The sequence below is a fragment of the Tauraco erythrolophus genome, chromosome 8 (genome assembly GCF_009769465.1).
Source record: "Tauraco erythrolophus isolate bTauEry1 chromosome 8, bTauEry1.pri, whole genome shotgun sequence".
NCBI classification, from domain to species: Eukaryota; Metazoa; Chordata; class Aves; order Musophagiformes; family Musophagidae; genus Tauraco; species Tauraco erythrolophus.
Genome location: NC_141472.1, coordinates 42,364,888 through 42,470,925, shown reverse-complemented (window position 1 = coordinate 42,470,925; position 106,038 = coordinate 42,364,888). Strand labels below are relative to the sequence as shown.

Sequence of the window (106,038 nt, the reverse complement as noted above, 5' to 3'; positions counted from 1 at the left end):
GAGTTTGGGACGTGGGAAGAGGAGCAGGGACTCGTGATCCCGGCACCGAGTGCCGGGTATCTGGAGAGCGGCGATACTGCCAGCTTCCCAGGGTGCTGATCACCACCAGTCCTTAGCCGGAGAGTGAGATTTGGGAATTTGGGGAGGGCAAAAATGGAAATCTGAGGTAAGTGGTGGTCCCGGATGAAGAGGCAGGGGTTATGGACTCCACCCTGGGAATGGTGAACTGAGAGTTATTTCGGGAAGCCTTGAAGACAGAGGATGTCATTGCTTCCATCACCATCACCACCATCCGTGTTAAAAAGAAAAATGAAATAAAATGGAAATAATGTTGTGCTACACTTCCGTTCGTTAATTTTATAATGGCTCATAGCTTTAGACTTTTAAATCTGTAGTGTATTAATTTTTTCTACATATGCTTCACATTTCTCACTTAATATAACATAAATAATTTGGTTAATAGATTTAACCTGCACATTTCAGCCACATTAATATATATAAGAATCTGTTAATGGTATAAATAATTCTTTTTAAATAAAATAAATCTGATATGTTACATAATACTGATAAAAATCACTGTTGCTAATAGTTCTGTAAGCCACCCTTGATTTGCTGTTTGAATCCTGCGAGATGGATCCTGGGGTTTCCTTGACGAGCGCGGCGGAGCACGCCCTGCCATCCTACTGCGAACCCGACCCGCGATCAGCACCGATCACGGCGTCGGGGCAGGGCCTCCGCCCCCCTACAAGTAAACGTGGCGGTTAACGACGTTAGATAATTTAAGCTAATAAACCTAGGGGCTCTGAGGGGTCAGCGTTAAGGGGGATACAAACTGTTTAGTTCATCAAGTGGCTATGAAAGTTTAACTACAGAAATGGGGGACTAAAATAGCCCATCTACTTATTTTTTTTTTTTCTTTTTAATAAAATCTACAGCGCTCTACTTTAGAAGTTAAGTAAATAAAAAGGCAACCGATAGTTGCAGCCTTCGAATTACTAATTAGAGCTGTGATCCCACATCCCGTTAGGAAGCTGCAAGGTCGCGCTCTCCTACAGAGACCTGAAATGGGGTACAGTACTTCCAGGCAAGGTTCATTCCAAACAGACAGTATCAATGAACACTCAGTGGCGTGAAGTGTATGTCAGAATTAAGGTATTACATCATCATGCCTTCTCTCTGCTGTTAAATACAAAAACAGCATCTTTTACATTATCATATAAAAGCATTTAGGCTGTATTTTTATTTATCACTTTACACTGGTAGTCTCTTGTATGTGTACTCAATAGAAACCAAAGAATTTTGTACACTATTTTTTGTACAATAAAAGATAAAGTGTGCATTAGGTACGCTTGTACATGACAATATTGTACAATATTTACATTTCAGATATCACCATGAAATTCTGTATTATCTATATACACAATGAAAATTTCTCAGAAACATTTGGACTATTTCTTATAATCACAATTTTAGTATTATAGAAAAAAATTTCAGTAATCATCTGACATTGTTACTGCAACCTTTCGAGATTTCTGATTGGCTTATCCAGCAGCTGCTATCCCTCCTAATCATCAAAAATACTGTACCACTAATCCGCGTAGCACCCTGTGATGGTATCTATCTGTCTTCATATAAATATTGATATACCCATGTCTATATCAATACCTACATATAGACTATGTGCACGTTCGTTTTGATAAGTACTGGACCAGTAACAAAGACATTCAATGTTATCTAGAGATCTTCCTCCTCTTGGGTTTTGGAGGCTTCACTTGTCTGTCTCCCTGGGGGATTTGGTGGACCTGAAAACAAGGACATTCAGAAGTTAGCAAAGGACGTTCACCAAAGTAACCACCCGGTAGAAAACGAGTTAGGGATTGCTCGAGGAGCTGTTACGAAACGGTTCTTATTATTTCATGTCTACACGGAAGTCCGAAATCAAAGGAACTTCCAGAACGTGAAGGCACCGGGGAGAAAAAGGTCGCTGCGGCGGTTGGCGCAGCTCGAACCTCTGCTACCCTGGAGAAAGGTACCAGCTGCAGTCACTGTGCCACAGCATAACTGGGAAGTGACCCCCAAACTGCAGGTATGCCAAATCCTCAGCGACAAACCTTTACACATCATCATGACGAGGGCAATAAAGTAGGAAGCGGGTGCAGGGAAAACACCGCTAGCAGGGAAAAATAAGAGAAGTTGAGCGCGGGCCTGCAGGAGCAGCACTCGGGAACAAGCTGTCTCTAGCCCACCCTGCCTTCACCTGGTCATTAAAAGGAAGTTTTCCATTTCCAGCTGAAACCAGACCGTTCTCCCTGGCAGGAAACACACCGCGAGCGGAGGACGGCTGGTGCCTGGCGCGGAATGCCACCACCATCTGTCGGTGGGAGAGCGGCTGTTCTGGGAAGCGGAGTTCGCAGCTTCCCAACAGCACTCGGGCACCAGTAACAAACCCTTCGGCATCGGCCGGGATTACTTCCTTGGGTCCCTCCTGGATTCCTTCGGACCGCTAACGTTTACCACATCTTTATCGACTCTTACAGATAATGTGTTAAGCTAATTAGCTCGTTTGCATGTGCTTTTCATTTAAAATGTAACTGATGTCTGAAGAGCAGCTGAAAAAAACACAAGTCACTAAAAAGAGAACTGTTGATTCCCTGTGACTGTTTCGAGGAATCGGAATCTTTATGGAAATAAACCCTGATCACAAGTTTTGTGACCAGATAATTAAAATATAAATCTAGACGATGTAATGCTGGTACATCAGCTTGTCTGCAGGACGAAGGAACCCGATGGGCACATCCAGTCACAGTGGCTTCCCCTGAGCCAGTCTGTATCACAGTTAAAATGCATGTAGCAAACAGTTCTTAGCATCACTGGGTATGGAAATCAAAGCAAAGGTATCAGCAGAATGGTCCAGTCCAAACACATAAGTGGTGGTGTGCGTGCCAAACACGCATCCCATATCCATTTGTAACAGACCTACCGTCAGATCCTGCTTTCCTTTGCCTTCCAAGGACAAGAGGAAAACACATGCCATTTTAAATCAAAACTCAATCTGATTTTGCACAAGTTTAAATGAAAAACTTGCTTTTTTATTACTTATGGCAGCCATTAAAAGCTACTGAATTACTTATTTAATATTTCTTGGTGGTTCTGAAACCAGCTCTAAGTCTGCAGTTCTCCATACGCTTCCTTTTAGGTACTCCCGTAGCTTCCCTGAAGTTTTACTACTCCTAAATATGCATCTTCACGACTGAGCATCCGATATCAGGAAAAAGACTTTTTAATGATTCAGATGTTTTACAATTAATAATTTGAACAACTACCGCTGCTGAGATAGAAGAGGTTGGACGTGCTGTGATATACTTTTTTGCACTTCTAAGTGTGCTGCAATGAAATGACAGACGTGTTCTAAATATGAAGCCGAGTACATTATATAAACACAATTTTATATTAGAAAGATACTGGGCTTACCCAGTACCAGTGTAAATATTTTAGCAAGCACTGTCAGACTTGATATTAGGGACACTCTTGCCTTTATGACAGTATCTTTCATTTCACACAAGGAAAGCTTTACTCAGAGTTTTATATTCAAAAGAACGATGCTTTTGAATGTGGTCTCAATATCTTGCTACTCAAATTGAAAAACAAATGAGCCTGATTTTGAGTCACTAGTCAGAGAAAACCCATGGAACCGATCCAAATATCATTGGGCTGCATGAAGAAAAAGTATGTCCAGAAATCCACCTTTGTAAAAAAAAAAATATGATTTGCAACATAACTAAAATTCTAAATCCTTTCCCATTTTTCGGAATGATTAGACATTTGCAGACGTTTTTTAACACAGGAGAAATACAGAAAATTCCACGTTATTTAAGAAAATAGAAACAAAATTCATGTTAGAAAGCAACCCAAACCAACAGTCCCAGTCTTCAACTGACACACGTGCAGAACCATAGAGAAAGGAGAAGATTATTGTTCATGTGAAAAGAAACTTACATTTCCAGACATTTTGTCTAGTTCACTCATGGCCTCGTGTATAGCAGCTTCTAAATGGTTATTTAGCTTTCCACTTCTAGGAAGAAAAAATTAATGCCATCAGTAATTCTTAGTAACAGAAAAGAAATCTTCAAAATTATTTAACAATAAAGACATTAACTCATTACATATATTCTACTAACTGGAGAGCCTCCCAGGTTGTTACAGCACAAAGAGCAAGATCAGACCCATATACGATATTATGCAAATTAAAGGCTCGTGTTGTAATTACCGAAGAAAAATTAAAGCCAGAACTTCAGTGAGTTGTGTGGTTAGTTACAATAGCCACAAGACACATTAATCCATCAGTAATGAGCAAGAGCACTTCGTGGTAACGCAGCATTTTGCGCAACGTAGCACGACAAGGGGCAAACCCTCATGGGTTTTTATCAGGACCAGAAGAGGAAAAATCCAGCTGCTCTGGACTTTCCCAAAGACAGCAAGCATTACTAAACCTCTAGTGCCAGCTCGCCTCTGCCTGCTTCCCACTCCATGCTACACACTGCACTTCCTTTGTAAACGTGGTTACATTCCAGCACCACTTTTGTGAAGGACTAAATAAGGCACGCTGCCGTCTTTGGGAAAAAAAATCAGTGCGTGAGCTGCAAAGTTTTTCTCTTACCCAAAGCACAAAGCTCTGAGTTAAATATCCCTTCTCACTTTAAATAGCCAGAGGAAAATCAGTTGTAAATCCTCTAAAATGTTGCTAGTTTCACCCCAGAACGACGGCACACCGGGGGCTATGGTAAAGGGAGGGTGAAGACTTTCTTCTTCCGTATCACAAATTACCCCAAGCCACTGGGCAGCTCCACACACATCTGATTTTACAGTGACATTTTTGCTTTATGTCTATTTCTTTTTGAAAGAAGTTTCCCACTTGAACACCACGCTCTGCACGACAGGTCGTACTTCTGCGGCTCCACGTTCACACCTCAGGGTTTCAAGCTCACTAACAGTGCTCGAGCACAAGTTACTGTCGTTTCTCGACAGCTTGCTGAGGATCTGTGCTCAAAAGCTGGCAGAAATATCTATATGTTTAGATGGGCTGGTTCATTCATGACTTTAACTGAACAGAAGAGTAATGAACATGAAGACAAATGGCTGAATATGAAATAAGAGAGAGGGATCATCCTGGAGGGGAGAGACTGCGTTATGAGCATCCATCACAGTATCCTCAGGAAGTAAGAAGGTACTGTTATCCCTGCTTTGGAGACGCAGAAACGAGGGGAGAAGGAAGAGAGTCGACTGCATCAGGGGAGAAGATTACGGCAGAGAAGGGGGGGAGGACAGGTCATCCCAAGCTGGCACGGCTGGCTGGGTCGTTGGGACTGTCCCTCGCAGAAGGAGACACTTTCTAAAACAGCCCTTCTGTTCTAATAAAGAAAGGAAGCTCATCGTGTCAGCTGGGACACTCTTCCCTGGGACTCCAAGATTTACAGCAACTGAAAGCATTGGCAAACAACTGACAAGGAAGTAGCACAGAGGAACTGTATGAGCAGTAATTCCATTCCCCCAGTTCAGCAAAATGATGTTATAACCAGTGCTGCTGGGAGATCCAAGAGAGAAGATCAAAGGGTCTGTTATTCATTATTCATATAAGATATTCTCTAACACCATTTGGCATTGGTCACCTGAGCTGTATCAGGGCACAAATTGCACAAAAAATTCAAAAAGCTGGAAGCCTTCCTGGCCTGACTGCACTGAAGTGAATTTATCTACATATGGAATTGCACAAGTTTCACTAAGGCTTTCAAGGAATTAGTTCAAACAGTGGCAAAGGAGTTTTGTGCAACTTGAAAATTACGTATCCTGACGTAGTTTAAATCAACCAAAGAAATGACAGGATAAACTCAAACAAATGTTCTCATACAGAGCCTGACATGCCCACCTGGGTTTCTGAACTCCTTGAACGAGACTGCTGGCAAACCAAGTTTAAGTTACGCAACTTGGGCAAGTGAAGGCACCCTCAGATATTACAAATGGCCAACAGAATATTGGTCTGTGGCAACGTAACTTCCTATAAAGTTAATATGACTCTATTTATAATGCAGGTACCTTAATGACTGATAACACTGCTGACTTGCATGTCACCTAGAAGCAGATTTCAGATGTCAAGTTACCTATATGTCATGCAAAGTTATTGAATCAACATTACGCTCTATCAGCAGCCCACTCTCGTTACGGTATCAATCAAATTGTTGCTATTAGTCAAAACAGCCATTTGAAAGTATTTGAAACACAAGTGATCATTTGACTTGTAGCCTTACGACACTGCTGTTACGTTCCCCTGACTGTGAAGATGATGATCTGCCCCTGAGCAAGTCAAAGTTTCACAAGTACCCGTCACTGAAGCATCCACTTACTGCGGACAAAACACTGCAGCTAAACCCCTGAGAATTTGGCATCGGATAAACATATGCATCGGGCCTCTAGGGATCCAAACCAACCTGCAAATATCACCATTAATCACTCCTTAAAAAAGCAGTGCATCACCTCTTAGGAAACCTCTCATGACCCTTTGGAGAAGGATTTAAATTCCTGCCCTCGGGAAGGGAGGATAACCTTTTTGTCAGAAGCGTTCTTTCAATCCTCCTCCTCCCTACTAGGGCCCATTAAAATTTTACCAAATTGTATCATCAAAATGAAGTCTAAGCATGTGTTGAACTGAAGTTCCCTCCCACAGTGGACATACTCCAGACTTCACCTGCAACTGCTGCTCCGGGCAGCTCTTGCAGCAGTAATAAGGGATATCTGAGTGCATCCACTTCGCTCGTCTCCAGCAGTATGGTGCAAGCAGCTGGTGGACTCACATCTAGAGAAGACAGAGACTTAGACTGTGTCAGGACAGAGACTGACTGGAGCTGGAAGCTGGAAAGGTGGTGGAAGAGATGCATTATTTCTTTTCTTACTGGAGTCGTGTTCAACTCTGAGCATGGCACATGTTCAATAGAAGGAATGTCAGAGACTTAACTGCTCAATGTTAAGAAGCCACTTCATTTTGAAATAACTTCGTATGGATGGTAGAGATGGTAATGGTAGGGATGGCAAATGGCACATTTCTGACACAAGAGAAGCCTGGTGTGGGAAATAAACACACAGAGGAGCAGGAAACGGCAGGAGAAGGAGACACTGGTATTGGGTATGACCCACGGAAGATGCTTTGCATGCAGTGGGACAGGAGAACGCTAGTGGACAGAGGAATACAGATAACTACGAAGCTTGGGGAGAACAAAGATTGGATCAGACGAGGCTTTGATAAGGGAAGACTGGGCCTCCAGCAGCTAATCCTTCAGAGACCACGACTGAATAGGTGAGGAAGCTGCTACGTCCAGACCTGCTGGAAGCAAGATGAGGCATGCCTTGGAAAAGAACAGAACAGCTGAGATGGAACTGAGAAAGGGTGGGAAGGTTCAGCAGCTTGTACCAGAGTGCATCTTCCTACAAGGCCCAGAATAAACACGATGGGTTCGGAGTCACACCATGCCTGGAGACAGCCCTTACCATCTCCTAGGGAAGTGCTACACAAAATGCTGTAGATCATACTATTACTTGAAGTTACACAGCTCGGTGCAACAGAGCTAACACATCTGACTGTGCTGATCAAACGTGCTACAGTGATGTTTTTTTCTGGTGTCTTGTTTAGAAACCTGAGAACCTGAATACACAAAACATTCCAATTTTAAAAAACTAATACTTAAGGTTAGATTAGGATTTACGATTCACAAATACTGGATTTAGGGTGCAACTTGAACTGCATCCTATTACATTCCTATGATAATGTACTTTTTAGCTTTGCAGACTTTTTAATCTTTAATTTAGTTTTAATAATTTTATATTTGATATATAATATTGATATATATTATTGAAGACTGAGTGAAGACTGCGTGCAGTGAAGGAGACTACTCCAGTAGTCCCAAAAGTAACATTTGTTGCCCAAACTGGACGATATACTTGGGCTGAGGCAAGAAGTCTAGGAACACAAAGAATAATTTATGGGGTTAAGGTATCTGAATGTCGTTTTGAGGACCTGGATGCTAACTCTGCTCTGCTTAAAAGCGATGCTAGTCCACGCTCTCTCAATCTAAATTTCTCATGGGTTTCTTCACCCATGTCTTCTTCAATATAGAAGTGTTTGACTTGATGCCAGTACATGATGTATGTAAGTGCTGAGTACTTATACAGGTGGGAAGGAGAAACTGGAGTATTCTACATGTAGCAATTATATCTAATGCTACATTTAAAAAAATCTGGACCTGTGTGCAACAAGATACTAGAGAGACACATACCAGAGAGAAGACAGTAAGGAGATTAGTAAATTCTCCATAAAAAATTACAACAGTACGCAGGAAAAAGAGGAAGAGTCCATGAAGAAATACGAAAAGATTTAAACTATGAAATATGTACAAGTAGAAAGATGGAGGAAAAACCTGTAAGGGCTGTAAAGCAACCCTATGAAAAGGGGCAACCATGTGCCCCAGGCTGGTTGGGATATCTGATACCTCCTGTTTCCTCATGGGCAAGTGATGGGGCAGCACCAGACATGCCACCCAAAAAGGCTGTGGGATTCAGTGGAATTGCAGATAATCCTTGCAGTCTGCTAAACATACAGACGCAAAGCAGAAGATGGGAGTTTTTCTTAAATTGTACAGTTTATCTCAACTTTAACACCTCTTTAAATTTGCTCCTGGTGTCACCTTACTTGAGTCACGTATTTCACTTCAGGGGCATGAGCAAAGAGCTGGGGAGTTGCCAAAAGCCCTTCTGTGTTCTCACCACACACCCTTGAACTCCAGCGAGACATTTGGAGGATGATCTTGGAAAAAACAACCACCAACATTGTCTCATTGGCATAAAAAATATTTCTCTGAAGCGCCGCGTGACATATAAAGAGAAGAAAAGCTTACACCTTAAAAGGAGCTGAAGACAAATAATTATTTAATTCCTTTAAGCCTGTGTTTATTGTGCTAAAGACAAGTATTGCCAGCTGACTTTAAATTCTCACACAAAGGAATATATTTTCACTGCAACAGTAAATAAGCAACAGCATCCTAGAACAAATCCAATCACAGTACAATTTCTACTTTTCTACCCTTTTAGAGCTGTCCAGACTTTTTTTTTTTCTCCTCACGTCAACCATTTTCCTCTTTTTGTCTATGCCAATGCTCCATGGTGTAATACTTACTGCTTCACAGTCTTTCTATCCTCGTATATTTGCAAATAAAAGCTAAAAGACAAGATAAAACCAAGCAGTTCACACATGTCTGACACAAAGTTCTGCACTGAGCCTCTTGTCTGGTTAAATGCAGCCAGACTTCACAAATTCTGAAATGCTTCTCAGCAATGGGAAATAAACTGAATTTATCTGACTAAACCTGTGCTCTGCCTGCAGCAGCAGCTGCCAGAGGAAAAGGGAAGAGATAAGAAGGGCAGATCTTGTTAAAAAGCGTATTTGGTCAGAATAGTTTTGATGTAAAGACTTTTTTTTTCCTGTAAATTAGAAATCCTACACATGAAAGCTCAAACAAGTAGGCTGACATTTTACAAAGGCTACTGTAAATATCAGAAGATGCAATAAAAATGCAGATATCAAGGACCTCGGATGATTATCATAACCAACACAAGGAATTCAGAAAAATTAACTCTTCAGTTTGGCCGATCTGCTAAGCCCCCCAAAATGAGAGTCTTAGGAAGGGGAAAAAAAAAAAAAAATTATTCCATTTCGCTAGTAAATAAATGAGCATTTACTTACTTTCTGTTCCTTTTTCTGGCTCGGTTGTAAGCTTCTAGACCTTCTGTTAGTGTCTTCAACTTCTCTGGCTCCACCTGAGTGAAGGTATGAACACCAAACCACATTACCCAGACCTGCAATTATTAAACATTGCTTTTACTTTACTGCTAGACATGCATTATAATGGAGCTTAATTTTCCCTGCATCCATAAGGCACTAACCTTCCCGGCAAAGAATAAATTAGTGTCTAGCTATGTACACCCCCTCATACATATACATATTGTAATTTCTCTAGATGTCTGCCCCACTAGCATAGAAATACAAAAAACATAAACATGACACTCACGAGAACGGAACTAAGGAGGAGAAGAATATTTTTAAAACCTTGTTTGTCTTTATATTATTAGTATGAACATTGCTGTTGAAGTCTCATATTCTGTACTCATGCTTTACAAATGCATTTTACACCTTTGAGACCACCTGGAATGCATTAAAACACCAAGTTGCCTAGAACCCACGATCCAATTTTTACAGATGCCATCAACACAAAAGCATTTCACATCACCTCGAATTTCTGGGTCAATTATTTGAGGCCCCAGTTCAACAACGCAGCGAATGGCACGGCCAAATTCCCTCCTGCTTCAGAAGAGCCACAGGATGTGCTGAAGGTAAAAGGTTTAAGGCCTTAAAAAGGGGTCGGGCAGGATGACAAGCTGCATTTATGCATCGTGAATCCGTAAGTCTTTAAATCAGAGCCCGCCTTGGCCAGCTGATTTATTGGTCCTGAGAAAGGGCTTTTCAATTTTTTTTTTTTTACTTAAGCACATACTTAGTGATCTGCTGAGTCAGGAACGAATTTGAGCACGTGCTCAACAGGGTTGCTGAGCTGGTATTTAAAGTTCTTCCACTGGAAATGTAAGTTCTCTAGAAATCAACCAGAATTACAATCTTTTAAGCAATCTGTATATAAACCACTGCAAACAATCACTGGCACCACTGGGTAGGTACCAGTTAGTGCTGGTATCAACAATACACACATGAAAGAAAACTAATTAGACCATCTGTATGATTTTATCATTTGCATTCTCAAAACATTAGTCCACTTAACTCTGCGTATTATTTGGATTTGTCTCAGTCATTTCTGCTTGTAAAACCAAAAAAAGGTATTTAAACACATCGATTTAAAGAAAACAAATGGATAAATTCCTTTTTCTTTGTCAGTACTGCTACATTTTGTTTGACTTACTTTTTAATCTTTGCATAACTTAACCAGAACCTTATATAGCATTTGTTTCATTAAAAAGTACAGCTTGTATTCTGACACAAGGAAAATTAATTCTATAAATACAAATTTATTAAGCATGCCTATGTACAATCTGAAAAATAAATTTATATGCAAATACCCTCTCAACCCAGCCTTTCGATTACTAAATAATTTATTTTCACAATGAAACTGAATTTCAGACGTGACAACGTGAAGTTAACGAGTGAGCAGGCTGTCAAAATCTCTAGAAATAAGGCCCAGTGTATTACACATTTAGACTAAATTTCACAGGTATTGAACTGACACATGTGGTAACGAAACTGGGGAATCCTCCTGTTTGGCTCTTCCAGAACAAGAGTCACTACTGGTGAAATCTGCACACGGGGAGGCAAGATTTCCATTTTCCCGAAATGGATTCAGTTATGCCACAGATTGTAGCACTTCTCCCCTAAAGCTGTGCTTACTTTTTAATGTAAGACTGCAAACACTTCAAATAACTCCTCTCCTGATCAGACCCTGGCAAACTGCAAATGCACACATGAGAAACTCTCTCTATTTAAAACCTGCGGAGCTTTTCTACGGATAAACCTGAGAACAAGAGGCAAACACCACTCGCAGGCTTCACAAGCTGATACGTTCCATCCCCCACATTAAACCAGTATTAAGGGAGGCAACGTTACTCTGTCTGCCACACACCACAGCTCCAGCCATCGTTTTACAGAAGGTCTGAAAAACAGCTGAAGGAGAAACTTGTATTTTTCACAGTGAACAGAATTAAAGGGCTCTAACACCAACAGCTTGATCCTCCACCTTGGAAACTTCACCGCGTGTCAGAGCTGTCACGAACGCTAAATTGCACGGTATATATGTGTATTTAAGGAGTAAACCTTGCAAAGGGTTGTATGTGCCTGCCATTAGATATCTAAGTTCAATGGTGAATGTTTTTGTGGAGAGCTAATACCATGTTTGGGTAACAAGGGGCGTCTATTAAGTAAGAAAAAGGAATCAATATCTTTGTTATTGGCGTTTTGTGAAGGTAGAACAGTAAAAAATTTCTGAAGAAGTAGTATCAGATTGCTAACATAACGTGGTCTGGGAAGCAACTGTAACGGATACATTGGAATTAAATCATCATATGCCTTCGTTTACAAAAAGCCATTACAACACTAAATAATCCATACGAATGGGATTTTCGGGACGCTGATAAATCACACCTATTATTATCTCTAGAACTATAAAAGCTCCGTTTAAAAAACCTGGATTAACTGATGGAAAGTCCTGCTGTGAATAACACTTGCTCCATCCAAATCCCTGCGAAACGCACTAGAACCAGGTAACTGCTGCTCGCACAAACCCTTTGAGTTTTACATTGCTGCGCTCAAAAACCTTGTTCCTGTTTAGGTGATTTGATTTGGATAATAATCGAATTAATTACTTAATGAAATACGCATCCTCTGTTGTAGGATGCGTGTAGCTTCAGGCTTGCTTCTTCCCTTTCCAGAAATTTCTGCTACTACTGCTGCTCTTCCCTTGGGTTCCTCTTTAATTTTCCAGTAGCCAAAAAGTGAGTGTTCATTAGGAAACGAAGGTGCAATATTCCTTCCTTCTCCTGTTAGGGAAAACACCGTTCTAGCTGCTCTTCAAACAGAAGCATTATTACATTTAATACCCGAAGTCTTTTGAATGGGAGCAAAAATCAAATTATGTATGATACAAAGAACAGAATATACAAAGTACCACGAAATCCCAACAGCATAGCGAACCTAATGTTACAATATAGGAGGTTAACATTTGATTAGACAAATACTTGATGTTTTAAAGATGTAAAAAGATGTTTTAAGAAACTCAGCAGAAACACCATTTTCAGAACTACTGCTAGCGACTCCCACCATGAATTGTAACCTTTCAGGATTTTTTAAGTGCAGAATTTCTTAAGGCCATTTGTTTTTCAAGGTTATTTCTTTTTTGTTTCCAAGGTTTGGGTTTTTTTGTTGTTGTTGTTTGGTGTTTTTACCAGGCTGCCCAAACACCTGAAGAACGTGGCTGTACAACATGCTATAGGAGCGTTGGAACACGTGTACAGATTGCCACTGTGCATGCGAGTTCCTGCCTATTTTCTACTAGAAACAGAACTATTAGGCAGCACATGCACGTTTTCACCTCTTTCATGTTCTCCAGTATCCCACCTTTCGACCTCAACTCCTGATCTTTGGTATTATCATTCACTCGGTACTTCTTGTTGGAGAAAATAGACATACTTTTTTTAAAAAAAAATTAAAATAATTATTATTATTATCTTAAAGGCCTTCTGATGTGAGAGGTGATCCATTACGTGGGACTTCCTGATGAAGAACTTGAAAGAGTCTCTCTCGCTGCCTCCACAAGTGCCTTGACAGTCCTGCACGTGCAGCAATGTACGTATTTTCAGTTTGCTTCCCTGTGGTTTGTGTTTCCGCATACAATAAAATCTGTGCCACTGAACAGAGTATTACACAATGCTTATATAATGTACATAAGAGACACAAAATTAAAGAAGGCAGGTTTGCACAAAACCAACTATATATTCCAGTATCCACAAATCAGGGAGTAAACGTATAAAACTGCTAAGGAACGCAAACGAAAGAAATGTCACCCCTTTACAAAGATTATAAAAAATATTTTCTTAAAACGTATAAAACCAGTCATAGAGATATGGATACACAATTTTGTGAATTCAATACAAAATGCATATTTGGAACATATGTGCTGTGTCATGACTGTATTTGTAATTCATATGGGACAGTGACGTTGTCCACCTCCTAATTTTTTCCAGTTTTGTTTCACCTTTTATAGTTTGTGGTCTCTCTCATTTGCCTGTTCTTCACAAACTGACCTGTAACTTGGGCATCTAACTTTCAGAAGGAACGAGCTCTTACGCATTCAAACATCGTTCCTAAAGCATTTTGATTTCTCTCAAGTACATACTTCCGTTCCGCGCACTCAGACCGGAGCTCTTGGAAACCTTTGTGGCTCAGCAGATCAACAGACATCCCGTCTGTAAAGAGAGACTGAAGTTCTCTCAAACTAGGGTTGAAGCCACTCTGGCCAAACGTCATCCCAGTTATTTGTAGCACCAATTCATCCAAGACCTGTTGGGCTGTTTGAGGAAATGGCACACCAGCCTCGTAACTCGACCACTATGACCTGCAGTAAGACCAGCAGCAGTTGGACTGTAGATACACCAGTTCCAGCTCAAGAAGTTCCTGAGCTGTGCACTGGTGGGAGCCAGAGGCTGTTGGTAAAGTAGCACTCCTCAACATATGCTTGTACTCTCTCTCCTCTGGTAACTCCTGTTGGCCAAATTGTGGGGGAAGGAATGCTTTGGTCCAACTCACTGTCACGGTTCTTATGACTGTTGTCATGCACTGCACTAGGCAGGTATATGGGGAAAAGACATAATTTTTAAGTGATTTGATTTCTCTGTGTCAGAGGTAAAACACTATTTCATTAGATCTTTCTGCTTACATACTTAAAAAACGTGCATTTTATAAAATAGCACTTAAAAATATTATATATGGAAGATGTCAAATATTTTATAAGAACTACAAAAATATACTCTTACACAAGTAGCGGAGACCAGAATTTGAAATATTTATCATAACAAAATAACTCCCTGATGACTGTATTTTCTGTATATTCCCCAACAAGCATATGATTTGTTGACAAAAAAAACCAGGATTTTAGTATGAAAGAGGAAATTGGAATGCTTCCTCACTATTAAAAGATGGTCAAAACCTCCTTTCAAGGTGAAAATGCGCGTGCATTTCCTCTTAAAAGAGTGTATGTGTCAATCAGCAAGCTTTTACTTATCACAGACCCCTCAATCTGCTTAGATCGGTTTTCCTTTTTGCAGTTTTCAACACTTTTAGATCTCTCCACATCAGTTTCTTTCAACTAAACACATAATGTAAGTCAAACCATTTTTTGTTAACAACATTTTTGATGTAGCAAGTCTTTTGCGCACGAATTAGTTAGCAAAGCACAACCAGGCCAAAACATCATGTGTTTCATGGCATTGGTAGAAGTTTCTCGTTAGATAGCTACGGGAAGAATTCAGTTCTGCAAGCTATGGCTACAAAAAAAAGCAATTTGTACTACTAAAATAAGAGACAAAGAAAAAAATAAAGAATGGACCGAGGTAGTTTTGATAAAACAGTTGCACGGGCACATGTAGATAGATAGATAGATATGTGCATATATATAAATATACCTTCCCCTCCTCAGCGTTTTGTTGACATGAATTGTGAACTTCTTCTTCTCTTACTAGTTTTCCAGGCCATGAAGTCAGTCCTTTGATTTGGCCCCAGACCAAGTCGCCAACATTAAACGTCCTCGGCCTGTAATGTATCAGCTCGTTTGAAGAAGGGGAGTCTGGGTTCCTTAGGTCATCTTCACTACTGATGCTTTTAGCATCCGAAGGGCTAGGCACACACCCATTAATGCTTTTGGCATTAAAATCTCCATTGTAATGGATATAGTCTTTAACTAACGAACTTTCCAAGCTGTTGGAGGAACTTGGAGATTGCTCTTCCAGAATCAGGTCTTGTTTGGAAGTGTTCAGCAACTCCCCAAATCCTCTGTTCTGCTGAGGCCTGTTTCCGTTTATGTGTGCACATCGTTCCACAGTGTTCTCCAGTCTTTCCTTAAAACTCATCATAGTTCTTTTGTAATTGTTATACCTGAAATTCTCCTCCAACATTTTATCACTTTGACAGTTTCGCTGTGATAACAGTATCTGATGCTGCTCGCCTTGTAACAATGGCAGTGTGGAGATGTTATTGGGCCTTTCGTGACACGGGCTACTATGGATATGGGTAGAGTGGTCTAGAAACTCATCACATTTCCATCTGTTTATCTCACTGACAGGACTTTGCTCCCCTTCCCACTGTTTTTTGGGTGTGTTACAACTTGTTGATTTGTAATATTCATACCCATCCCCTTCACTGGAATTTTTACCGTGCTCTGAATTCTTCAGAACTCGTGTTCCTCTAGTGTTCCTTATCCTACCTTCGTGATCAGAAACGGCAATGTTTCTTCCGTGGATTACTGCACTGACAGCACTGGAAAGATTTAATGGGTCACCAATTGAGGCTGTGAAGGCACTCATGGCACTCAAAGCTGGAATGGGACTCATCTGGGTCGTACTGCTAACAGCAGTGGTGATTACTACTTGCATTCCTTTGCTTGCAGCATCTACAACGGCTTTGTAGATGGCGTCCACCGATGTTTCACCCTGAGCAGCAACATTGAGGTTATCCTTCGCCTGTTGTCCAAGAGATGGTTCAGTTCTTTGCTGCAAATCACAAGATGTTTCTTGGAAAGGAGGAAGCATGGTGTTGGAGCTGTCAGGAACCGGCGCCATTCCCATTTGAGTGATCATTCTTTTGTTTAGGGCAGCAGCATCTTCCTGCATTCTCACCTGGAAAAAGCAGAGAAAAAAATGGAAATTGCTATTCTGCCTTAAGTTTCACTTCAACAGACAAACTTTTCGTATTGTTTCATTTTAATAAAAAAAAAATGAAGATCGTGGCCAGGGTGACTATTTGTTAAAGTACATAATTTTATTTCGGTTATACATCAGCTACGAAGTTTAATGCTGAACCAGCTAGGTAGAAAACAAAAAAAATCCCCTAATTTAGAGGAAAACAAAACCAGTGGCTCTTAGGCTTTGCCTCGTGGATCAAAACGGACGCCTTGCCTGAAATGATACCATCTACCATGCACTGCTGAGACTTTCAGAGTCTTTTCAGGGATTTCCTCTTCTGATTGAAGCACAGCATCTCCTTTTTTCTATCAAGTCCTAAATGACTCCGCCACGGTCAATATTGTGGTTCTCAACTATTCTCTTTCATTCCTTCCCAGCCCCTAATTTTGCTTCTTCCCTCTCTACCAACTGTTCTTCTGGGCTCCTTATATGTTCCTCATTCACCTTCTGGTGTAGGCTACTGCCTGTTTGGAATTGGCTAATATTTCTACTTTTTTCCTTTTGGTTACGTGCTTCTCTCATGGGATCTCTTTTTACTCCAGTCCCTTGTAAACCATGTCTCCATCGCAGCTATAATGTCAGGCACTGCCACAGTAAACTGTAACCTTCGGATTAAAGGAGCTGTGCTTTTTGTGTTTCTTGTCACAGAGGCAGGCAGTGAAGATGATGTCAATAACCATGGTATAACAAAAAGCTGTAAAAAAACCACGGGCAAAATATTTCTAAAAGCTCCTTTAAATACCTACCATCCCTGAGAATCCGAAGCAAAAAAATGCTGAGATAAAGCTACCGAAATGCATAAAAAAAAACCCCAAAAAGAGGTAATAGGCAGTTAGAAGACTGTGATTTTGCAATAGCAGCGAAACATCTACACTGAGAAAATGATGCATCTTCTTTTTACTTCTGAAAGGGTAAAAGCACTTCCTGGCACTATCCACGTGCTTCCGTCTTCACGTCTTGAGTTCTGCAGCAACCCTGGTAATGCTGAATAATAATTAATACGTATTGTAACTCTGGTTTTATTACCTATTTTGGTTGCTATGCTTCCTGTCAGTATGTTAGTTTGATAATTCAACTTGCACTATGAAGAACTGTCTATTGGATGGCAGGGAGGTATCATTTTTGCACGGTTTGTCATTGTGTTTTCATTCTAATACTTTCCTTCAGTCTATACAATCCACATCACAACCAGCTCTTCCATTCAGGTGCAGTGGGAATATAAGAGAATGGTACACACGGTCACCTATAATCATTTATTAAGTTTCTAATTACTGTAAAGGAGTACCAATATTTATTTCTCACCACTGAATCGTTAGAGTGGTCTAAATGAGAATTTATGATCGTTTTTGCATAATGGAAAATAGTTTTGCTAAAAAGGTATAGTGATTGTCAGAACATACGTAGCATATTTTATCCAGTACATGCAGCATAACTCTTTCCAAAGAAACTATACTCAATTTCTAAGGAAGAAAGTATAAAATTTCAGCAACAAAAGTTACTGATCTACAAAATCCTAAAGCTACTGAAAGAAGCAAGCAACTGTATATATCATAATGCCTTAATCACTCAGAAAAAAAAAAATAATCAGACTATGGAGGATATAATTTTACCTACTGAGAGTTGCACATTTGTTTGAATATTGATTTCATTTTGCTTTCTACCTGGAAATTTTGGAACAGACATGCCATGGGGTTTGGGTTGTTGGCTGGGCCAGGAATCGGTGGCTGGCCTTGAAAGCCCTGCATGTTCTGGTAGCCCTGGAGAAGGTGCTGTTGCTGCTGATTTGAAGGGAACATCTGATTGTTGTTTAATAGCGACTGGAGATGACTCAGCTGATGGTTATTCAAAGTAGTGTTTATAGATGACATGTCACCTGCAATTCAAACACAGGGAAACATAAGTCAGTTTAGTTTCCAAGAGTCAGGAGGAATTTCCTTGACTCAACTTTTAACTGATTGCTAAGCAAACGTCTCTGTAAAACAACACTTTTCCCCTTCAGTCTTCTATGGAATGGTCCTCAAGGCACGTGTCTCCTACTCTTTACTCCTGTATTTCTTCAGTATTGGTTCTTTGGCATGTCACATCTGCCTGGACTCTTTCTAAAGGTTTCTGACATGACTGTCTTTGCCTTTGGCACGGTACACAGCCAAGTATGGCAGAATGAGCTCCTACGATATGCAGCGTCTTGGAATCTTGGAATCTCCTAGTTTCCAAAGAGTGACTGCTTGGAAGAGTACTTGGGGGGTGGGAGGGGTGGGGTGGGAAAGAGAAAATAATTTTAAAAACCCAAGAGAACTAGTTTTTCATTAACTATGACAAAATAATGTGAGCTAACTGTAAATGAGCAAAGGCTTTTTGGCTCACGGATATGTCAGCCAACACTCTAAACAATTTTTTTTTTTTTTAACATTCTAGAGAAACTTCTGTATTAACATCTTGTATTGCATGAAAATCTCACTGTACATGAAAATTCTTGTTCTAGTAAAATAAATACGCTGTTGCACTTGACTTCAGGAAATAATAAAGCTTAAAAATATATCAGTTTCCTAGGGTTTGCTTGTTTTTAATGAAAAGCTCATGTTTTTCTTAATATTTCCATTTGCAGAATCATTGGTTAGTTGTATTTTACCTGGAAAATGTAAAGCAAGGTTGACTGCACGATAGCTGTTTAGTAGGTAAGTATGAGGTGTTAAGTTAAAGTACTTATCAGCTCTTTGCCACTATTTCATCACTCCTATTAGTCTATTTATGAGATTTCATAGTCCAGACAACAGAGGAGTACTAACTGTATTATGTTTATGTAACCTTGGTAAAAATCATCAAAAGACCCAGGAGAAAAAACTGGTATTTAAAGGCTTTTTAATGACTTGTTTTGGGATGTAGGTGTTTCCCAAGTGAGATACTCTGGGTTTCTAACCTACAAGCTAAAACAAAAAACCCCAGAGTAATAAGAAAATACAAATACACAATAAAGGGCTCGAAGGGCAACTCTCCTCTTTGAACTTGTGCAAGGACCTACAGCGAGCGCTTCACGGATTACTTTACGGGGAGCGTGCTTGCAGTTCTGGCACTTTGGATTCACGTGGAAAAACGCAGCTGGCCGTTTTTTGTCGGCTGCACAGCTACTCGTACTAACCCTGTGATGCCACATGCCCTTGGAACGGAACGCTGCATCCCAGGGACGCACCCGCGCTTGTGCTACTCGAAAAATGAAACAAGTCCAATTGCTTGCACAAGTTTCAGGTGTATATAGTAGGTCTAGGTGGCATCAGAATTAAGAATGGAATATAAAATAATTTCCAAACCAGTATTAAGTGTTATATAGAATGTCTTTTAAATTTCTCACAATAACAGTTATGTTTTTCTCACTAGAAATAAACAAGCTGTAACATACAAAAGCCTTACAAAAAAAAAATAAAGGATGATAAAGTGGAGTCTTTAAAAATAGAAACTAGAATCCAAAATTCCCCCTCCCCAACCCTCTTCCTTTTTTTTGCCTTTTATATCTGTGAAGAAATTGAACTTACCAAGCAGACCTGTCCCCAGTAGAGGGTTAAGTAGCTGTGGCACCACAGAGTTATTGTTGAGTTTAGCTGGACCAGATGTATTCCCAGCATTATTAGATATGTTCAGCAATGTTTCTGCCATTGACACCACTGCTGTCCCACCACCCAGGGTTGAGACAGACAGTGCTGCCACAGCTGATGATGTAGTGGTTGTGGTAGTGGTTGCTTGGGAGGAGGTGGCTATGGAAACCTCTGGATGATTAGCGGTGTTGCCCGACGCGGAGTTGAGGACACCTCCCACCAGCTGGGGATTCAAGGCCATTAATGCTGAGGCCCCAGAGACAGCTGGGAGGAGCAGGGGGTTAGAAGTAGTGTCAGTGCCCGAAAAGCTTGGTATGGGGTTGCCCAGGGGGTTGGTTAAAAGGGTCTCCACCCTGTTGCTTTCTGACTGATTGCTTGGCAAATGGTCAGGTGGGGCTGTCATCTGGGTGACTGAGGGTAAAGGGTTATTTTGCTGTTGCAACAGATCTGAGATGGTCAGATTGAAAGATGGTAGGGGAAGCATGGCAGCTGCTTGGGCTTGGTTCTGAAGGAGGGTTGCTAGAAGCTGAAAATGAACAGGCTGTAGTACCTGCCCATCCATGTCACTGGAGAGAAAAGCTAAAGCAGCATTTACATTCGGGTTGAGAAAACCTAAAGGGTTGAGGTTGACCTCAGACTTGCCTTCTCCTGCTGAAGGCTGTAGTATATTTAATAGATTCTGGTTTAGGAGATGTTGCTGATTCACTGGCAAAGAGATAGGTAGAGAATTGAGGAGGTTTTGATTCAAAGAATGTGGAAGATTGTTGTTTGAAGAGCTGTTCTGCGGAAAATGAAGCGAGTGTTCGTGGCCAGCAAAGGGGAAATCGCTCCCAATGGGCAGCTGGCTCTGAAGTGGGTTTCCAGCTGCAGTAGTGACTATAACACCATCTTGAAGCACAGATGTTGTCTTTGTGATGGCAGGTTGGCTGGTGCCAGCTATGGCTATGGATGATGACGGTCCTGAACTCCCTGCAATGCAAAAGAACAAAACTATTAATAGTATACGACCTGTTGGGAGACAATCAGAGTCATAAAGTAACTAGGTTAATCCAAAACAGTAATGTTTGATATCCATGCACAGGAAAGAAAATGTTTTGAGCATCCAGATTTGAGTATGTTTTAAATAGGAATGTATCTGCCTTCAGCTACTTCAGATACTACGTGCTGTGCTGCATCTCATCAGAAATTATTTAACCATCCACTTGTATTTCCCTCAAATTTCTTTAAGTGGAGATATAACAGGGTTTCATTAGTTACATATTTTGATTAGCACAAACCTAAAAGCAACTGTAACTTAATGCAGTTAGTCGTGGACCAGTATGAAATTAACTAATAGGAAGAAGCATCAAAGGGAGACATAAAGGAGGTTGCACGAAAGAGTGCGAGTACATGATTCAAATGTAGATGTGAAACTTGGGCTCTTCTGTTTCCTGCTCTATTCCATTAATGAGGATTTAGAGAATTAGTATTCAAAGCGTTATTTTGGACTCCTGAAGAAAAAATACGATCATGACAATTACATGTCATGATGATACCCATGATAAAATGGAACAAGCAAAATATATTATGGTCAAGGTAGGCTAGCAGACAAAAAAGCCCAACAATTTATAAAGAAAAAAAAGTAAGCAACGAGGGTGGTTGAGTCACTTGGCATGGAAAGAAAGACCAACTGGGTAGATTTACTGTGAGGGGGTTACACGGAAAGAAGGAGAGAATAATAAAGTTTATTTGGGTATTTGTATAGCCCTTTACCAACTCTAAAGTAAATTATTAATCGTTTTTTACTTAAGGCAGAGTCTTGAATTGACAGTGGTCATACACAAAAAATGTGTGAGAGGAGGCCAGGAGAACTAAGGCAAGTGAAATGGCCTTGAACTACGCCTCTCTGCTTCACTGAATTCATTGGAGAACATTCAAGTATTGAAATTGTATACTGCATACACATAAAACTGTATAATTATACATGTATTTAACTATGGTTTTCATGAAATAAAATAATTCTCCATTCTCAACTGCCCTGCAAATAGAGTTCATATGATAGAGATCAAAAGGTATCAATTATTGGAAAGTATCAATTATCATCTTTCTAAACAAATACTACTTGAAAAGGGATATGCAACTACACTGTTAACCAGTAAGAACTGGATCAAATCTTTACATCATTTGTAACCTAAAATAGCATTTTTCAAGTACTGTAACATTATGACAACTCAAAAAGGTACAAAATTAACACAGTACCTGAGGCACTGCATTGAACTCAAGAGAAGAAAGATCACACCCTCTCTCCCATTATCACATTTCAGTACAGGAATTAAATAAACAAATCAACAAAAGAGAAAGAACAAATTGTAATCATAAAGCATTGGGTATCGTATTCTGGTGCGATGAGAAATACGTTAACAAAGCAGTAAAAGCCATCTCATGACAAGTACATTTCTCTGGGCAGCAGTTTGGAACAAAACAACCCAAGCAGATAAGCACTTGAGGAACGAAATCCCAACCATGCACTGAAAATGTGTATCCCAGCGGATTCCCACTTACCGTTTGGTGTTCAACACTTCAGATTAGGCAGGAAGAGCGAACGCTCTATACCTTGACACTCCCAGGCCTGAGAAACTGGCACCCAAGCCCTCCCTGGCTTTCTAGCTCAGAAATACAGACTTCCAAATTATAGACACCTTCCCAATAAAAGTCAATGAAAAGCTGCCAATAAGGCAAGTGGCTCAGAAATTATTCAAAACTGAGATGAAGACGGCAATGGCAAACCTACTGGCACAGATGATGGCACAGCTATGGCAAGCGAGGTTGCTTTCTGCCAACATATCTGTCCTACTCCTGGTCACCTAATTCTGGAGACAAGAAGCCTCTGGCAGTGTCTCCCCACCATGGGACATAAGAGAAAAAAGAAAGATACTTTCAAGAACGCGTTTACATATCAAGCTGTATGCGACCTGCTGAGATACTGTTTGCACTTCTGAGTATTTTGCTATTTTTAAAAATAAGCCAATAGTAAAATACAGTTCATATAAATGAGGAGCAGAACAGAAAACTAAATTCAACATATATGTTTGCCATTTATTTTTAACAGACAACCATAAACTCCGGCTACTGAAATCCAACTACACAAATCCCAGAGCACCTACACTAAAACGTAACTGCACATCCTCCTTTTTTCACTAATCTCTGAAATAGTTTGAACTGCACTTTTAGAAAAGTATCAGAAAAGTCTTTACAATCTTTGTGGCTAAAAGCCAATTCTTTTTGTTTCACTGGAGAAATGAAAACACATCCACTTATAATAGTTTCAAACTCTCACGCCAGGCTTGTAATGGATCAGTGTGTTACAGAGCTCACATCATAATTACATAACTTCAGGTACCTGTTTGCTCACAAAACAGGAAATTCTCAAATTTGTTTGGTTTTGTTTAAATCAGTGTCCAGAATTAACACTCCAAGGATTTAAATAGTAGGAAAAGTCCCGAAGACCAAAGCACAGATCTAAGAAATACTGTTACAAAGTGATTCCTACAGGGTTTTAAGAGAAGAGTCAGCTGCACCACTCAAACGACACGAGATGGATGTCTGCTGTACTTCAAAAAACATCAGGCCTCTGAAATGATGTTGGTTGAAAAATTGCTGACTGAAGCAAAACTCTGTCACTGCACTTTGAGACACACTTAACGTCACTCTCCCTAGTGTGCAATTTGGTTTAAGATGGCCAGGTAATACCCAAACATCTTGAGATGCCTACTCCTCTCTTGGAAATGACCTTCTACATAAAGTCTTAGTGTCACATGGACAGAAACAGGCCACCATCAGCTCAGCCTGACCTGCAGGAACAGCCTGATATACGGGACTTTGTAAGGCACGAGTTGGTTTCAGGCAATATTTGTGTAGAAACTCTTTTCTCCTGCAATAGAGGAAGGACAGATATCCAAGCTTTTTCCTGGGTGGCTTAGAAAGGCTTCCCTCGCTAGCAGAAATTGCATTCGATGTCTTAAGCAGCACATGGATAGATTTTTAATTGAGGCATGAGGAAAGTATTCTATATAGAGAGCTCTCCTGAATATAAAACCTAATCTTGGTATTTTCGAGTGGACCTAATCACTGTTTCTCATTTATTTATGATCCTATTTTCCGTTCCACTAAAGTAAATGACCGAATGGAAGAGTATCTGGTGTGAAGTAAATCTCAAACTGGTAAAATTGCTGCTAGGTTTTTGTCAAACACTGCTCTGATTTCCATTGCCCATCAAACACCGCTTCTGGAGATCTAACCTGAGAGGTCTAGAGTGCATTCGACACTTGCCCTTTCTCCAGATTAATTAGGCAATTAATAAATTGCTACTGGGGAAAAAAAACCACAAAATTTGTTGGATTCTGAGTAGCAGGAAGAAAACGTGTCCTTACTTCAATCCCAACTTGAGAAGTTTGGGAGTTGAAGAGGCAATGAGCAGACAGACTTCAGCAGGAAAAGAAAAAGCAGGCAAATATTGGCCCCCCAGCTTCTGTTCAGCCTGCCTCACAGAAAGGCACAGCAGGAATGGGTGTAGAAAAGTCCTGAATTGGGTAGTAGCTAATTTACAACTACATTGTGGGACAAATCTATCTCCAGCAACAGACTGAATTGCCAGAACATGATTTCTGGATCTCTTCCAAAATACCATCTCCAACAAGTCAATACTCGAGATGAAGAAATACACGCACACCCGTTCTCATTAAAACATAGTGCTGCTAGACATCTTCTGAATGTTTGGCCCCAATCCAAAAGACAAAATCTCAATTGTTTATTTCTTCCTCTTAATAAAACATGTATAATCTCCATAATTGTTACTGATAGTGCTGCATCCACAAGATACAGAAGACCAACAAGACCAAGAGCCCTTGGAGAGCCCTGTGAACTGTCCTTGCCCACTTTCAGAATGAAATCTCCAAGACCCAGGATGAACATGAGCAGTCCTGTTTTTTTGACTCATAAGGAGACCAGAGGCAATGAGAAGACAGTGATGCCCAGTATCAGCAGTGTGAAGATCACAGAATCGTCTGATTGGAAGAGACCTTCAAGATCATCAAGTTCAACCATTCACCCTGCACTGTCAGGGTCCCTAAATGTTGCTCAACACCAAAGATGTGAAGAGTTCTGTGAAATGGCATGGAAAAATGCAACATACCTCATCAAAGCAATGGTTTAAGATATACTACGAGCACAAGAGAAGAAAAGTTGTAATGAGAGACCTGTCCTTTCAAATCAGGCTGTAGCACCAAAGTGTAGCAGTGGTGATCCTTTGAGGTCTGTCCTTTACTCAAAGTGATATCTAGATCTATACGTTGTATTTACTAGAATTTTCCAAGAGGGCAGGGTGACAGCAGAAACCAGATGGTGGATGTCAGATGAAAAAAGATCCCTACGTAAACAAGCTGTCTTGGCCAGCACCGCTGTTAGGAAAACAAGACTGCAGTTCTGACCACTTGTATTTCCATCAAGCCTGGAGAAGGATGACAGCCAGAAGAAGAGAAGATGCACTGCGGCACCAAAGAGTTTCAACAGACTGTTAGCTCACCCGAAACTCCACCACAAAAACAGTTCATTATTATTGTATCCAGGCTCCACGATGACAGTTTGGAGGCTTTGGATGAGAAACGCAAATGGGAGTTGAAAGCTAAAAGGAAATCACAAGTTTGATTCCAAGTTCATAAAAACATGGTATTTTGAATCCTGGAAACTCAAGGCATCATACATGTTCGCTCAGTAAACAGCAGTCCTTAATAATCAGAAGCTCTTAAGAGTAAAAGTAGAATGAAAAAAAGATGAAGGAGTTTGACTAAAAGCCATAAAAGCCTAAGACAAATGCTGTCTTCCAGCTCCTTCAGACGCAGACGTCTGCCAAAAGTTCTTCTGCCAGTTGTCAGAAAAAGGAACTGTTTTTGCAATGCTATGAGAAGAAGAGATATCCAGAATGCTGACAAAGTACATCTATTGTTCTCTTAGAGGGTCAAAAAATGTTTTGGGAGTAAATAAATGGAAATTGAATAGGACATACATTTTTAAAATTATTACTTTGTGGGCTATAGTATTTATTTATAAGCATTTTATTTTGTTTTCTTTTGAAAGCACATTTATTCTCCTGTGTGGATTTTGTCTGTGTTCCTTTTTTTCAAAGTGCCGCTTGACAGGTATTCCTAAGCAGATGCAATAAAATAACAGGTATTATGAAATCAGTTTGCATTCGAGAAGATTCAGTCTCCCTGCTCCCTTCAAATAAAGAAAGTAGAGTGCTAGACGTTTATCATTCATATCTCAGCATCATCCTACCACGAAAAGACAGGAACACACATGTACACACACTGCTGTTGAGATGGCAGGATACAGCCAGAGGTCTACCTTGCTTTGAGTCCTGGTTTAAACAATATTAAGTTTTGAACAACATGAAGACTTGTACAGCAAGCTCAGAAAAAGAAATTGGGGTATAAGCTATTGATTTCAAACTAAACAAAAGGAGAAAGTCAAAACCCATATATCATTTCTGCAGCAGCGGCAGAATTGTCTGCATAAAAATATATAGGAATAGTGATGACCTCAGATACTGTGAATAATGCTCAGCTTCCTTATAAACCAAACAATTCAAACTGAGAGCAAACTACTGTGGTCTTCACAGATACGAAAAGTACTTCTACCAAATTAAAGAACATTAGCTATTTTCTTAAAAAGCTGCAGTTAAATATACCAATTAGAAAATGATAATGCAAATCATAGAATCATAGAATGGTTTGGGTTGGAAGAGACCTCAAAGATCATCTAGTTCCAACCCCCCTGCCATGGGCAGCGACACCTTCCACTACACCAGGTTGCCCAAAGCCTCATCCAACCTGGCCTGGAACACTTCCAGGGATGGGGCAGCCACAACTTCTCTGGGCAATAATCCTCTACAATGCATTTCTCTATAAGAAGCTACCCATTATGCATTCTAGTACTTCAGTAGTCTCAACGGTACATTGCTGGAACTTGTAGAATAAAAATAACCAAGACGACAGGTGTATTAAGTACTTGGGAAACCAGAAGTGCAGAAAGTGCTCATTGGGCATTAATAGCTAAAACATTTCAAGTTTAAGAGTTGAAAAGAAATAAATGTTATACATGCCACACTCTCAGTTCTTACTTTTCTGCGTATTCAATAAAAATAAAAAAATAAAAATTCAATAAAAATAAAAAAATAAAAATTCAATAAAAATACAGCTAGCTTTATTTTAGATTTTATATTTTATTTCTTTTTAGATTTAGAACATTTCAAGTTTTTGAAACCCTTGTCAGAAACACATTCAACTCCTCGGTCACGTAATGAGTTTCTTGCTGAAACTACCACCACTGCCACCCCTCCCAGGTAACACTCAGTAGCTCCTGCAGAAGAAACCTGCAAGATCCTTTCAAAAAGATCCAGCGAGAGTGCAGGGAGGAAAATTTCACGGCAGACCTTACTCTGAGACTACGAAGGTGTGAAAGTACAAAAGATCACTTAGGCATTGTAATTACTACTAGATCTCAAATAGTTTGTGTAACTTGTACCACACAGGGTCACCGATCCGTGCTCGAGGCCTCCAGAAGCTCTTGCAGCATTAACATGAAATAAGAATTAATATCAACTCAGAGATACAAACACATAGTTTGCATCAGCGGCAACATTTTTAAATTAGTGATTTTAAGAGGCTCAACTTTCACAGAAATATCATCACTGATGAAAGTGATACGACCTCGTATTCCTTAAAAATTTGAGACGTGTTCCTGCTTTAACTGCATATTCCATCACCTACCTATAAACTTAGAACCAAGAGCTATACATTTCTATAATTAGAGAACTCCGTTTTCTTTTTGGAACGGAAAGCATTTAAGATGTTTATCTGGTATCACATTTATCCCAGCGCTTTCAGTTCCGAAGATGCCATAATTCAGCAGTTAACCACCAACTACTGTCAGTTGTTCTCCTTATCGAGATCGTGCGCTCCCTTGAGACAACAGAGAAATCTCCAACAATGGACCAACAAATAAAACATCCTTCTCAGCCCAGCAGAAGCAGTTAAAAACCTTGGACTCCTCTCCTATACAACACTGTCTGCACAGAATGTGCTTTTCTGTAAAACAGCTTTCACTGCCCGTCCATAATATCCCGCTTATCACTGTGGCAGCTGAGCGTATTACTATGACTACCAACAGCATAATGCTGCAGGATCGTTTTTTTTTTTCACTTACAACAAAACAGCTGTAATGCTGGCCCTGTTCTTAATAGTGTTTTTCAAACTCTGGCTTTAATAGATCATTTTAAGGATAAAAATTACTGAGGACTACAGCACGCAGTCTCTGCATCTTCTGGAAAGTGACTTAGCCGAGAATGAGTCTGTCAAAATTTTAGGGGAAGGGCGAAAAGCCCAAAGCAGTTTCTAGGACAACAGAAATCCTTAAGATTAGGGTTTTTTTAAAATATACCTGACTGAATTTCAGTCTTGGCTCTTCTCCTCGCCCCTGTCGCTTCCAACTTCTGCATTTTACCATCACTGCTGTTCTTAAAAACACCTTGGGAAAACTATTCTGACGTGCTTAGCTGTTAACAGAAAGCAGAAGCAGTCTTCTAGTAAAAAACTGTCACGACAACAGCGTACAAACGAACAGTCTTTCAGCATTTTCTCCACGTTGGCACTCAGTCTGATCTCGTCCTGTATCATTCCCCCATTCACAGCTGTGAGAGATGCACTACAGATGAAGTAAAACATTTTATTGCAGATTTGGGAAGCTAAAAATTCAATAAAAAGAATTATTTCTTTCAATAGTCTCCACTCCACTCTCTAGCAAATTTTGGAGTTGCCCACTGGTTCTGCTTAAGAATATTTTCAGACGTGGAGAACTAAATCTGTATGGGAAATCTCTTATAATTAATTCATTTTTTCTTCATAATCATATCTTTAATAAAATAAGACTAATCTTTCTGCATTATTATTTTTCTTCCTTTTTTTTTTTTTACAAATTCTCTAACTTTTATTAATATAATTTCCTAGAATAATGTATGGCAGCTAAAATACTAACCAGGTAAGAGTCTGATTAACTAAAATTTCGACTGCGAGTTACTGGCAAATTTGTATTATAAAAAAAAAACCAACACAAGAAAACCCAAGCTACGTGTCTAAGCAAGCGATGTGCTTGGTAAGCGGAGCTCAGCAGAGCTGAACTTTTATAATCTTGGTATTTATCTCAGAGGTACCGCTGCTGCGATTCACAAACTGGGAACGTTTGCCTGAAGGGCCCCAAAGAGAAGGTGAGGTCAGAGTATTGCTAATATACACCGAGGGGATCAAGTTCAAAGACAAGGATGAAGGATGTAGTAGCAACGTTGGGATCTACATAACTGCACACCTTTTGAGAAAGAGTCTTTCACGACGAGCACGTGCCCCAGGATGTGGGAGAAGCGGGACGTGATCCCACCGTAACCCTCGACAAGCCAGCGCTCAGTCAATATTACCATTTCTCATCTCCACTCACCAAAACTCAACCAGTTTAACATGTCTGATACAGCTACAAATAAATTACTCCTACGTTTCCTATTGCCACTTCTACTAAAATTAGAGGATTACTCATTTCAGCTCCCTGTACTAAATAATTGAGTGAATTCAGTAGAGGTTGAGTTGAGTCTTAAGTTTTTCCAATTTGCTAGCACTTGCTAACAATAAACATGCATAAATAGAGGTAATTTGAAAAGAAAAATCCAACTTCCAAATTTTTTCTCTATTGTAAACCTCACAGTAGCAAGTATATTTATACCAACTGTATAAAAGTATCATATTAACAACTAAGTTTTACCTAATACGATTGCTGATGCCTACTAAGTCAGTGATTCCTTTATGTTTGGAGAACAGGAGTGGTTTTGTGCACAAATCTTCTACCACAAGTTAAAAAGTGCAAATAAATGAGAATATTCATTTCAATGGCAAGGTAGGGAGCATGACCCACCACCTGTCTCATACTTGGAAATCTTCATTCTTCATGTAGAACATTTTCCCCATTCTTTACAGTTCTCATTTGAGTAGGAAAAGAATCACTTTTGCGTCCCCAAAATAATAACAAAGGAAAACAGGGTAGAATGTTGAAAAGTAGTGCCAGATTTTAAATAACAGTGATTCCTCATAATCACAGCTCACCTCTTCCACTGGAGAGAAGTCCCTCTGTATGTTTGTACAAACACTGAGACCCAAAATCAATAGAAATTTCAACTGCCTTTATAATTAGAAGAGCAGCCGGTTGGCACCTATTTAGGGGTTATTTAAGTTTAATAAGAAACTTTTCTCAGGCATAACAAGCCCCATAAAGGATGCCAGCCCGATAGTCTTCTGAATTTAAAGTCAAAAAGTTCTTCTGATTTTGTAATTCCATGACATAGAAAAGTAATTTTGGGGAGCAAATCCAGGGGCTCACATACTGGAATTTGCCACTTTGTAGACGTTTAACGTGATATATTCTAAAATATCCCATCTTCTCTGATGCACAGGGAAGACCAGAGAAGCAAGGCCCTACGTGATGTTGATGACTACCACTACACCCAATAGTACATGCAACCTTTCGTTCGTGTAACACTTTATGCTTTAAGTTCTCCACATCATCAACACACGGAGGCGACGGCGGCATCCTTCCTTTCCATCTAAAGCATTTACATCCACAGCTCTCCCAGAAGATACGGGAGAATACTTACCCCAAACTACCCCAAACCCCTCCATGTTCACAGAAATTAAAATCTGAGGCGACACTGTTCACACTACAGATCTGTATTTTTCACCCAGATTAAGGGCAAATCCTTCAGTTAGACTAAAGCAATTCATTCCTCAGGAGACATAGCTTTGTGCTGCAGGCAAAATACAAGAGAAAACAAAACTTTACAAACGGCAGAGAAGTGGGACATGTCCTGAAGATCATACCCCACGCTGCTGAAGAAGAAAAAAACAAAGGCCAGTCTGATTTGAAGGGAATTTTTCTCCGAGCTGTGATATGACTATCAAGGAGATACTTTCTGGTTCTGCAAAGTGAAAGCAGCTCCCGATCGCTCCCCTTTGACGAGCTCTAAGCCTACTGCCAGTTTGGCAGAAGAAATATCTTTCATGAGTCTTTTAGGTTGTATTGAGATTAAATCTTGACGATGAGGTTACATGACAACGGCGAACACCGAGACAGAAGTATTCTGAGCCAGCAGTTGGAAGCCATGCAGTTCTCCGCGCCCTCGAAGGTCGGTACGGGAGGGCAGCACGAGAGGAACGGAGCTGAGCAGATGCTAAGGTCAGAAGCAACCACCATCACCCTTCAGAACGATCCTACGCACACTTGGGTTTGGAAATTTCTTTAAGACTTTCTCTCCATGCACTCAATGTGTCCTCTGCTAAAGTACTCCAATGCTCAGAATTCTCACAAAAAGGAAATCACTCTTCTTTGGTGTCGAATTTACCAGCTTTCAGCCACTGGAAGCTGTCATCAAATGTCTGCCAACAACGTAAAAATAATTCAGCCCTCTACTTTTTCAGATACTGCCCAAGCATAAATACTTACAGAAGAGATACTATTCCTTGGCTACTTTGAAAGAGCAGTTTCAGGGCATTCCCAAGTGCTGGAAAAACTCACATCCAGCTCGACTCCGTGGCACCTGGGCTGCTGATGAGCTCACAGGGTGGGAGGTGAGCTCGACTCCAGGGTCTTCTGCAAAACCAGAGTACAGACACTGCCCCTAGGGCTGACATCCCGACGTCTGAGTGACAACCACATCAATTTGGTGGCCTTCCTTTGAAATCTCTATTTTTTTGTAGCTTTCATGAGGAGTGACCACTACCCAGAACGCCATATCTGAACTCTGGTTTTCTCAAGTACACACAGAGCCAGGAGCATCCCCAGTTCCACTATGTATTCCCATTTCTATGTTCCCAAGGATCCATCCAGCTTCTCTTTTTGTGGTTTTTTTTTTTTTGTTTTGTTTTGGTTTTTTTAAATTTTTTTTTTGCAACATCACTGTTCTGACAGTTTGCATGATGTCTATTAAATCGAAGCCTCCTAAACCCTTTCTTTGAGTCACTGTTTTCAAAGGCAATGTTCCACTCCCAATTATATTACACTGTGCTTGTCTGTATTAAAATAAATTCTGTTTGAGTGGGATAGAAGCTCCTCACTGATTGGGATCGGTCCTGTATGCTCCTCACTATTTAATTATATTTTACTATTTTCTACTCTGAAAATTTCACTAGTAAAAATTACTGTTCTAAGTCTACGGAAGGGATAAAGCCTTTGTTTGCCAAATCTGCCCTTTATTTGTCACTACTAAACTTCTATGAGAGTTTCTCATGTTTCTGATGTTCTGCTATTTGAGACAACTTCTCTTTATTTCTGTTTGCTACGGTTATTATATTAGTTCCCTTGATTTCCTTCATCAACTGTATATAGCTTTTACTCTCAAATGTTTTCCCCTTGTTTTCATCTATCCCGTTGTTTACACATGATGCATTCTTAGCAGGATTTGCATCTTCAATGTTCAACACACACATACATAGATTTTCTACACTGTGACATTCTAACAGCAAGAAAAAAAAAAAAAAGAACCAGACTCTACAACAAAATATATCACACAGTGACACAGTCCTGTTTTACGAAAAGAACAGTCAAATCCAGAGACTACTTCAGAGAGGTAAAGTGGCTTAATGAATTTGGCTAAAATTCAGCTAAAAGCTGCCAAATGGGCAAACTGGATTCCACCTTCAGTTTGTATCAGAAGTCTGAGGGCTTGACTAATGAGGAATACTGAGTCGAAGGTTAACAGAAATAGTAAAACCACTCATTAGAAAAAACGAGTCTAGAACCCAGACTCCTGGCAGAAAATGGACTCTTTTCAAAGGAATAGCCCGAAATAATCTACACAGATCTGCTGCTAGCTCCTCCTGCAAGACAGCTGTTACTAAACAGTGTTTGCAACCCAAATACTATAGAACTGAGAGACTGAAATTATTAATAAAAATTATTGAGCACAACTGGTTTTCAAGGGCTCAAACTCGGAAAACTGCAAGAGCTTTCTACTGCATAAATAGAATTAAAAATGAATAAATACAAAAAAAATTTCTATCACACTCATACTGAAAATTACCTGGAAACTAAAGCTATTATCTGCGGAAGAAGAAAACAAAAGCCAGAACAATAAAACTTGGTCCATGTGGTTAAAATATAATTAAAAGCTTAGGCAATAATATCTAATTGTGGTGATTCTCAGTACTTTTTCTCTCAGGAACTACTTTCTGATTAGTAGCTATTCTGAATGCTGGCACAGAAACAGCAAACAGATTTAGCAATTAAAATACTTAAAAACAAAGCAGAAAAAAAAGAAGCCACAAACTGAAATACGAACACAAGAGTTTCCTGAAGACATCTTACTCAGCTGCACTGCTCTTGAACGGGTGCTTCACATGGCTGAGCTTCATCCACCACAACCACCAGCCTGCTATCCCTTTGTACAGAATAATTCATGATAATCCTTGTCCTATCACAACAGGCTGTTCAGGAGGGCCTGTTGTGATAGGACAAGGGGCAATGGTTTTAAAATAGAGGGAGGTAGATTCAGGTTGGATATTAGGAAAAAATTTTTTACCATGAGAGTTGTAGAACACTGGAACAGGTTGCCCAGAGAGGTGGTGGGTGCTCCATCCCTGGAGATGTTCAAGGCCAGGTTGGACGAGGCCCTGAGCAACCTGATCTAGTTGGAGATATCCCTGTTACTTGCAGGGGGGTTGGACTAGATGACCTTTGAAGGTCCCTTCCAGCCCTAACCATTCTATGATTCTATGATTCTATGATACATCTCTTACCAGTTTGGTCCTAATGCAGACTGGTAACTAACTTTTATTTTTCAAGGTTATTATTAATCCAAAATATTCCACATTCCACACTTGTTTCACAGACAGAATGCTTCCCTTCTCCTGCAAATACAACGAAATGCCTCTATCTGGATTTTCCCAGCTATGGATTAGATTTAAATCTTATGCTGAGCCCCACGCTGCTGTGACGACTCTGGCAGGAGGCTACACGAAGGTTTAGGCACCGTTTTAGGGCTTTGCTCCTGGAGTAACACAAAGATAACAGATTCTGGAATTTCATCTTAAAGAAACCAACAGGTCTCTAGGCTCGTGTCATGGTTTGATGTAGGGGGGGGAGGTTCTGATGGCCATCATGGATACTAACAAAATTAATAAATGCAGGTTGTGTGTATTTTGCAGGAATCTAAACTAAAGAAACAAAGCCCTTTTGTGGCGAGGAACAGAACGTATTCAAATCTTTCTAGTCTTTGCCTACACAAAACTACTCTTTATCATTTAGATAAGAAAAAAAAGAGTCAGTTTCAGGCCCTATAATTATATTGTGATAATTCTGTCCGTTATCTCCAGAGTATTAGAAATACCATTCTGCAGAAATACCACAGCAGAACAGAAGTTCCCAGCTGAGGTTACAGACACATTTCTATTCCTATATTGATGACAACTGAAGAGGCTGTTTCTGTTGAAACCTTTCTTCACGAGGCTTTGGCACATGCACAGATTTGTTGTGTCACTTTTGTCTTCTCGGGAGGGAACTCAGTTTGCCTGAAGACAAGGGCTGGTGACACGAGCAAAGGCTCTGATTAACCAACACAGGGATGACGACGAGCTGTGCCATCAGCCCCAAGGCAGCCTTCCCGAGCAGACCCAGTTACCACCATACCACAGCACGGCACGTTACAGCACACGGCTGGGTCAAAGTGATGGAGCAGGAACGAGAAGGTCCCACATGGGGACGAACCTGGATTCTCGTTCTTAGAAGCCCACCTTAACAGTCTTTAAGTAAGATTTTATTGGTAACTTTTATGTAATGCAAAACTTGTGTTAACTGGTTCCAGTCTGAATTTTGTGCAGGAATCATGAACCTTTTAAGCCTTTACCCCACAAGAGGTGAATTACTACTGCTCAGCTCCTTGACGGTAACCGCTGGCACACAGGCTCTTATCTCACATAACATTCAGTCTTTTCTGTTCTCTGGAGGGCAAGTTAATATAGTTCAATGCTGCAACAACTTCACAACTTTCTTCAGCTATGTGGACAGCGATAATTCAGAAGAACCCATACATACCACTGGTACCCACTGAACTCAGAGGTGGAAACCCAAAGAGCCCCTGCTAAAGGGATTTTGTAGTATGCTTAGTGGGACAGGGAAGCAAGCTCCTAAGGCAAAAACCAGACCTTTGCTCTGTTCAAAAACGAGTACAAAGTCTCAGAAGAGACAGACTGTATCAGGAAATGCTCCTCTTTGTCAGCATGACAAGGCAAAACAGCCACGCAAGGATTAATGGCTGCTTGCTTGTGACACAACCCACCAATATAGCCAAGGAAAAAAAAACCCACCTTTTTTCCCCAGGAATGGAGAGAAACCCTTAAAAGTCATCAGAAACTGTGACCAGCATAATGTTAGAAAACCATGTTCATATAATTCAGATTTTATGTAACTCTGTTCTGTATCAGCTCTCTTGGAGGAAGCTCAGGAACACGCATCAGGATCTTTCTGGGGCTAACGAGAGAGACCGCTTTCCTGCTTACAGTCCCTTTCCGCTGGACCTCATGTCGTTCAGCTATGATTGTATCAAACACAGGCTTTGAAGGTTAACCAAGCTGAAAGACTGAAACATCCAATGGGAGTTTTTTTTCCTGCTTAAGAAATAAACACAGCACCGTATTTCCAAAGCGCACACCAGCAGTAGTTACACACAACACACATTTTCGAGCTGCCTCCCTTTTCTCTTTAAAAGCACGGAGGCAGTAACAGCACTCGCTTCCTCTCCAGTCTTCACTGATGAATAAACCAGGAGATCTCTCTACACTCTTCCTACTGAATACAGAGTTTAATCAACCATTTAATTACCAACTTAATAAAATTATCATGATAAAGGCAAACACAGATTTGGCACTGCCCCACACTGTCCCTGTAAAAGGCTATTTTGTAAACTTTTTGTACCCCTAGTTTCTGCTCCAATCTCTGGTTCTTTAATGCAAGCAGTAAAGAGCACAAGTGCAGCCTGGATCTGCGCTGCCAGGTTAGCCACAGCATTCTAGGGCTGAAGTAGCAGGGCACGCTGAAAATAAACCCTAATTTATTTGGGCAAGGGATAAAAGCTGAGGTCTGGGTATGTATGCATGGATTTTATTTATGCGGAGTGTGTCAAAGTTAATAAAAGCAAGAGTTGTCACAGGAAGGAGGCCAAGATGATTTTGTTCAGGAAAAGGGAGATATATTTTAGTCCACCACTGTTTTTTCTTATTCATTTTATTTTTGAGTTTCTGGATATCAGCATGAAATAGGCTGGCTTTTCATACTGGTAAACTCAAATTTAAAAAGCAGATATGTAAAAGGAACCCGTTTAAAAATAGTCGTCATGTATTTCCAAGCAGTCAAACATAAGGGTATCCTTTTAGAAGGAAACGTACCTGCTTCAGGACTTGTTTGATTACAGCTGCTAACAATGCTGTTTGGTATCACTGGAGTGGAGGATGCCTGGATTCTTGACTGAGGTGGGTTCGGATGTAAGGAATTTCCTAAAGCCATTCCTGTCTGACTGAGCATCCCACAGCTCCCGCTAGCCTGCATCTGATTTATTAAACCTGCAAGATGGTTGGTTGTGCCCGGGCTAGTACCGTGGACAAAGTTAGTGTTTGTGTTCTGGCAATGCACACCTTCCCCTCGCAGGGGTAAACTCTGTGCCAGCGAGTTCTGGAGACTGCCAGAGTTCATACTGGTGTCTGCAAAATGCATCTGGTTACCAGAGCAAGGTAAAGCGGTGTTCGAGCTCCCACAACTGGTGGTACTATTGCTGCTCATGTGAGAGCTTTGACAACTCATGGACTGAAGTAGCTGGGACATAGAACTGATGGGAAAGGAGCTTTGACTTTGCTTTCTTATCAAATCAGATCCAGCTTTGGAAGCTCCAGAACTGTCCAACTGAGACTGTCTCAGCAAGCTCAACACCGTGGTGGTTGGCTGCTTTCTTTTCCTCAGAGGATCTTTTTGCTGAGACATCAATTTATCTCTCAGTGCTGCTCGGCCACTTTGCCCTTCGGTCGTTGGTAGAAGCACGTTGGCAGCAGGAGGGAACATGGTATTTAAAGTGCTATGTCCTTCGTTGTTGCCACCGCTGGCAACGGGTCCAGAATTGCTACTGCTGTTATTGTTGCTACCAGCAAGTTTATTTTGATTTGCTAGCTGTGCTTTGGCTGCTGCTGAGAGTAAACTACTTGCTGGAAAAGAGGCAGCATTGTGCTGGTTCAAGATCTGATTTAAAGGCATTCCCAGCAAACCAGGCTGACTCTTCAAGGAACCACTTCCAGCCGATGCAGTAGAAAAAGCTGCATTGTTGGGAGGATTTAATACATTACTCATTCCAGCAATTAATGGGTTAGGGATGTCCTTGTATTGATTAAGTCCATCATGCTTGGTGGAAGGGCTGGATGGCATGGATGGTCTCGGTGACCCTATTGTTGACCTTGGGGACCTGGGAGGAACTTTAATACCACTACAGGATGACTGTGGTCCTACTGGAGGCAGCAGGAAATTTCCATGATCTGATGATGTGGAAGAAGAACGTGATCTTTGGGGAGAAGCCTCGATCCTTCCAATCCCGGATCCCATCATATGAACTGGGGATGTCACCGGTGAAGGAGAGAGGGAAGTTGAAGCAGAATGCTGAACTCTTTGAACGTGACTTCCATGGTTCATGTGACCGGGTTTTACAGTTGGCAAAGGAAGATTACTTGGCAAAGGGACGACAGCAGGAGGCATGCTTACATTCATCACAGGTACCTGAGAGTGGACGTTTGAATGGAAAGTAGTTGGGTTAATGATAACGGGATTCTGATTCACTGGTTTGCTAGGAATAGGGTCAAGAATGCCAAGTGGATCCTTTTCTGATGTTAATGGCTTTTTCTGAAGAGCACAAGAAGGTGGTGGGGGAGGTGGGGGTGGACCTTGGGGCGGTTTATGGTGAAACATTGCTCGTGGTATTTCCATACCAGTCGAAAAATTACACATGGGTTTTTTCATTACTGGACTTTTTGTGGTCAAGGTTGGGGAAAGAGGTATATTAGTCCTTCCAGCCATTGCACAGGATGACTGTATGGGAGAACCATGTAGCATTACTGATGGTGGAGATAGAGGTGTCCTGTTCATGTGAATAGGACTAGAGTTGGGTGCTCCATGAAAATTGGGATTGTTCCTTGTGAAAACATCAGGGCTTCCAAGTGGGTCAGTCCTAGGAGAGATTGAGCCGTCTCCGTATATCTGTGATCCCGATGAAGCTGGACTGGGCATCCCACCATGACTGCCACGATACGGAGACTTCTGTCCAAGTTCATTACTACCCAATCTCTGCCTAGGATAGACAGAATGAAGTTCTTGTTGCTGGCTTCCAGCCATTTCTTGCACGTAAAGCCTACCCATGGCATTAGATGCCCCTATCATCAACTTGAAAGGAGTCTTACATTCTGGCATCACAGAATTTGTAATTCCTTCATGCGATTTAGTCCTCATTGATCTTGGAGTTGCTGCTCGAGTAGGAACTACTGGAGTCGCACCTGATGTTAAAAACACAACAGTTACTGTTTTGAAATCCAATATCACATGTTTCACTGCAAAACTACTGTGTGTGAAAATATTCATAAAAGCTGGAAAGCCTTTTGGCTAAACTTTTGCCTCAACAGAAATAGTACTGAAATCACCAAGTAGTTGCTGGAACGGTGCCTGCTACACAGCGCAGCTGCACAGACCTTAACTCCATATCCCAGATAAAGACTGCCTAAATATGGACAACTGTAAATCTTGCGTTTCTGAGGTTTCAAGCACACTTGTTACCTACACAAATATACTGTAGCACAGTCCTTCTGAAACGTCTGCTTCTGAAAGGTTGTTTCCCCTTCCTCCCCTTTTATCTTTTCCCTCTAATCATCATCTCCACTCTCCTACTCCCGAAACTCCAGCATCACCACTTTGGCTCCAGCTAGAAGGGCTGGCAGGAGGAGCAGGCTATCGCTGTCGCAGGGAAAAGGAGCCTCTGGCACCATCTATTGAGTACAGGAGGGTTTGTTTTCAGGATAAAGGCCTTGGGGCTATTTGCAAAATTTCCTGTCAATTCCAGTTTTGAGACTAGACCTTCCCTACAAGCACGAGACCATTTTCCTTTTCTGTCCACTAACATCAGTTTTATTTAAAAAGATTTTTTTTTCCAGTGTTTTGCTTTAAGAATACCATCACAAGCAGCTCCAAGTCTGGCAGACTTTCTGCCAGTTTTGCTGCTCTGGGAATTTGTAATTCAGCTTTTGCAATGTGAGCTCAGTAAAGGAAAACGAATGCATTTTTGGCATGCAGCCTCTGGATATGCAAACTTAAACTTGAGTAATGAACTAAAGATTTCATGTTCAAAGGAATTCAGAGGTGCCTTTCAATTCCTCTACTCACAAGAACCCAATTCCTTTCTATCCTTCAGCCTGGCCATAGGAGACAGATGGCACTGACAATCCTGCCTTCATCCTATTTGCTCAACCAGTCACGTCATGATGGAAAAAACCACGCTACCTTTCCCAGAATACAACCAAAGTCTCATGTAGGGGACAAATCTCAAGACTGAACTGCAAAACAAACTATGTACCAGAAACCTCACCTTGAATGCTGGACCTAAGCAAACAGTCAAGTGTAAGTATGCATAAATGAAAAGACTTTTCATTTACAAAAGCAATTTCTTGGGAAATTTCCTTCTTTGCTTAGTGCATAAAACTCTGATCAACTGAGAAGGTAAGAGCACTTAAATGTGACTTGTGTCATTAATATTTAGCTGGTTTCACCTCCTCATTTTGCTAATTTTTTGAAAACAGAAATGTAATTTAAGGACTACTAATGAAGAGTAAAAAAATTCAAAAAGGAAAATGCCTAGTAACTTGGGAAATTGCATGTTCAGTTGAAAAACATAAATTATGTTGCAAAAGACAATTTAAACAAAACTTTAAAATCATAGATAGCAATTTGAAAACGCAAAAGCACATCAGTATTTTAGCATTGTCTACTTATCTGAAATTTATTGTTTATTTTTATATCCTTAAAATTTTCCACTTTGAAGTAAGGCTGCAGAGGGATTAGCAATTACCCAGCTATTATTGCAGCAACACAGAGGTGCAAAAGCTCTCTCAGATTCTCCAGGGTCATCTCCCAGAAGTTGCATGCATCACAGTATACAACCATAAATTTACTGAGTCCTGTCTTAAAAGTAACTTCACTCCTTTGCCCTAACTGTTTGGATCTGTAAGACCACTTTGGAACCTTCTCTTGTAATCTTCAGAAAGTATCTGATTTTCAGTAGAAGTTTCTATGCAACTCGGTTTTTGTAGCTGTTTCTTTCCGCACTAAATTTGCCCTTTCGCTTAAGGAGCTTTGTTTTCTGGTGCTGATTCTCCTGATGTCTTTATTAACAGGAATTGTGTCTTGTTTCAGCCACCACTTTGCCAGGTTGAACAAGCTAAACACTTGTAGGTGACTTTCACAAAAGAGGTTTTGCAGTTCACTAAGAGCCCCTGCCTATTGCAGCCTGAGTGTCGCTAGCCAGAAGAGCGGCGCAGGATGGTGCTGAGCATCAATGGCATTTGCACTTCCCTCTCTGAGTCACACTGATCTGCACCATACTGCCATCTGGTACTGCTCACAGGCATCTTCCATCAGCTACTACATCTAGGTCTTCTTTCTCAATAATTTACAGCTAATAGCTTTTTTTACTAGTCTCCAGGTGAATAACCTTACAGTTAACAGGATTTGTTGCTATACCTTTTCTTCACTCCAGGTCTCAACAATCCCCCTGTTTTTCAATGTGTTTTGATCTTCTCTTGTTTTGATACTACCTGTCAGCTTCATCCATCAACAACCTACCTCATTTTTTGTTGATATGGCACATTAAAATACTAATCCAGGTTGGTCCCCAAAAATAATCCTTGAGAAATTACAGTGAAGATATGCTTTTGCTGTATATTTTGCCTTGTGATACAACTTCCTGTTTAGCCAAGTCCTTAGCCACATTCTAATCCCTTTATAATCACTTTATTCTGCTTCTCTAATTTCCCACGTGACAGAATATCAGACATTTTACTACAGTTCCAAAAGATGAGAGCTAACGTATTTTCTTTGTCTAGAACAATCTGGTGTCTTTTCCAAGAAAATAATGCTCTTAGTCTGGGATGACCTGCTTTTTAGACTCATTTTCTATCTACCTACATCTCTCTAATTACTACATCCATTTTCCCCTTGAATCTGTTTACTATTGTAATCATAGATACATAAGACTTTTGGGGGTGTTTTTGTATAGTCATGATATATACATAAAATTAGATAATTAAATGATTCTGCATGATTTTACTCACTTGTTCCACCACCAGGACTAGTTAGAACTAGTGAAGGATGTGGTGCTTCCATGCTTTTATGAAGTGTAGCCACAGCAATAATTTTCCTTTTATGTATGCATAGTTTGGTGACATCTTCGTCCGCTTTAACATCTTCAGCAGTTCTCTGCTTCACAGCAGCTCCAGGATCAAAATTAAAGACCTGAGAGTAAAAATACCAATGTTTAAAATAATGATTATAGGCAGCAAAGTCACTAAACATACCTAAACCAGAAATTTTACATAAAACTAAGTTTGCTTCTGTTTCTTAGAGCTATCTGGCTGCTCCTACATTGCTCAAGAGATGAAATAGAAGTCAGCGTCTCGTTCCGATTCTCGCGTTAGCACGATGCTGCTGATGGTAGGTTTCCAATTTAACAGGAAAATGTTAAACCACCATAAAACCCCAGTCAGATCTCTTCCATGAGGGGAGGCAGAGGAAAGATTCATTTTGTATTTTATGGTAAATCTTTGGGTGTATACAACTTATCTCATTTTATATATATGATCTGAACCGAGATTAAGTCACAGCATAGCACATCAGCTGGCATAACTGATAAGGATTATAGCACAGAGATTAAAAATGATGCTTTTCTTTACCTTGGGAAGAACAAGAGGACATTCTAGGCCACACTTGCATGTTCCATCAGTCAGCAAGTAAGTCTTCACCTGCTCCAAGCAGGATAATAAAGACCCACTGGGACTGTAAAGGAACAGAAATGATGAATACAAGCTATTTGATAGGTCATGACTTCTACTTACCATTCTAACAACTCACATAGAGAGTGTTCAAAACAACACAGTTAATATTTCATGTTTTTTTTTCATAGTACTTCTTGCTTTTATGCAAGAACTGAGATGATACTTATCAAAAACAGTCCCCAAAAACCATCACCATTTTACAGGAAGATTTTGCTGTAGAGAAATGAACATAGCAAGCGCAGAGAAAAGAAAGTAACTGAGATTACTGGTATTTACTATTCACATTACAGTCCTTCTTGAAAGCCTTAAGCACTGCCTAACAACACTAAGATGATTTTTCTCCCTCCTCTCTCCTGTAAAGTGTAACACACAGGCAGAGTGCAGTCCCCACGGACCTCCTCCCCCTCCATCACATCACTGCAGTTCCATGCAGGCATGACAGTCATCTGTACTGTTTAGAGCTGGGACCTAATTTAAAAAGAAAAAGCACAAAAGTGTGTTTCAAGAAGTAAGAGAAAATCCATGCAGAAAAGGGGGAACAGTAACAAAACTCTCGTGGCTGGGTCTCTCAGTTGCATAAGCAGTTCGGTTTCATTCAGCTAAAATTTCAACCCTCTCACTGAAAGTGAGAAATATTACACCAAGAAGCCAGTCCAGTGAGTTTCTGATAAACTGCATTCGAATTCCTCTAACTCCCACCAGAAAATCATTATCTCCATATCCAAAAATAGGACACTGGAAATTCTGTTACGGCAAAATCACTAATTCATAAGATGAAAAAAGTTCTCATGTCACAAGCCTCTACCTTCCAGCTTGCTCTTTATTACTTAGCCATCTGAACTGTTTATCAGGGAAAGAATATTTATGAGGACTGGGTAGAACACTGGTTCTTAACAGGAGCTGTAAACAGCCCTTATTTTAACAAAAACAACTTCACTAGAATAGTTTGGAACACGAAAACAGCCAAGAGTCAAAATTCCAAACCATGATGAGCTTCCGTCCTTAAAACTCAATGTATAAACACCTCATTCTGGACAAGAACTAAGTCACCTATAAAGCAACATCTGCGAGCGATATTTAAAGTTACACTGATGATTTAAATAAGTAATTTATTTGCCAGACTTGCCCTGAAATAGTTACTTTAGAGAGAACTGCCTGGGTTGAATATGTGTAACAGTGATGGTTCTGAGGGTAAGCAAGGCAAAAGAGCAACCTAAAAACAATGGTCCAGGTATGAAGTGATTGGATAGGTCAGAGAGTCAAACCTTCCCTGTCTTAAATTGAAATCCTTGGGGAGTTTAATTTCAGCCATGGAGGGGTTAAGCCACGATGCTACCATTATCACATTTTAACTTTGAGAGCATCCCTCGTTCTCTACTTTGGCTCTTTACCTTCAGCACCGGCCGATCGCTTTGGATTTTCTCATCTTGTCCTGACCGCACACAGGAGTGACTGCTCACCCCAACCAAGGTCCACTCTTGAAGATGTAATAGCTTCCCATGGGAGAAACTCAGATTGGCATTTGTTCTACGCCATCCCATCTACGTGTAAAATCTCCACGGATATTTTCTGTGATGCTTAAAAAGCTTGTGTTAAATGGTATCCCTGGCAATATGCTCTGGAGTCAGGATGCTATTTCACTTGCATTGGTAAAAAGGGCCTACTGAGCAGCAAGAGCAAAGCTATACCATCAGAGTTCTTTTTTTTTCCTATTTTTGGAATAAAGCAATTTGAAATAACCTTCCTTGGCGTGCAGTTTGCCTGGGAAATCTGGGCACACACCTCCGGTTCAGGTGCGAGGAGAGACGGGAGCCTGCCAACAACAGACCCAGAGGGCACTTCGGCACCGACGATCAGTGGGTGTAAGGCAAGTCTGGGTACCCATTATTATTAAGGAGCTTTTCTCAGTTTATTCCACTGATGACTATTCATAAACAGTAAGATGAAGAAAAGATTTAGGTCCTACTTGAAGGCAGCAGCACTGTTCTACTATGAGCAGCACTGAGAATCAACTCAGTTCTTTTACCAGGTAATAAAAACTAGTTAATTAATGGATTTAATCCAAAGCAACTGTTGACAGTTGACAGAAAAGTGTGCTTGCTTTATAAGGAAGCACAAATAGAATGAGTCCTTATTCAGCTGAGATCATCTATTCTAGTTAAATCATGTCAGATCTTAATATATCCACTAATTTTCCCTTGGATAGCTTTTGAGTCAATATTGTTTGACCTTTCATCCTCAATAAATGCTGTGCGTATTTTCAGGGTGGTTGCTCCTTCAGAAGGGCAGTGCAGCACCAGAGCAGGTTATCCAGAGAGACTGGGGAAACTCAATCCTTGACAATGCTGCCGGCAAAACCAAGGGCTGACCTGACCGAGTGCTGCTGATGCTCCACATCAAGCAGGAGGTTGGACTCTCTGACTTCCATTCTTTGCAACCAACACGTCCTACACTGTGCCTTTCGCCAAATAAGAATGTAAGAGCCATGGAGACCATACCAAGTGTATTGTCTAGCCTACCCTTTCATCAGAATGGCTTAAAGAAGGCAATCAGAAAATTAACCACTGGATTAAAGAGAAAAAAAAGCACATGGGCAAAACTTGGGAAGAGGGCAGAAATAATACAAGCCTCCTCAAGCTGAAAAAGGCAACTGGTAAACTTGATTAATAGGGTCAAATAGAATAAAAACAGTGTTTTGCATAAGGCAATTGAGAACAGAAATATTAAGAAAGTTCTCCTGAACGAAGAGAACATATAAAGAAGACAGAAAAGTGAGTAACTGTCCCAATTATACCGCTGTTTACTAGTTTATAAACATGTAAGGCACATGCTTTAAGAAGCACAAGCTTCATGGCTCGCTTCTTATAGCTGTAGAAAATGAAGTTCAAAAGCAGGTAGGATCATCAGGTATATAAAAATACCAAAGCACTGTACGTCCTGATGCCTGGATATAGAGATGATAGGGGAAAAAAAAAACCAAAAACCAACCATCAGCCCACAACTTTTTCTTCCTCATTGATTTTTAACTAAGGCAGAGGCCCAGTAAATTATAGCTGTAATGAGAAATACAAGGGGAAGGCAATTTATCTTTGACATGCGTATCACTGACATGGATTTTGTTTGATTCTGCTAATTGAGAATATAAACAAGGAATCCTGGAATGCATTTGATCTTTTATGGTAGTTTAGTGTAAAATTGGAGCATGCTTTGACTCATTAAAGAATTTTGTATCGGTAATACATAAAATGTTGTGAAGAAGTGGTTATTTTAATCACAGAATAGTGGAATAAGATTAAGCAAAGAACTGACGCATAAGCATTTAGACTTCTGTGATGCAAACCTGATGCACCCCTATTTTGTTAAAGCTAACTTTGATCTTTTTTCCAATAACATTTAATTTGCAGCCTGTTTGTCTGAACACATTCATTTAATAGTAATTTCAAAGCATTTCTTCGTGACTGTTCCAGGGTGAAGCAAAAAAATCCAATAAGCTGACAAAATAAACAAATAAAATACCTAAAACTTTGGATTTAGGCTTATGTTCCTGTTTTTTTCTACATGAGAAATGTGGGGAATCCATGGAAGCAAATCTTGCTGGAGAACGTCAGTGATACTGAAACACAGAACCTTCACAGGGCATATAAAACCTGGTATTTTCTGCAGCTACTAAGCACACTGATTAAATTCCTTTTGAAAAGAGAGCAAGTGAACCACAAAAATACAACAGATCTGGAACATAAACCCAGAAAAGACTTAGGGAAGACGTACAGAACGTCAGGATGAAGTTGCACGGGACTGCATGAACTGAGCTGAAGGCTGGTTGCTGACAAAAGGAAGTCCCACTCTACCTTACCTGCCCTGAATGGTTTGCACGCCCGATCACTGCCCTGAATTCGACCAGCAAAGGCTCTTAACAAAGAGCCAGTGCTGGTGCCAGGAAAAGGCAATGCCTACGCATCTGGGAGGAGGCAGAAGACGGCAGAGATTTCTCATCATCTCAGATGTGGCATATAACTAAACCTCTGGTTATTTTCACCGTACAACGTTTGAATAATAAAGATATTAAGTAAGGTTAAATCTGCTACTGCTCAGCTCTAAAATCCATATGACAATAATAAGTAATAAAGAACTATTCATGCCTAAAGCAAAACGTATGGTAAGGATTATCAAATTTTCAAGACCAAGTAATATTAGATTTGAGAGTATGTTCAGGGCATGCAAATGGCACAACTGACAGAAGTGGTCTCCACTAATACCGGCAGAAAAAACGATCTCGCGCTTCTAAAAGAACAAGCCCTTGAAGTTTCTGAGCATAAAAGATCAGCTGGGCCAGTAATTTACCACATGGTCTGGCAAAACTACACGGAAAATAAAACGAGTAACCACCTCACGTAACCTTACCTGATATAGAGCACTCCACTTTGGTCCACCCGTCGCTGCCAACCAACGGGAACTTGCACTGCTGGTGGCCCTCCATCCGCGTCCCCTCCGTCACACTCCTTTCCACCATTCATTTTTCTGTTTCTGTTTATGAGTCTTCAAAGATATCAACAGTAAGATGATATCCTTTTACTACATGTCATCATGGCCTCCCAAGGGCGGCCATTCAGTACACCTGTCCCCAAATTGTACAAAGTGCATTGGGAGGCTCCAGCTCAGTTTGAAACCAAGTCCTTAAAAGTGGCCATTTTTGTTAATGAGTCAGTTTCCCATTATAATCCGCATTAAATATGCAATGTTTAACTCCTTATATATTCATAAGGATGAACTATATAGATAAAAATTAGTGCTTCCAACTTGGGAAAATCATAATTCACCAATCCTTTGTTACCTGTCAGAAAGGAGAATGGGGAAAAAGAGAATTTCTAGTTCAACAGCATGGCTCCAAGCTTGATGACTGTCTAAGATAACTTGTATTTTGTGAAAGCTTGTCTCATTTTTATAAATATGAGTCAGATCTAATACCTCCAGGTATTATACCCTTTATATGCCACATTCTTTTTGTTTTCTTTTTATCTTCCGTTCATTATCCAAGTTGTCTTCTTGAGTTTCTTTCATGACTCCCTGGCTCCAATAAAACAGCCTGAAAAATATAGATACAGAAAATGCATGAGCCATTCTCCGAAGTCTTTCAGCTCAGTTCAGTAACTCGTGAAGATGTACACAGCTGCATCCATTTAAAGAGCTTAGAATCAAAGTTCTAAATGTCAATAGAACCATCAAAATAAGACTCAGGGTAAATCTAATCCTGCTAGCATATTCTACTCATACGTGGATGCAATGGAGCTACGTCTTAAAAGCTAAGAGAGTGCAACTGTTATTAAATAGTTAATGTACAGTTTGGGTGAATCAAGGGATGTATCTCTTAGCTGAATAGTTTCCCATATGCTTCTATTCAGAATTATCAACAGATGACTAGCTCAATTAATACCCTTTAAAAATTGTTTATAAAACTGAATGAATTTAATGTGAAGGAAGCTGCTTCTAGGGTTGATAATAACCATAAAAATAGAAAAACCCTGCATTTAGACTAAATTAAAATAATCATTTCTTACAAGAAAATTGTATAACAAAAAGGGAAAAGTTTGTATCAATGCACTGATCTCGGAATACCTATGAAACAATGTGAATATCATAAGTAATAATTTCCCCCATATGATTATACTATATGAGCAAATCTTCACGAAAGGAGTTCAGAATAATTGTGTTATTCTCCCAAAATAGTTTTTCAAGCTGACCAGATGAGACTTAACTTCTGAGATTGGACATTTTATTAAGGCGAGACGAATACAGAATTTGCAATTAAAATAGTAAATATTTCAGAAAAAACAGCCACCCTAGAACTCAAATGTAAGATGGTACTGATGACTTGCAGCAACGATGCTAACAGGTTTTATCTGGAATCGCATGTCAATCCTGCTCTATTCCTAACATTAATGTTATGCTAACGTTTTAAATCATAGTAAATGTTACTACAGACTTGATTTTAGTAAGTAAAAGTTTTTTGAGATAGAAATGGAATGTAAAGACTTAGGATCCTACAACATTTCTGCAACAACAGTACCACCAACATGTTACATCTATGTGTAACAGTATTACAGCGCCTTCCTTCGAGACCACTAAAGGACGACTACAGAGGCATAAATATAGTCCTCGAAAATATTCCCTTAAGTACACTTATGCAGTACATTCTCTTTAGATGCGCTACTTAAAAATGTAAAGTTCAAAATGCTTCAGAAAGAAAAAAAAAAAAAAAACCAGCCATGGTATTTACAGGAAGGATTGGACTAGAAAGAAGCCAGATGGACGGATCCCCTTGACTAAGGTGCTGAAATCTAAAGAATAGAGTGCGATTTTCTGCGGGACAAAGACTTCTAGAATAGCCTGGCACTGTTTTGCAAGGATCTGTTTCAACTCCTCTATACTCTGGAGCACTCCAACAGGATGTAATCCTTGGCCGGCCAAAACTGGGGAGGGGATGAGGAAACTATGACGGGATCCTGCTCGCTGACAGTGAGAGGTGACCAACCCCAGCCAGCGAAGGTTAGAGCGAATGTCACATGAAACACCCTGATTTTCTCACATGAAAACAATCCACTCTGCAATCTGTAAATCTGGTACGCAGAAATAGGATTTTGAGAGCTCTTGGCAACAGTTCAAGACTGTATCGGACTTTCAGTTTAGGAGTTTTGGTGTTTGATTGGTTTTATCCTGATTAAGAAGGTAGCAGATGATGCTTCTCCAAAAGTGGCAGAATTTACCTTCAAGTTACAGCATGACTGCTGAATGGTGCATTGGCATTTTTATTACAGGTCTCCTGTAAGGCTAAAACAGGTAAATAATTCCCCTATTATTTTTAATGAGAATTAACTTCCTGTAATACAGTAAAATCAGAATCAGAAAATACATATCTTAAATACTGGAAGCACACAGTGGCACAGGAGGTTGCTCATCTCTTAGTCCAGTCTTGCAGTGGCTCATGTTGCTACTTAGGGCAAACATACTGGATCCAGTACAAGAAAACTACTGGTTTTGCACAAGCAGTAAGAGACACTTTGAAGTAACCTTATGTTTCATAGAATCGTAGAATTGTTTAGGCTTAGAAGAAATTTTTAAGATCAAATCGAACTGTTCACCCAGCACTGCCAAGTGCACCACTATAACCATGTCCCTGAGCACCATATCTACATGTCTTTTAAATATCTCCAGGGATGGTGACTCCACCACTTCCCCGGGCAGCCTGTTCCAATGCTTGACAACTCTTTCGGCGAATGAATTTTTCCTAATATCCAATTGAAACCTCCCCTAGTACAACTTGAGGCTATTTCCTCTTGTCCTATCACTTGTTACTTGGGAGAAGAGACTGACACCCACCTCCCTACAACCTCCTTCTTGGCCACCTGGGCACACTGTTGGCTCATATTCATTGGCTGTTGACCAACACCCTCAGGTCCTTTTCCTTTTCAGCTTTCCAGCCACTCTTCCCCAAGCCTGTAGTGTTGCCCGGGGTTGGTGTGACCCGCGTGCAGGACCTGGCACTCAGCCTTGTTGAACCTCACACAATTGGCCTCGACCCATTGATCTGGCCTGTCCAGATCCCTTTGTACAGCCCTCATCCAGACCATTGATAAAGACATTAAACAGAACTGACCCCAGTATCAAGCCCTGGGGAATGCCACCATTTCTACTGGTTCTGCAATGCTCTGCCACAGTGAACGTCCCACTCTCTCACCACTAGAGTATTTACCATCACATCAGACAAACCATTTTTCTGTACTGCACGTGGCTTGAAATAGTACTAAAAGAAGAAAAGGAATTCACCTAACTGCTTCGTCTATGGAAAAGATCTAAATATATTTACTCAGTACAGTGAATTGCAATAAAATGGCCGCTTCAATCATATACCTTCGGTCAAAGTTTATTGTTTGTTTGACTTTTTCTTGAGAAGTCCTACAGACTAAAGAACTGCGAACGAACACGAGGACTCGAGCGATGTGAAAAATAAAAATGAATCAGGGCACAGGCCTGATGATCCATTTTCCACTCTTCCCCAGGTACAAAAATACTTGAAACACCACGTGCGCTCGAAGTAGAAAACAGTGAACAATGCTGTTCACATCGTCAAAGTTTGACCTTTTATCTTGTAATTTACTGTGCTTATACGCAAGGGGGGGGCTGTGAGGACACACTGATGTGCCTCTGTGCCATGAATTACGGAAAAGAGGGCTAAGGCTCCCTGGAAGCTTCTTAGAACACGGCTAATGAGTGTGTAACTAGCCATGTAGAAGAACGCAGCTAATCAGTGTGTAACTAGCCATGTTTTATGTGCTTATAAGAAAACACTTAATAGAAGTAAGATTTTTTCACTAAACCTCAGCATGGTTCTGTGCAGATTTCCACAAACTGCAGGCAGTATCACATCGGGCACATGTTGTAACCATCGTGTATTCCTATTAGGCACGATTGGCAAAAGCAAGAGGCTGACATTGATGTTCTGGTACAGAAATCCTTCGCTAAACCACACGTGCAGAGCTGCTATGTGCTATTTTATTTAACTGCGTAACGCTGTAGAAAAGTTAAGCACAGTACGGGTCTCTCAAAGACGAGTTAATCCTCTTAAATCTGATTCACCAAAGGACGCCCTTTGCGTTTTCCCAACAAGTGGTCATCAGTCAAAAAAAGAAAATGGAGCCAAGGAGGACAGCAGTGGAAAAAAAAGAGGATGAGAGTCACTTAAACCAGGCTGGGTCTGGCTCTTTTTCACCCTACGCACGGTGTAGGCTGGTTTTGTAACACATTTTATACAACGAGGCAGCCTAGACGAGAGGCTGCCAGTTTAAAGGGACAACTGGAGGGGATGGTGGCACTGCTCTATGAGGTTTGGCAAACTGTTCTGTCACTGAAAAAAGACATTTAAATCCCAGTAGGGATCAGCCTGATCGCGAACGCTCTGACATACAGAGCATCCCTTTGACTACTCAAACCTCTACATTTCTTACCAATCCAGAATGTTCCAACTCGATTGAGGAAAAATCCCGTCTCTTTTGATGTACCGTTTTCCCCTTCTCCATCAAAGTATTCTATCCGAAGTATTTTGGATTGAGACAGAAAGTATTTGGATTTTGGATAAAATCCAAAGTATTTTGGACACTGGATTGTATCCAAAGGCCTGATTTTCATCAACCCATGTAATAAATACCCCTTCTCCGTAATCTCATAACAACTCCAGACAACTCGTGTTATCTCACCACCAGTAACACAACTTTCCACATCTAAATCAATTACTTCTTTTTTCTGTGCGCCAAGACATGCTGTTTAGATTTGTTTTGCAGTCCAGTTTCATTACAATACGCTTCAAAATATTTCATTGGAGAACTACGCAAAACTACACCAAATTGTTTCCCCCTTTAGCCCCCTCGAACCCCTCCCCCCATGGAAAATGTCTCCTTAATTTTCATATGCTGAAAGTATGTTTTCAATTTTTAATGCAACTGTCTCACTTTTTGGAATGGTGCATTTTAGGAAGCCTCTTTGCACGCTCAGTTGTTAATGTTTCCTTTAACAATTTTTTTTAATGAAGTGGTAAAAAAAGAAAACTTTGTACCAGAAAACATGGTGCAAAGTAAAATGAAATTTAAATTAGATACTAACAGTCTGGATTCGGATCTATCACATATGATACGAATATCAATACAACATTTCTTTTATTACGAAGTGGACAAAGCCAGTTAAGACAAATTTTGACAGTCTAATATTGCAAAGATGCTCTATTAACTTTTTCCTTACATGTGATTTTAGGTATGTCTAACCAATTCCATGTATCACAAAGGCTACTTGGAGGTCTACAATCAATGCCTCTCTGATGCAGAAAACCTAGTGCTGACTTATGGAATGACCAGATTTGGGGTATAAATTTTGCAAACACTTACACCTTACATGAAACACTGTTCGTAGACACAAATTGCAATCTCACTTCCCAGGCTTTCCTCTCGATCACAGAAAACCTACAAAATACATTCAGAAATAGAAACGCCCTCAAATCACGGTCTTGGGGCTTTAGAACTAACAGGAAGTTTTAGCTTCTTAAAAAGCATTATTTCCAAACCACGCACTGCTAAAATGAGTTTTTATTTAGTTATCGCTTGCGCATTATCAATCTGCTTAAGTCTATCAAAGCAATTTGTTAGGATTCTCCTGTATCATCCTATTAGATACAAACGTCGCATCACTTTTTGGGAATGCTCTCCATGTTGAAAAGAAGCATTCTCTTGACTAATTCGATTGGTATTGAACACTTTATGAAGCCCTATTTTTAGGCAAGTGCTTCAATGAACAAATGTGCCTAAAGTATAAAGGAAACCTTTATATTTTAATACATTTAAAGTAGAAAGGAAACCTTTATACTTTAAATTCCTGCAATCTTATCTCATTGTCTGGGTATCCAGGACTATAACACAGCTGTATATATGATCTACTCTGGCCCCTGGATTGAGAAAGACATCTTCATCTTACTCATAAATACAGAGTGTTAAGAATACGTTGCAACAACCAGAAAATTGATCTGCACCGAACGACTTAATTAAAGTGATACATTTTAAATTGCCTTAGTGCCGAGTCAGTTTATATCAGTCCAGCTACCTTTGGTATTAAATTATTTTGCACTGTGTCAAGGACAGGTTTATTTTGTACTATAACATTGCTTATGCAGTCCTAATTTATACTACTTTTGACGGTGTAGAACTTTTTAGGATCGGAAGACCCCAACTTAACCACTCTATAAAATGATAGCTACTTGGATGAGTTCACTCATAAATAGCAAAAAAATGTCAAGAGTCCAGGCCACTGGACCTGTCTCTAGATCTGCAGTCACCGACCTGTACCAGTAGCCCACTGGACAAGCCAGCCCTGTGTACCTTCATGTGGATGGACAGAACCCAGCAGTATTTGGTCTCCTGTGCTGCCAGGCTAGATGACCAAAGCCGTCACTAGGCTACCAGGTAGGAATCTACACTAATAAAACAATTTCAGCTGTGTCATGGATAGATAGGGAAGAGATTCTCATGGAGAAAGACTGACTTATGTTCACATATTCTGGCTGATCATTGAGAGCACACAATACAAATCTCTCCTCTTGGAGCACTTCGGACCAACACGCTGTTAAGTAATCAGAAGTTGTAACCCTTACATACGCTATCCTTCCTGCCAGGTAAAAAGTGGAGTTCACTGAGGTGCAGTGTACCCTCAATTTAGGAGATTTAGGTGTGTCATTATAGCTGTCCAAGGCAATGGCTGAACTGGGAAGAAGCGCAATTCTTTCAGGATTCTTTATTTAGTCTATGTATAGTACCAAAACCTGAAACTTTCTCAAAGTACAACTGCCTTTAAGACATCTATCTGTGTAATTCCCAGAGTTGGGTGCAACTGAGGTTTTCACTTCCATTCAAAGCATGGAGAAAGTAGATCCCTTCAAGAACTTCCTCTGTGTACACGTGTGCACACACACATACACATGGCATCTGCGAAAGGGTTTTGACAAAAAGTAAAACCGACCTACACGACAACCAAAAAAGATGGCAGGAAACAAATTTTCTTCTTAAACCTCAGCTCTGTCTGCTCAGTAAGAATTTAATAAACACAACAGTCATCTGAGAGAGTCCACGGAAGAATACAGAAGAGTCTCAACGCTCTTTCAGGCCTTCCACCACGTAATTTTTTTTTTCTTTACAAGGGAAATAGGTCACAACTGTATGCGTGTGAGACAGGCCTACCTTACGGTCAAAATAATGTAAGCACCCAGATTTTTAAAAATCTAAGTCTAATATTTGGTTTGCAATTTAAATCAACCAAGTTACTCTGTAGATAAGCATCACGTCACCATTATCAAAACCCTTCTTAGGGAATAGTTTGAAATACAATATTAGTAACTTTTATGTTAATAAGAAGTGAAGAAACATTATTAAATCCACTTTGCCAATTTAGAGGAACTCGTATAATGAAATGAGGAACTTGCATAGTATATGATGTCCATCTTCAGCAACCTACAAATCCAGGAAAAGCAAACCTGTGCTCAGATGTTTTCTCTTTTTCCCTTTTTTAATTTTTTTAATGGCTAAGAGCCATTCATACATTTACTTTCCAATGGTCTTGTTTCAATCTTCAGGCATAGAGCTTTAACAATCTTATACAAACTGTTTTTTTTTTTTGTTTTTTGTTTTATTCTCTGAAACAAGACAGAAAGCAAAGTATTACATAGCAGAGAAGAGTTGCAAAGCAAGGTTTCTAGCTGAGGATTTTAAGGACTAAGATTTCTATACTAAAAAGAGAATTTTTACTTGAACTCTTTCTGAACAGCTTTTCTACAGTTCTTTTCGTTCTTACTTCATCACACAGTGATGATACCTCATCAGTTCTGCAAGTGGGAAGGCCCCTTCTTTGGGGCTTTCTTTGAAAGGGAATTTCTGTCTCCTCCAAAATCTATCTTGTCATAAGAAAGCCACGATTCAGGTTGGATATTAGGAAAAAATTTTTTACCATGAGAATTGTAGAACACTGGAACAGGTTGCCCAGAGAGGTGGTGGATGCTCCATCCCTGGAGACGTTCAAGGCCAGGTTGGACGAGGCCCTGAGCAACCTGATCTAGTTGGAGATATCCCTGTTCCTTGAAGGGGGGTTGGACTAGATGACCTTTGAAGGTCCCTTCCAGCCCTAACCATTCTATGATTCTATGATTCTATTTTGCTTTTGTTGATGCAATGCTTTTCTGGAATTGAGTATTTTGGAACAAGCATGAGTAAATCTTAATTCTCTGTGGCTTCAGATATCTTTCATGGTTATAATATGGAAACTTTTCTACACAATTGTCATCCTATAAGAGACTATCAAGCTCTGTAAGAGTCTATTAGGGAAAGTTACCATGACTCCACGTCAAGAAAAAAAGATGACTGCAACCCATGGAAGAAAAAAAAGCAATCTGTGCCTACAAGACAGAGAATCCATACCTTCCAAGACCAACTGCCACAACAGAAGAGGATACTGAGAAAAAATCTGCTTTGTCAGAGAGGGATTGCCCTCACTAACATAACACACTAGAAAAAGACCACTGCAGGCATTCATATTTGTCCAAAAAACTGATAAGGAAGTTAAAATTAACATAGAATTAAAACTCTAATAGCAACACATCTACGAAGTGATATTTATGATATAACAATAATATCACAGTAATATTATGATATTATGAAATTATTTAGCCATAAATGTATAACAATATAAATTTAATATAGAAATATAAATTTGTGAAAACAAAAAAGTTATCATTACAAGAAAAGAATATTTAAATGCAACTACTTCAAAACCTGAACATGGAAACTCAATTAGATTTTAGATAAGTGGGTAAAAAAAGAGAAAAAATCAGATTGCTGGAAATACGGTGAAAGGCTCCGACCTGCTGGCATAACAATTCCCAGATTAGCCCCAGATCTCCATTGACGGTGCACTGCGATATCAAAAATTAAGCAATAAATGGTAAAAATGAAAATCCTACTCCCATGTCTTAAATGCAGAGGCCTCAATAAACTATACAAACCTCCTTTGTATTAGACATCTGAAGTTCAGGACACAGCAATATTTAAATCATCTGAATAATTCAGACTGAGTTTCTGTGCCAGAGAATGTCAGAAACATAGTAGGATTGCAAATTAAACCTGTAAATTATGCTTTTGTGCTAAAGTAAGAAGTCACATGACCGTACTATTTTTAGACACACAGAATTTTTTCTCCAAGTGCTATTTTTAAATTGTTTACTGAATTATGTATCTCTACTCAGCAATTTCCCTCATGGAAATACTCTTAAGATATTAAAAAAATATGATAACATGAAAATCAGCTGTTCAGACACCTTAAGGCAAAATCTACAGCCTTATCTGGCAAAAATATAACGGTGCTTGAGAGCTTGGGCTGCCTCTCTGAAATCTGGTATATGCTGCAAACTGTCCAATATGAGAGATCAATCTCAGCATTAGTAGATTATAACTCACTGTCTCTCAGCGATCTACTAATCGAATGTGTAAGGATTTGGAGAATTTGCTCCTGCTGTTTTATTTCAGAGATAGACAGTTCTCTCTGTTTTCTAAAAGAGGAGCCAGAAATTCAAGGATATTTAAAAAAAAAAAAGTGGGTGATTTTAATCCTTTTAAATGCCTTTACTCCATGAAAATGATAACAAATATTTCTTTCTTGATACACAAGAGGGTCCATTAATTATGAGTTTAATCGTTTTCAAACAAACCTCTATGAAGATTTGTATACATGACCTTTCCTTCTATAGCTTCTTTTTCTACTTACGCTGGTCTGAGTCAGCTGTTTTATGAATATACCATTCGATTTAAAAATACTCTCCCACCCTCATATTAAAACTTCACATTTGGCTTGTTATTTAAGATATATGAAATAAGTAATGCAAACATAAAGTACTTTTTAATATACTAATTCACAGTAGGGCACAGGATTAAAAAAAAAAAAAAAAAAGCCTGACCTTTTCCCTCAATAAGCATTAGATTGAAGGTGGATATGTTCATCTTGTTCATTCCAAGCTGAAAAACAAAGAATCAGTTGAAACAGAAGATAAGCAAAAGTAAGCAATACAGTCCACTTATGACGTTAAGATTTCAATATTAAATGATTCTTCATTATTTCTTCATATTTATAAACACTGAGAGGTTCCCTAGAACGTTACTTCTCCTTTGAAACTCTGAAATACATACCTTTCCACTTCGTATTTTGTACACACTTCACTTCCATAAAACATCACGAGAAAAAATAATATTTAAGAAAATGCTAATGTACAACTTCTTTTTTTTTTTTTAAATCTACTCTACTAAAGTTTAATCTGTATTCCAGCAACAAAGATGATAAATTTCTCAACTGCACACACCCCACTAGTTTCAAATAAGATTCTGTGCTTCATGAATGAAAAAGCTCCTTGCTGTCTGGCTGTCCCATCCCCTTCACTCAGAGATTTACTTTTAAGAAAGCCAAAGTATTTTTAGCTACTAAAATGAGCAAAGTATCTAAATGTTAGTGTCTGAGTATTTCTGGGTTGAATTTTTATATAACGGTTATCAGACGTATTCACACTGACACCTTAATAAGGATAAATTTCATCGTCCAATAAACTGTGAAGACTGCAGCCTGGCTCCTAGAAAATGAAACGTTTGTTTTTGCGATAATAAAAAGCATTCTATTCTCTACTTCAGTACAGGGGTTGTGAAACGCTCCTCGGAGGTGTTTTGCCATCCAAAGACAACATCAGCAGGTTTAACGTAGAGTGAGATGGTACCTGGCAACAACGCTCAGCTCTCTCCTGCCAGGTATCCATGGCTTTGCTCACCTGATGCACTATAAAACCTAATTTTACTGCATGTGCAATAGACTGCACATACGCTAAGCAAGAGAAAAAAAGGTTTCATTCTCTTTAGAAGGAGCCAAACAAAAGGGTGAATCACATTCAAGCTCGACAAGTATAAGAGAATTCCACCAGCTCATCAAAGCAGAGAAAAGAAAAATGAGAGTAAGGACCACAGGCACACAGAAATTAAATCCATGTGTCTCTTTAAGGATGCTGTATGTCCAAGAATTTAAGAACAAAGCTCCAAAAAAGATGAGAAACTAGAAAATGCACTACTTCATCCCAGTTGAAGGACAATGTGTTGTGCCAGATACTAACTTAAAGCTCAAACAATCCTTTATTCTCTGAATAGGCTTGAAAAAATGTCTCTGGAAATGCAGATGGTATGGACGTAACACAGATATTTAGCATGTTCTGGCACCACGATCCAAAAAGTGAGCTACTGGAAAAAACGCAGGCAAAGAACCATTTAGTCAGCTCTTCATCACAATATACTTAAGGCTTGATCAAAAGAAATTAATTTCGGAATACGAATATATCCTGTCAAAAAAAACCCTCCCTAAACAAAGTCATTAGTGTTACAAACAAATGCCATAAACTCTTGGCAGAGAAATCTGAGAAATATGAATTCAAATGACGAACAGGTATGATAGCTTCCCACATTTTGCATGTATTTATTCCTTATGTTATACTTCAGACTGCCATCTCAATGGAAATCTCAACTCAAGGAAATCGCTGGCGAACTTCCAAAAGTTGCTGACCCTGAATTTCACTCCATTTTTAAATACGAACTTTTCAAAGCATTTCGAAGCATTTTATTTAAGAAAAAAGGTCCTTCGGGTCATTTTTTTTTTGTAAAGAAAACTGCCACACATCAAGACTTTAAATACTGAAGTATATAATCAGCAACAGAAAAAGTTTGCAGGGAAACAAAACAAAGCTGATCTTACAATTAAGCTGACAGAATTCCAGAAACGGAGGATCTGAAGAGGGATCTCAGGGGACCGTTCTGCTCACCCCACTGCCAGTGGTGGAAAGTCAAAATTATCAAGATCATCTCTGAACTTTGCTGGTTTATGCGTTTTTAAAATTTCCTATCCCAGATTTCACGACAGTTATAGGTAACATATCCCAGTTCATCCATACTGGCAGTCAGATATGAGGTAAAACAAAAAAGCTTAGACTGTTTTCTCCTTACATCTATTGTAAATTATTCCTTGTGCAAATTGAACTTTTTTTTTTTTATCTGCAGAGCACCTGCCACCACTGCTTTTATAAAAACCTCTTATCTTTTTAAAGCCTTATGCCCATCCTACAGTGTTCTCTTTTTCCTAGAATAAACAAACCCAATCCTTTCAGCTGTTCTTTAACAGTCCTGCTTTCTAAATCTGTCACTAGCTTGTTGCTCTGCTTTGCCTTCTTCTGGCTAATATAAATTTTCTTTAAAGGGCAGTGTCCAGCACTGTAAAATACATTCTACCTGAGGTCTCACTGCCAGTGAACACATACTGAGTCTCATGTCAGACACTGGTACTACACACTGTAAAAATTTCCAGTGCTCTAGGAATCGAAGATTTGTGATTTATTTTTTTTTTCCTCCAATTATCTTCGTCTTAGAGACAGAATATGCAATGGAAACTTAGAAGTTTCTAAAAAAGGTATATTTTTAATGCATTTTCTCAAGCAAAACATGAGTGCAGAAAGTAAAAGACATTTTTAAGGACTGAAGAGATCTTTACGGAAGGAGAGGCTCAAGAAGAGAAGGTGAAGGGGAGATGTTACTGCTGTATTCAACTAGATAACATGTGGCTAAGGAGAAGATGGAGCCATAATCTCCTCTGACGTCGACAGCTGAAGGACAAGCAGCAGACATGTCCAACATGGAAAGTTTTGAATACATATTAGGAGAATTAAGACTCTGGGGAGATCTTCTCAATGTGTATGAATATGTGAAAGAAGGGTGCAAAGAAGATGGGGCCAGGCTCTTTTCAGTGGTGTCCAGCAACAGGACAAGAGGTAACTGGCATTAACATTAACATCAGGAAGTGCATTTTACTGTGAGGGTAACGGAGCACTAGTACGAGTTGCCCAAAGAGGTAGTGGGGTGTCCATCCATGGAGATATTAAAAAACTGGCTGGACATGATCCTGAGCAACCAGCTCTAGGTAACCTTGCCTGACCAGGTGGCTTGGATAAGATGACCTCCAGAGGTCCCTGCCAATCTCAGCCGTTCTGTGCAACCTCTGGGTATCCCTTCCAACCAATATCATTCTATGGTTACATGACAATTCTGTCTCATGACATCCCCAGCTACTGGTTTTGCTAACTTCAACAGGAAACACTACACAGTGCTTCAGAAATCCAAGTGTATACTTCTTCTCATCCAACATTACGGAAAAAAGAAACTCTTTGCTTATACACTCAACAATCCACTCATCTCACAATCCAGGTTTTCTTACAGGCACCTGCCTCAGAACCTCTTCACATCGCAGATTCACCAAATTCAATTACAACATGAGAATAACGCCCTCCCTAGAATGCCATGGTATCTCAAAGTCTGCTTCCAAGAATTTAGAATATTAAGTATGGAAGCCAGAAAAACAAATATTTCTAAAGACAGCCACAATGTTAGGTTCTATAGGTACAATTTAAAAATGCAAAGGAAAATAAATATCAAAGAGGTACTCCAAATTTTCCTAAAATCCTACCAAATAAGACCGCTCTTCTTTTATCTCCCTCTACTGAAAGGGAAAGCCCTCTAAAAAATAGAGATTCAAAATGAGTTGTGAATATCAAGTATTCTGAGGGAATATTATACATATCAGTCCAGGGGTGATCAGACAGAATTCTGTATTTTCTCTGAAGAAGAAAGTACTGACAAGAATGAAAACATGCCCCGTGTTTAAACGCCTTGTTTTGATGCAATGAATACAGTACAGATACCACTTTGACTCGTTAAGATGTCCAAACAATCTCTTGTGGATTAACATAATTTTATTTAAAAATAAAAACATACACATCTCTTCAACTGGGGCACTTCAGATTAGGGATCTCTTCAGTCTTTTCTGGAGGGATTTAAAAAAGCTTTGGAGAAATCTTAAAGCTATGGAATTAGCCTGGTATTTATAGCTCAGTTTCCTAGTGTGTTCTTTGAGCTTCCTGGGACGTTCTTTTTCTCCATCTGCTGGTTGTTGACATGGTATAACCTTGTATTTTGATGATGAAAATGTATAAGGATAAGAGCATTTCATTTTACATTTCACTGTAAAGTTCTGGCTTCATCTCGGGGCAATGCAGCTACACTTTGCTACTACAAGATAATCTAGGTCAAGAATGGTGCTGAATATTTTCTGATACAGATAACTGGAGTTCTATTGTTTCATTATGTCAAAATATATTACTACTAATTATGAGTAATACTCCATATGAATCACACTGTCACAAAATGGTAATTTTATTACTGTTAAAATACTGTGCTTCGTATGCTGTTTCAGTATAATCTGTTAAATCTAGGTCAAGAACGCTTTTTTCCTCTTTGTTCTGTTATCAAAAAGGTCCACGTATGGGTGCACTGTCTATCTTGCATAAAGACATGAATTGCTAAATTGTTTACTTTACTACTTCAGCATCATTAAATGTCCAAGATGTCTGCTGTTCTTTCGATTAATTTTTTTAAACATTGGCTCAAATATTTTGTATTGTATCACTTGAAATACATTCTGTAACAACCCCCACTACCACAGCATAAACCCATCAAAATAAAATCAAAAGTTTCTCAGCTTAATAAATGCATTGATTTACTTTTGAATACTTACCTACATTACTCCGCATGGTCTTGCTTCTAGTTACCTCGGGGATCTTTAGGCTTCTTAAAATTCTTGATGCACTTCCAGCTTTGTTTTAGACAGTCTCCTGTTTAGATCTCGAGAATAGGCTATGTCCATCGAGGCTGGCTCCTTGTCCTACTGCACCCCTCATCTGAGGAACTCTTGCACCCCACGTTACATCTGTTGAGATAGTTGCATTTTTTAAAATTAAAGAATAAGCCAAACGTTTTTATTTCACTTTTCTTGATTGGTTTCTAAGCCCTTATCCCTTCACTTTGTAGTATAAACTGTAATAATATTTGCTTTTAAAGAAGGGTAGGATGGCTCTGACTGGATCTGATAAAAAAAGAACCCTTTTACTACATTACGGTGGTTCGCTCTCCACAAGAATGAGTAGATTTCTATAAAAATGAGTGTGTGGACTTTTATGATGACACTAGTATGCGTACAAAAAAGGCCACGTCTTCAGAAACTTGAGTTGTACTGATGCATGCTAAAAACCTTCAACTACAGAGGCAAGAAGTCTACGCTTTAAAGAGTTATGATACTGCAAATGGCCTGGGTTATGCCAAAGGTTCCACCAGTACTGCTGATGAGCTGTTAAATTAGTCTTTGCTGGATCCCCAGCTGAAACAGGATCCGAGTTCTTCCATCACATCTGCCCGTTACCGAGCCCTTTCCTTCAAAATCACCGCCAAAACGCACCTCAGCCTTAGGCTTTGATGGTGCCAGCTTCAATTTCTCTGACACTGAAAGGAGTTAACAGTCTTTGCAGGACTTTAAGTCAATTAATTAGTTCTTTTAGAGGTGAAATGGATTGGAGCTCATTAGATTAAAGGCATATCCAAAAGAGTTAATGTAGGCCTTTAAAGCTTTACACTGAAAGTCTGAGGACTCGGAAAGGGCACAATTAGGGATCAGAAATACATGTTTCACAAATCCAGAATTATTGGGGATTTTACTTTAAAAAAAAAAAAAAATCTTTGATTAAAGTAGATGCAACATAGCCAATGAATGCTTTTTGACTCCTAAAGAAAGTCTAATGAATTTGTTCTGATTTACAGATCACGTATTTGGAATCTCTTTTAAAGCCATTTGTCATCATAGTTAAAGGTCTTGGATGTTGTTAAAACCTGCTCTCCTAACAGAAAACCTGTTAGTGCAAAATCTGAATGAAAAATTTCAGATAAGCAAAACAAACAGGATATAAACACATAAGTTACGTAAAGTACATTGGCTGCAAATACCAAATACAGTACTTACTATGATTATTAAATTATCTTAGTTAAGTTTATAAGCAAAATCTTTTTGCTTTCTTGGTGACGACCTGCTGTTTGGTTTTCATTGATTCTATTACTACCACTAATTTAACTGAGTTACCAGTTGATCAGCATCTTCCCAATTTAAGGGTAAAATTGGGGCACAGCGTTTTGTAAAAACAGGTACCAGAGAGTCTTGGTTGTTTCAGACTGCATTTATCCAGTAAATAATAAATAAATAAAAGTAAATAAATTAAAAAAAAAATAAAAAAAGCTTTCAGCGAACAGTTTTTCCATATGCAAACTACTTCGAAGAAAAATTACTAACTCGCTAAAGTTCTTCCCCAACGAATATCACTTTGAACACCTCTATAAAATTAGGAATATATGTTTAGATTTTCTCGAAGACTGGGGCAGTAGACAGCTGCCATGTTTAAGCACTATACATTTCTGCTTCAGAACATGACAGAGCTTACCTGTTCTCAATACTGAATGTTTTTATGTGTGTAGAATACTAACAAGATATATCCAGTCCATAGATATTATTAAAATGATTACAATAAAACATAATAACAAAATTAATATGATTGCTATTAGTAAAGTAAAGCCTCCTCTTAGTTGAAAGGGTTAAACTAACTTGTTGAATAAACAAAACTGTGAGCTTAGAAGTGCAAGGAGTCATGGGCCTCTAAATACTGAATATATATGAGTGAAAAAAAAAATACTGCATTTTAGCAGGTGAAGAATCGGGGAATTCAGCAGACAGAGCTGCAGCAAAGGTTACGCACAACAAAGTCAGGTGTAGTGTGAAAGGAGAACGACACAAATCTCATGGAGTTTGAGACACACTGAACTTCCTCCTGTGAAGCATCCACAGCACTCACAAGGCTGGGCTCTTGCCAGTGTTTTCCAAATTACTCCAGAAATGCTAAATCTTAAAATCTAACAAATAAATGGCGTAATTTAAACATAAGAATTTCTCCTTCAATTGTAGAAATGACATAATTTTTTAACTTGTTTCCACTGTATATAAGCTGCATGAAGTATTTCAAAGAATGAACATTTTTATGTAGGTTATTCAAAAAATTACAGACAAATAACAATGCATGGCTCCACAACATAGCTTATCTTTCGAGTAACAAAACAAAGAGAAAGATGATATAACCTACCATTAAAGAATTTGCATACAAATATATTTTAGATTGTAATTTCACTTTGGATATTGCATTCTTCAGATAGAATTATTTATTAATGTTTAAACACATTGAAAGGTATTGATAAGAGGCATTTTTATGAAGAACTTCCCTTGAGCATATAATGCTAATCACAGCAAACACTGTAAAACTAATTTACTGGAAACAATTTCAATAGATGGATGAAATAGCCCAAGAATGAAACCTAAGTCGTACCAGGGCTTAAAATAACTAGGTCATGTGGCAGTACGAAGGACTGAAGTAGCATCAGTAAAAGCTTCTAATAAAGGCCTCAGGAAATGTATAGAAAAATGTTATTAAAATGAATTCAAACAAATAACCTGACTTTTAACTTAAAATATCTAAATAAAATCATAACAATAAATTAATGATAAAAACTGTCCATATTGAGTATAAGGAAATGGAAACGTGTAAGCAAAGATGTAATTAAAGCTTCTGCTGAAAAAAACAGACATTACCTTGATTATGCATATGCCACTTACAAACCTACCAGCATCAGAACACCAGCACCATACACACAGACGACCAGCTACAGAGTACAGTTTTATAAATACTAAGCGTAGACTACCAGTAGTAATCAAAAGGTTCCTATATGGCAAGCCAGGGGAATTTTTGTGGCTATTTCAGCAGGCTTTACATCGCTTTTTCCTTCCTGAAAGTCTTGTTCTCATCCTCCTTTAAGCCAGTCTTCCTATTTTTCTTTGCCTGTTAGGAACTACCATTTTTTTTTGTGGCAGAGAATTAAAAAAAATAAGTGTTTGTAAAAAAAACTGCAAGGGATATTTTGTTCAATCAAAAAAATGGACACTTGACATTGAAAAAAAGGCCTTTATATTCTGAAGTCTGCTATTTAATGTAAGAAGGTGACTGTCACAGACCGTCCTCGCTGTTATTAAACAGCGCGGCCCCATGCGTGAGCAGACCAGTTTATTTTTATCACTCAGAGATAAGCACACGCCTCACTCAGTGACTGCAATATGTTTATTTTTCTGTTGCATACATATCCATAACAATAAACTTCCCAATGAGTCCTCACCAAGTTGCAGGAATCTGACGGTGAATGTATTTCTGGGGAAGAGACATCTGTTTTTTGAGCGCGTGTGCTGTCTCGTTCTCTTTGTGAGCTTTCTATTTACATAACAAGTCTGTGCTAACAGATTAAAAAAATCCTGTCCCCATCTAATCTCTTCAGATACATACAATATTCTTACAACTATGGTATTTGATGCATCTAAAATTAAAGATACTCTACTTTTCATAAGAAAAAATGAAAAATACCACAAAATGATCTTCCAGTAACACAAAAAAAAACCCCAAAAACTTTTCAATTGTCTGCTGTCACAAATGACTAGTGAAAGAGAATGGCAGTCAGCCAGTTCTCTTTTTTCTTCAGGTAGGTTTTAAATGTATTGCTTCTAAACCAATCAGCTTGATTATTGGCTGTTTACCAGGTTATTCTTCCCATTTACCCTGTAGCATAACTGAAAAACACTCCTCCAAAAGAATATATTCCAAATCTGAGCCACTGTCTCCATGATCGAAAAAAACAATGGCAAAAGCTTAGAGACCTGTTTACAGGCATCTGGTCTGATTTTATTTTCAATAATTGCCATTTTCATTTTGTTAAGTGGAAAACTCACACAAAATGTTATTTAGTAACTGCATCACCCTCCATAATACTAAGACCAAACACGATACTGTTATTTTCTCGTGGTGGCACTACACTACCAGCAGACAAACAACACTGCCTATAACACCACCCCACGGAAAGCCCACTGTTATCTTCTGACACAACAAAGGAAAGAGAGGAACCAATTTTAAATTTGAAAATCACAGTGTTTACTATCCATACATAAGTGACAGGAAAAGAGCGAGCGGCGAAGAGAGAATTCACTTACTTCAAATCAGGAAGACTGGTGGAGGTAATCCACCAGGTTTTGGTGGGTCTCTGAAGTTTTGGAAAGAATTGGAGAAGTGCTGTTTCTTCAAGTCTTTATGTTGCGTTGCCCGTTTTGTTATGATAAAGCCTCTTCTTCCTGCAATAAAAACCATGTTGTATTAAAACAAGATTTGTAGAAAGACAAGTTACCAATACTTGTGCTTCATGTGGACTGCAGGGCTTCTCTACCAGACTGCTTCACTACACAAAAACCATGGACACATTCAGAAAAGCAAACATTGAACCAAACTGGTGAGTTTACCTAGGCACTCTCAGTAGTCAGTGAAAAAAGGCAGAGTTCAAAGTGTGATTTAAAATAAATTAACCTAATCTGATCCTAAATTCAGCTGTATTCTGAACTAACCTCTAGAAGGATCTCTCTCTCTTCACTGACCATAAATGCAAAATCAGAAGAATACCCTACTGTCCAAGGACAGGCTCCAACTGACTGTATCCTCCACTGCTTTACACTTCCACAGAATTTAAGGCTGCAGAAATAGAGCCCACACAGCTGGAGAATGGATAAAGAGACTTTTTAATGAGATAGTCTTGAGAAGATCTACCACAAAACTTCAGAGAACTAGAACTGCAGAAAAGATGCCCAGTTTTCCTTATTTCTATCTAATTTATATACACCTCTCTCTCTCTTCATATATATATACACACATATATACACGTTTTATAACATAAAAAACGCCCAAGTATCTTAGACACCATTGAAATCAGATTTTAGACTTGCAGGCATTTTTCCCTACAATGCCTTGTAGATTTTTCACCTACAACAAACACAGCTACGACTAATTCTCCGACTCGAACTTGTGATGGAGAACCATGAACTCAGCCCAACCAGAGTCTTGTATTTCATTTTATTCTTATAACCAGCATAAGCAGTTGGTTAAAATATCTTTGCATGATTATGCTTGGACTAACTACAGGGATCACAGGATTTTCAGGTTCCCCTCAGTGCAGATCTGGAACCTCAGTCAATCCAGAAGATCTGGCTTAAATCAGGGTTCGGTCAGCTCCTCAGCAGGCAGCTAGAAAACTGTAGGGACAACAGATTTGTTCCTTACTTCTTTATATTCCTGGGACCTTTCTCGAGGAGGAAATACCTACGTGTAGCCCCTTACTCATGTCAGAGGGCACAACTCAACCCTCTGCTACAAGGCTGCTCCTGCTCCAGCCAGGCACTGCTCCTCTCCTCCGCAGAGGCTACTGCAGCTCCAGGGAATCAGATAAGGGAGCCGATTTGCGTGTTCCTGCTGGATTAGCCTTAACCCAGATCGGGTCCCTAATCTCTGTGCCCGGAGGAATGCTTGTGCTGGACTAGATGCTGAGGAAGGAGTGGCACACGTACAGGAACGAATAACCTCAAGTGGAAAGAGCAGCAGCGAATTTGGCTCATGGCCGCTCAAAGTGCTCGGGGAAATTCAGTATGTTTGCTCATTTATTTTATTTTGGAGTACTGCAGCATCGAAAATACCTTTTAGCCTCCTGTTTTCACAGGAGGGCCTCAGTATATTTCATCGTTTAAATTAAAGTAAGATTTAGTTGTCTACATATTCAAAATGTATGATCCTAATTCTAAACTTGAACTGTTATGGCACCAAAGAGCAGGTATGCACGTCTAAAAAAAATCTGACTAAAGTCATAAAGCCATTGGAAATAATAATCTTGCTTCCTTACTGACTAGAATTCACATCTATTATCTGAGTACTTCCTAGACACGGTATCTGGAGAAAATGGAGTTAAAACATAAGAAATGACGTGAGAAAATAAGAAACAAATATCCTACTTTCCAAGACTACCTTTGCATGAACATATGGCCTTTTCCAAACGTACTGTTCTTTTGTATGACAATAAGATGGCCATATTAACATAACTCCAAAAATGCATTTTAACTGCCTAACAACTAAATATAGCAAGTGAAAAACATTAAAGCTACAAGGAATCCAGTAACAAGAGGCAGGTCTTTCAGAGAAGCTAATTTAACAATTAGCTATAAGGCTAACATACCAACACACTCGTTTTCCTTATGTGATATATAGCTATAGGGCTAACACACTAACATATTTGTTTTACGTATGTGATATATAGCTATAAGGGTAACACGCTGACATTTTTCACAGATTCGGCAACGGTGTCATTTGAGTGGATGTGGCTTTGAGCAGAAAAGATGTAAGAAGGGATACTACCTACTTTGTTGTCTCCAGTTACAGGAGAAAAAAAAAAAACAAAACGGGTTTTTAATTTGTAAGAAGAGAAAATCAGAGACATCGATTTAGTCAATAGTTTCAATCCTATAAACCCTGCGTACCTGATACTTTCATAAGGAAAGTGACAAGTACTAATAATATATCTTACAGCCATGAAAAGACTTTTTATTTTCTAAAAAGCCTTGGTTTTGACAGGGAAGGTGCACACCACTATTCAGAAACAGCACACATGCCATCTTCACCCGGCAATTTAAAAACCGAAGGAAAACAATCAAATTGACAAAGAGATCAGTTTCTGACTATGAAGAAAATCCCTCCCGTGTACGAGCCTGGGTAATAAAGAGGTAAGCACAGAGCAGTGCCCTGTGCCAGAGCGCCCGTCTCACCTAACTGCTGGTTGCTATGGCAAGCGTCTGCCCGTGTTTTGTACATTAAACAGGAATATGTTCTCTGCTTCCTTGTTCCTGGTATTTTGATGAAGTTAATAGTCCAGATTTGCACCTGTAAGGTAGGCAGGCTAAAGGTTCTTTCAAACAGTCATGCATTCCGATTTACTTTGGTTTTGTGAAAACATCCTAGAATTAAAAATTAATGAATAATTTAAAAATTGTTTTCATTGCTAACACAGCATTTTAAAAACTTGTGATTTATTTCCATTAGCTCCTTTGCATACCTGCTGTATGCACGTTTCTATTTTCTAGCTCACGATGGAAAGGCAATCCACTTTTCTCCTTCACTGATCTTTAACTTCACACAGAGATAACTGTGAAACTGATAGGAGCTGAGATAATAAACAAATAATTTTAGTTCTGTGTAATACCAACGTGTCTTTTCCCCTCCTTTTTTATCTAAACAAATGTTGTCAGAGGTACAAAAGAATGAATTAGTCAAAAATTAAATTTTATTTAGTCATCACTACTGTAAACTAAAGAATAACTGAATTTTTTTCTGTAGTTGTCTCTACCTTAAACACAGTGGTATTTCAAAAGGCACGTAAGAGCCAGTTACCAGTAAAAAGTCATTCTAACGAGGAGAGGACAACGGTAATCCTTTTTCTTCCTGATTTCTATGGCTAGCAAAGTCTGAACATATGAAATATATATACCCAAAACTGAACATGTTTGTTACAACAACCCAGCAAGAGAAACAATCTTTTTCCCAGCCCAGGGGTCCCAACCAGACCAACTGCAAACTCCGCTGCCATCCGCTGAAGGAAGATCCATAACAAAACTTGACAATAGTCATACAGTTTTGTTTTGTGTTTTTTTTTTTTTTTTAAATAAATATTTTTCTTTTGATAGGAATGTTGTTTTCCACTATCAGCAAATGCATGCAGTTGTCTTTGTTCCTACACAGGAAAATAGAAAATTTGTACCTGGCTTCATTTGTCTGTTGCATCATATCTGGACATCAGAAACTAATAAAGAGAATTTGTCAGCGGGGTCAGTAGTCCTAGATTATGACTTTCAACCTCTCTTGCACTTTGTAACGTATATAACTTGCAGAAACAGCCTCAAAAGCAGAATTACAAATTGCATAAAGGCCAATAACAAATGTTATACGCATTCTATTTATATCAATGTACATTTTTTTGGTAATGCTTGACATAGATGAGGCACAAATGCTATCCTGAAGACAGCTGACCCACTCTTTCCTCCTGCCCAGCTTTCCTGTCGCCCCTCCAGCTGCTCGTGTGCTTCCACACCATGCTGGAAAACTTTTGTCATAGGTAAGAGCTAACTCAACCCACCAGAATCTGACCATTTCTATATTCTGATGCAGATTATTTTATATATTTATATCTGTGTTGACACCAAGATTGTGAGCTTTTTGGTTCCTGTAAGAACATGGCATAAGCAGGCGAACTGCTGAACAAGTACTTGAATAAACATACTGACAGCATAAGGAGCAGCACAAAAGGATACCTGGACTTTAAGATGAATCTTTTATCCAAAGCCTCAAGCTCATTAAGAAAGAAGAATTTTATCGTAGCAAGGACACTAACAGTTTATATTTTTGCCCCAAGATACTTTATCATCACATAATAAAGTCTCTTCTTTCAGACATGACATTATGCCATTGTTTAAAAGTAAACGCCACAAAAAGAAGATGACAAACTTTTCTAAACTATGCTATTTCTTATTTAAAAATTCTTGGCACAATTTTCCATAACTGGCAAATCTTGATTATTTTCAACTCTCATATAGGACAAATGCTGCCAGCGCACCAAATGGGAGGACTTGGTGACTGGTGTCCAGCACGGACTCGTTCCATAAATTTTCTTCTGGTCTGGACTCAGGCTATAACCAATGCTGATGGCGGAGAAATCTTTTTTCTCCTAAATTTGAAATATTATGTTGTCCATCTGAAGTTCACATAGAAAGGAATCACCCCACCCAGGTACACGAACATGACCATATACAAATGCTTTTTTTGTTGTTACTGCTCCAGTATGACGTAATCGAAAATTCTTAAAGACGCTGAGAAAAAAAAAAAAAGAAGAAAAAAAAGCAAGAAAAGGTTTTTGCTTCACAATTCTCTCATGACTAAACTTTTTAAAGGCTGAGAAAGTTCAAAATAAATTTACATAGTGAAGGAATTTCATTTCACTACCCAGCACGTACCACGCTGCCCACTGAAGGCTGCCTCCGTCACCATCGAGGAATATTCATCATTGTGCTTCCTCTAAGTAGTTCTTTCAAACTGACGTTGCTACTAATTAGTACTACTAATTGTCCAATTCATTCATAAAGTATCAGGACAGTATTTTAATAATCCCCTGATGCAGGACTCCTAAAGCAGAATTCAGTTTCTGGAATTCTAATTCTATTCTTGCTAAGGTTAATAGATGGTTTCCCACTGAGTTTCATATAATTCACATTGGATCACTACTGAGTCTATATTTATATAAAATGCCCTACTATTTGAATCTGTTTGATCATTTAAAAATGCCCATCTTATTTATTAATAGAGAGAGATCAAAATTCTCCAGAAATTTAGCCTAGGATCGAACAATTTTTCGGAAAGCTTCGACAGAAATACCTTAAAAACAGACTTCATAAAATCTAAGTGCTATGGTACTAAATCATCAAACGTTGCTCTGATTTTTAGAAATATATATAACCTGCTGCAAGTAGCAGCAAAGGCCAAACAGACAACGTGAAATATTATTAATCTGCTTTAATGACAAACGTACCAAACGTCATTGGGGAAAAAAGTACCCGTCCTCTCAAAGAGCTAACAAAACTCACCTCTTTGCTGCAAAGTTCTCTGAAGCCTTATGAGTCTGTGAAAAGGCCAGAGATGACAAAAATCCCTCAGACAATAGTTAATATATAAACATATCTAAGACCTCATGATATCTTCATGGATTTACTCATTTGGAAGCTTTATGATGACTTTGCGCAATTATTGACATGTACATCATGTATTGCTCCGGCCACTGCTGTGATCATAAAAATAATTATACTTGCTGCAGAATTTGACAGAGTTGATTTTTTCCTGAAACTTCACTTTGACCACAAACCTGCACTGAAATACAAAAAATATTCATATCTATATAATGTTTTATGTAAATACATAATATGCACATTATATACCATACACAATTTTTTTAAAAAATAAATCCTAATCCAAGAATCAAATGAAAAGGCACAAAAAGTTGGCAGTACAGGAAAAATATAATTTTAATCTGATTACTACAAAAGCAAAGTAATTAAATAATTAAAATATATTTTTAATCTGATTACTACTACTGACACAGGAGTACAGCATAAATCCTCGTGCATGTCTCCCCTTCTACCCCTCTGGCAGAAGCAGCTGTGGTGCCTTCAGGGCTTTTGCTGGTTCCTTCACTCTCTCATCAACAACTCCTCTCATTCCTTCAGCTTTTCCTCTCCTCATCACACTCTTCCTCTTGGATCTGACCCCCCTCACATATTGAGCAGACAGCCTGCACTTGGTACAGTCCTGAACCTCTTAGTCATCTCCTGCTCAAGTCTTCTCCTAAACATGGCAACACATCCCACTCTGATACCAGCTGAAGTCACTCTCTCTTGCTACCCATCTCCTGGTTATGATTCTCTAGCTCTTTAGGATCTCTCTGTGGAGTCTCAGCAGGGGAAAACTTGTCCCAGTGTATTTCTTCAGGCCCCACCTCGTTCAGAGAAGCACAGTAAGGAAAGCACACGCCAGGGAGGCTGTTGATGATGGTAGAGCCAACTGGAGAGAGCTGCAGCTGGCAGAGAACATCACTGACGGGTATGGCCACAGGCTAGTAAGCAAGCGTTGGATATGGAAGCACTTCTAGTCACACAAGACTTTTTCAGTTAAAAATCTAAAAATAGACAAATACTTAAGCTGGTAGTTTGTGCATGCAAAGTAAGAATGAGGACAGTTCTCCTAATCCACACCTATTCCCTGCTGGCACTAAGGAACTGTTCTCCCCAGCAGCAGGCTGGACCTCAGCGGTCCCATTGCCCTCCTGAGGCCAGAAGCACACCCACCTCCCCATCAACATTAAGAACCCCTCCCTCGAGGTAAGATTTCAGCCACAGGAGAGAGCACTTCCAAGCACATGACCAAGCAATCCACAACGGTCTTGCTGGCAGACAGCCCAGGTCACTGGATGGATTTCCTGATGTCACAAAAACGGGGATGACCAAAACCAAGCCTATTTCCTACAGCAGGATGCCATCCCGCTGCATTCAGTGAGCTGCGAGGTTGTAAGTACTAATGGGAGAGCTTTGGAAGAGGGAGGATATAAGTACTAATGGAAGAGGGAGGTAGCAGGTAGGGCTGCCTTGGGACTCGGCCGTCAGTGATGGTTTCTCGCGTTCTGGCAGGCTGTCTCATTGCAGCGCTCCGTAATTGGAAAAAAATAATCACCAAATTCAGTGGCGATGATTGTGGTACAAGCCACAGCTGACACAAAGCCTCACGTTAAACATCTCCTACAGCATGCTGATCATCTAACAGCTGGCTCTAACATCATCTCCAGCTTATCCCTGGAGGTGTTCAAGGCCAGGTTGGATGAGGCTTTGGGCAACCTGGTATAGTGGAGGGTGTCCCTGCCCATGGCAGGGGGGTTGGAACTGGATGATCTTTGAGGTCCCTTCCAACTCAAACCGTTCTGTGATTCTATGATCATAAGAATCATCTGAGAGTGGTGAGTTAATTACATTCTGATATTTTGTTCCATATCCTAACAAAGATGCTCAAATGCCTACTCAGTGTTCTCAATACTGAAAAAGTTGGTGTAAAGCTACCAGGGAGGCAATAAGAACCTTTGCTCCACAGTTCTTAATCACTGGGAATAAAAAGAGTCATTCCCAGACCACCACAGAAATGGCTGCTGACACTGTGTCACTCAACACCAGCTGCTTGGCTGTTTTTAAACTTTTTTCAATTTGCAGCTGACTACAAATAAAAAGTTGTGTATCTTCCAATTCCTATTTTAATGCAGTACTTTGCAATACAGAATTATGCCACCTGAAGAATAACAAAAGGACAGAGGTATGTAACCGGTTTATTGGTCTGGTTTGCACGCTTTATTATGCAAAACAGAACTAGTAATTTTTATCTGATAGAATTTCATGTTGTTTTTACTCTACGGAATTCACCAACAAGGAAGAACAAGGCGGGTTCCCAAACGAAAAGTTAAAGGTCCCAATGTATGACAAAGCATCAGCTAGTCAAACTGCAAATGAAAAACCGGAGGAAACATCACGTCATCAAAAACTTATAATAATTTTTCAGAAAAAAAAACTTAATACACAGCGTCATAAATTTACTACCCCTTTGGTTTATTGAGATAATCAAATAGCTCCTGAGGGAAGAGAATGAAAACAAAACTACAAAGAATGGCCTTGGCAACCCCCCCATGAAAACACACTCCTCCCCTCAACACTTCCACAAACCTAGACGTAATTTTTTATCCCATATCTGATCTATAAGCATTATTATAGAAGAAAAAGAGGATGCAGTAAAAACAAGCATACTCCAACACTGGGAGAAGGTAAAAAATAGATAATTTTTTTTTAAAGTTAAATACACAAATATATGTTGAAGGATTAAAGACAGAAAGCTATTGCAACAACAAATCCTTTAAAAAATAATCATAGATTTACCTCTTTTCTCCAAGTTTGTTATAGTCCAAAATCTACAATGTAAATTCAAAATACAAAGTGCGTTAGGTTTCTTGCTTCTAAAATGTTTTCCGAGAAGCAATTCAATGAATGGCTGCATTAATGCTGTCATCCAGAGATTCAGAAAAATGTTTCATGGTTTAGAGCAGCTAACAAATGAATTTAACCAGCTCCACCTTTTCACATCAGCAGAGCACACAGAGAAAACGGATTCCAGAACATGACTTTTAGTAGTAGTCAACAGACAGCTCAGCTACACGTAAATTTATTTTTTTATTACAAGATTTTATGGAAAATTTTCTCTACCACAAAAAAACCCCCAAACTCTTCCAAGCCGAAGAAGTTTCTAACATGTAACAGAAAAGATTTAAATTGTTTAAGGCCTCCAGACATTAACAAGAAGTTAAACACTTCAAATTGCTTTGCAAGTTATCTTAATTTAATAAGTAAAAAATTTAAGTGCAATAGCAGTATAGCCTTACAATTTTATACGGATCTAAGATCACTGAATTTACACAGTGCCAACTGGTCTACTTTAATGACTTGATTTTTTCCTTCCTCACAGAAACCACAAGATAAGTGTCCCAGTTCCTTCTTTCTTCGCATGTTTTTACACTGTCTGGATTTAGGCTTGATATAAGAGAAAGCTTCTGACCTCTGAAGCTTTTATTTCCTCTTCTGTACTTGCAAACTTCTCTAATTCAAAGGTATGGCAGCTGGTAGGAAGGAGTTAATGGGAGCTTTCAGATGACAGAATTCATTTCCCAAAGAGAGTACCGAGACAGTCGTTCAAGGAGAAAAACTTTAAATTCCTACTGAATTACGCTAGATTGAAATTGATGGGACAATCAGATCCCCTGGCAACTACTAATCTGGGAGATAAAAAGATTTCTATTCAAACCAAGCGCTGAGATACTAACGGTGAGCTGAAGCCTACGACCAAAGCTCATCTTAATGCAAACTTGCTTTAACTTTGACAGCTGGAAGAAAAGACTTCCCAAATTTTTGGAAGCAGTGCTCAGTGGCCTTGGTCTGACACGTAATAAGCCTGACACGCCACGTCCAACTATTTGGCCTGCCTGATCTGCCAACTGCCTGCACCCATGGTTAAAAGTAATTGTGTACCCAAAGACTTTGATTAGATTTTAAAAATATCTTTCAGGGGATGGCAGTACCCAGCTATGCCAATGGAGAAATTTTCGGACAGCTTTTTTAACGTGAATGTGGAAACATGTGGCAAACATACCTAAACAAAAGTTGGAATCTAAAATAACTGTGTAAAATTCTACTCTGACCCTCACTTTGAATTAACAAGACGATCAACAAGTGTGACGAGCAGGACTTGAGAAACTAAAGACTTGCAGACTCATCTTAGTGTAAGAAGATGTCAAAAAACACCGTCATACATAAAGACACAAAACTAAGCTGTTATGTAAAACAGCAGTGTGCACTAGTGCATTAGGAAATACCTACTCTAGCTACTGCTCAATGTCAGAGAACAGATGGAAACATGTAAAGTTTGGGCAAAAAGATTATTATTATTATTATTATAATAACAATTATTATTGTTAATAATTCAGTAATTTCTTAAGAATATCGAGATAGCCTGAAAACAGATAAGAATGTCTTTAATCCACAGTGAACTGAGATCTGTGCAACCCAACGTGGCTGGTGGAACACCCCAATCACTACTGGTAAGATTTCCAACAGTCGAAAGAGTTTTCTGCTCTATGGCATCATCCAGAGTTCATAGTAGCCTAGATATATATAATATATATATTAAATGAGGAATATGTCAGTATATTCTTCTCGACGTTAGCAGGTACGAATAACTGTGGTCAAGTCTTTCCTTGACTCCAGTAGCTACAATCTTTTGAGGGTTATGTTCTTGAATACTTCTAACAACACGTGTTTCATCTAAAGTTTTGGTGCTAGAGAGACTCACACATAAAACAAGGAGATTTAGAAAGAAAACCTGATGTACTTTCAAAGAGCCAGCACAAGCACTATTGAAATCAACCTCCAAACTTGTCGTTATAACATGAAATGTCTAACCAAGCCACGAACCAGAATTTGAACATTACTAAAAGAGTCCCAACACTGTAAAAGTTCATGCAGGTAACAGTTGCTACTAAGTGAAATTACTGAATTAGTAATTTTTAAGAACGGTTCCAAATAGTCAACACAGATCAGATACAGTATTCTGAATTATTTACTTTTTGAACTGTAAACATGTCGTCTGCCAAACTACCAAAATTACGAATCTACTCATGCAGCTACATCCTCATCTTGTGTACCAGAGCTTCACTACAAAGCAGTGCAAATTTCCTTAAGGTAAGAATTTATCCTAAAACATACATGAAACTATAGTACATGGAAACAGTCAAATCAGTTGTCTGTAACTGCTGTAGGTCAGCCCAACCAAGCACACCGTGGTAACTACAGTAGGGTGAAAAAGGTTTGTACTTCAGCACCTTCAAGGATTTTAGGCAGCAGATGAGAACGAGCAGTTCAAAACAAAGTTTTTCTTAACCAGACTTTTGTTTTATTCTTCCAAAGAAACCTTAAATTAAAAAAATATGAATTCACCTGCACAGAAATAATACTGCACCCTAACGTTCCTCACATTATCATCAAGAACTATTGATACCCATAAAGTATTTTATACCAGTATTTCTTCCCACTTGATGTAACCAAGTCATTTTGCAGCAGAGTTAATTTGACAAGACAGAGTAAACTATCCTTTCTGCTTTTTCAATTTTATTCATTGTCTTAGTCCAACACAAATCCTACAGCAAACTCCGAATTTGTTGCAGTCACCCACTGAATGGGAGCCTGAGCCTCTGCAGCACAGGCTGCACAGATGAAAACACTAAATTTAATGTACAGGAATTAAAGAGTACAAGTCTTTCAAGCAGTCAGATTTCACATCGGTTTTCTAAAATCATGGCACCCACAGTCCTGAACTTTACTAATGGCAGACAATTTAGCATCTCTGTATAAATTTTGCCAATATGTTTGATAGAAATGTGGTTTTGTAGCATGCTTTCCAGATGCCACTTAGGAGTAGAGAAGATTAATACATAAAACCAATAAAAAGGAATATAAGTTTATTTTACTCTCTGTTTACAAATTTTTGTGCGTTCAGCAACAGAAGACGACTCGGAGACTGTCATATATGCAACTAGATGTAAAGAGCCATACTGAGAAGTAGATCCAACACACCTTCAGAGCAAAGATCTTCTCTGCACAAAACGACTACAGACACAGGCAGGGACTGAGACAGTTTGAGATACGAGAGTTCTGAGAACCCAAGGTAAACCAAAAAGCTGAAGAGGTAGAAATTTAATTTTTTTTTTTTTTTTTTTTTTTTTACTTCTTACTTTAATAGAGTAGCACTTTTAAAGAAGTGAATACATGAAGCTTTCTGGAACTACAGCAAGATAATTTAACACATTATGCTACTCTGAGTTTAGGTCACACATACTGACATCGTGTTTTGCATAAATTTTGAACATCCTTAGCATTATGTTATTTGATGTTCATGGAATCATCTCAGGTTAAGCCAAATGGCAATACATTGCATCAGGTTGTATTTTAGTAACTGCAATGCTGCAAGCTTAGCAAGCAATTCAAGATTTTAGGTATTCAGTATTATTGCAAAGGCATTATACACACTTCTATATACAGCCATTGTTATATCAATAGAAAAGTTACTCATTGATTTACAGGCATGGCACTTAAGAGCAGTTATCAACTTTGAAGCTTATCAGTTTGGTTTTTTTCCTTTCTTTTTACCTGGCATTTGCACAAGAAGTTCTGGCATAGATTGTTTTAAGTTTGCACGTATTTAAAACCAGCGTTGATTTCCTGGGACAGCTGATTTAAAGATTGCTATGTTCTCTTTAATTAAGCAAGATTTACAAGAGGGCCATACAGATTCCTTGTACTATCGTGGAATCATAGAACGGTTTGGGTTGGAAGGGACCTTAAAGATCACCTAGTTCCAACCTCCCTGCCATGGGCAGGAATACCTTCCACTACACCAGGTTGCTCAAAGCCCCATCCAACCTGGCCTTGAACACTGCCAGGGATGGGGCAGCCACAGCTCCTCTGGGCAACCTGTGCCAGTGCCTCACCACCCTCAGAGTGAAAAATCTTTTTCTTACATCCAATCTAAATCTCCCCTCTTTAAGTTTAAATCCATCGTTCCTTGTCCTATCACTACACACCCTTGTAAAAAGTCCCTCTCCGGCATTCCTATAGGCTCCCTTTAAGTACTGGAAGGCTGCAAGTACTATCCACCGTTTGATTTCCAGCACCGTAGAGCAAGGCTCATTTTCTCTTCCCACAAGATACTGAAGTGACTTTCTCTCTCTCAAATCACTGGAAAGCATAACAGGAGTTCCTATAGGCAGTGTGCCTCCTCTCCTCTGTGTCCCATATCCACCATAAGCACGGATATCCCAGGATTTTTCCATGGTGAAGCACAACATTTTTTTCCAGGGGATGGCCGGACAGCCACCTACCTGTTTCCTTTACTGGAAAGAACACCAGATTTCAAAACCTCTCTTACTTCCCCAGGCTCCCCAGTCTGGCAGCTCAGAGCTCTCACATCACTGTTTGGATCTGTGCTTTCACAGCCACCAGTACCCTGGAGTTGAAGCACCAGGAGAGCTGCCCAGGGAAGGGGGGAGTCACCATCCCTGGAGGTATTTTTTAAAAAATGTGTGCTTATGGCACTTACAGACATGGTGGGCTTGGCAGTGTCAGGTTAACAGCTGGACTCGATGATCTTAAAGGTCTCTCCCAACCTAAACGATACTATGAGATGCTGATCAAATTTATGGCTGAGACCAAATGATGTGCAGCCCTGCCCAACCAAAACCTAGCCAAAGAACAGCGATTTAAAAATATCCTTCATAGGTTGAGAGAGAAAGAACGAAGAAAGAAAAGCATGTTGAGTTGTAGAACACTGGAACAGGTTGCCCAGAGAGGTGATGGATGCTCCATCCCTGGAGACATTCAAGGCCAGGTTGGACGAGGCCCTGAGCAACCTGATCTAGTTGGAGATATCCCTGTTCCTTGCAGGGGGGTTGGACTAGATGACCTTTGAAGGTCCCTTCCAGCCCTAACCATTCTATGATTCTATTATTCTATGTGAGCCAGTGAGAGAACTGTGAATACTGTAAGAAGACAGGCACATATTTTGGGCATGAGACACAAGCTTTTTGTCCTGTTAAACCACAGAGATCATCTTTGCAGACAATTCCTCATCTTGAGATTGAACTGTAAAACACGGGATACAAGGACTCGCTCCACTCTCCCAGTCCCTGAAGTCATCCCTCCCGGAGACCTCAGAGAACACAAAGCTGAGGCATTGCACTGGGGCAAACTATCTGCTCTTTGCATGTTTGTGCAACCTCAGATGCTTGATGATGTTTAGCAGGGCCCTTTTTTTTTTTTCCTAATTATCAACTTCTTCATTCTCTAAATTTCCTTTATTTTACGAAGTAGTTTTTATATTTTTTTGGATTTAATAAAGTGCCAGAGATATAACACAACTCTGGGCTCAGTTCTTGTTTTTCATAAGGGACAAAACGGAACAGGCATCCAATTTATTTTTGGTATCTTTTGATTTAACAGCAATGCTAAACATATTCTTCCATTTTTCGCACAAAAAATGATACTGCTGTTCAGGTGCATGCTAACAGCTATCAGAGAGCTTTCTGGAATATTAATTGTATTTCAACAGAAACACGTGAAGCATAAATAGTTTACAAAATGAAAAAGCAGGATGAAATTATGAAAGCAACAAGAACTGACAGCATGTGATGCTAAAGTAAAATATTTTGTAAGTGCCTATGTAATAAATCAGATTTCTCTACGCTCCTTAGTTAGAGCTCATTCCACCTCCTCCTGCTCTCCCTGTTGCCAACCCCACTTCTCTTAGCATAGGAAATAATTCTCCAGACTGTGTAAAATGAGCTGAAAGTCTACTACCCCTGAGTCATCAGTAATGACCTCGCTTCAGCATCGCATATATTATGTAAAAATCAGGTCTCAGAGTCCTGTGTCCCAGGCGTGATGCTTCCTCCTGCCTCTCTAATCGTCCCATGCACCACCTATGGACCCCCAACTGTTGAGGTATCCTACCTTCAATGGGGTGAAGTTATCAGCTACTAAGCTTCTTTCTAGAAGCATCCTTTGGAATGCTGCAAAAACTGGTACTTTTTAAATACCTAATGAGCACAAGTTTTCCCAACTTGACTTGCTCAGTTTTATTTCCTCCTGGATACACGATGGGAACAAACCTTGGCATAATTTGGGACTTGAAACACTAAGAACCACTGTCCATGCCATGAAAGTGTCCATCACAAAAGCACTAGCTGTTGATATCCTACTATCAAATCCTATACTCACCACCACTCTAGTGAAACATCCAAATGGTACTTCACACAGAATGGAAACCTTCTCCTGGTGAGTAATCAAGACTTTTTTTTTTTTTTTTTCCTTTTTTTTTGGCACCAATATGGATCAGAGTAAATTAAAAGACAAGCAGGAAAGCTCTCCTCCTGCCTCCCAAATCTCTAAAGCCATTTTTGGACTTGTATGCATGAACCACCGAAACAACAACAGATGAAGAGACAGTTTGATTCCTGAAAACAACTAGCCAAAGGCCTTAAATCTTGTACTCCTGTCAAAATACATCCAAAGACATCATATGTGAAATGTATCGGAAGCTGACTGTTAAAAAATTAAACCAACCTAATTAGGTAGACAGCTAGCCCTACTGTTCTTTATTATGTAGTTATGAAATGTCAAACGTAAAAAGCATACAGGCTCTAGAGATCACCAGCATTTGCATTTGTAACTACACCAAGATCACGGATTTGAGGGTGAAGTGAGTGAAAATTAGATAAAATGCAAGTTCTTCTAACGTTCAAAGAGTGCCTTGAAGGTGTAGCAAGTTTTTAGCTCTTTTAGCATATTTTCTTCAGAAGCACAGATTAGGTTTGGTCTTTTTATTGTACTCTTCTGCTTCCAAGTCTTGAAAGTATTAACTCAGCATTCTCTGCTTCGAACTTTCAGAAATACTTCTGTATTTTGTCTTGCTGTCAAGGCTTGAACAGCAGCGGACAAGGACAAACTAGAGTATGCTGCCTCCATAGGGGTGACTGGTCTGGAGGGAGCAGTGAACGACGACAGGTAAGTGGAACTCACCTGAGAACATGTGCTTTAAGTATCCAAGAGCAAAGGACTGTCTGTACAATCTTTAAAGATCTCATGCAGCAACTGCATGGTCAGATACCAACTTCTGGAGAGCTTTTCTTCAGGAGACAGAGAGAATTGAACTTTGAGTACATGACAAATGTATAGAACAGAGCTGGACAAATCTGGACGGGTCAGAGGTTACCCCACCGTTTACATTTGTTGGCCAAACTTTTAATCTAATAATCTCTTGAATTTAAATCACCACATTGTAGAAGTCAAGCAAAAATCTGCTGGAAAAAAAAAATCCATGCTTATATTCTCTAGAAAATCTCTACAAGTGAACCTCATCAGAAACACCTCCAATACTTCTTCAAAATCTTTATTTTTTACCTTTTATTAGAGCACAAGAATCATGGAAATGAACGACAGAGATGGCTTCAGCATTTAGATAGCATTCCTTCATGCTGCCAATGAACAGTTTTGAGATGGGACAAAACACTAGATGAGTTCAAGGACAGGTAAGAAAAATTATCTACTGATAACGGAATCTGTAGCCTAGAGCTTGTATTACAAAACATGCTGCAAAACAGCTAAACGTGTAAAATCCAGAAGGGCCAGGTATCTCAAATGAGATGCCGATCCAAAAACGTAGCGACGAAACACACTTCCATCAATACAGCACTGTACTTTGTGAACACAACTGAAATGCTTTTTCCATTCTGCCATCAATTTCCAGAGCTGCAGGACCTAACTCAGACTTCAGTAATCACATACAAACACTGACTGTATCTTCACATCTGCTTTAAAATCACCTTTTATCACGACTGAATGACCACATTTAGTTCAATGCTAAAACATAGAGTTCAATCCTAGACTCGTGTTTTATAAAATCCTATTTCTACCTAAACAAATAATTTACTGTTCCCCTCACTGCCCTTTCAATGAATGCATCCTTTAATTGTAAATATTATATGAACTTGAATCTAAGCTAAAACTTACTCCTAGGAACACAGCCTTGCTACTCCAACACAAAGGATGAATCTATAGCTCCCTGTAACCCCTCCTTGCCTCCTTTCCCTTCAGCCCACTTGCCAGTGATGCCACTGAGCTCAGTTCCCAGGCTGAGGGGCTAAACTGGTTTTAGCTTCTTAAATACTTAGTCTTGGACTTAGGAATTGACCATGGAGGAGAATGTCAGACTCTTCTTTCCTTTCAGTCAAAAACGTAATTCCAAACCCAAAAGTCACTTACAGCTTTAGCTGCTCCTCCAGAAGAGCTCCATAACAGGAGAGGACAGACTCTGGTGGTCACAGAGCACTGAGGAATTCTGCTGAAGTCTGTACCTGGAGTGTGGGCTCTGAATATACAGCAATGTAATTTTTTCCCTATCTCAGAATTTTGTGTTTAACTACATATAGAATCATAGAACGGTTTGGGTTGGAAGGGACCTCAAAGATCATCCAGTTCCAACCCCCCTGCCATGGGCAGGGACACCCTCCACTACATCAGGTTGCTCAAAGCCTCATCCAACCTGGCCTTGATATTTGGGGTAGCACCAGCCTTTTTAAATGTTTTCACCTAAAAAAAAAAAGTAATCTCTAAATTCTATCTAACATGTACCACATTGTTTCTAAGAGCAATTTAGAGGATAAAACAAGAGGCATGTCAGTAGCAGAGCTGCAAACTTAGTATGCTATGTATCAGTTTTGTGCTAGAGAGCCATAGCAAAAGTGTGCTAGGCTGGCTGTCTTAGCACAGTTTGGTGGAGCATTTTCACATAAATGGCTTTCCAAACTTTTCCCAATTGGCATCCTTTTTTCTTTTTGCAAAGAGCACAAGAAAATGTTAAAGCACACGTACAGCTGAGGGAGATGAAGAAAGCATACCACACTGTAACAACAAGCAACAATAAAACTATGAAAGACTTAGTACGTATAAACAAAGAGAAAATATTTAAGTCCTTCCAGATGAAAGGCAGAGCAGTATTAAATTTTATATAAAATGCAATTCTTACTATTATAGCTAATTAAATATGGAAATAGTTTTCTAGGTGAAATGGTGAGCTCACTATTGCTTCTAGGCTTCAAAACAAGATCAGGTAGCTTTTGAATAGGCAAGCTTTAATCTAGGTTCTGCGAAAAGCGGGTCTGCATGCTGAAGGAGGCCACAAAAGTCACTGTGTCTCTTCTGGCCTTTGAGTTTTTAAATTCTCTTACTCTTCCTTAGATACCTAGAAAAAAAAAAAGAAGGACCTGTCTTGGGCAGGAAAGTGAAATAAGCAGAGTAGATACATAGATGGAAGGCGCAAGTAAAGAATCTGTGTCCAACTGAAGGCATCACTCCCATCTTCACTCTAGGACATGCTTTCACAACAAGTATTTCTGGCCTGAAAGCATTTCGTCATTGATCGGCCGTGCTTTACTCTTTCGCAAAAGGACTCAGATACAACTTTGTGGATTAAGCAGGCGTTTGCAGAGCCTGCTTCACCGAGGAGAGAAGCGGCAGCTATGGGAAACGTGGCCTGTCCCTCTTCACCCTGCTTCCCAAACGAGCACCCACCGTCTGATGCCGTGTGTGGTCTACATCTCCAGACCTTGCCACTTCGGTCTCAGCAGCTCGCTCCCTGCCCCCTCCCTGCAGCTGCAGTCAGCCTGGTTCGTTTGTAATCATAAACCATCTTTTACTGTCTCAGATGGAATTTTAGCTCTGCATTCCTGTAGCCCAAATCAAAACTATTCATAAAGAATGTGTAATTTTATATGCTTAGATGGGACAATCATGATAATCTAATCCGAGGGCACCGAACCTCAGTCGGAAACATCTGTGTCAAACCAGTGACTGTCCTCTCAAATGACACAGAGGATTTCAAAACACCGTTTCCTACAGCTGAACGACGGAGTCTCATACAGTTGTTATAGTGAACATTGAAGTTATTTTTCTTCAGTGAAACTGGAAATGTCAAACTTTTTGATAAAACGTACCAGTATATCACCACTGAATTTTATAGCATTGTGCTGGGGAAGGTGCCTGGCTCAGTTTTTGCTCTTCTTAACCTTTGACACTGGAAATCAACTGTTTTTTACAGGATTTCAGGTATGCAAATGAGGTATCAGGGCTATCTACAGTCTTAAGATTGTTCAAGACAGATGGCAAAATCCACTAAATATTAGTAACGCGTCATTTTTAAAGTAGCATCATCCAAATCAGTGATTTGCTAACTTGCTACACTGGAAGATACAAGTTTTGCAGTTTCGTAATATGAACAAATTGCAATGTGTTTTAAAAAGTCCCTCTGCAGGAAAAATAGTGCTTTTCTCCAGCATCACCAGCTTCAAATAATTGTTTTCCAAAGATCACAACCAATTTTATTAACTTGATAAAGGCATGTGTAGAGACAAAGTAATATACAAGTATCATCTATGTTAATGTAGAATTCATCATGTTTTTCAGCCAGCAGCAATTACCTAATCTTCTGCAAGTCAACAGAAATACTGACATTAAACGTTAGCCAGGTAAGGTTTTCTTATTTTCTCCAGCTGTGAAATTTCATGCTACACACAAGGTACTCGATAACTTTACCAAGATCCCTTGAATAATAATATCTGGGACTTTTACGTCTGTGAAGAGGCCAAAAGTTGGCATGCAACTAACGATCATGTGCTCCCTTCTCCTTTCTAAAAAAAAAAAATAAAATCAAGACCTGCTTTCTGTGTTGCTCTTAACTAATCAGAGATGCTGTATCAGAACATACACTGTATTTATCCACTTTGGAAGACATCTCACTCTTTCACACCTACAGAATGCAAAAGCCAAGGACTTCGACTCATGCCAGGACCTATCTACTCAATTTCCTTTCAGACTGTGCAATACTATTTCTTCTTTAAGAGATGAAATTGTGTAAAAAAACCCACAACATCTGAAGCATATGTGTCATGGCTATATATTTAATTCTATACTGGGAGAATACAATAGAAAGTGAAAGCTACTACATGAGAACTTCATTCAACACAAAGAGTATCTCTCCCCATCAGAACACCTACATGTCAGACTGTTCCAGGCTGCCATTATGCCTACTGTCAACTGTTCATTTGCCTACGGAATCTATGCTATGAAAATGTCACTTGCTGTCACTCAAATGTTTAAACTATACTTGAAGTAACAGAAAATTAAAGGAAAAAAACATATATCTGAACCAATTTAAATTCCTACCCTAGAAAATGTATAAAACTTCCAAACAAGAATTAGTAGCATAAGCAAAAATACTGTGTTAGAATTATTTAGGTGAGGCTAAATTATATACATTTTAACACACACAATATAATTTATACATTTTTTGTTGTTCTGCTTTTATTGAAGGTGCACCTGTGGCCACGTTTCCTTCTCCATTTCCTGTTCCCTTTGTCAGGACAGCAATTAAACTACCATTTTGCCATGCAGCTACCCTCCCATAATCTACTATCATATCACACACAAGATTCAACAAGGAACATCTCCATTTAAGTACCAATAATACAAAACCAATAGCATTTTGTTCTGTAACATCTAAACAACACGCATCTCAAAGACGTTACAGTTCCTTTGGAAAATTCATGCTGGGTTCTATGTCCTAAATAGTTTTAGCTCCTGTATTAAGGACTCAACAGATGGGTAGAGTTGATCAAAAAAGATGATATATTTTCACTTTTCATGATACTTTTCAAATGGTAAGTTTATTTCACTTATCTTTTCTCTAAACTCAAGTATTTTTGCCCCCACTCTCAGTATCCTACCAATAAACTCATTCGCTGAGGATAAAAACCAAAAGAAATTTAATCATAGAATCATCTGGTTGGAAGAGACCTTCAAGATCATTGAGTCCAACCATTCACCCTGCACTGTCAGGGTCCCTAAACCATGTTGCTCAACACCAAATCCACACAGTGTTTGAATGGTAATGAATCCTTTGAAGTGATGTAATCTCAGTCTGGGAGACTAAGTTAAAGTAAACTGTGGCAATTACTGAACCATCTCCATCAAAGTCTTACCTCTCATGAATAGTTTTCAGGGATGTAGTAGAACAAAAATAAAAATCCTATTTTGAAAGACAGCTCTGGAGAATCAGCACAGGTTTCAGAGGAAGAGTGGCTCTTTCCTTTAGAAACTTTGTATGAGCTTGAATTTAAAAGCATCAGTGGTTTTAATTTAAAAGCATTTCACTGAACAAGGATCCTTCTACAAGAGGGGACAAAAATGTCCGAGATTCACTGAGCTGGACTGGCAGAAACTAACTGGGGTAGGAATTTCCCTTTAGCAGAAATGCTGATGGAGGCCAACGAAGAGTCCAAAAAAATGACGACACCTGGTTTGAAGATGTAAGCAAGAAAATAGCTTAATTTCAAAGCTCTTATTTCTCGTTGCAGGAGCGCTGTTGTGGCTGTACTTATAATATATAAATTGCAGCTCTTGGAGGTACAAGGCCAGACCAGATGTGGATAAACACTAGTGATCCAAGTTGAACGTGCCAACTTCAAATCAAGGCTGTAGGCAAAGCCTACAGAGTGCCCTTCTCACCAGTCCCTTCAGAGAACCAAATTCTTGGCTAACTGGAGAAGGCTGCGAACAGCTCAACACGGAGTGAAGGAAAGCCCCTGTGCCCTCTCCCTTCACGTTGTAACGAGGACAGAAGCAAAGAGAAAGGCCAGCTTGGCCAGGTCTTTGCTCTGGACTCACCTCTATCTGGGACAAGCACCCACTGGTCAGAATCACAAGCACCAGTTACCCAAACCTACCACTGGCTGATGAACCACAGCACAGAAATCTCTTTTTTTTTTTTTTGTACTTTCACTTTCCTTAACCATTTTGATAGATTTCCATCATGACGGTGAACCTCCAAAGATGTGAATTTACAGTAAGGGGAAAAATAAAACAAAATTAAATAGTAAACCTCCACAACTTTTCAGGCTACCTTCACGTAAAGAAAAACAATGGTTTCCTTAGTTTTCATTAACAGCTGAATTTTAAATTTGCTACCCTTTACTACCCTTAAGCTTCAGTTTAGACTACTGTTTTTTCTGAAGGAATTGTGGAAAAAAAAAAAAATGAAGATCTGAATTTGGTTTGGTGCTACAACAGGAAAAAAAATAAATTCCATTTATCTTAGATACTACATTCTAACGATAATCTTCCTTTAAATAGTTTGTGTAATTAACAAATAATGACAGTAGCTCTTATCTGTTATTTTAAACCCATAGCTCTTTAAGGAAAAACAACAATGATGTGGCTTTAATTTCACAGAAATGTCTTCATCTATTACAGGAAAACATAAGGATGGATATTTGTAAAACTTTCTCATGTCATGGACTGAAATAATAAAAAACCCCAAAACTTTCTGGAGACATCCAGATGACTGTAGCTGTACGAAGCCAACCCTTAGGTAACTAATTCAGAAGCTGTGTGCGTGTATGCCTAGTTTTGCTAACAAAAAGTATATATTAAAAAAGATGAATTTCAACAGTTTTGCTGTGATGTCATTAATTTTAAAGAGAGATAAAATGCAGTATCAGAAATTTTTGCTTTACTTAAATATTTAACTTTGAAATCACAATTAAACCACTGAGCTTGATTAACTTGATAACAATAAAAACGTGTTGGGAATATCTACTTTTGTTCAGGATGCCCTCTCTCCCAATTTTTCAAAATGGAAAGCCCTCGTAGTTTATAATCTTTATTTACAGTATCTGCTTCAAGAAAAAGTTCAAAATGTTAGCCCATATTTTATGTGAAAATTGTTTCAGAAGGATCAGCTGGAAAAGAAACGAGGATCATTGAAAACAAACTTCTTGCTCTGGTGAAATGTGAAAAACTTGGCAGAAGAGGTACCAAATTTTCCGCTAAGGCAGAGAATGACTTATCCGATCTATTATATTTAAAACATACTCTAAAATTTGACTCTAAAATCTACCTACAATAGTGATATTGTAGAGCAGCGTTATAGGAATATATATATATTTTTTTTCCAAAATCCTTTAAATAATTTCTGTAGAAGTAACTTTTAAATTAGGTAGGTTTCCCTTTATTCAATTTAAGAAGGCAGAATTAGTTTGTAACTTGCATTAGAGAAAGTAACTTGGGATTTCACCAAAAAACAACCCTTTCATATAAAAAGATGAGAGACGGAGAACTGACAGAAAAAAATTTTCTCAGAAAAATATTAGGGCTTCAGAAAAGACAATTGGGCTCCTTGGATTTAAGGACAACTCAGGAAAAATTGTCCGTCAATCTGGCCTGCAGACTGCTCCAGGGAGAAAAATGATGCATCATGACACTGTTCCTTCTCTGTCTTAGAATAACTACAATCAAAACATTAGTAATGACACAGTTCTGAGACAAACTATTTAGAGAAGCACTGTGTGTGCAGCGCCAAGTCATACGTTATATCCTTCAGTATAATTAAACAGTCTTATAAATTCTGGAGTTTGGATAGTGGGAGGCCCGACTTTGGGCTGCAATATATCATGAGAATTCCGCAGCTCACAGTTCTCACAGACGACGTGGTTTGCAGCTGGAGATGGCACACGGAACCGACCACGTCTACCGTTTCATCACACAGTATAAAAATCTACAATTTTCCAGGTACTGTTTAAAAAGACAAAAACACAACAAGAAGATGTAAACCTCACTCCTCCTCCTTAAGTTTGCATAACCAGTTTCCTATTTCATTAATGTTATATTTCTCCGGTATATTTTTGCACCCTTCTGTGTGATTAACAAGAAAAAAATATTACGAGGACTTGTAATGTAGCACTCTGGTTTCTTTCACGTGCTGAAGGAAACAGTACAAATCAGTAAGCGCCATCTCAGTTTATAGACGAGGAAAATCCACTGTGTTCATGCTAAAAACGCTGTATGCATATTCGAAATATCCATAAATTCCTGTAATACAAAATTTAAAGCTTTTCGAAACATATAGTTTTGGAAATGCAACATTTCCATGTGCAAACACACCGTTTGGCAGAGGGCTGATCTTTGCGTTACGGTTGTGTGTAACCTACTAGAGGCAGGCGTAGCTCCTCCAGAGCACCTCCCAGTCACGCCGAAGTAGCTGCAGGGCTGTTGTGCTGGAGTTGACTTGCACCAGCTGACTCAGAGCACAGGTAGAAAGATGTGCAACCTTCAACAGCCACCTGTGTGGACTCACCCCGACAAAAAGGGGTGCAAATCTGGAGAACTGAAATTCTGGAGAGTAAAGTGAAATGGGGGAAGACTGGCACTGTCTGAGAACGGATAACGAACTTGAAAGAGAAAGGCAATAGAAATTACATAGATGAGGGTGAATGAAAACTGAGAGGCAGGACATGAGACACACAAGGAACCAGGATGCAAGTAAGAATGGCTGAATGTGAAACTCAGAACCACAAAGAATGAAATTGTGACTTCAAAAAAAGTCCTTTCAATTCCTATGCTTTTCATGGAGGATCTCTGCTCTCACTTTTCTGGCTTGAAAGAATCCTCATGGAGTGACTATGCCAGTTCTACAACTACAGTGAAAAGTACACAAACCCCAGCAGCCCGTCAAAAGAGCTGGCAAGGCAAGCTCCTAGCACTGAAAATATTTCTGCAAAATAACCTGGGCTTCAGAGATTTGGTTTTGCCAGAAAGTCTTCAAGAAAACCTGTTGCTAAAAGGCACTGCAAAGCATAAAGGTAGATTCTTAATTCCATCTGCAGAGCAAGCTTTGGAAATTATGCAGTACAGAAGATCTGGAACCACACACCAAACAATTAAAAATACTAGATAGCTGCATACTGATTAAATGCCATCTATTTAGTGCAAGGATTTCCTTCTATGGAGAAAAGTAGCATGTTATAATATAATTAAAGACTGCATGATAACGCAGAAGGTACCAGTGGGTGAACCAAGGTCACTAAGGTTTTGAAGTATTAGACTGCAAGCACAGTAATGCGTATTAAATACAAAAAGCCCTTGCATTTAAAAATAGATCAAATGGAATAGCCACAGTGGCTGCACATACCTCTACAGCTGCGAACATTTTAGAACTGGTAGGCAAAGAGTGCAAAATAAAAGCTAAGATGCTGAGAACGACAGCTAAATGTTTTCTTTTCTGATTTCGTAGAAGCATTCTGAGGTTTACTCACATGTACGTATTACAACTTTAAGGAAATAACCAGTAAAACATTAACCTTACAGAAAGAAATACTCTCCCTGTTCCAGTTTTTTTACATAGGAAAAACGTTTCTTCTTAACACGAATGCAAACTTTGATAATCATTTCCCCCAAACATTTGGTTTTCCTTTAATAAATATTGTAGGTCCCCATTTTAGAGCAAATAAAAACATACGCCAAGGTTTATCCTTGAAGGAAACAGTAACAACAAAACAACCCCAAAAAATTTAACCTCAACGTGGCAGAGGTATAAATAACCTCTCTCAGCTCAGTAGTGTTTATCTTTTAAATGGAAAAGATCTTCCGTTCTGGGGGTAAAAAAAGAAAAAAAAAGAAAAAAGAAAAAAAAGAAAAAAAAGAAAAGAGAACTGCCTTCATTTCTTCCTTAATTTAAGCTTTCCTCTAACAAACAGCTACTGTTTCTTCCCTTATTTTAGGTCATGTAATTCAGTTATGCGTGCCACACTTTTTAACTCTTTCCCATCTGCTGCTCTCTTACAGCATCATCTGGGAGGTGAGAAAAGCCAGAATGATGCAAAACCAGATGGAACTTGGACTCCGTTAGCCCAGCTACGTCTGCCAGTGTCCACGGCACATGGCGATATCCAGGGGGAACAATGTTTTAGTGCCCTTGTTAAAACTGGGATAAAAACAACCTCAAAAAAGTAAGAAGAGTTTCATAGGAGAGCTCTGACTTATGTAAAATACACTGAACGGGCAGTACACCAGAAATACATCACAAACACTGCAGAAACGAGGTACTTCATTTCGTAACACAGAAGTGAGCGACAGATCTCCGACCCTGCCCAGACGCTCCATCAGGCTGGGTCTGGTCTAACTATCTAGACAACCTGGTCTAGGGGGGTTGGACTAGATGACCTTTGAAGGTCCCTTCCAGCCCTAACGATTCTATGATTCTATGCAGTTCCAATAATTTTCTATTCATACTGGTTGAAAAGTCAGTTATGAAGATCTGTAGAAAAAGGCCTTTCCCAGCAGATCACAGCTGCCCAGACATGCCTCAAGGAAGAAAACTAGTTCTGTACACTGAACAAACTTTGTACTGAGTGGATCAGTGTTGACGGTTTCACATCGCGCCGTGCTGCACTGTAGGTGAAAAGAATATCAGTAGGACCACAGCATCCCAACAACACAGTAAGTTTTATCCTCCAAATAAACAGCCAATGAGAGCTATTCAAAGTTCAGATCTGAGAACTACAAAGCTTATTCATGAACTTATCCATCTTCTTATTCAAGAGCATTTTGAAAAGTCTCAGATGAAGTTGCTGTATTCAGAAGTTCAAAAATGAAGCTGCACCCTCATTTTGGACTTGTCTACTAAAAGGAAGAAAGGCAAATAAGTAAATTTCTAGTGAATTAAAGTGCCCCATCAGGAGTTCAATTATATTCTGAAATTATGTCTTAATTGGTTTGCTCATAGATGAGCTGTACAGCTAACCAAAAATCTACTGCCATATAATCATCACTAAATTTCAGATATTGCCACACATTAAATTAACAGCAGATAATGAGTGGGAAAATTAGCTCTATTTCCATAACAGAAAAAATGCTTCCCATATTACCTAGAGTGTTTCATATACTTAGTTTCAAAATAGAAAAAATAATGCACAAACAAAACTCTCCTGAATATCTAACATTTATTTTGATCAAAAGTCCACACATTCAAAATAAATAGTACAAGCAGAGCACACATTAGATTCATGTCTCTAATATCTAATTAAGAAGTCACATTTCTAAACTCCTACAGAAAACTTAAAGGAATTGACAAATATTTTACTTTATGCATTGCTGGATATTTCCTTCCACGTAACTTTTGTTTTTTTGAGTAGAAATCCTCATGCCCAACTACTCTTCAGATTTTGATATATAAGGTATTCCTGATTATCGTCAGTATCACACACAGATATTGCACATGATCTCATGGTACAAAAAACTTATTATTAGATAGAAAAAACACAAGTTAAGGACTCATATTCTTGTACCTAAAAGGAGGGAAAAAACCCAAGCTCCTTCTATATAGCTTATTTTTCACAATAGTAGGATAAATAAACTTACCAAAAAAATAGTTAAAACTTTTATAATGGAAGCCTGGCTCCTGAACTTCAGCTGCTGCTCAATTTTGGTTATTTTTGAAGACAAAAACTATTTAATTTATTACTTATACAGAAATGCATAACATGGATTATTTTACTTACCTTTGCTGTCTGAAGGAAACGGATTTCAAAGATCCTGTCTGTAAATGATATATTCTTCAATATTTATGCCTCCAATGACCACCATCGTCAATAAAGATCTGAAGAAAAACACCACAAAGCAGCACAGAAGCCAGGTTAGTTGCAATCAGATTGAATATTTTTTAAAAAATATTTTTTTACTAAGAAGGCATAAAGTAAAACTGTGTATTTTGTACAATATATGAATTATTAGCTGCTGTTAAAACAAACAGACAAACACCAGAGCTGTTATATGAGAAGGTATTAATCTACTTGAGGCATATAACAATTACTCCTCATTAGCATATCTAAGATTAAACACACCAAAGTTGGGAAATTCACTGTTATCATATCAAAATAACAACAGCAGTAATCATCCCACGAGTTAAGATTAGAAAAGACAAATAAAATTTCACCTTAGTAGTGAAGAGTGTTACAAGCACTAATAGATTATGAAAAGTTAAATCACCTCCCTCAACTCTGAAAAATCAAATTAAAGGTAACTTTAAAACGTCTCTGAAAACGTCAGTGATGGTTTTAAAACCACTCCCATTATTCAACTGTATAACCATGCAGTATCATTTATTAGTGCTGTTTTCATATTTCAGTACTGTAACGATGGAAAGATGAATTAAAAAAATAAAATACTACACTGACGGTAAGATCAGAACCAAATGAACTATGGTATGTATGTACTTCCTTTGGAACCAACCTACGCTAAAATGTCCAATAGCTACAATTTTTGTTTGTTTTTTTTTCAGGTCTCAACTTCTTTCGTTGAAAGAGAAACCCCTTGTCTATTATAACCACAATACAATTCCCACAGAGTAGTTGAGGTTGCCAGGGATCTCTGGAGAACATATGGTCTACCCCACCTGCTCAAGCAGGGCAACCTAGAGCTGGTGGCCCAGGACCAGTTGGAGTTTGAACTTCTCCACGGATGGAGACTTCACAACTGCTCTGGGCAACTTGGTCCAGCAGTCAACCACCCTTCCAGTGAAGAGGTGCTTCCTGATGTCCAGAACTTCCTGACATTCTCCGCTCCGAACGTTTTCATTAGGGAAGGAACTTGAAAGCACAGCTGTGTGACATGAGACACACAGTTTGATAATGGGGTTAAACCAGTACAACCAGCCCTTACGTACACGCTCGATGGTATATACAAAATTAAGCCCCACTGGTACCCATATAAACCAACATTTGCTCTAATACTTTTGAAGTCTTTCGGTCCTCGTTTAGCAACAGATGCAATTAACTGGAAGACTAATCTTGTCAAAAAGCTTTTGTCGCGTAAATAATTTTCCCCACTTGGTTCAGTCTTTCTCAGATTACGGAGGAATCCAGCTCTGAGCAAAGGGAAACCTTTTGCTGACTCCTGACAGTACAACCACAGCAGCAATCCCCCTTGGCTTAACACAAGCAACTAATTCATCTTGAATATACATGTTTTATTTTTAAAAAAACACGTGATTTATCTATTTACTCATTTATTTATTTGCAGGCCTGGGACATGTGCTTGCCAGCAGCCAGGACACGCACAGAAAGGTGATCAGATCACCAGATCACTTAGTGGGCTCTGTGGACAATTTATTGCTGCTTAAAGCCATAATAGTTCAATAGCTCTAATGGCAAAACTCACTACGTTTTTGCAGCTTGCTTGTATCAACGCCAGAAGTTATTTCATCTCAGCTTTATGACAATGCTCCATTTGAATTGTCCATGTGTGTTCTTAAGTCAATCCAAACCCCTCCCAACGTCCATCACCTGAGAATAAACACCTTTCAAATCAACTTGTTCTGCAAAGTAGCAAGTTATCAAATACTTAAATGGATACTCTCTGCTCTTTCTAGTGCTTCCAAAAATTCAAAATCCTTGTAGGAAAAAATAACTTTCAGATTAGTCTCTGAAATGACACTGCATAGGCCATACCATGATTATGCTAACTCTCTTTTTCTAATGAAAAATCCGAGAATGAAATTGGATGTACGCTGTGCCTTGATGCTTGCCAAACAGAGTTGATGGATTGGTATGGGGAAAAAAATCCAGATACAAAATGACTCTATTAAAGTATTAAAAAGCTGCTGGGTAGGAACTGAAAGTGACACTGCCCCAGCAGACTGCCCTGCATTTCCAGATAGGGTTCAAGGCAGGGTTGAGGGGCAGGAGAGGAATGGAAAAAAAGCTTTTTGGATAATCTAAGGCTAATGAAACACCTGGAAGAGCACAGAAGCAGTCTGTGAAACCAACAGGTGAGCACCAAGTTCTCCTGATAAGCTGCTCAAAGTCACTGAAAACCCTATGGAAGACATCAAATGCTGCACCAAGGTGTGCCAGGTGAACATCAAACCTGAAACAATAGCCTTTAATTCAAAAAGTCTACACCTTGTGCAGTCCTGATGTCTGCTCCGTGTGTTAGCTCTGCGCGGCCTTGGCTGTACTTCACTTGTTTTACACGCCAAACCAATAAAGTCAGCGGGATAAACTGGCACGGAAGCCAAAGCAGAATCCACCAACACATTTGTTTAATAAGTTCAGCACAGAAGATACTTATCAGTGGTTGCAAACCAGAAAGCACACCTGCTGACGGGGGGACGTGAAAAACTGAGGATGCATTTGAGTAAAAAAAAAGGTTTTTTAGAAGGGAGAACGCAGAACATGGACCAGCTACAGGGAAACGAGCGCAACGTTTCCTTGTGCCATTTTACACTATTGTTTTTCGAAGTGGTTCAGAGTCTGTGACTTGTTTTCCCTAAAAGCAACTTTGCACATATAATTCAGCGTTGAGGTTTTCTGTCAATTGCCCTTGAAACTCAGCATTTGATTTTCTTAAGACGTTGAATCATACTCAAATCCCCAGATTTTTTAAGTGCCACTGAAAAGATATTTTTTTTCCCTAACAAGTAAATTGTTCTCATTTGCCTTTTGTGTTAATAGATAATTTCTTTTTTTTTGTTGGCACTGAACTGCACAACCAAAATCCAGATATCTAAACTCTGCTCCCATTGCAGATGTCATTTCCGATCAGATTTAACCATCTTTCTCTCATACACAACAACTGCAATAATTGTAAGGGTATCATTAATTTTATTCTCAAAACCACTAAGCCTTCTCGAAAGCATCGCATCGCATCACAGGGAAAAAGTTTCTTCTGTGTTAAACCACATGTTTCGGGGGAATCTTCTAAATCTTTTGGGACTTGTTCATTTTACTGAACAGCACCCAAGTGTTTCATTATTTTTTTCTTTCTATGATTTTATGATCATCATCCTAACAGCCAGAAGGAGTCACTATGATCTCATCTTCAATTAATGTGAATTCACCAATGAAATTAAAACATTTTCTTCTTAATAACCCATTATCTTATTCACAGTATCTGATTCCTGTGTGTCATTTGACACGGACACAGAGAAGACAGTTGCGTGGCACTAGAAATAAAGGGACAGTCACAAAGGGACATTTTCCATCTTAAAGTCTATATTCTCTATTTTTATTTTAAAAAAAAATCTCCAGCACCTTGTTTTGAATGTTGTTCCTCTAAATATCCTAGAGTATGAAGAGTTGGTTCTACAAGATTCTGCATCCTCGTCTGGTGCCAACCCACAAAACATATGTCTCTGCTCAAATGTAAGAATCTGTTTTGATTTTTTTTTTTTTTTTTTAAATTTCTCCCTGGACTGGGGACAAAACATTTATTTAGATACAACTCAACATTCAGTATCTTCTGAGATATGAAACTTTCTAAATCCTAAATATATTTTCGTTAATTTATTCCCAAACAACAACTTCAAAGCAGCTCAACTGTCTGAACACATGACAATAATTGTTAGAAATAAATGCTCAAAAATCATTGGGGAAAAATAGTAAATTGTTTTTAGACATTATTTTTTAGGCTTATGGGTGCTACTACGTCTTAAAACCATCAGATTTATTTTTAACCTAAATATTTTATTGCATAGCTATGTAAAACATAAATACCTTTTTCTCATGTCATTGGCTTTCCATTTGTTCCCCCTGTAAATAGCTGTTGCACTCTATTTTTGCATTATTTGGGATAAGGCGGATTTTCTGCTATTACTGACACAACAGCATGAAGTACTGTTCAAATATTTTACAAAAATAACTCGAATGCAGAAAATGATACAGCGTAGACCACTCTAATCCCATGAGCAGGTTCCTTTAGATGAGTCTCTGGGCCTGCCCAGAGCTCTGGGGATGAAACCTCTCTTCTCCAGGAGTTGTGGGACCGGTCTGCATCCACCCCACGCCGGGGCTTTGCTTTCCATCAGAATATCACAAACTCCAACAAAAGACACTAAGCTCAGGAATTAAATATTTGCTTTAGCTTCAGCAAATGAGCTTCCTGAAAGAGCCAACTTCTGCACAGGCATAAAGCAGAAGTAACTCTGATGAAGTTACAAGTGTTACGTTAAATCTCACGAGTGAAAAACATGCCTGAGCTTCACGTGGATGTTTAGGTATTAAAGAAACCAATTAGCTTGGACAGGTGCAAAATCTCAGACCTTTTTCTTCTAGATAAGGGAATATATGTCAGAGACATAGTCAGAGAGATACTACAAAGCCTTTGCAGCCTCCATCAGTCGTTTACCTCTGGGATGCACGTTTTTCTTAGTTGTGAAAAAAAAACCCAACAACTTACAGTGTTATGAAGATTATTTCACACTGATGTGCACAGAAAATGTTAGAAATTTCAGAAATTTATTCATAACAGAATATTGGCATACAGCTACACAAGGTAACTGAAAGTCTGTTCTAAACGTTTTTTTTTAATTGACAAATTGAAAGGACTAGTAGGTATGAAAAGCAGAGATTTTTGTTTTCCAGCTTTCTATTTTTATACCCACAAACACACACGTCATGTACTGGTGATCACACCCGATGAGTGCATTGGAAGAGGAAGAAAGCAACAAGAATAACAGGAATATGCATTGCCCAAAACGCACCACGATCCGTACCACGTAGACATTCTCTTCGAATATTAGAATCTCAGTTGCAAAGGCAACCCACCATCAAAGAAATACGAGGAAAACCACCTGAGTTTCTTTTTTTGTTGGACAATAATGTGGAAAAGGCAGCCCCAGTGTTTTGCTAAATTAATAGTTTTAAGCGAGAAATAAATAAAGCAGGTCTGTCTAGTTTTTGTCAGACATGAGCGAGCAAGAACTAATGAGATGGCATGACAGATGATTCTGCTCCAATATTGCTCTAAGAAAGCATTTCATCCTGCTTTTAACTGTTATTTACCATTTTATTGACACCAATATAACAGAACTTTCTAATTAGCATTAGGAAAAAAAGACATTTTAGCTAGAAGTATGAAAGCCTCACTAATTTTATCACTAGTAGGCTGGTGAGGGCCAGTCTTCGCGGCTCTCCAGCATCCTCCAGCACTTGAGCCCACATCATTACTGAAACTTTCCTTGTTACTGGGCTGAGCAAAGTGGGACTCAGCCACGCAGCTCACCGCAGCCCTCGGGGCAAAACGCCGTGGCGTGGGGCTGCTCTGACTTAGGCATTGTTTCTGCAACAGATACTTGCATATACATATATATATTATATATATATATGCTATATTTAAGTCTAAACCATATGTGCATACATATAAATATTATATTTAAAAGCATATACAAAATACGAAAATGTATTTTCTCTATGTATATAGAGAACTGATACTTTATTTTTTAATATAGTCAAAATCCCAGTACTATTAAAAGTTCTGAGAAAACAAACACACATGTATTTCAGAAGAAAGAAAACAGCCTTCAATGAGACACAAAGTGCACTATAAAGAAATCCCGTTTCTCTTCCAAACATGAATATCTGCATTTCTTTCCTTTCTAGGTTATTTATAAATACTTTTTTAGCAGCTAATCTCTCTTTAAAGCTGAACAGTCGAACTACTTCTACAATTAGCAAAAGCAAAATTCTCCATGGTGATTGCCTAATGCGCAACCACCTCTTGGAGTATCACAGGACTTCAGGCTGTGCATCTTTGGAAACTAAAAACATACTCATGCCTACTTAAGGGGTAGAAGAAACTAAAAAAGCCTCCCCAAAACTCCTTATCAACATAACTGCTACGGAAGCGACCTCCTCTCACCGCAGTCCTCACCGTGCCACATCATCCACCAACACGAGAACACGGCCCTTCGACCCTTCTTTCTTCTTCTCACCTATTTGACACTACCTTAAGAACAGAGCAAGCTCTTAAAAGTTAGAGTTTTACATGAGTACAGAAGTTGTGACTCGTTCACTTGAGTCGGCAGAAGCTTTTGCATCAATTTATTTCTAATCTCAGCTGGACTTTGAGTCAGGTTGCCCAACCAGTAACTATACCATTCACAGCCACAGCAAGATGAAGTCCGTAGGGTTTTAACTCTTAGTGTATCAGAGAGGATCGTCAAGACAGGAAACTCTGGAAACAGGAGGAAGACTAGGAGCAGACCAAAGTGAAGCTCGACTAGGAACTGGGAGTTACTACGACAACAACAGGAAGAGCCTTGCCTTGCTATGAGTAGCCCAGAAATTAAGATGAGAGATAGGAAGAATCCCTCATTCATCCAAGTTAAATAGCAGGAAAATGGGGGCAGAGTAACCCCAACGCTGCCCTAAGAAAGTGATTATCCACAGAAAACTGGGTCACAGAAGTGAGTAGGGTTTACTATATATAACTTTATTTGTAGTTAAGTGACCACTGCTGAAATAATGAGATTACTCGCATTTCTCCCAAGTACTCTTTTGTAGTCTGACTTACTAAATAACAGCTAAATATCAGTCACATCTACATCACCTTTCACAGAAGATGAGCTATCAAACTTGAAGAATCTATCTCAAAAAAAATGATTTCGACCTTTTCAAAATTTCCATACACGATAGAAAATACTTTGCATCTCTACTGCCATTCATTCAAACACCTAATGCATCTCAAAATATATTCGCAAACATCGTTTATTTCCCAAATCATGTGAAGAGGACAGAGCTCTTAGTTTACAAACAGAAAACAGTGGCAGACTGATTTAGTGACCTCCTCAAATTCTTGGTATGTTGGTGACGCAGAAACAAAATACAAAATCTCTGTCAACTGTAATCTTGTTGTTACAACACCACAAAGATGGTTGAAATTCTTTTGAAAATGTGAAAATGCATAAAACAAAAAAAAAAAATGAATGAATGCATCAGGAATACTACCTAGTGTTTATTTTTGGATTGAAGAAAGAGAACAAAAATATTTTTATAACTGTGCAAGTATCGCCACACTTTATAACACAATGTTCTTCCTCTACTGTTTAGATGGTTCCAAAAATATTCACCTCCGATTTGTGGCAGTAGCTATCACCCTAACAGCATTTTATACCTCCAGGGCAGTCTGTCTATAACAAATCTGTAGAGAACTGATGTCATAGTAATAATTTTTCTAAACATAGAACTAAAGACTGAAGGGACTGCATTACAGAAGTGTAGACACAAAGCTCGAGTTTCTGAATGGCCATTTCCTATCAACACTTGCATTTAAAACCTGCAAAGGTGTTACAAGTGGAACTAAAGTTCTATTTTTCGGTTGATTTTGAGAAAACTGCATACTGAGTTGTACTAGTCTAAAATAATTAGTGCTCCTGTGCTTTCAAACACCGAATACTAGAAATCATGACACTGAATCAAAAAACTGAAAAGAGGACACCACATTGGAGATAAAATACTAACGTCTCTTCAGAGACTTGCTTTTAAAACGGGAAAAATGGCAGTGTTGAGCCTCAATTGTCTGCAGAAATATTCTTCTCCTCCAGAATTAAATTAGAAACATTTAGAAGCACAAAATGCTGTAAATTTAAGTACATATGAATTTGTGATGATTATGCAGCAAAAGAAAAAAAAGCATCTCTTCAGATATCTCTTATTTTCTGTCTTCTTTAAAGAGCAGAAAATGCAATCAAATGCAATGTATTAATTGGCTGATCTTGTGATGGTTTCCATTCAACAGTATTTTTCCATTCATTTAGCTGAAGCACCATTATTCAGCACAGACTCCAAAGTTCTACACCACACTTCAAACACCACCGGGCAGAATGCTACTGCTTTGTAGAAAATTGTATCAAACGAGGAAGGACACAGGGACATCTCTAGAGCCCCTGTTACCTGATCAGCAGAGTCATACCTTAATATCAGGTACCAGGTTGGCCAGATGTCTGATGGCACCAATTACACGTGGCATTCAGTAGAGCAATGCCCCTTTTTTACCTCTGACCAGACTAAAAAGAGTTCAATACCCTGTTGTGCCAGATGACTTTCCCACCTGACAGAAACAAAACAAACCAAACACTAACAAAAACCCCCAAACATGAAAGAAACAGGCATATGGGGTCAGTTGCTAAAAGAAACAGGATGGCAAATGCTGCTGGACCAGAGCGTGGGTGCATGGACGTGTGGCACCTGGCGTGTGGCACCTGCCACCTTCACTTCTATCCATGGTTAAGGGACGAGTTTTGGTGAAATTGTACGTTAAACTATATGGATGTTCCCATGACTTTGTAAATCTCTTATTTATTTTTAAGAAAAGGAACCAGAAAGAAGATCCAGGAAAAGTGTTTCTCTGAAATCTTAGAATCATAGTTAGTAGGTTTCAGGGGTCTTTTCTGCATTTTAACTTCAATTTGCAACCGCTAAGAACTGCGTACAATTTCCCAGAACAAGAAGCATTTTTTTTGTCTGTATTTTAACATCTGTAGTTTTACAAAGGATTTCTCTTTTGATGGAACTCCCAGAAACAAATTAATTCACAAGCGCCCCCAAATCCCACAAGATTTAACAGAGGAATATTCCTTTATATTAGCAGCGCATGTTCACCATCGAACTGAGATCTAATAAGACTTATGTAAGATTAAAATGTTTTTAATGCATGTATCTGAATATATCAGCCTGACACTCACTTTTTCAGGCTTTATATTCACATATATTACTCTACCTGCTTTCCCTTTGCCCTGATGTCTGGAAAAAGAGCAGGACAGAAGGGCCACCCACCTCTTGAAACAAATGCACAACCAGCTGCTGCTAGGGACACCAAAGAGGAGGCACCGCAGGTTCTGACAACGGGAAAAAACAAACATGAAAGGTAAGGAAAAGCAGATGAAAGCTGGGGACATGTCCTAAATAGAATCATAGAACGGTTAGGGCTGGAAGGGACCTCAAAGATCATCAAATACCAACATCTCTCATTGTCTGAGCGTTGCTTTGAAGAAGACCCCGAGAACACAGGAAGGATTTTTCTAAAGACAAAGAATAGTTATCAAAACCATGAATTAAACAGGAAACAACAGAAGAAAACAATTTGCTAACTGGTCAGGTAAGCCAGCACCCGCTTTGCTTTTGCTTCTAACGATAGCAGAAAAAAGTTGGGAAAGTGATTTTTTTAATCCTGCTGTTTACCTTAATTAAGGTAAATGGTGCTCATTCTACAAGTAACATCCACAGAATGCTTGAGCTCAAAGTACGAGTCATATTTACTATTTTTTCCCCCCTCCTCCATTAACATAAGATTTGTAGTACTGCCATAATTACAATGCTTTTAAAACAAGACCATCTAAAAGTACCAAATTCTGATTGATTGCTATCAGGAACAATGATTATCATCTTCCAAAACTTCGCTTCTTCCTTTTGCCAAACTCAGCTCAGCTGCTATTTGGCTGATGATTTAGGAGCATCCACAAAAGGCATCAGGAGCAATTTAGTTACACGGGTGTAATTTAATAAAAAATACCTTGTGAGATGATTGCATTACTAACAGAAAGGAATTTATCTCCGTTTTCAACTATGTGCCCAGTACATACAGATCAGTCCCGTGGAACCTGCAAATCACTCCAAGAAAATTCAGAGTACTCCTCAAATGTAATAATATATTTTTTTTTAAATAGCTAATTTATTTGAAGTTATGCCTGTATTCCTTCCTTGGTTAAATAAAAGATAAAATCCTATTTCCTCCCAGTTCACTGCGCTGCCTTCTTTAAAAGCAGACCTTCTAGACACATTGAAAAGAGAAAAGCTTTAGTAGGTTTTTGCCTTTTTTTTTTTCTTCCTAAAATAAGGAAAATCATAATTCTGGATGGATTTTTTTTTTTTTTTACCTCATTTCTCTTCCAATATATTTGGCTGCCAGATTAACACCACCGTTTCTGTGTGACAAATGTACTGTGCCATTTAATCAGCTTAGTTCAATTGTAATTTTGCGCTGTTAACGAAGTGGACTTGGGCAGCACGGAGGGAGCACTTGTTTCTCTACAGCTCTCCAGGCCTCCGTCCAACGTTCCAACGTTCTCTAGGCTACCTGTGCTTCCCAGAGCTCCGGAGGCCAACCTGACTCACTGCCAGACGTTCCCATTTCAGACACACTCGGTTAAGAACTCAGCTCTTTATTCTTCTGCACAGAAAAGATCATCTGCTATTAAAGGACTTAGCGATCTAGGTAACTTCTTCTGAATGGCCTTTCCAGCTCTGAAGATGCACCTAATACAGCTTTAAAAATTCTGGCTTTAGCTTGCCATTCCTTCTTATATTTCTGCTTTTATCAGGTTTGTCGCCGTCATTACTTTTTCCATCTTATCTTTACTAAAAAGAAAATGTTTTGCAGAAACTGCCTTCTTCCTCCCAGGGGTTTGAGATGCACCTCTGCGTTAGCGGCGCTGCTATCACATGATGACATCTCCACAACAGGCACATGGACAATTAAATCAGGAGCAGATAAAAGCAGTATTCCCTTCCTACTTGGTTGAAATGAGGTTTGGAAATTTTTGTGAAGAAAATGACCTTGTTAATTTTTTAAGACATCTCCCAGGAGAACCATAACCATCAGATCCCTGTTTCACAGTCGTCAGGAGGAATTACAAGGATTGTGTTGCTTAACTTCCTTCGTATCCAGACATATCAGGTATGCAGCTCGTCTCTTCAGAGCCTACCAGCAGAAACGACATTCATAGCAAATGTGTTTTATGGAAGTAATTGATAGGAGAGGTTGCTCTCTAAGAAAGGGAAAGATGGAGCGTCTGCATTTCAGTAAGACCCTCTCAGTGCAGCAGGGAGGCATCCGAGTCCAAGGAAAAGTTGTGTTTCAAATCTTAAGGAGAGATTTAACTATTTTTGTTACATCAGACAAAATATCACATAACATCTCTTCTGGAAATATGGAGCAAATGCATCAGAGGTCTGGAGCCAGGCTAGTCTCCAGTTTCACCCAGGCGACACTTCATTACCAGGCTGGAAGTGACGACTGTCAGATTTCAGAGTTCAGCTGGAACACTGCTCTAATTCAGAGAAGTGCAGAAAGTAAAGGAAAAAAAACCCTAGTTTACTGATATGTTACTGAAAATGAGAATAAGGTGATGATGATAGCTCTACTAATTTCAAACATTTTTAGAAACAACTTTCATCCTCAGCTACAGCACCTAAAAGTTTCTTAGAAGCACTGCATATTTTAACAGATTTTTTAATCAGTTTCTAATGGTTATTTGGGATAGGCAGACAACTGGAAACATAGATATCTCTGTGTGGGAAAAAGAAAAATCCACAGGTACCTCTGCACGTCTATTTTCCCTAGTACCAAGCCTGGTACAGAATCACTGCTGGGTCCTCAGCTGTGTGTTTCCCACCCGGCCCTTACAGTGTTTCAATCAAGATCAATATTTGCAGAGCCACGCTGAAAACCACAGCGCTGAAATTATTCAGGCTTACAGCAAACAAATAAAACAAAAAAACCCAAAGAAACAAAAATTGAACATATCGGAGGAAATTTTGCAGAATCCAGTCAACGACGTCCCCCTCCTCCCAATAAAAACATTTAAAAATGTGTTTTATCTGCACTATTTCATTAGCCCACGGATACACCGCAACAAGCACTTCCACTGGTGCAAGCGAAAAAGGGGAGAAAACCTGCATATGGAGAAGGAATGAATGGCCAAGAGGAAGTGGGCAAAAACTTCTCCAGCCAGCTTGCCTGCTGGAGAAAACTGCAGAAGCATCTTTTTTTAAGGCAGTGTTGCTAATGCCAGTTTAAATCCCCAGTTTAAATCACCAAAGCAGTTTTGAACTGCAAGAATTTTATGACACTGGTCCTAATACTAGAATGTTTTTAAGTAAAGACATCAAAAGCTTAGCTAAGAGTATCCATGTCAAAAACGATGATATTGTTAAAAACTGTCATCTATTTGACCCATGTAAAAGTTTAAATTTAGGATTTTGGTTTGTTATTTCTTTACTTCCCATTGGTTAATGGACTCCAAATACACACCTGCTTCGTGCTCTTTTAGAATGATTCTAAGCTCAAGTGAAAGAGTACAAGTGTACAAATCACTAGAAGAATTGTCATCTAGGTCCTGCTGATGGCACGTAAAGCAGCAGCATTTACACAGCACAAGGGGCAATGGCTTTGAACTGAAAGAGGGCAGATTTAGATTAGAGATAAGGAAGAAATTCTTCCCTCTGAGGGTGGTGAGGCACTGGCACAGGTTGCCCAGAGAAGCTGTGGCTGCCCCATCCCTGGAAGCGTTCAAGGCCAGGTTGGATGGGGCTTTGAGCAACCTGGTGTAGTGGAGGGTGTCCCTGCCCATGGCAGAGGGGTTGGAATGAGATGGTCCTTGAGGTCCCTTCCAACCCAAACCATTCTGTGATTCTATGACTCTATCATACACGTTCAAAAAAAGAAAGCAAAAAACTCCTATAAAGGCTCAGTAATTTCTTCCTATCTTCCTCCCCTCATCTCTACCACTTCAGCCCACATAGTTTTCATTCTCACTTTTTCCAACCGACCTGAAACTGAATCCTGAACTAAGAGATCTCTCCATTCCTACACAGTCCCACCGAGGCCGGCGAGGTGCACGCTGCGTACAGCCCTACCACCATCAACTGCTTTACAGGATCAGAACTTTGCACGGCGAGATGCCGACGGCAAAGACTGCACCTTCGGCTCTCTAAAGCTGAGCAGCACTCAGGCATCTCCACAGCAGCTCCCAAGGATGCAGAGATTCCCATCCGGGCTCAAAAAATTAAACATTCTTTTATATACCCATACGAGATTATTTTACATTGAGTGGTTAAGCT

At 39.2% G+C, this 106,038-nt stretch overlaps 1 protein-coding gene across 10 annotated transcripts; it reads right to left on the bottom strand.

The window, feature by feature from the left end:
* Positions 1-945: 945 nt before the first annotated feature.
* On the bottom strand, positions 946-71,465 carry MBD5 (methyl-CpG binding domain protein 5). Of its 10 annotated transcripts, none has more exons than XM_086615807.1 (16): positions 71,435-71,465; positions 65,927-66,064; positions 61,544-61,735; positions 56,856-56,913; positions 47,291-47,408; positions 46,727-47,156; positions 42,224-42,326; positions 41,606-41,786; positions 36,644-38,782; positions 20,079-21,107; positions 18,213-18,424; positions 15,277-16,485; positions 9,785-9,897; positions 6,740-6,847; positions 3,997-4,072; positions 946-1,802 (listed from the first exon to the last, which is right to left on the bottom strand). In XM_086615807.1, the coding sequence occupies exons 6-16, from the start codon at positions 46,837-46,839 to the stop codon at positions 1,731-1,733; spliced, it is 5,355 nt and encodes a 1,784-aa protein (XP_086471933.1). In that variant the 5' UTR covers positions 46,840-47,156; positions 47,291-47,408; positions 56,856-56,913; positions 61,544-61,735; positions 65,927-66,064; positions 71,435-71,465; the 3' UTR covers positions 946-1,730. The 10 variants fall into 10 exon arrangements, with proteins under 10 accessions (XP_086471933.1, XP_086471934.1, XP_086471935.1 ...); XM_086615808.1 differs by having other exon boundaries at positions 46,727-46,861; XM_086615809.1 differs by having other exon boundaries at positions 46,727-46,861; positions 47,306-47,408.
* Positions 71,466-106,038: the final 34,573 nt, after the last annotated feature.

Bases quoted from the DNA above. Each gene is read 5' to 3' on its own strand.
- MBD5 (XM_086615805.1), bottom strand. From the start codon at position 46,839: ATGAATGGTGGAAAGGAGTGTGACGGAGGGGACGCGGATGGAGGGCCA. The intron at 21,108-36,643 runs GTACGTTTCCTT...TTTGCATTGCAG, and splicing joins TCAAACAAGTCCTGAAGCAG to GGAGTTCAGGACCGTCATCA. The intron at 18,425-20,078 runs GTAAGTTCAATT...TTTGAATTGCAG, and splicing joins ACTGGGGACAGGTCTGCTTG to GTGACATGTCATCTATAAAC.